Source organism: Rhinolophus hipposideros (assembly GCF_964194185.1).
Source record: "Rhinolophus hipposideros genome assembly, chromosome: 7".
Classification (NCBI taxonomy): domain Eukaryota; kingdom Metazoa; phylum Chordata; class Mammalia; order Chiroptera; family Rhinolophidae; genus Rhinolophus; species Rhinolophus hipposideros.
The window spans coordinates 15,303,645-15,447,823 of NC_138053.1; the positions used below are offsets into that span (position 1 = coordinate 15,303,645).

Below are 144,179 nucleotides of genomic sequence, written 5' to 3' on the forward strand. Positions count from 1 at the left end.
CTCCTTCGACACTTTGCCTAGAAATCTCCTTAAATATGCAGTTTCATCACTTGCAAATTCTACCATCCACAGACACGAGCACACAGTTCAGCCATGTTCCTTGCCACTTTATAACACAAGTCACCTTTTCTCCCTTGTCCAATAGTATACTTTTCATCTCATTCTGAGACCTTACCAGAACGGCTTTTACCATCCATGCTTCTACCAACATTTGCTCATGGTTACTTATATACTCACTAAGAAGATGGAAGCTCTCTCTACAGCTCTCGCCGTCTCTTCCGGAATCCTCATTACAATTGCCTTAACAGTCCCTTCACGACAATCCTAGCTTTTCCTATCGTGCACTTCAAAATTCTTCCAACCTTCACCTCTTCCCCAGTTCTAAAGCCGCCTCACATTTTTGGGCATTTGTTACGGTAGCATTCCATTTTTTGGTGGTACCCAAATCTAATAGTCTGTTCAAGCTGGCAAAACAAAATATCATAGCCTTGGTGGCTTAAACAACAGTCCTGGAGGCGAGAAAGTGTAGGAGGAAAGTGCTGGCAGAGTTGGTTCCTGGTGAGAGTCGTCTTCCTGGTTTGCAGATGGCTACCTGCTTGCTGTGTCCTCACATGGCAGAGAGAGCTGTGATCTCTCTTCTTTCTATAAGGAGACTAATCCCATCATGGAGGCCTTGCCCTCATGACATGATCTAATCCTAGTTACCCCGCAAAGGCCCCACCTCCTAAGACCATCATGTTGGGGGTTAGGGCTTCCATACATGAATTCAGGGGGTAACACAAACATTCAGTCGATAACATTTCCCTTAGAGAGATGAAATGGAGGCCCACAAAGAGAGGCGCAGCTAGTTCGTGGCTGATCCTTGAATAAAATACATTTCTGGGGTCCTAATCCAGTTGTCTTTCTCTGAGGCCACTGTCACTACTGAGGTGGAAGAGAAGAAAAGAGGGAACACTTGACTCCTACGTAGTCAGGGGAATCACTACCCTACCCTTTTTTTTCCCTGTTATCTCCAAGATGAATTCTATTTCCCCATTAATTTGTCACTTGCCACAAAAACCTTACTTGCAGATATTTGAATTACCACCACCAAATGTCTCAGTTTCATGCTAAGTGTGCAACTGGGGTTTCCACCATGTCATTTTGTCCTGGGCAGTTTCACTTTCCTGTACTGATTAAATAATAGCCAATAGCTACCATTCATCGAGTACTTACTGTGAGCCAAATTTTTGCTGTAACATATCACATCTTCCTCACCAAAATTCATGAGCTTCATTGATTTCCTTCTTGAAATGAGGAAACTGAGGCTTAGAGAGGTTAAGTGGGTGCCCAAGGTCATATAGCCAGCAAGTGTCAAAACCATGACTTACACACAGGTTTATCCAACTACAAAGTCCAAACCCTCAGCCACAACAATCTGTATCCTAACGGGTTTCAGTTCCTCACTGCCACCTGCCTTTGGGGTCCCATATATCCCCAATAGTTGAGACTCAGGCTGCTCAGTACCACTGACAACAGTCCATTCTTCCATGAGAGACCTAAAACTCAGAGTTGTTTCTCTTTTAAAATGTGGGTACAGAAGGCTCAACAAACAGGTTCTCTTGAGGAATGAGGACTCAGCACAAGTACCGGGGGTGCCAAAAAAATGTATGCAAGTGGATACTTTGGTCAACGTTGCTCAAGCAGGAGTTGGCTGTAATCAGAAGTGTCTGGACGCTGATGGCAACCACTTTGAGCACCTCTTGTAATTGCAGAAGTCAAACATAACTTGTATTTATCTTTTGTTATCGGTATATATTGAGTATTACAATTTTGATAGTGTTCCTTTCTTAACATATGCATACATTTTTTTGGCACCCTGTGTATATGCCATGTTTCCCTGAAAATAAGACCTAGCCGGACCATCAGCTGTAATGCATCTTTTGGAGCAAAAATTAATATAAGACCCAATATATGATATGATATGGTATTATATTATATACTATTATATTACATTATATATTATATAAGACCAGGTCTTATATTAAAATAAGACTGGGTCTTAGAATATTAATTTTTTGCTCCAAAAGATGCATTAGAGCTGATGGTCCGGCTAGGTCTTATTTTCGGGAAAACACGGTAGTCTTGACCATGAAAGCTTTCCTAATCCACATATCACAATTTGTTTAATACATTTGCATGGAAATCTTTCTATGTTTAAGAAAACACTACGTACTGTGTTTTCTTAAGCACCGCATAAGGAATAAATACAATATTTTGCAATTATTTGGTACAGCACTTTTCAAACATTTTTTAAGAAGCAGAACCCATTATTCAAACTTTTTCCTAGAACTTCGATGTATCAGTTTCATAGAAGGAAAGAAATGGCACAGAGAGGGTAATAGAGAAGAGTGTAATAAATGGCCTATTTACAATGAATGGTGCAGCAGGGTTTAGGGAAATCCAAAAGGGGCTGATAAAGTACCTGGGGTGTGATCACTGGAGGAAGGCTGCGGTTGACCAGCTGATTTGCGGGACCATGGTCAGGGGAGTGAGCACTTGCTGATCTGCTCACCTTCAGAAGGCAGGAGTGAAACTGCTGTCAACTAGCTCATTTGCAGAAGCGTGGCCCATGGAGTGATGCTGTCACTGATTCATTTTTAGAGGCTATGAATTCATCTTGGGTTACCTTAACTGTGGTTACTTAACCACAATTTGGACTTTGGCTAAAAGGTCTTTATCTTTCTTGAATACGAAAATAAGTACTTTTTACTTCTTAGTCCCTCCTTTTGGTCTTTCCTCAGTGAAACCTGTAACAAAGATCAGAAGGGATTGTCCAGATGTTTACTTGTGGAGGCATGATTTTCAGCTGGTGTTGTCATTGAAGTGATTTCAGCACCAAATACTGTGAAGAAAAAAGTAGGTCTAATTGCCAAATTTTTATAGTTTATTATATAAATTTATACACCATATAAATTCAGTTTTTTATACTTTGAAAAAAAACCTGAATACGAAATATTGAGGGCATCCTAACAAAATCAATGTAGGATGCAGGACAACCCGTAAAGCACAAGAAAGAGGTGAGTGATTTTCATCCTCATATGATGTTTTAAAATGAGATTTGAATTTCCAAGGCACAATTTAAGATGGCTATAATGTTACCTCTTGAGATCTTGACAAGAACATCCGTATTTGACTTGTTAAAAGCAATTTTTAACTGAGGATGAGGATAAAAAGATCAGATAAAACAACTGAAATAACAAAAACTCAGACACAGACAATAGTTTAGGGGTTACCAGAGGATAAGAGGGGAGAGGGGTAGCAGATGAGGGTAAACAGGGTCTAATACATAGTGATGGGAAGAGAACTGACTCTGGGTGGTGAACACACAATGTGAGATATAAGTAATGTATTACAGAACTGTACACCTGAAATCTATGTAACTTTACTAACAACTGTCGCCCCAATAAACTTTAAAGAAAAAAAAAAGACACCTACAATAAATACACAAACGTGCAAAGTGAAGGAAACAAAAAAAAACACATGAAAGTGGCTCATGTACACCATGTTAGAGGTGACCAAGTGAGTCACCCAACAAGAGAACTTAGCAGGAAGCTGGAAAACAATACCAGCATTCTTCACACCAATGCACGGACAAGAGCTATAAACAAGGCGACTTAGATGAAAACAAGGCACAACAAATAGGACACAGGAGTCACTGACACTGGGTCCGATGAGATTTCTGATTGGAATACACACCGATGAGAAGGGAGCTGTGGGGAGTACACCGGGATGATACACACCTGCAATGAAATTCAGGACACCCGAAGTAAAATGCACTGTGGAAAATATTTGGGCAAAGAAGAAAGAAAAAACTGGGATACTGTTATGAAAAGACAGTACAGAATTTCAGGCCAAAGAGAGGAAAACAGATTTCAGCACACAGCCAATGGCCTGGCACAACTTGCTGACGACATAAACTTTAATTAAAAGAGCACAACATCAGGAAACATTAAAATTCAGTACTGATAGAGAGCTCTAATTGTCCAACTATCTCTTGTCTCCCCTAAAACCAGAACATCTGACAATTCTTTATACTTGTATGCCGAAAAGCTAATCTCCCTGAAAGTAGAGATAGCAAAAATTGAAGCGACTATTCTGGACCACAAAAATGACCAGCAAGAAGCAACTGATTGATAAAGTGGAAATGTCAGATACCTTGAGAGAATGTGAACGTGTCATCTTAAGATCTGTGATATCTACTGAAGGGAACTCAAGACTGTGATTACAGTTCTGCAATTCAAAATGATCCTGATAAGGAAAAAAAGGAGTAAGCTTGCAAAAAAAAAAGTGTCTCTTCTGACAAGCTCAGCTTTTAAAAGAGCTTGTCACAAGAGCTAAAACACAGTGTCCATAAAACACAGCTAATACACAAGAGCTAAAATACAGTGTCCATAGGAAATGAATGAGAAAAGGTAAAATCTTTAAGGCCCTCTCATACCCAATTACTTGAGAATTTCCCCCCAAAATTGCTAAAGCCAACAACAAAAAAAGGATTTTATAAAGTATATGCCAGCTGTAAGGAAGGGGCTGAGGGATGACAAAGAGAATGCAATTTTAAAAATCAAGAATAATCTTCAGCCTGGAAAGTTAAGGGAGAAAAATGGCAAGAAGGAAATGAAGCCCATCAGAGGTACAGATGTTCATAAAGGACAACTAAGTCTCCAGACCTGGACAAATTTCATACTGAAAGACCATGCAAACGATAAATGGAGCACGGTAATAAGACTAGAGACAGGAAATGGAACTTCTACTTTATAAAAAAAGTCAGATTATACAACTACAGATTGGTAAATAATGTTGACTCAAAGTAAGATTCGACTGAATTCGTTGAAAGTCTATTTATAATATTAGACACAGAAATGATCTTTAGGAGTAAGCATGGGTTCACAAGAAAAAACTCCCAGTGGATTGATATTGACCTTATAGTAGTATTACAGTGTCTTGACACAGGGTTTTGCCCTGGCTCTCCTCTGCTACTCATTTTTACCAATAAGGGTATAGAATTAATGATTTTGAATTTATCAGTGTCACTAAGTGAGGCAAGGCAAGCTAATTGTGCAATGTGACAGAATCAGGGTGCAAACATTTTTAGATAGAACAATGGCTTCCATTTAGGACAAAGTTTAATAAGTAGCAGGCCTTATTTTTGTCTCAAAAAGCAAAAGCACACACTCTGCATGAGAAGTCAAGGTGTTACTCGATTTTAAACTGTACTTATTCATGAAGGTGATGGGGAAGGTATCTTGCACTTAAGTTATAAATATTATTACTCATCCTCAGAGCCACACTGCAAAGGCATTATCTCCATTGCGACGAGCAGAGACTAAGCTAAGAAGTCAAGCAGCTTGCCACAGTTCTCACAAGTTGAGAATTAAAAAATTTGATCCCTAAATTCATGCTCTTTCCAAGACCATGCACCCCTTAAACATCTAAGTTCGTATGAGACCCAGACTCATTTATTTCTAACTCTCATGCGCTGTGGTGCATTTCCTTTAACATTATCATAATTCTTCATGCTATTTCAAAATGGTCCTTCCTTTTACAAAAGGAAGAAAAGTTATCTTTTGGGAAGTAGTGTCATTCAATTAAAAAAATAATAATTAACCTCAAACATCGAAATCTTTCCAATGTGGTCTAGAACAGAGGTTGGCAAACTATGGTCTACAAGTCAAATCTAGCCCATCTCCTGTTTTTATCAGGCTCACGAGCTAAAAATGCTATTTACATTTTTAAATGGTTACAAAAAAATCAAGACTCTTTCATGACACATAAAAATTATGTAAAATTCAAATTTCATTGTCCATAAATAAAATGTTATTGGAACACAGCCATGCTCATTCATTTATATATTATCTATGGCTGCTTTCATGCTACAAAAGCAGCGCTGAGTAGCTGTGAGAGAGACCATATGTGGCTCTCTCATTGCTTCACACTGCTGTGCAACACACTACAAATCTCAGTGATGCAGTCACAATTCAACAGCATTTCAGTATTGCCATCTGTATTGCCATACAGACATCTTATTTTTTATTATTAATGCACACTAATCTTGTAAAAAAATAAAAGTGAGCTTTGAGTGTTGCACTTTCAAGCCACAGTGGAATATGGATTTTTTGTTATAAAATTATATGGCAAAGCATTGTTTATTATGCAATGACACTACAGCTGTGCTAAAAGAATGCAATTTGTTTTGACATTATCTTGACATTATCAGACTAAGCAGTCATCACAGTATTGCCAAAGCATAGGAAAGCAAGTCAGAATAATTAGAAAACCTAGCAGAGTATCTCATCATAGAACTTATTCACACACAAAAATATGAGAACAAGGTGCAACCAAAGTTTCCAAGTGGCTCATTTGTTAGCCAAAGAAAGTATTTACTGATGGTGAGTTAATTAAATTGTATTTGGTTGCAGCAGCCAGAAAGTATATTCAGCGAAAATAAACTGTTTAAGACTACTAGCTTTTTAGCAAGGAGAGTTACTTAAACACTTGAAGACACTAAGAGTTGGTCAACTAAAAAAACAAGGCAAAGGATTTCAAGTAGTTTTCCTCGGCTTTCCATGAGTCAATAGACATACATGTAAACAACAAAATAAATAGAGCAAAAATTAATATACGACCCAGTCTTATTTTATTATCCTGTTCTATCCTATCTACCCGGTGGGATAGGATAGGATAAGGTAGTTCCTATGACTACTGGACTGATGACTGCTGGACTGAAATTTGAAAACATTGTTTAGAACTAACATCAGTTATCTGCACCAATAGAAATGCCTTCCTTCTATTGATTTAATTGTTCCCCTTCCCTTTCTCATAAATACACATTGCCTTTGTCTCCTAATTGGAAGGTTATTTGGGCTTCCACATGAATTAGTTAATTCTCGAATAGCTATTCTTATTGATCTCAAGAAGTGCTTGTTGCGTCTCAGTTTGAAAGGCCTTTTATTTTTTAGGTGGACATTACCAGTACTGCCCAGTTGTTGTGTAGTAGAGAAGTCAATGCTGAGTTTGAAGTGACTCAAGAATTTGCCTCTGTGAATAGACTCCATAGAACTACAAGAAAGAGCATTTTTCAAGAACCTGAGAAAACACCAATTCAGTCAGTACAAACTGAAGTGGACTCTGCTAAGGTGTGTTACAACTAATGGTGGTAAAAATATGTGTGGAGCAGAAAAAGGTTTAGTGGGCAAATTTTCAAAACGTGTGAAAATGTAAGATGATTAATGTTTACACTGTATATTATTCATCAGCAGGTGTTTTGTGGAAGATACTCGAATCTGTCATGTTATTAAACTAGTAAAGTTGATGGCGAATTTCATTCATTCTTGTGGTCTTAACCATCATCATTTCCATTAAATTTTGTCAGAACTAGAAACTGAATATCCTGACTAGCCAAACAACAAAGCAGTTTGATGGCAGTGATAAAGTTTTATTACAATTTTTCTGCTCAGGAACAAAACTGAAATTTTTCTGAATGAGAATACCCTCAGCTATTATTAATGAAAACTGAATGGCTTTGGAAATTAGTTTCTGTTGCAGATTTGATGTTTCTTAATAAATTCAACTTAAAATTTAAGGCAAAACAGCACTTATATGTGAAACTTAATATAGTAACAAAGTCATTATGATGACAACTAATGCTGTTTAAGTCACAAGTAATGTCAAGCTACTTTATATACTTCCCATTCTGTCGAGTTAAAATGAGCAGAAACATTTCCATTTTCCCTCACAAATTTGCAGTGGATACTTTCCAAACTCAACTACAGTTCCAGCTGTACTTTCTTTTGGATCTCAATGCAAGTGCAAAGGCAATTCCTATATTTCAAAGTCTAACTGTACGACTGAGAAGCATCGACCAAACAACCTTCAACAGGAAGTGATTCATCTGTAGGATATGCCAAAAGGCAAATATCTAATAAAATCCTATTAAATACTTTCCAAATTATGACTGTGTTCAATTAAAATCATACACTTGAGGATTGATAACAGTATTTACTAGTATCTATCTGTGCATATTTACCAAGATGAAACGCATAAAATCATATCAAAGATCAGCATAACATACATTTGCAATCAATTTTGAATTTCAATTAAGTGAAATATTATTGCCTCAAAATAATTCAATTCTCATCATTAGCAGACCTGTATCACAAAAACTCTTGTACTCAAGTGTTAATATAGATTTTCAATTTCATCACTAAAAAAAATTAAGGAAAATTTGTTTTCTTTCTCATTAACAAGTATATAAAAACCTCAGTTTTGCCTCTTGGCTCAGAGTGTAAACTTTACTGGAAGAGTCTGCCAACCCCAATTCTAGAGCAGTGCAGGAGTGTTTTTCCATTTAGCAAAATCACAGTATGGTAAACATCCCTGTAAAACAACTGTTCTAACAAAACCATTCTGATATCCCAGCAATATTACCTGATCATTTTTCTATATGTAGTCCTTTCCATGTAGTCTTATGAAGTAAATTTCCTAAGAAAATAACTTGTGGGTCTGTATTAGAGCTGGGCAGACAAGAAACTAGTTATTCTGAATATCAGCAAAGCTTCAAATTCCATTTACTTGTACTCCAGTACAAAAATTATCTTTTAACTCTAATCCAATTCTGCCACAAAAACCTTAAAAACTGACCAAAAGCATGTCAAATAAGTTAGGTACGACCTCCATTTTTACCTGAGTCCAAAACATTTTTTCAAATGTACTCCGTCACTGTGATTTCTAATAACATGTGCAGATTAATAAAAGTCCCAATAATAATAATGTTTTCTAATTTAAAACAATTAAGTTTGCCTCTATACTATGAGTATTTTTTTCTCTCACCACGATAGCAGGTATCTCTTGCTCTTGCCTGGGCAGTATCCATTCACTCTCCTGATAACAACACCCTCATTTCCTTTTGGGTAACACTCCTACCTTATATCTCTGCTGGTGTGTCTTCTGACGGTGGGAGAACAGCATTCCCTTGGCCATAGTAATTGGCTCAGGGGTGGGCATGTGAACCAATAAAGAAATAAATGTCAGTCTTAGGATTTTGTTGGAACTGTTGAGAGAAACTGCCCTCTGGTTTGGCAGAGGTTGGTAAGAGGGTAGAAATCTGAAACTGCTGGGTGGCTACTTTACCATCACACATGAAAAATCTCCCTGACAATGAAAACAGCAGGGTAGAAAGCAGAACAGAGAGACAGAGAAAACCAGATTCCTGACTTTGCACCAGGAACATGTCTGAAGCCAGTTCTACCACTGGACTTTTCAGCTAAACGTGCTACTGTATACCGCTACTGCTTCAGCCAATATAGGTTTCTATCATTTGCAATTGAAAGCTTATCGACTAATGCAACTATACAATCATTCAGATTGAACCCCAATCTCAAATCAGATTTTTCTAGAGAGGGCTTTTTAATTTTAACCCTTACGTTTCACCTCCAGATCTTTCCTCTGTTTTTGAATGCTGGTACTTAATGTGTGTTTCTTTGCCCTATCTTATCTGTAGCATCTTTCAGTAAACAGGTACCATTAATACCACTTTGTAAAACCCCTTAAAAGTACCCAGAACAATAAACTGAAATACTGCGACAGATACATGCTCTTCATCTGCAATGATAAAGTCATTCACTTAAAATTGGATTATTAATTAAATTTCTGTGAACTTAATAGTATGACTTCATTTCTACAAAGGAATGAAATGATTCTGTGTATTTTCCTTGGTTTATTAGCATTCATTTCAATTAACTGCTCCATTAAGTAATTCATAGAAGTGTAAAAAAATTTTATCAACTTTCATTAAAGAAAGTTTAGATACTTCTTGGTATGTGCTCTATACAAGGGGGTCCAACAAGGCAAAACAAACAAACAAAAAAGCATATTCCTTTAGCTCCGCATCTCCCGTATATAAACTAAATGAACTGAATTTTAAAGATTCCTATCTCAAATTAGTGTGTGGCATCATTTTACCCATGATTAGAGGAAAGGGGAAAGAGCAAGTTTAAAAAAACTACCTTTATTTTTTATTTCTTTTTCAGTTACAGACTTTTAAACAGGGATGTGTTTCATTATTCAGACATTCAGGCAACGTTGACTTCATTAGTGTTGACAGAAAAGAAGCATAAAAATGCAAAACGTTGTTGGCTTAACCTGAACATACCTGCATTACCTATTATTGACCAGTTTGTGTTGCCAAAAGATTTATTCCTTGGCATTAAAATGGAGCACTTAAAAATATTGCTAAAAAGCAAATGTCTACACACTGGTCTTTGCAGCAAATAAGGGTATTTATACTTTTAAAATATTTTAAGTCCATAATTGAATTAATATACACACCTTCTTATGTATAAGGAGTTCAGATCATATAAACACTGTACAGTCCAAAAACCCTACTGAGAATAAAACTAAATAGGCTTATAAGAAATACAGATATCGCATGTATTTACAAATATCATAGACACACAAATTTGGTCAAATACTGTAAAGAAAGAAGTGGTTTCACATTATAATGGCCAAAACATCCATCTACCTTGCTCAAAGCAAACAAAAATAACAACTTAGTATGTGACTCCTGTAGTTTAAAACATCATGACAGTATACAAATAGATAGGATGGAAACTGTTGACCAAATTATACAGCAAATGTTTTCTAGGTTGAGTGTAGATCTTTAAAATCAAGAACTTAAAAAGATCATTCATAGGTTTCAGAGCAACAATGATAAACAATGTCTAATTTGCGGTATTCAAATGGGTGCCTAATTTAAAACAATGCATTGAACTTTTAGCTAGTAAGAAAAATAAATTACAAAGTACAATTAAATCCCTGTAAATGCAATAATGAAGTCAAAAATGTAGATTTATTTACTTTAATTACACATTTTAAATGTTACCTTGAGACAAAAAAAAAATAAATAAGCGTGCCTGAAGGCACACACTTAAAGACAAAGAAGGGCTGCGTGGAAGGAGTAAGTAACAATTTTATAGTCAAAGGTGAATATGAGATTTGAACAGCAAAATTCTCATTCTAGTCAGTCTTTTTGTTTTAACGCTTCTTGAAAATTCTGGCTGGAAGAATGTGACAAAAGTACACCTGTGTCTTTATGGCTTAAAACAAAGGATACTTGAAAAGTGGAATGCGTTTCCTTTTTTACAGAACCATTACTTTGTTCATATGCAGGCACTTCAAAAGACTATGGAGGCAAAGCACCTGACCCATCCTCTCCAAAATAGTTTTCAATCATCAAAATTATGCTAAAAAGTAGGAAAATTCCAGAGAACCAGCAAAGTTGAATACAAGAAGACTAATGTGCACAGAGGGCAATAAAGTGACCCAGTTTTTATTGCTGGGGATCTTTTTTTTTTTATCAAAGAGCAAATAATTAATCAACAAATACCACTGCATGGCACATCCAAAGTGTCCTGCTTAAGGGAGACTGTAATCAGTCAGCAGTGGGTTTCAGTGGGATCTCCTTAGACTTCAACCTTCTACACTGCAATGAGTTTCACATTTATTTCTTCTCCTTAGTGTATTTTAAAAAAAGAAAATAAAAAAACTCCAACGTATCTCATTTCTCAAAGTATTCGTGTCTTGCTGTCGAACACACATTATCTGGAAGCATTAAGTTACATTAGACAAATATTTTGCATTCTTTAAAATAAGCACTTTTGCTACTTCGGCCAACACTGTACTTCACACAGTGGTGCAACAGAAGCAGAGCTTGTATTAACCACATTACGTGTGGTTCATTTGACCACTACCATCTGCCGAACCCATAGAGCTTTTTCCTCAGTACCTCTGGCAGTGACTGTACCATGATTTTACAGAAAGAATGTTAACAGGACTCATGAATAGCAGTACCATCAGTAATACTGATCAATTCAGGTGTCATGCCAAAAATGAACTTCTCAAGGAATAACCTCTTTCAAATACTTGGGCAACTCTGTTTTCTCTGTTGCATTATCCATTGGGGAGAAAACTCCTATTTGCGTATGCTCTTGCGTTAGTTATAAAAAACCAGATTAGGTATGTAACTGGCTGACATTTAAGATACTGTACTGCTTTCTACGACAGGAGGAGAGCTTCTGAAAAATGTTCTATAGAACTATTTTCATCAATACTACCTCATTGGTCCATTCCATTCACTGATGGGCAAAGCACTCATGTTTTGACAAAACTTTAAAGCTTCCATAAAAGTTAAATTAGAAAAAAAAAATGAATGTAAGACAACCACAAAATGAAGTATGAAAGTATAACATTTTTCTTTCTAAGAGTGAGTCCTTGAAAATATATGTGGTCACTACAGAGATGATTTTAATCACAAGACAGCAGATGAACACGTAAGTAACTCCCCACGATCTGTTTGTGTCCGGAGTCATTTGTGGCGCTGTATGGTTTTCCTTTTCCTTCGTTTGAAAAAACAGCAGCACCTGCAGATGGAGGGAACACCTATTTTATTATAAAAGTACGAAAATGTCACAAAGTAAAGCTGACTCCATCATATTAATTTAAATGGTCATAAAAAGCGACAAGCTAGTGCAAAATAAACAGTGAACGTGCCAATGAAGCATAAATATTAGTGAAACTATGGCAGAGTTATTAACTATTGTTTCATTCATGTGCCTTTTAGAAATAGCAAGACATTCTAAGCAACATTAAAAGGAGCCACTAAACTTTTACCAAGAGTAACTGAGAAGCTATGGGGTTCTGAATCCTAACTGGCCCACCATATTTTATTTTGGATACTCAATCTCTGGTTGTGGGCATTGCTTTTACAAAGTTCATCTTATGCATTCTCTCTGTTTCTTTCTGATTATTTATATAGGATTGTTGAAGCCACTGTTAGAAAAGCAATAATGATCCTAATATTGAAGATTTTATTTTCACTAAGAATTAATTTAGATTGCAAAAATACAGAGAAATCCCACATATACCCTTCAGCAAACATTTTCCATTTATTTACAAACTAGAAGAGAGAAAATACCTTAAATAGAATAAGAATGTCAAGATTGGTACTTTTTAATTCTTGAAGGATTAAAGAAGGTTTAAGCTCACCATAAGTTATTTTAATTTAGATAAAAATTATACTCAACATTTAAAATACCATAACCAAGGTGATTCAGTCTGTATTTAAAAACGGATTCAGTTTTGTAGTCTATGAAGGAAATATCATACTGACTTTGATTCCTAGGTAAAAAAAAATTTACAGATGATCTCTAAGAGAACTAGTTTTTCTCACAGTAAATTCTCCTCATCACAAGAAGATGAAACAGGTGCAACACATGTAAACCAAAGCTGAGGTTGGTGCGAACTGAAAGCTCATGAGAATAAGAATCACTGATAAGCAACCAACAAAATAATTCATATGTGTTTTTTTTCCTAAAAGTCTGAAATTCCTTCAAATAAAGGTCTGGCTTTTTCCCCCCTTCCAAACTTAACAGAAAGTCTATCAGAATATCAACATGACAGGCACCACATACAAAAGGGCTTCATTTGTTACCCACTGAACTCCTCTGTGTGTGTGTGTGTGCATGTGTTTAAAGCACATTTTGTAATAATAGCAAGGCATAATTATATATACATGGTGATTCCATCAACAAAATGCTGCCAATTCAAAGCCTGTACATAATGTGACCTTATAAAGATGTTCCTGTAATTCTTATCAGCCCATCTTCATAAAAGGATATTAACTCAACACTTTCAAGCTAAGCATAGTAGAGGCTATGTAGCTTCAAGTGTTCTACCTAGCAATAGGTGAGGGGAGATGAAATAATTGCTAAATATCTTTTATGTGTTTTAGTGAAATAAATGTAAATAGAAATCCACACTGTCCAGTTAAATTACAAAATCTCTCTACCCACATTACCTTTAGTCAAAAATGATTTGAGACCATTTACTGTTATTTATGCCATGATTATGAAACCACTGTGAGGCATTTAAAACAAAATTGCACAACTGAATTTTTTAAGTGCACTCAAACATTACATAATGACTAGAAAATGATATGTGAATCATTGAAAATTGTATGCATCTCCTGGTAAAGATTCAACTAGAAATATGTGCAGTTATCAATCTTTATGAATTTACTTTTACTGAAGTGACTACCAGAAAGAACAGAATAAATTACCCAATCAAGGGCCTTGAAAGGAGCTATCATTGTAAAAGAATCTAGGTACAACAGATTGTCCCTGCCCAAATTTATTTGTGACCATCAGCTACTTAATACCGTCTCAAATCTGTTATATAACTTCCTAAAATAAAAAGTAAAACAAAAAATTATTCAAGTAAAATTACTCTCTAAAAGATGAAAACCATTATTCCAAAAAGAACCTTTCAATTGAAGACTTAGAAAAGAGAAAGTGTCCATAGTGTAAAAAAGAAAACATTAAATATTGGTATTTAGAAAAAACAGATCAAATATTTAGGATATTAAACTGAAGAATATGGTCATATTTAAATGGATATTAATTAATATAAAGTATATTAATAATGTTCGCTGTTCCTAAATACGGTTGTCTTTTAAAATTCCAAAACACATTCTTTTAAGACTTATGTAATGAAAAAGTGTTTAAACATACACACACACACACACACACACACACACACTCACAAACACACCTTTTGGAATGGGGAATTTACTGTAGTACTTGCTTTAAGGAACAAGTTCAAGTCCCAGATTTTCCACACTTGTATTAGCAATTCACCTTGCTTGCTTTATTTTTCCAATACCATTAATCTGCTTTCAGTTCTGAGAGTTGAATTCTTCCCACTTCTTAGGTAGTAAACTTTTCTTCAATTACTGAACATAGAAAACTACTCCAAGAATTTCAGACTAAATAATATTTTCAAATAAACTGTAATTCTACAGGACTTGTACATTCAAAAGCAATCTAATGAACACATCAGTTTTTCAGAAATAAATCCCACTACATAGACTACACCCTTGAAGCAGATTTGCACGAATTAAGCTGGCATGCTATTAAACTGACTACCACCAGAGGGCAGCATTGCTTTATGCGACATGAATGCATCCAAACACAAGACATGCTCTCAAGGTGACATACTTCCAGAACTCAAGAAGAAAATTGGTATTTAACCTTGTGGCTGATTTTTTAAGTCATTATCCAAAACATATGATGTGTAATATTAGTGATTAAAAAGTTAGGTATCACATCAATTGTCTCCTGTCACTGAGCACTCAATCTAAAACAGTGCTGTTCTCATACAACCACTGTCACATGACTTTTATTTTCCTCTCAGTACTTAGCACCAATCTAAATTTATTTTACTTATTTACATATTATCTGCCTACACATAGAATGTAAGCTTCATAAGACTTTGCTTACAGCAACATTTCACAAGCAGGCACAAAGTTGTTACTCAATGTAATTGAATAAATAAACGTTTGGCCCCATAAATGCAACTAACTCCTACAGAAGAACCTAGTCACGTTTCTAAAGCATGTTCTAAAGCTGGAGTTCTTCCCACGGGCCACATACCCTAGTGAACTCTCTCAAAATGCAGATTTTAGTGCCTGTGGACGTTTTTCTGGGGGAAACCATGGTTTGCACCCTATTCTTAAAGGAGTCAGAATCTCCGAGAAGCACTGCTCACTAGTTGTGACTGTCAAGTGACCTCTTGCTTCTCCATTTCCAATGAGGCCTCGGCCCGGATGCTATGAGCTGAACACTGGAGATGCTGGGAGGACACCATGCGATCAATTCACATGAGTGCAAGCAAAGGAGTAAAGAGAGACAATGTAATTTTAACACTTGGTACAGTTAAAAGTGAATTAAAAAACGTTATTGGATATAATAGCAAAGATTCTAGGAATTAGCATATACAGAAGTTCTCACAGATGATGTGAGCAAGTTATTTTAATCAATAAGTTCAATTATCTAGTCTTAGAAAATTATTCACATCTTTAAATATATTTTTAAATGTATTTTCTGTCCTTGCTGCTCGGTGGCTACATTTTCTCATACACTAATTCATAACTCACTTGGGGTCTCTTCAGATTTAGAGTACTGACAATTCCTTGGGGAAACTGATTAATCTTACCACACATTTAAATCATGTTCTTGTCAGTGCTTCTCTTTTTCTCGACTATTTTTTCATTATTCCTCATGTGGTTCCAGTAAGCCAGGATGTTCTCCCAAGTTAGTTTCAGGCCTCTGACATAATCATTTGGTAGCTAGCCTAAAAGCTTTCAAGTCCCATCTCTATTTTCAAATCCTTTGGGAATAAATGGTAAGTCCTGCTTCTGGTGACCTCTAGGGTTGTTGCTTTAAATATTGTTGAGGTAAGGAAACAGGAAACTGTAACAAATCAAAGCCCTAAATTATACATAAAACATAGTAAGGTAAGGGCCAGGGTTTTGCTACTGACATGGCACCACCGTTTCCTCTTTATCGTTGCCTTTTTCCTCAGCTAGAATTTGGCTTGTTTTGCTGGAGCTATGTCATATACTTCCTTCTCACACATCTACCCAGAACCTGAAACATTTTTCTCTGTCTGGATCAGCAGCTCTTATCTGTCCCTTCTACAATGACTCACTGGCTCATCCTTCAGCTGAGCGACTGCTGGTAACCTGCCAGACCCTACCCACTTAGGACTCCAGAATCTAGCCTCTGCTCATCTGGGTTGAGGAGTATAAAGAAAATGCCTTTACAATATCTAATCTTTAATTTTTTGACGAACGATTTCTCCCCACAAAATTTAATTTCATATCACTGGATCTCTTAATTTTAAAAGTGAGGAACTGTTTAGTTAAGCAAGAAGAGTTTAAATTAGAGAGCAAGACCATCCACATAACTACTCTAACTAGGAACCTGCAGAACCATCCTCATCTTCAATTTCTTCCACTCTATCCACATGCAATTAGTCCCCTCCAGTCTGAAATGACTCAATATGTTTCCATCCTTTCATAACGGCTTAGATCAGAACTTTTTGCTTCCATCATTGCTAAGAGCCTTTTAATTGACTTCCCAGTCTAGGTCTCCCCTTCTTCAATCTGCCATCCAAACTTTCCCCATCATAACTATAGCCCTACCCTTTTCCTCTTAAATCTCAGCAATGGTTCTCCACTGTCTTTGTCACTAAATCAACACAGCTCTTAAAATTTGGTTCCACCTATTTCCACTCTCCTCTCAGTTTCATTTTTCATTAGGCTTCCTTTCCAGGCAGCCTAACTAGAGAGGGAGGGAGGGAAGAAGGGAGGGAGGTAGGGAGGGAGGGAGATTTCCTGCAATCTGATGAACCCCAGGAAGTGACATAAGCCTCAAAACTGTTGCCAAATTAATTTTCCTAGGGTTCAATCTGATTATACCATTTCTTGGCTTTAAACCCACAGCTTGCTTTCTTGTGCTGAGAAAGATAATGTCCAGTTTTGTTTTTTTACCTTGGTACTAAGGCCCTTCGCGACTGGACACTTGCCCTACCCCAGATCCCATTAATGTGCTCACACACTGGATGCCCAGGGGGTGACTCCTCAGACTTGCCCCACTTTTTCCTTGCTCCACATTGTTGCTCAACCTCTTGTGACTGCTTCCACCCAGCTCCTTGAACAAATCGTACCCCTCTGTGCCAACCAGTACACATGGATCTTTACCATGAAGACTTCTCTGATCTTCCCAGCTAGAAGGGACTGCTCCTGTCTCTGAACTCCAATAACATCCTCTGGCATTAACCCTATTAACACCTTGCATTAGGCCAATGAGTCTCAATCCTGCCTGCTCCTTAAAATCAGCTTAGAAGCTTTTTAAAAATAGTGGTAACCAGACCCCACCACAGACCAATTAAATCAGAAACTCTGACAGTGCAGCCTAAGTATTGGCATATTTTTAGAACTCCCCAGACAACTGTGACAGGAAGCCAGCGAAGAGAACCACTATGTAAAAGCCATCGGTATATTTACTATCTTCTCTAATAAAACAAAAGGGCCTTGACTTCTTAATTATAGTATTACCAAATACATGATAAATGTTCAGTTAATGTTAGAAAGGAGAAAAAAAAAGACACAAAGGAAAGAAAGATGATTTCATACCACTTAAAAAGTCGATAACTAAAATACAGGAAGTCTTGGTTTAATTCCTACAAGAAATGATGAGGGTGCTACCATTTGCATCACCTGCCTTGAAAAAAAAAAAAGCCCAGCTACAGTAAAAAAGTAAGGGAAAATCTCATTACTAATAAAGGAGCCATTTTATACTTGGGGGAAATAGAGTATTTTCCATCATTCAGAAACCATATATTCATCCATGAGGTACTATTCTAGGAAAGCCGAGACTCTAAATGTCTACTGTAAAATACATTCTAATTAATGGGATGGGGTCAGAGGGATCTCTGCCAATCACAGGTAAGAACAGAGGAAGCTGGAAACAAATTCTGAAAGAGAAGTCTAATCAGGTTCCTACTCCCTACAAAATGGAGGAAGAGAGAAGTAGGCATATGATGCAATTTAGAAAAAGAAATCATCCTCACATTTCTTAATTACATACTAAAAGGGTATGACAATGAAAATATAAACTAATAAGAATGTTAGAATAACCTTGATTAAAGGAAAGACAAAATGTTGTGTGTGTAAAGAGAATTTCTCACCAGTGAAGAGTTAGGGAAGTTCTGAGCATTTCTATAACCCATCTGAAGTGTTTTAATAAAACCATGGAGTGCTATCCTTTTTTAAAATAACTACTTTATGAAGATATAATTCTCATATCATAAAATTCACCCTTATAAAGTATACAAATCAATGGTTTTTAATGTATTCAGAGAGTTTTGCAGTCATAATCACCACTACCTAACTTCAAAACATTTTCATCACCCCATTAAAAAAAAACACCACACTGCCGATTAGCAGTCACTCCCACCCTCTTCTCCGCTGCCCTAGGTAATCTCTGTCTCCTTCCTATCTTTATACATTTGCCTAATCTGGACATTTCATATAAATGGAATTATATAATATGTGGCCTTTTGTGTCTACTTCTTTCACTTAGCATAATGTTTCCAAGTTTTTTTTTTTTATATTGTTAACTGATAGTCCATTGTATGGATATATACTACATTATTTAGTCAATTATTTGGTAGTAATTTATTGAGGCATACTGTTTTAAGCATTGGGGATCTAAAGATGAAAAAGGTCTTGTTTTCAAGAAATTCAAGAAGTTTCAAGTAGTAAGAAACGAATAAAGAGAATGACATATCAGTGGCAGAATGAGACCAACAGAATATAGGCTTCAGAATGGAAAACAGAGCTGGCAAAGATAGGCAGGGGTCAGCCTATAAAAGGTGTGAAGGGGCACCATGCCAAGCAATCTGGACTTGATGCTCCAAGCAATGGAGAACCTTTTCTTCAGGAATAGCTTTCCCACCACTGACTTCCTTTTTTCTCATCTTCCGACGCCTACATATAGAAACCCAAACCCATAAACGTACACACCCACACTCATCTCAACTAAATAAATTATGCCATTCTTCAAAGCCCTGTCCATAAAGGAATTATCTGATCATCCTGTCAGTAAGTAATCTTTCTCTTTACAAGCTTTAACAAGTCTACTTTTACCTTTTTCATAGTATTTATCACACACTGATATATACTAATACAGCTGCAGTCTTCCCTGCTGGTGTGTATTCTACTTAAGGGGAAGTGCAGTATATCAGGTATTTCTGAAACCCAAGCTGTGTAATTGTTAAATGAATAGACAAATATAATAGATTTGGTTGAAAGCAGGTCTCTAGGAGGATGTGAACAAAGAACAGTCAGTTTCAGTGAAAAGTTGTGGGTATGGACGTAAAACTATGGGATCCTGATGAAAGCAGTACAAGCCTGGAAAGAATACAGATGAGAAAGGCCATTGGCAGCTAGAAGTGGGGAAATAAATAAGGGTGATAATAGCTGTGGAATACCTGCCATATGCCAAACAAAATACCAGTGCTTTATCACATTTAACAGAATAGAAACAAGCTTGAGAAAGGTAACAAGAAAGTGGCAGAACTAGGATTCAACAACCTATATTTAATTGTAAAGGACACGTGCATTCTAATCTGCCACACTACCCCCAGACTTCTTTAACTGTTGCTTAGGATTGCACAGACAAGCATAAACTGTTATTTTTATATTTTGACATAAAATGCAGAAGGATGTAGCTGACTATATCCTGAAATCCACTAGACTAAGTCATACTGTCAGTAAATTCCATAGTCAAAACTGATGAAATTGGATACTTGATTACTGCTGTTTAAAAAGAAATATCCACAAGTCTCCTCATCTTGCAGCCAGCAAAGGAGCCTTATATTAGAAATTATGTAAGGTTCCTTTTGGATTATGTAGAATGTTCCAAAGTATATTAATCTAAGAAATTTTATGTATTCCAAAAATTGTCCTGAAACTGAGAGAAGCATTTTAAACAAGGCATTATAACTAAAGGCAAATGTCAGAAAATAGTTCAATTCAACATTATTTCAACTAATAGAAATATTGTTTTTTATAGTATCTGTAATTAGCGGGAACAATTTAGATGAAGATTTTTCATAACATTCTCTATCATTTATCATGAAAATTATCAGTGTAGCATACCATTTGTTTTCAATGGCAATACCAGGGGTGCCAAAAAAATGTATACAAGTGGGCACTTTGGTCAACGTTGCTCAAGCAATAGTTCGCCGTAATCCAAAGTGTCTCGATGCTGATGGTAACCACTCTGAGCACCTCTTGTAATTGCAGAAGTCAAACGTGACTTGTGTTCATCTTTTGTTATTGGCATATATTGACTTGCAATTTTCATAGTTTTCCTTTCTTAAAATGTGTATACATTTTTGTCATTTTTTGGCACCCCCAGTATAATTAGTAAATGAAATACTATTTTAGTGATACTACTGGGGTGAGGTTGGGCCTTTACTATGTATACATAACAATTACAAACAGGAAAAAATGAAAGCTTAACTCAAAACGCCTGTCTTTCTATTTAAAATAGCAAATAAAGCCTCTGTGTTATAAAACAAAAACACAAGCACAAGCAGGGTTGGTGTACCATCTACTCAATTAAAAAGTGCCCCCACATCTATGTCACTTGAAGCAAAAAGTTGCAGCAGGCAAAAGAGCTCCTCAAACAGTTATTTCTTGCTTTGCAGAGCTAATGTAAATGACATCAAATACTTTTGAACAACTTTTACAAATTGTAATTTCTATGTTGGAAAGTATGTTTTTTAAAAACACAACATGGTGCTAAATCTTAGAAATTACAGTCAACGGAGCTATTTCTGCCTGCCTACACTTCGGAACTCACCACATGTTCAACACTTTCTGGCAGCTATACACAAAAAAAAATACAAGGAAAAAAAAGAGAGAGAGAGAGATCATCAGAAACAGCCCACATTGAAATTGTCACATTGTTTTTCATGCTTAATGTTTTTCCAAGCAGCATTATAATTTACATTCACAAAAAAACTAATTTAAAACTAATAGTAATGCATGCAGCATACTATAAAATTAATACTTATTCTTATGCTTACAGAAAAAAAATGAGCATCAATATAGTATAGCAATTACTTCATGCATCAATACTCCTAAAATATGCTGTTGATTCCAGATAAGAATTTGAGCATAGTTCTTAAATAGTAATTTTTGTGTTATTAAAATATTTACTGAAATAGTAGTTTTAAACATAGTTATGAAAATATTAAACATATCATTTGCTTTGCATGCACTTAGTCCTTGAAAAAAATTCCTGAAATAATTGTGTATGACTATAAATCTCAACATGCATAGTGTAAGAACAACAAGTTACTAAAACGAGCAAAATGAATACATACTTAGTTTCATCCATCACTTCCACTTCTGTAGGGGCTGTGATGGGTGCATTTGAACGTCCTGCAGTAGGGTCATCTGTGTTTAACTCTCCATTTGTAGAACTTACAACCTACAAAAACAACAAAACCATATATACTTAAAGTAATAGGTTACACAATGATAAACATACTTAAGGTTAAAATAATTAATTAGAAAGTTAATATGAGGAACATAAAAATATTAATATGCATTTGTTCATAACTGAACACAGTAATAGGTCCGGCATTTTATTAAAGATCGAGGTCGTCCAATATTTGTTTTTCAACTTACTTCCTTTTCATCTTGAAATTTCTGTCTTCTGTCCCGTTCCCTCTGGTTTCTAAGGCTAATTCCTACACTTGTATCTTTATCAGTTCCCTCTTGTGTGCTCGCTCTTTCGGTAACTTATTTCATCATGCATTATGTCCCTTGCAAACGTCAATATTCCTCCTTTCAATGGAGCCTTCATTTCAATTTAATCATGCTCAGATCTCCTGCTCATTCACCGTTCAAGCCCCAAATCCAAGAGTCATTATGATTCCTCTCGACTTAAAACCCATTATCTAATCCATCAGCAGATTCTGTTCTATCCTCCCCAGAAACAAAACCCAAATCTAATCAGTTCTCCCCACCTCTATTACTACTAAGACTTCAGTCCAAGTCAGCATTATCAACTCTTCCGTGAATAAGAACAAAATCTATTAATTGGTCTTCAGCTTTTCCTTGTACTCCCTCCCTCATTAATGTATTGTCCACACCACAATCCAGGTACTGCTTTTAAGATGTAAATTAGATCGCATATAATTCCATGCTTAAAACTCTTGAAGTATCTGACTTCCCACTTCATTTAAAGATCAATACAGGGCGGCCAGATGGCTCAGTTGGTTAGAGCACGAGCTCTGAGCAAGGGGGTTGCTGGTTGATTCCCACATGGGCCGGTGGGCTACGCCCTTCACAACTACTGAAAGACAATGACTTGGAGCTGATGGGCCTTGGAGAAACACACTGTTCCCCAATATTCCCCAATAAAATTAAAAAAAAAATCTCTAAAGATCAATACACTTTACTCCAATATACAAAGTCCCACAAGATCGAAATCCTGCCTCCCTCTCTGATCTCATGCCACTTTCCCCCTTGCTCACTAGCCTCCATCTAATATGTCACGCTTATTCCCACTTTCAGGCCTTGGCATTACCTATTCTCATTGCCTGGAATTGTCTTCCTGCCTCCTGGCCATCTTCTTATCTTTCAGGTTCTCTAAGAAGTCTCTAAAACAGGCCTTTACTATTACACAATCTAAAACTTCCATGCAGACACTCTCTTTCATGTTATGCTCTAGTTTTAACTCTTTGTATAGCATTTATCCATGTTGATCTTTTCCTGATTAATTTTGTTTCTTGATACCCACGCTGACCTCCATTAAAATTAAGCTCCATGACAGTAAGTGTTGTTCCTTGATATCTCTCCTTATTATACCTGGCACAAAATAGGCACTCATATTTGTTGATATAAATGAATGCATGCATGAATGAAATCTTAAAACAAGATAAAAACCATAATGAAACTCTTAAATTCTCGTGGTCCTATGAAGTCACGTTACTGTTCCATTTCTTGCTTTCCACAAAACTTCTTGAAAATAAGTCTTACCATTTCCATTTTTTATAAAATTTTCCATTCATTTATTCCTTAACTCCTTTCAATATGTACTCCTTCCCTACATCAGAACTCTTAAGAGTTCTCTTGAAGGTTACCAATGATTCCTAGAAAATATATCCAGTGGTCTTGACTCAATTTTCATTTTCCTGTACATTTCTTATCACTTGGCAACAACTGATGACTTTAGATTAAGATGGGTCTTGATTCAAAACTTAATTCTACCACTTACCAGTTATGTGACCCTGGAAAACATACCCTATCTTGCTAAACCTCAGTATTCTCAACTATGAAATGGGAAACTATAGTATCTATTTAACAAGGTTGATGTGAGGATGGAATGAAATCAATGTATAAAGCAAGGGCTAGCATATAGTAAGAGCTCAATAAATGGTGGCCATCATTATCACTGTCAGTTTCACCTACAATCAGGACTTCAACTATCACCTCTATGTAAAGGACTCCCTGCGCCCAACCATTCAGTCACATATTCGGTTAGTTACACCAATTTTGCCACCTCAAATGCAGTACTTTCCAGGGCAGCCAGATGGCTCAGTTGGTTAGAGAGCAAGCTCTCAACAGCAAGGTTGCCGGTTCAATTCCCGCTTGGGATGGTGGGCTGCGCCCCCTGCAACTAAAGATTGAAAAGGGCGACAGGACTTGGAGCTGAGCTGCGTCTTCCACAACTAGACTGAAGGGCAATGACTTGGAGCTGATGGGCCCTCAAGAAACACACTGTTCCCCAATATTACCCAATTAAAAAAAAAGTTTAGAAAAAATTAATAATAAAACTTCAGTATTTCTAAAACCAAATTTATCATACTCTCTCTTAAATTTGTTACTCTTTCTATAGTTCCAATTTCTATTAAAGCCCTACCATCTTCCCATACCTCCAGGCTCAAAATCTAAGAATCACCTTTGATGTTTCCCCTGCCTAATCTCTTTAGGAGAGAAAAGAAAAAAGTTAAATCAAAGACCTGGGCACCAGAGTTGACAGCTGGCTACTAGACTTAAGAGTACTATTTATAGAGCCCTGTGTTTCTAAAACTCAATTCAAGAGTTCTTCCTGAGATGCTACAACATGCCACGCACTATTCTAGAAACCTGGAATACCATAGTAAACAAGACAAACAAACACCCGTGCCCTTGTGGACCTCATTTTCTAGTGTAAGGAAATAGGCCCCTCTTCCCTCCCACCACCCAACTTTAAGGAAAGTGACTTGAAATCAACTAATGTATATGGATTAATTTAGGAATTATGGAAGTTCAGTTTCCTACATCTTATGTGGAACAAGCACTCAGAAATGAACACTGCATTTGTGCCTACAGCTGAAAACACACTAAACTTCTTTGAGCTTTAAAGACCGCCCAAGAAGAGGAAAACTCCTGTCTCTGCTTCTGGGGCACCTGTCATTCTAATGAGTTATGTGTTGATTTTTTTCTCTTTATTTTCTCTTCTTCCTGAAAACATTTAAAATAACTTTTGTTCTAATTCTCAAGCATAACTTGGTTCTTTATTCTTAATTTTTAAAGTGTCAGAACCCCTACACTGAATTGGAAAGGAGCTTGAAAGCAAGATTCTTACCTTACACTTTCGTATTCTCCCCTACTTTTCACTAGCAGAGTTCCTTGCATGTAATAAATCATCAAAGCAATTCACTGAACAATTTCCATTGCTCTCCACTCAAAATAATATTCAACAATTTTCTTTTCCTCCTTTTTGTTCAATGGCTGTAGATAGCTGGAGGGACCCCATCTTGAGTCACAAGCAGCTCATCTAATGTGTCTTCCCTTAACTTTAAACAGCATAATTGAAAACTTAAAACCCAGGTATTCTAAATTTCCAGCAACAGCAGCTATATATGCATTGGAATTATAAAATCTGATATACTTCTGTTCATACAAAATGATACCAGACTTTACTAAACTTTATTTTACTGAAATGTTTCAAATCCCAGTAATCCCATTCTACCTAGTTGACTAGAACCAGACCAGAAGGAAATAACATCTTCCTTGAGATAATTTTTCCTGGGCTTCCCAGATTCCCTAACCTTTTGAGTCAAGACCAATATCCCAGGGTCAGAACAGAATCAATGTGGTAACAAACAGAGTTCTGTAAAATTGGCCTACTTAACATTGATGGCTTGAGAGTGAATCAAGGCATTAAAATTGTTTTCACTTAAGAAAATTAATGGTCTTTTTGCAAAGGGATTTTACAAAGAAGAAAGGACGACAATAAAAATAATGTGTCATTATATTCCTGGAAACCCAAACCACTCAGTCAATCAAATAAATATATACAAATTATTTTTATAAGCCAAATTCTAAAGAAAGATTCCATTTAGATGACATTTCTAGAATTATAACTCAAACTAGAACATAAAAGTCTCTAAAATAATAGTGTTCATCAGGCTGATTTCCTTAATGAAGGATTGTATAAAAATGACGATGCTTTGAGGTTTTCAAACATAGTAATAATAATAATAATTATTATTATTTATTATTATTATTATTTCAAAAAGTAATTCAGGTGTCTTAAACAGTTTTTTTGTTCTTGTTCTTATATAATTTTTCTCTTATATTCCCACTCTGATAAGAAACTAAAATAGAAAACAAATTCTCATTCTAAGAGGTTTTTTTCTAAAAAAAAAAAAAAGACCAGGCGACTGGTTTTACTATCAGTATATCAGAGTTTAAGGGGGGGAGGAGGAGAAAGACAGCCTGCCACTAAGTGTGAGAGATAAGTGACAGTTCACTTATGGCTGCCTGCCTCACCTAATTCCAAAAGAAGGCATTCTCATACGTTTTTTAGTACAAAGATCATATGGTATTTTGTAGTCAATGATTTTAAAAGGCCAACTGATATACTTTTCCAAATATAATAAATTCATACTAATTAGTTATACTATAATCTTCCTAATTTATATTTGAGTCCTTTTAAGCATGTTACCAAGTGCTCAATATCTTATTTAACCAGATCTCTACCTATCTAAAAACTATATTATAAATATTAAAACGTTATATATTTTACTTACACACTCAGTTTTTTTTCTAAAAGCCATCTGATAAGAAACTACACTAATAAATGAGATATAATTAAAAGAGTAATTTCCAAAGAGTTTACAAGACCTGTGCTAGGGTTCACCTGTACTGCATGAAACCAATTTCCTTACATAGTCTAAAATCTATAGCGAAAGCTATAATTGACATTCCAACTGATGACAGAACGCATAGTGACATTCTCACTGACTTCCGACAAAGATAAAGCAAAACAGATTCTCCATCTAATTTGCACTTAACAGAAGTATTAAGCAGAGCACTATATTCTTTGAGTAATCCAGTTTTTCAAGATGTTACTGTTAATGTGTAAAAGAATATCAAAATAAATTTGGAATGCTGAGGTACCCCAATGATGACAAGGAATTTCCTAAATTATGTAATAAAACCATGTAACTACAGTAGTCTCCCCTTGCCCACGGTTTTGCTTTCTGTGGTTTCAGTTGCCCATGGCCAACCGCAGTCCGAAAATATTAAATGGAAAATTCCAGAAATAAACAATTCATAAGTTTTAAATTGTTCATTGCCCTGAGGAGCGTGATAAAATCTCTCTCCCTCCCGCACAGTCTACTCAGGACGTGAACCATCCCTGCGTTCAGCGTATCCACGCTAAATATACTGTCTACCTGTTAGTCACTTAGCAGTTGTCTTGATTATAGAAATACTTGTGTTCAAGTAACACTTATCGTACTTAATGGCCCGAAAGCGTCATAGTAGTGATGCTGGCAATTCAGACGTGCCAAAGAGAAGCTGCAAAGTGCTTCCTGTAAGTGAAAAGGTGAGCACCTTACGATATTTTGAGAGACTACATTCACAGCACTTTTACTACAGTATAACTGTTCTATTTTATTATTAGTTTTAATCTTACTGTACTTAATTTATAAATAACACTTTATCACAGATGTGTATATATAGGAAAGACATAGCATATATAGGGTTTGGTCCTATCTGTGGTTTCAGGCATCTCCTGGGGGTCTTGGATTGTCTCCCTGTAGAGAAGGGGGGACTATTCCACTCTTCTTCCACAACCTCTATTTTGCAAATTTCAGCACCACAGAAAACTACGAATACAAACATATTTGTACTAATAATCACTCATTTTTTTTCCTTTTTAGTATCTTTTCAAAGATTTAATAGAGAAGATTGAAATGTTTATTTGAAATGTTTTAGAAAGGCTAGTATTAACAATTAGCATAAGAAAGAATTGATTGAGATATGGCATCTGTTATTACTCCTGACTTTTAACTATATGTGTTTTTCTTACCATTTCAAGATACATTTGCATAATTCCTTTTCTGTTATCACCACCTGTATTTGTGTTTCTGAAGTAGTATTAACTACAATATCAAACTGCTCATTAATTTTATTCATTTATTTTCATCAACAGTGCCTGGCTGCCTAACACCTTGGTGCCATTTGTAATTCTACCCTTTTTCCCCCAGGGACTCAGGGTCACATTATTCCTTAAACGCAAACCAAATGCTGTACAACGAGAGATTACCAATCGAGAGATCCACCACATCACAGTGGTGCCACCATTCAGTAGTGTCCTTATTATTTGACTTCTTCCCTCTGCTTGCAATTATCTCTCAACTTTATAGGGTCAGGTTTTCAGTTAGCATTGAGCTCAATGGAGTTGTGCTACCGTAAAAGACACAGCTACAGTGGAATGAGAGATTAGCACTATCTGCTGTGAGTGGTACATTTTAAAACCTAATTTTGGAGATCCTGATTTGCCAGGTAGAAACATGTCAAAAAGGAGTAACTGTGCTGACTAAATTCTACCTTCTAATTACCTTTCATCACTTTTTCTCTTCATCGCCACTACCGATCGTTTTCCTCGGCTATAGATTTTCAATAGCTGTGCCCTGTCTTCCACTCGCCTCCCTTCTAGCTAGTCTCTGGCAACAGTGACCTTTAGAAAACACTAATGTAATTAACTTAGTGCCCTACCTAATTCTCCTTACGGCTACTCTATATCCTCAGAATAAAGTCCAAATTTAATAACAAGACCTGTTAAGTCCTTCATGATTTGCCTAGTGCCTCCCTTTCAGTCTCCTTTCTCAAAACACACCAGCTTGACTGAATTTTATTCAATTCCTCAGTATGTCTCTCTTTCCTCCCTATGTTTTTTCCACTTGTCACACTGCTTGTTTATTAGCCTTTCCCATTGACTTAAAGCTCCTTGGGGACAGGCACCATATATGTTATTCTTCCTTTTATTCACGCACATAGCACAGTGCCTAGCACCTTGGAGACATTTATATATTTCATATATTTGCCAAATAATAAATAGCAAGAAACTTAAAGTAGCAGGTCTAAGTTTCTCGGCCATATTTATTACCAGTGATTCTAAGAGGAGTAGAGGGACACACGTGATTCCCCTAAGAGCTTTTCCAAAATACATACAAGCCAATAACAGATTCAAAATAAAATCTATAGATCTGTGAGTATTATTCTTAGACTCTTCAATGGGAAAAGTTTACCAATCGTATAGCCGTATCATTCTGTTTAGTGAATTAACACTATTTCACTAAAGAGAGAATATCTGACAATGCTTTCTTTTGGCTGTACCATTACACTTTACTTCCCAGAGATGGATAAAAATACTAGTCAAGTTTCTTAGTTTGCAAAAGCAATAGATTATTCTATTATTTAGCAGTGCCTAAGCCTCTATGCTAAATACTTTTTTTAAAAAATAATTTCTCACAATAAAACCCTGAGGCAAAGTATTATTAATACTTCCATTTTCCTGATGAATAACCTAAGGCACAGAATTTGAGTTCAACTCGGACTTCAGAGCTGGTGCTCTTAACCACAATGAAATCAACCTGGTCACCTACTCGTGTACGTCTGACCTGTAATACATTTAGTAATTCTGGAGAGCCAAGGAGTTCAAATTTAGACTGCATGATTCAGTTCCTGTCAAAAGCACACTTGAAATAATGAATACCTGCGGATCTTTCTCTTAGGTCAAAACGGTAAGAGGTTTCATCTTGCATGTCAACTGGAACCACCTCAGTGCTACCACTTTTGAGAGCTATTCTCCGCTCCATTAAAGAGTGCAGTGACAGTACGAACTTCTAGTTAGAAAATAAATAAGTCATAGAGACGTACTGTACAGCATAGTAACTATGTCAGTAACACTGCAGTACATGTCTGAAAGTTGCTTAGTGAATACATCTTAAAAGTTCTCACCACAAGAAAAACAACTGTAACTTTGGTATGGTGACAGACGGCAACTTGAACTATTGTGATCATCTCACAGTACATACAAATATTGAATCATTATGTTCTACATGTGAAACTAATACCATGTTATGTCAATTATTCCTCAATTTAGAAAAGAGTGTAATAATAGATAAGGGATAAATGCCATAGGCCCAAATTGGCTCATTTTTAGGTTACTGCTGATGCTGCTTCTGAATATCCTGAATCTGTATGACCAGATAGCTGTCTACTTATTATGGAAGTGTCTTTCCTGAGAAACTATATGATAATATGTCTTTAGGATTTATTAAGGATAATTTTTTTAACTGTCATATAGTTATTGCATCTCCTGCAAAGCCAACACTTGAATTTTTGTCCAACAGGTGGTTTGATGAACCGCAAGGCAAAGAACCTCAAGGTAAATTGTTCTCATACTTTTGTACTAGTGAAAAGGTTTCTATTCTCTTGATCTCTTCCCTTTATCAAATGATGAGAATGACAGAACACACTGTTTCCCTTTCTTCGTTCAGAATCAAATACAGTATCAATTATTATAATAATCACATTAGCTTAGATTTTAGGTACTTTTATTTCCCTTTATTATTAGTTTTAAATTATGGTTTTATTAACCCAATTATACAAGTACCATAATGTTTCAAATTTTGAAAGTGGGTAAGATATCAATTATAAATGAATCCATTATTTTGGGGTGGGGCAAGATTCAGGCATGATCTTATTTAGGCTACTAGTAAATTTTTCATGATCATCAAGCTTGTTTAATGTCCATCATAATGTCCAACAGGTGAACGCTGTAAACTATATTTAGGAAGTAGTAAAAATAGTGTGCCATTTTTTGTTTCACCTATGTATTACTAGATTCTAGTTAGTAAAACTGGTCAACTATTGACTACTAGAATGAAGCCAGATGTAATTTGTACAGGCAGAAAAGTTTTAAAGAGATGACGAGAAGTGAGCCTAGTTAAAGTATCTCTTTGAAAACATGTGAAGAAAAAGAATCATAGAGTACTGGAGTGATGAGCCAATAATCAAACTCATTCACCCTTTGACAGTCCAGAAAGATCCCATGAGCCACCTCTGGGAATCCCACAAAGTAAGAAACAGCTAAGTTTTTGTGGTAACAGTACAGAAATGGTACGAAAGCTTTCTAATACTGCCTTAATTGCTGCAGATTTCCCTGAACAGTGAGCAAGAAACTTGCTATAACATACAACACTTAGAAACGTAAACGCATACAGATACATACACAATCCAGCTTGTGTTATGTAAATTAAATATAACTTGCTCAATTAACTTTTCCAATGACATAAATCGGGATCATAAAAAATTTTACAATTCAGGGACCCTTGCCTCTGAGTCCCTCACTCTAGAGTTTTGTAGAACTAGTCAAATACTTCTATTACACGTAATTGAAAGTTCCACAGGCTACAAAGTTCTATAAAAATACCTGGTAATATAATTTAAATTACCTCTAAAATTTAATGGTGAGAAAACATGAGAACTTATAAAATTTAATCAAGAGCTGATGTTTAAAATTCAAATTAAGAAAGGATAAAATCCAGAGAATAGATTCAGTAAATTTAATATATATACATATATGTGTATTTATATATGTATACACGAACACACACACACAGAAAAATGTAAATTTGGTAAAACATAGTGGAAAATTGTCCAAGTGGAAATATGTGGATTACAAAAAAAATCAAAAAGTTTTACCAGTGCTAAATTGAAATGGATTGAAATTACATTTATTATCTCAATTACTTTAAACCAGCATTTAGATTATCAATATTTAAAAGAAATAAGAGACTCAGGAATCTTTCCCTATTTCTACAATAAACATAACAGATTACAATTTAGGGGGCCTGAGAGGACAAAACATAGCAGCTATCTCTAACTGTATGGAAAAGGGAAAAAAAACAACACATCAAAAAAAAATAAGGGATTGTTTTAAATTCAAATATCAAAAAAAATTGAAGGGAATATTTAATAAATACTTGTTCTTGAAATTATTTTCTCCACCTGGTATTTTCTACAAGCACAAACAAAATATACCATTATAAAAATAGGGGTCATGCTTATTTGACCGATTAATCAGAAAAGTACATTCTGAATATTCAGGATGAAAAAGTTAGATATCTACTTAACTGACTTAAGTTTGAAGGATGCAAAATCAATGAAAGGGAAAAGATATAAAAATGTTCTATTATTTAAAGCATTAAAAAAGATTGAGCTTATTATTGGAAAATCAAGTTTCACACATATTTCAAGCAATACAGTTTGTTTTCCTAATCTGTTGTACGACTTACTTACATATTGTGGCATATACTTGCAAAAATGAACAAAGGCAAAAATCTCAGGATCCCTACTGGTCTTTCTAGATCATGTTAATTTTGCTTTTTTGGTTAAATACAAAGGAATAGAATTATGGAGAGTTCAGCAACAAGTTTTTCATTAGGATATGAAATCATGCCATGAGCTCCAAAAAAAGGGTTAGTTGTATAAATTTGGGAAATAATCACTCATGCAAAAATCAGAAAATACCTGTACCGAGCCACCATGTCTGTCTGCTGCAAGGTGAGCTCTCAAATGGTGGGGATTTGCCTGCTGGGAGTCCCAAGCTGCCCTGTGGTCTGCCGACTGCCATTTATTTAATGCATGTGGCATGCATGGAAGAAGAAAAACCCAATATGTTAAACATCTCATCCTTATAATATAGAAAACAAATGTATAAAAGGAAATTTAAAATACCCTTACTATTCTGAATTATAGATGCAATAATTTTTGTATACTGAATGTGGAGTTTTTAGTTAAATTGTTACAAGTATGTAATCATCCATACCATAAAAACAAAATATAAACACAGAATTTTAGAAGTGAAAGGACTTTAGATATCACAAATTCCACCCTGGAACTTTATCAATGAAATTAAGGAAAAACTAGGGATGTAAAAATGACATGCCCAAGAAAACACTCCAAATAAATCATGAGTGAACTAAAAAGCCATCCACTACCTATATTTTCTTACAGTAGAGGTCCCCATTGGTTTTCTAATGAGGAACAACTTCTAGCAAGGTTAAAAAAAAACGAAAAAAAAAACAGGTACTTAACTAGCTGTACATAGTATCCTAGAAAACTTTTCTCTCTTGGTTAGTACCGTTTCTAATTGTGAGGCTAATAGAAAATAGTCAAGTTCTTTAAAAAGTGAGAAGTGTTATATAAAATATTATGAGGCTATCACAATTTTTTTAAAGTAACAATTCTACAAGTATGAATCTTTGCTTCCCTGATCTCTTTTTATCTAGTTCAAATTAAGGAACCCATTTCCCTGGAATAGGCTGATAATTCTTGATGCGTTCAGATAACTTGACAAATTTGCATGGCAATAACCACACACTAATAATCTACTAGCAGAATTAAAAGTAGTTGCTTGCTTAATTGGGGTCAATTTCTATGTGTCAGGTAAACGTGGTCAGCACTAATAAAAAGAAGGGGAAGGAATATAGTATTTAAGTTTCTATGATATGTTCGGTTCTGCATTAACTGCTTTATATGTTATCTCATTGTGAGATATATAGTATGATCTTCATTTTACTGATGAAGACACTGAGATTTTAAACACTTGGGTAAGATCACAGAGGTAGCAAGGAGTATAGCAGAGGTTCAAACTCAGAGCCTGCTGCTCCTCCAGTAACACTCCTTAACTTCTTAGCACAAATACATATGTTCTAAAGTCGTTAGTCCTCTTTCATTCTAGGATAACAGGCCAACATTTGGGGGTCACGGACCTCTTGAAGAAGACAGTAAAAGCTATGCCACCTCTCCTCAGAATAAACGTTTACACGCACCCAACACTCTCTATAAAATATGAGGATCCCCTGAACTCCAACCACTGAGTCTAGGTGACAAGTTGTTTATCTGGGGACATAATAAAGGTTTTAGTCATTTAAAGAATTAATTTTTGTTCTTTTGTGATTGTGAACTATAGGTTTCTCATACAACTTAAAACTCTTTACTGTTTCACAGATATTTAAGAATTTTTTTTCTAGATATCCAACTTTTCTATCATGATAACAGTCTGCATATCCAGGTTTCAAATTCAAAATATAAGCTATCTTAAAAGATTTCCTGAAAAAAAAAAAATTGACTCCCTACATTTATTGCAACAAGGACTACACAAATAAAATATGGTTCCTCCCCTCAGTGAGCTCACAATCTAGCTAGCAAGGCATGTCTGAAACACGTAGAAAGTTAAACTCTAAAATATTTAAATTATAATTTAATTCAACAATAAAAGTTCCACTTATTACAATACCTAAGAGCTCAAGTGGAGATCTTCACAGAACATGAATTATTGATCTCCTTCCAAAGCACTTTTGAGAAATTAACTCTGATTTACGAGTATAAAACACAAATTCCGAGTTGACTACTGAGCCGTTTCTTTCTATACACACGGTCTTAGCAGGGTACTCAAGCTATCAACTAGTTGTAATTGATAACTGAAGTAATCATATATGAGACCCTATATTGTCCCAATTTTTCTAAGGCACAATTCTAAAATTAATCTTTTAAATTGGCTGTACTTTAAAGCGTAATACTGTTAAATAAAAATGTGAAATTTTATTTTGCAATGATTTTTAATAAGTTGTGTTCTTTTCTTTGATTTTCAACTCTTGTTTAACCCTCACTTGAACTCTGATAGGATGAAAGATGTAAAAGTAGAAAAGGATAATGCACTATCCTTCTCTATAAAGGGTTATAATAGAAAATTCTAAAGACAATTTAACTCAGGGTGACAAAAATTTTTATGTCAAAGATGGCCTCGATAAAGCTTTTTACAAAACAAAGTGAAAACACTGCTCAAAAATTTCAATAGCCTTCAAGTACCTTGCCCAAGAAATACAAACTCTTCACTATCCATCAGTCTTCTATCCATCTCTTTCCTCCCTGCAAACTGAACTGCTCAAATTCTACATTTTAAACTTCTGATTCATATTATATACGGTCCACTCTCCACAAAATATCCTTATTCCTTCATCTGCCTTTAAAAACTTCACTCATGATTCTTCAGGCTCATCTCAAAAACCACCTCCTTCATAAAATCTTTATAGAGTTCCCATATCTTCCAATAACCTTCCCTGGGACTATATTAATATCCTTCATGTGATACAGCTTATTCCGCTTTGTAATGTAGTTATTTGTGAATTTACTGTAATAATCATGATAACAGTAACACCAGCTATGAGATTTAAGATTTACTGAAGGCTTACTATATGCTAGGAATTAACATGCATTACTTATATTGTATAGATGAGAACACTGAGGTTTGAGAGATTGAGTGATTTGCCCAGGGTCAAACCAAATGCAGGTATGAATGATTCCAGGGACTGACTCAGCTCTTAGCCACTCATTACAAAACCATTTCTTATAGGTTATATTGTTTTTCTTAGTTCTGCATTTCTTCGACATGTAAAACAGTAGTTTTCAAATACCAGAAACTCAAGTAAATAATTTATTGAACTAAACTATAGTTAGAAAAATCAACTGCTATTACAATTCATTCCAACAAGGTATTCAAATACTTCTATCTAACAGAATGTCAAATATTGCTCAAAACTTATACTAATTTATACCACTAAATCATGAATTTATAATTAAACTAAGAGTGAACATTAGGAGAAATATGTATTTTCAGTTCTTAGTGTGTGTATATAATGTTTTTTATCTATTGGAAGAAAAATGTGTATTTTAATCCTTCAATATGCATATACATGTGTATGTATAGACACACACACACACACACACACACACACACTCACACACACACACAAAACTGTCATCTAAGATGCATGGTAAAACACCAAATATATTTATACACTGTTAGAGGGTAATACAGAAGCAAAGTAAGACATTTCATATCTAAAAGGGCAGCAAACCTGGTTTTTGGATTGTTGCATCTTATCTCTGTGTTGATGTGCTTCTCTGTTTGACGACAGAGCAGGATCTTGCTGAACTGCCCCCACTGGCGTAGGCTATAATACAATAACAATTAGCATCAATACATTCTATTTCAGAAGTTCTTTAAAAATCATTTAGCTGCTTTAAAAAATCAAAAGACACTGAAATAAAATAAGGACTTAAGAAAAGACATCCTTCTCAAAATATGTTAAAGCTAACAAGAGAACATAACATAACATATAATAACATATATAATAATAACATATAATAAGAGAACATAACAAAGAGAACATAGCTACTAATTGTTTTCAAAATATTTAAATGCTTTAATCAAACACAAAAGACCTTCATGCTGACACTATTTTTAGGTTGCCTTTCATATTAAAAACTGAAACTGTATTTGTGTATTTCTTTCATTTCCAAAGCTAATTTATAAACAGGATAAATTATTTTAAGAAATTTAAGGAAACAATTTTTAAATAAGGTAATAAAATTGTTTGTTGTCAATATTTTGACCCAGAAGAAGTGTATAAAAATTTTTTTTATTTTCAAATACAATTCAAAGTTTATTCAGATTTGCATCACAGATGCCATATATATTCAGATGACTTTGATATTTTAGGAGTCATCTCTTCAAGGAAAGAATTTAATGGCATATCCCCTTAAGTGATGAGCACCAATCCTACAGTTATAATAAAGACAACTTTTTTTAAGTTACAAAAACTTAAGTATAGTTTTAAAAACCTTAATATGCTCCAAGTTAGTATCAATCTATTTCAACAAATAACTCAAAACTGCTAGTATAATTAAAACTTGCATTTTTAAATTACAAATATTTTGAAAGATGGCTGAAGTAAACAAAAAACAAAACTAACTGATCTTTTAAAGTAACCACTAGACTATTATACCAAAAAAAAGTATGTATGACACTAAGAATTATATCAGGAATGAAAAGTTCACAATAACTTATCACTCTAAAAATCAGAGAGCCCAAATTTAGGGTTTTTACAAAATTCAAAGAACAATATTAGTACTGCTATGTGAAATATCCCTAAAAAAGGAAATAAAGTGAAACCTTTTAAAAAATTATTTGTTCTCAATTCTTTTCAGTGAAGGATCTTACTGTGGAAAAGAAGCACTATAAACAATCTTTTCTTATGTAAGAAGAGTACTTACCAACTGTTTACCAATCCAATCATATTCATAATCAAACATATATCCTTTTCGATCAAACAAGTCAGTAAAAAGCTTTCTTAGGTAGTCATAGTCTGGTTTTTCAAAAAAATCTAGCCTTCTTACATAACGAAGATACGTTGCCATTTCTTCTAGAAAGGAAATAAAAATTATTCTGATTATACTTTTCTACATACTCCTTAATAACAAAATTTTCAAAAGTCTAAATGCACAGTATTATAAAACATAAAAGTAACAAAATTCTATTGCTATTTAAAATTTTGTAAGTTTAATTACAACGAAATAAGAAAAAAGAAGGGAAGAAAATAGGGACAAAAGAGAAATGAAAGGTTTAATTTAACAAACATTTTTGCTTCATTTCATTAAGAAAAGCTAAAATTTTTAATTTACAAATTTTTTAAATAAAAACCTTGGTGAGTATTAGAGATTGAATTAACAAATTAATGCATGATTATTTAATCACACACTCAGCTCATAAATTTAAAAAATTATTTAAAATATTGGTGGGAACTGATTTATATATGAAAGCATTTGCACTAGCTTGCTAGCTTCCTTTAGAATCAGTGACATACACTAACTAACCAATAGAGGATTCAAATTCCTAACGTTGCCTCTGAGCAGTATTCCAACCAACTGACCTAGCAAAATAAAGTTAAAACAGATCTCAGAAATATAACACAGGAAAGCACAGTTTAATTCTTCTTTTATTTCTGGTCATATAATTAACAATCATTTAGTAATATATAAATTTCGCCTGCCATTATAATTCTCAAGTGTAAAATATACATATACATATATGTATATTTTAAAGATCATACTTTCCAGAACGAAAAAACCATAAAAATAAACAGGCAAAATGCTGAGCAATTAGCAAAACAGTGTTTCACCACAAGGGCACAAAAGGTCACCGTAGTAAGAGAGGGTAGGTTACACCTAGCTGCTTTTCTGATCCAACTAAAGCATAGTAGCCATTAAGAACAGGAGCACACACCACTCAAAGGGCAATGAAAGTGGCAACTAGTGACCTTCCACACATGTTGACTGCCACTGTTCCACTTTCTAGATAATCATCGGGTTCATTTACTTTGGAATCCCCATTTTGCATGCAGAAATTTGTACATACTTCTTAATAACATGTAGCCAATATGCATACCCCTAAAACAGCTAGTACTATCAACCAATATATTTTTTCAATCTTCTAGTTTTAAATTAAGAAAGGAAAATATAATTAAAGCTTGCTGCCAGTGAATAACATAGCGAACTTGAGAAAGAGCTACCCGGTACTATACTACTGATATTATTACAACAATAGCGCTAGCGCTGTACAGGAGAACCTGTGAATATCAAAGTGAGATATGAATTAAGTCTTCTATCTTCAAGTGTGATCTGTTTTTACTTAATGTTATTGCACAAATCACAGCAGATATTTTAATACAGTCGCCACACAATATTCTTATTCCTTATATCTCCAAGAAAGGAAAACTATTTTCATAAAGCCCAATTTCATAAAGCTTATTTTTCCCAATATAAAATTAGCCTAAAAGTAGTAAGGGTAATAAGATTTTACTGTACTTTGAAAAAAACTAGGCTAAATAATACACTGCACCCCCTCTGAGCTTAACATTAAGACTCAAATGAGTAAGATTTTACACCAAAACTTTATAGTTGGTATTTCTTAGCAAACATATTAACTTATTAAAAGTACGTCATTGAAGAAAATTTTACTTTAGCTGGTACTGTGTTTCCCCGAAAATAAGACCTAACCGGACCATCAGCTCTAATGCTTCCTTTGGAGCAAAAATTAATATAAGACCAGGTATAACAACACACCACACCCCACACCCCCGACCCCACCCCACAATATAAATACCGGGTCTTATATAAGACCGGGTCTTATATTAATTTTTGCTCCAAAAGATGCATTAGAGCTGATGGTCTGGCTAGGTCTTATTTTCGGAAATACGGTATTGGTCAACACACTATTAAAAGATGGGATTTTCTTCTATTAATACATTTTACAAAGCAAATACACAAAGTGCCCCTGTAGTCAATGCATTAAATGCTGACATCTTTTAAATCATACTTTGAGCTCATTTTTTTTTTTTAAGCATGAAGAAAGGTATTTACAGACTTACGCAATGAATGCTAACAGTTCTGGTTTTCTGTGTATAAGCACATGTATCAATGAGGCATTACGCATTACCTGGAAAATTTTCACATAACACTTCTATTGGTGTAGCTCGTTTTGTATCTCCAATTTTCTGATACCTCTCTTTTAATGTGTCAGCCTAAAACAAAAAGAAAAAAATCTTGCGAAGGTGGTAATTTTAAAATTAAATTCTTAGAAGAGAGGTTCTGAATGTATTAACAATTTATGAAATCCAATAAGGAAATACAAAAACAATTACCTTTAAACCTTGCCAGGGAAGACTGCCTCTCAAAAAATACATGAACATATGACCTAAGGCTTCTAAGTCATCTCTTCTACTTTGTTCTGAAATGTAAGAGAAACATCAACTTCACTTTCCTTTCCCAGTTAAGAATGCAAGAATAGAGAACGGATTCTTTTGTTATCAATTAATTCCCAAAAGTTCAGTATAGAAGTATAAAACACAGATCTAGTATTTATACGCGACAAAATTACGTGTAGTTAAACAATGCTTTTATATTAAAATTATCATACATCTTTAAAATATGCCATTATCGTTTTTTTAGATGCTATTGGGGATTTATTTCTCTCCTTAGATATCTATTCACAGAAATACAAGACAAAGGAGAAATGGTTCCTGGGTTAAAAGATTCAGAATGTAACACATTAAAGGTTACGGAAAAAACTAGTTTTGCCTAAAATGTTAACCCTAAGTGTTATGTGCTAAAAATGTTTAACTTCATTTAACCCTGCACCCCCTAAACTTAAATGAGCACAAAACTTCTAACCCACATACTTTTCATAATTTTAAACAAATTAGTATTTTGTATATACATTTTTAAAATACTCACTTTTGACAGATCCCAACATTTATAACCCCTCCAAAACATGCTGCTAGAACAAATTGTTATTTTCAAGTTGCTATTGTTTTAGTAACACAATGCTGTACAGCACATAACTGAGTGATAATCACAGACTAAGACTCAGGGAGGTATTTATAAATATTTGCTGAGTGAATTTTTTTTCAACTTTTTGTCACTGAAGTTAAATGCTTAAGATTTTTTAGTATTTTAAAATAATTCAAAAATGTTCACAAAAGGAAAAAATACTTTAATAAAAGGATGTTCATGTGCAATATGTTTTATGTAAATGAATAATCACCATACTATCTAAGCAGTACTACATACGTTCAAAAAATGCTTTCAAAAAAGCAAACTTTTCAAATCATGGGTCTAAACTATGGTGAGAGGTTCAGAAAATTTTTACTTTTTCCTATGTGATCTCATAACATTCTATGATTGTCTTCTGCAACACTTGCTACAGCTTAAAAAAATTTTTTGTGTTATTATTTAATCAATATCTATCCTCCGACCAACAGCAAGTAACAGGAGGGTAGATGTCTCTATGGCTCATTATCCTAATGGCACCGCAGAGCAGGCACCAGCACACACTATTTAAGTACATAAAAGAATATTTGAAAATATGTAATATCAGATATATGTCACTTTTCTACAAGCACAGGAAAATATCTACAGGAATATGTATCAAATCATTAGTAACCAGGTGTGTGAGAGTGGAGGACATTTCCATTTCTCATTTCATGTACTCAAAAAATGTAATATAATGGGAAATTTTTTCTTATATTTTGTATTATAACAATGTAAGCATACACTATCAAAATAGTAAACTTTCAAAACAAGTAAAATAGACTTAAATTTCTTTTTAAAGTCATTAATGAAAGTGGGATGTGAATAACACTTTGAAAAATCAGTAACGCCTTTTGTAAGTAAAATTACACTTTATTAAATCCTGGGAATATTACGAATGAAATATCATGCAAATAAGAAAATATCATTTCTGAAATCCTGCTGAGAACCAGAATCACCTCTGGAACTTTTAAAAACCTCAAACGAGCAGGCCTATTGCTGAAGATTGATTCCTTGGGTATCATGTGGGGTAGAAGACAATACTTTTTTAAAAGTTTAATAGATAATTCTGAAGTAATAAGCACTAAAAAATAAACTTCTTTCATTGAAGTATAATTTACATATAATAAAATACACCCATTAGAAGAGTACAGCTTGATGAACTTTGACAACACACACACCTAAGTACCACCACAACAAAAAAGTATTTCCAATATTCCAAAAGGTTCCCTTATGCCCCTTGCTTGTTGTATTTCCCCCCTCCACTGGCCTCAAACAACCACTTACCTGCTTTCAGTCACTCTATATTAAGTTTGATTTTTTATAGTTTCACACGAATGGGACCATACAATATGGACTTGCATCCATATTCTTTTTGTTCAGTGTAATGTTTTCAAGATTCATCTATGTTGTTGCATGCATTGATAGTTCATTACTTTTTATTGCTGAGTAGTATATAACACAATGTATTTATTTATTCTCCTATTGAAGGACCTCTGAGTAACTTCCAGTTTGAGGCTATTGTACATAAAGCTGTTATGAACATTCTTGTACAGGTCTTTGTATAAACACATATTTTCATTTCTCTTGGGTAAATATCTAGGAGTGGATTACTGTGTCATATGGAAAGTGTAGGTTTAATTAGTCTTAGTTGTGGAGGGCGCAGCTCAGCTCCAGGTCCATTTTCCATTGCTAGTTGCAGGAGGCGCAGCCCACCATCCCTTGCGGGAGTCAAACCGGCAACCTTGTGGTTGAGAGGACGTGCTCCAACCTACTGAGCCCTTCGGGAGCTCAGCGGCAGCTCAGCTCAAGGTGCCGTGTTCAATCTTAGTTGCAGGGTGAGCTGCCCACCATCCCTTGCGGGACTCGAGGAGTTGAACTGGCAACCTTGTGGTTGAGAGCCCACTGGCCCATGTGGGAATCGAACTGGCAGCCTTCAGAGTTAGGAGCACGGAGCTCCAACCGCCTGAGCCACCGAGCTGACCCCAGGTTAAACTTTTCAAGAAACTTCATATAAGTTATAAGTTGTTCTTATAAGAACAACCCCTGTTCTACAAAAAGGTTGTACCATTTTATATTTCCACCAGCAATGTATGAGAGTTCCAGTTGCTCCAGAGCTTGTTCAACATTTAGGGTAGTCAGTCTGTTAAATTTTAGCCATGCTAGTGGCTGTGAAGTGCAATTTAATTTGAATATTTCACTGGTGACTAATGTGTTTGAACATCATTCCATGTGTTACTGGTCACTGATACATCTTTTCATGAAGCGTCTGTTCAAATATTTTACCCACTTTTTAAGACGTATTCTTTGTCACATTATAAAGTTGTAAGAATTGTTTGTATATTCTGGATACAAGTGATTTCCAGATACAAATTTTGCAAATACTTTCTCCCACACTGTAGCCTGCTTTTTGTTTTCTTTACAGTATCTTTCAAAGAACAGAAGTCTACATTTTGATGAAGCCAAATTTATCAGGGTTTCTTCTTTTATTGTAAATGCTTTTGTGTCTATCTAGAAAATCTTTGACTACTTTAAGATCATGAAGACTTTTCCCCTATTTTTTCTTCAAGAACTTCTATGATTCATTTGAAGTTAACTATTTTTTTTTTTTATTTTTTGCTTTTGGTGTGGGGCAAGGGTTTAAGATTCATTTTTTGCAACATTAATATCTAGTTATTTTCACACAGTTTCTTTTCACTATTATCCTTTTCCACCTTGAATTACTTTTGTACCATTCCCAAAAATCAATTGAGCATCTATGTTTGGGTCTATTTCAGGTCTCTGTGTTCTGACTCATACATCTATGTCTATGCCAATACCATCCAAAATAAGTAGAAGGAAAAATAATGATAAATGAAGAAACCAATAATGAGAAAATGAACAATCAATAGAGAAAACCATCAAAATAAACTGGTCATTTGAAAAGTTCAATAAAAGTAATCCTCTCACAAGACTAGAAGAAAACACACACACACAAATTACCAACATCAGGAACAACAAGGGGGCCAAAAGACAGATCCTACAGACATTAAAAGGATGATAAAGAACTAACATTATGCCAATAAATTCAACTTAGATGAAATGCGAAAATACCTTGAAAGGTACAAATTACCAAAACTGCAGCAAGAAGACAATGTGAATAGATCTCTACCAATTAAAGAAATTTAAATTTATAATTTAAAATCTTCCCAAAATATAACCCAAGGCCCTGACGGCGTCACTGGTGTATTCTATTAAGCACCTAAGAAACAATACCAATTCTCCACAAACTCTTTCGGAAAGCAGAAGTAACGGGAACCCTTCTCAACTCATGTGATTACCCTGTTACCAAAACCAGACAAAGGCATTACAAGCAGGAAAGTACAGGATTTATGTATTCCTCATCAAGAGATACAAAATACTGAAAAAGATAATACACCATGACTAAGTAAGATTTACCCTATTAATTTAAAGTTGGTTTAACTTTCAAAAATCAATCTATGTAATTCACCATATTAACAAAATAACAGATATGAATCACATGATCATCTCAGCAGACACAGAAAAAGCACTTGACAAAATCTAACATGTACTTATAATATAACCTCTCATCAAATAAGGAATAGAAGGAAACTTCTTCATTCTGACAAAGGACTTCTATGAAAAACCTACAACTAGCATTAATTCTTACATTGGGGAAAGGCACCCCTAAGCTCAGAAACAAAAGAAGGGTGTTCACCCTTACATTTGCTTTTCAGTGTTGTGCTGGAAGTTCCTATCAGTACAAAAAGAGCAAGAAAAACTTAGAAGGTATTCAGAAATGCAAATGAACAAGTGAAACTAGTTTTCTTTGTAGACAATATGATTGTACTGTAGAAAATCCTAAGTAACCTACAAAAAAAAAAATCTATTAGAATCAGTGAGTTCTAGCAAGATTATAGGATACAAAGTCAATACATAAAAATCAATTGTATTTCCTTACGAGCAATACCATGAATAACAGTATCAAAATACATGAAACATGGAGGGATCAATGTATCAATGCGTACTTGTACGCCAAACCCTTTTTATTACAGCACATAGTTTAAAAGACTAAATGACGTGCAAACACAGCACCACAGTGGGGTTCTTTGTTAAGGCGAGAACTCAGTATACAAGGCAATTCCCCTTTGAATTCAATCCCAGGGGGGCTTTAGTTACACGGTGCCAACAAGCCCTAATCATAAAGTGATCTGGCCTACATGGTTGTCTCAGATAAAAGTATTAGTCTCATAACCTACACAGCCATAAATATAAGCTAATAAAATAAACCTACTGCAACACAGTCTGAAACACTCCTTACCCTCGAAATTCATTTCTTTGTGTCTTTCACCAACTGACAAATCTGGAAGTGAATTTCACCATGTAGTAGGTAAAGGAAGTCATAAGCAACGCTTTCTCTTTGAAGCACAGGTCTTTAACAGTTCTGTTACATGAAAAATAAATCCCCCAAAGGTAACATGGCCCTTACTAAGCCCTATTCACATCTTTTTAAGCACTTAACTACAAAGGCTTGTTTGAAAATGGATGTTTTCCTCAAAGCTAAGAATCCTTATAGAGACCTTGGCTATAAGTAACTAAGAAATTAGAAAGTGACAATTTGCATTAAAACATGTATCATTAAAGATTCATTTAACCAGGTTCTTCAATAAATTTAAGAGCTATGTAGAGTTGATTAAAATTTTGCCACAACAAACACACTTTAAGAGCATAGTATGGGTCAGTGCTTCAGACATACACATGATCTTTTAAAATTACAGCTATACTCAAAGTAGTATCAGTAATCTCAAATTATCAGGAAACTAAGGCTCATAAGGTTAAATGACTAGCCCAAAACTATGTACCTAAAAAAGGCAAGGCAGAATTTCAAACCACGTGTCTATACTTTCCTTATTTCAGAAAGCAAGGTAGAACCAATCAATTAATCAAATGTTCGTTGCACACCTTCAGCAATGCTTTTCTATTTGAAAATTCTACTCTTCTACCTCAACATTATTTTTCACTTTTTAAACTTTCACTTTTTATTCCTCACTTGTCTAGCACCATTTCCATTTCAATTGAATTTTAATTTTCAGCAACAGAAAAATATTCCCTTTTTCATTAACTCAAATTTACTTCTGTCAAAACAAATGTATCAAATGCCTCACTTAGAAGCAGGAAACTTTCTAATACACACATGTATATCTGCAAAAATAAACTTAATCCTGCATTCTCCTGCAAAAATGAAAAACAATGAGGCCAAAATACATGTTAGTTAAACTAAATAACAGGCCTCACAAGAGAGCTCCAGCACAACAAAAATTCTCCCCGATGACAGTTTAAAATCATTCTTTATATATATACGTATACATATATATATATATAAACAAAAAAAAAAACAAAGATTATCATAAGCAAGTAAAAGTCTCACTTTATAGCTCCTTCTGAAAACGTAAAGTTTTTTTTTGCTTGACACCTCCCCCCCAAAAATATGTTCTTCTTCAGCATTCATTGAGCTCATTTGTATTTTTCAAAATTATATAATTAACATGGATTTTTAAAAAAATGAGAACATAAATCTAAAAAGGAAAAGAAAAAGGACAACTATGCAAGACAATCTGCAGCAACAACTCACTAATCGAGACACCTGGTCTAGCAATATCAAGAAGTCAGAAAGTTAAAAAATACAACAACATCTGAGCAATGTAACCCAGTATATGGATTCATTTGATTCCTAAAGAATTCCTCTCTTGAAATCTAGTTCTCTCAATTTATACATAATTCCAGTAAGTTTGGCTATCAGGTTAGAAGATGCAAATGGAAAGAAAAGGAAAGTGTTGCCTGCAGTAGGTGTACCACACATAATAGCAAAAAGTAAGTGAAAATATAGTTGGGCCAAAAAAAAAAATCTATTAAAAAGTACACTACTTTAAGACTTAATACTATAAAGCAACAATAATCAAGAGAGAGTATGGTATTCACAAAAGAATAGACAAATAGACCAATGAACAAAATAGATAGCCTAGAAATAGACCTACATAAATCCACTCAATTGATCTTTGACAAAAGAGCAAAGGCAATACAATGGAGCCAATATAAGTCTTTTCAACAAATAGTTCTGGAACAACTGGATATGTACATACACAAAAAAAATGAATCGAGACACAGACCTTACACCCTTCACAAAAATTGACAAAATGCATCACAGACCTAAATGTTAAACACAAAATTATAAAATTCCTAGAAAATAACATAGGAAAGAATCTGGATGGCAATGACTATTTAGATGTAATACCATAGGCACAATCCATGAAAGAAATAATTGATGAGCTGGACCTTCACTAAAATTAAAAACTTCTACTCTGCAAGACACCATCAAGAGAATAAAAAGATAAGCCACTGACTGGGAGAAAACATATGCAGAAGACACATCTCATAAAGAACTACCATCCAAAATATATTAAGAACTCTTAAAATGTAAAAATAAAACAAATAATCTGATTAAAACTGTGCCAAAGACCTTAACAGACATCTCACAAGAGAAGACATACAGATGACAAATTATATAAAAAGATGTCCTACATCATGTCATCAAAAAATGCAAGTGAAACTCATACAACTCAACAACAACAAAAAAACAAAGAATCCAATTAAAAAATAGGCAGAGGACCTGAATAGACATTTCTCCAAAGAAGACATGCAAATGGCTAATAGACATATGAAAAAATGTTCAACATCACTAATCATCAGAGAAATGCAAATAAAAACCACAATCAGGTATCCACTCACACCAGTCAGAATGGCTATCATCAACAAGACAAATAGTAACAAGTGTTGGAGAGGCTGTGGAGAAAAAGGAACCCTCACACATTGTTGGTGGGAATGCAGACTGGTGCAGCAGCTATGGAAGGCAGTGTGGAGGTTCCTCAAAAAATTACAAATAGAATTACCATATGACCCAGCAGTCCCTCTCCTGGGTATTTACCCAAAAAATTTGAAAACATTTATACATAAAGACACGTGTGTTCCAATGTTCATTGCAGCTTTGTTTACAGTGGCCAAGACATGGGAACAACCAAAATATCCTTCAATAGATGATTGGATAAAGAAATAGTGGTAAATATGCACAATGGGAATTCTACTGTGTTTCTGCAAAAATAAGACCTAGCCGGACAATCAGCTCTAATGCATCTTTTGAAGCAAACATTAATAGAAGACCAGGTATATTATATTATATTATATTATATTATATTATATTATATTATATTATATTATATTACAAATTATATTAAAGACCCGGTCGGTCTTATATTAAAGTAAGACCAGGTCTTATATTAATTTTTGTTCCAAAAGACACATTAGAGCTGACTGTCCGGCTAGGTCTTATTTTCGAGGAAACACGATATTCTGCCATTAAGAAAAGATGAAATAGTACCATTTGGGACAACATGGATGGATCTTGAGATTATTATACTGAGTGAAATAATTCAAACAGAAAAAGTCGAGAACCATATGATTTCATTGATATGGGGTATATAAAACTGAAAACAACTAAAGAACAAGACAAACAAATGAAGAAACAAAGACTCATAGACACAGACAATAGTTTAGTGGTTACTAGAGGATAAAGGGGGGAGGGGGATGATTGATGAGAGTAAAGGGGATCCAATATATGGTGATGGAAAGAGAACTGACTCTGGGTGGTGAACACACAATGTGATATATAGATGATGTAATACAGAATTGTAAAACTGAAATACATGTAACTTTACTAACAATTGTCGCCCCAATAAACTTTGCAAAAACAAAAAACAAAAAAGAAAGCCCAGTGGCTTCCTCATTAAAAAATGCAAGTTAAAACAATGAGATAACACTACACAACTATTAGAATTGTGGAAATTCAAAACACTAACAATACCAAATGCTGGTGAGAATGTGGAGCAATGGGAACTCTCATTCATTGGTGGTGATAATACAAAATGGTCCAGTCGGTCACTTTGAAATACAGTTTGGGGGTTTTCTTTCAAAACTAAACATACTCTTACCATACAATCCAGCATTAAGACCCTTGATATTTACCCAAAAGACCTGAAAACACATATCCACACAAACACACACACACATACGTTTATAGCAGCCATTGTCATAAATGCCAAAACTTGGAAGCAATGAGGACGTCTTTCATTAGGTGAACAGACAAATAACCAACCTCCAGACAATGGTACCTCCAGACAACGGAATATTACTCAGCACTAAAAAGCAATGAATTATCAAGCCATGAAAAAAACATGGAGGAATCTTAAATGCATATTACTAAGCAAACTAAGCCAGTATGAAAGGCTATCTACTATGTGTTTCCAACTATTTGGCATCTAGAAAAGAAAAAACCATGGAAACAGTAAAAAGACAAGTGGTTAGCAGGGGGTGGAGGGAGACAGGGATGATTAGATCATTGTTTAGGGAAGTGAAACTATTGTGTGTGATACTATAATGGTGATTCACATTATTCTAAATTTGTACAAACCCATAAAATGTACACCAACAGTGAAACCTGAAACTATGAAATATACGTGACAATGTGTCAATGTAGGCATATCAATTATAATAAATGTACCCCACTTATGAGGAATGTGGACAATAGGTACATAATGTACCCCCCCACAGTGCATGTGTGGGGACAGAGAGTAAGGAAAATCTCTGTATCTTCTGCCTAATTTCACTGTGAATCTAAAACTGCTCTAAAAAATGTCTATTTATAAAAACACAGTACTATGCAAATGCATTTTCTCTAAACTTATCTAAATAAAGGTATACATCCTAACACTCTTCAAAAGACTTTGAGGGTAGCACTACATAAAATAGTAATACAAAAATTATGACTCTGAAACATCAAGAAAATACCAATTTTGTTCTTCATACTTTAAGAAAGCAAGGAAAGGTGCAACACATTTTTAAACTGTTAAAATATAACTACAAAATGTAAATACATGTTTTCAAACTGTTTAAAAGCTATTTGGGAGGCTTAAAGAGCAGGCCACAGAAATTTGGGTAATTAACCTAGAAATTATAGTAAATCAATCACATCACAGAATGATAGCAGAGAAATAAGGCATTTTTGTAACATCATAATTCTGTGACTCCTTCTCTCTTCTTCAGAGAGCTTACCACACAGAGGCTTGAAATATCTTTCTTCTATGGAACAGAATTTTATTAACACTTACAAAGCAAATGACAACATATTCCTCAAATCTTGGTCTCTTTAATCCAGGAATACTTAACGTTAGTTAAAAAATAAAAGACAATTTTATTTCAAGACTACTTACTACAGAGTATTTACTGAATTTCAACTCACTTCAAAAAGAAAAGATATAGAAGGAAAAGTGATTCAAAGGACGATTAAAAAATAAGGTTCAAAGCAGTTGACAAAAATTGTCTTTGAAAAGAAGACACTTGACAGACACAATTAAAAAAAAAATTCAACATGACAATACTGAAGAAAGCTTCCATTAACGCAGACCAAGGAAATCTACATCTGTCGATACATAGCTTTTTTGAGATTTCACCTTGAAGACTGACTTCAGCAGGTATGAAAAAGGTGTACAAGTGAATCACTACATCTGCCTTCTGAACAAAAATCACCTAGTTGAGATCAACATATACCACAGGAATAAAAATAATAAATTTCACAATGTGATTTTACACTATTCTTCCCTATTGTTATATTAGGAACAACTTTTTCCTTTTAACACCTGATACAGTGTTAGTCCTCACCAAGGAAAAACATTTACAAATGTTCTTCTGACCAAATTTTCCATTTTGAAAAGTTCATGTGAGTAGAAGTCCTTGAATGCACAAGAATGAATGAATGAATGAACAAGCAAGAAGGCTTGAAAAGTAATCACCAACGTGCAGCCAAAGCAGGGAGGGAAGAAATTATATATACACAAATGAAAATTACCACTTAAAGGTCACATTTTCACTGCTCCTTTTTCTTTGTTTTTATCTATTCCTGATTCCTCACACAGCCAAGGGTTCTAAACTCAAAACACCACTAAATATTCTATGTTCACAGCCATCTCACCCTTAAAGAATGCTTGAACTATTCAGCACTCAAACGCACATTCTTTAAGCTTACTCTCAATTTAAAAAACAATAAAACAAACAAACAGGAACTCATGTAATCTAGCCAACAAACTTTGCTGTTAACATTATCCCTCTACTTCCAAGTTCTACATCAAAATTGAGAGAGAGGGCTTTTATAAACAGGAGAAAGTTAAGATTAAAGCTTTTGTTCTTTCTAATACTTGCCAAAGAAATAATTTTTGTCTTTTTGTTTTTTCCTGAAAGTGGAATAGAAAGAGATTAATGCAATAGTTAAATGCCATTTCCCAAGCTCTAAAGGCTTTTCCTAACAAGGACAAATGATATATCAGACTCACTTTGCCATTTCCACAAATAGAATGCTGTTATATTTACCACTGTCCAGATAAAGAACACTAGGCCATAAGGAAGTTGTGACTTCATGTCTCACAATAAAATGGTTTTTGAACCTTTGTTACTTGTTATAATAGCCTGTTACCAACTACCATAAGAAAAGTTCTCACACACTGTTCATGTAAACACACATGTACCTGGTTTTAACAGAAGACACAATCCTGAAAGTTGTACATCTACCCAATCGTATTTTAAATCTACCAGGAAAGTGAGCTATTTAAAGGCACTCCCCCAATTACTACCTGAACACAACTCGTGCTTTAAAATTTTTATGTTTGAAACTTACTTTTCTTAAAGAAAGGCAAACTTACATTATTCATGCATTTTCAGACAACTGAAAAGAAAAATACCATGATCCTGCTATCAGGGAAACTGTCAGGGAAGATGCCGTGTTACTTAGTTTTGACTGAGAGTCAGAAGCAGGGACATGCAGTATATAGAGGGTAAGTCTGGGGAGAATAGTTAAAGAAGCTACTACCCAGAGCTGGAGGTGGGATTAGATGACTTATAAGGTCACGTACAAATTATGATCCTACATTGTAAGGTACATTTGAACAGTGATGATGTATAAATAATGACTGATCTATGTTCCTATCTGTTCTCCCTCATGAGTGAGATGTCAGGGAAAGAATCTAACAGCAGAAAATTAAGTTCAACTTCCTCTGACATGAAATCTGACTGCGGCTTAAGAATAAGCTATCGTACATACAACCCAGAACTGACTGTTTTTAGAAAGTCACAAAAGTAATTCAATGGAAAAGAATATATCACAAAAAGAATCTCAAACCCTATTTCACACCATACAAAAAATTAATTCCAGATGATAGAAAAGAACATGAAATGTCCTAATCACATGGGGGGTGGGATTAAGGGGGTTAAAGTTTTCTTAGGATGCAAAGAGCAGTAATCATGAAAGGAAAAAAAAACTTTTGCTCATCAATTGACACCATTAAGAAAATGACTAGGCAAGCCATAGAACAACAAAATATTCCCAGAATATATACTCGGCAAAGGACTTATATCCAGAATACATTAAAAATTCCTAAAAATCAATAATAAAATGACACACATGTCACCAAAGATATGAAATAGTGCTCAAAATCATTAGCCACAGGGACATCATGTATCTACTAGAATGGCTAGAATGAGAAAGACAACACCAAATGTTGTCAAGAATGTGAAACAAACAGAACTCTCATTCAGTGCTGATGGAAACAGAAAATAGTATGAATCCTTTGGGGAACTAATTGGCAGCTTCTTATAAAAGTTAAACAATACCTACCATATGACCCCACAATTCCAATCTTAGGTATTTACCCAAAAGAACTGAAAACATATGCCCACTAAAACATTAACAAGAATGCCATAGCAGTTTTATTTGTAATAGTACAAAACTGTTAATAATCAAACCATTTATCAACATTAGAATGGATAAACAATTTGTGGTATATTCATGCAGTGTAATACTACTCAGCTTTAAGAAGGAACAAACTCCTTAAACTTGCAATAACATAGCTGAATCTCAAACATGTTATACTGAGCAAAAAAGTCAGATGATTTCACGTATATGAAGTAATAGAATCGGCAAAACTAATCGACAGTGGTAGAGAGCAGACGAATGGTCACTTCTGGAGAAGGAGGGATTGACTGAGAAAGAGCAAGAAGGAACTCGAAGGGGTGATGGCAGGTTTCTAAACCTTAATAGGGCTGTGGGTTACAGAAATGTGTGCATTTGACAATACAAAGTATACACTCGAATGTTGTATATTTTACTCAACGTAAGTTTTACTTCAATTTTAAAAAGAACTCTTCCATTAAAGTAAGAATTATAAATATTGCAATTCTAATAGGTTTACTTTACCAAGTGTTATCAGTTACTAATTCTGAAACTATATTCTGAGTATCCCAGGCTTCTAAAACAAGTAAATATATTAAAGTAGTGGCAGCCAGATTTCTCACTTTTGGCAAAGAAAAATATAAGTATGGAAAGGGGAGATACTACTGTGTCGTATTAGGTTGAAATTAGAAGTATCAGTATAAACTCATGGTTTTTAATATATATAGGTATTAATATCTCTATATATTCATGCATAGATATATTTGTATGTTTATGTGTGTGTGTGTGTGTGTGTATATACACAAATGAGTATATATGTGCATATTCACATCCACACACATATTTCCTAGTTCTGCTGCTGAAAGGGCCTAAAAGCAATAACATACCAGTAGAAATAAACATATCCAGTGCCCAAAACTTGGATTTTATATACTATCACCCAATTAAAGAACTGAGGGCTTGTTGGAGAAATTTCTGTTTCTGGGCTAGAGCAAAGAATCTATAAGAAGAGTCAAGAACAACTTACTATATGAGAAAGTAAACAAGTTCTCAAAGAATCATGAGAACACGCCAAAAGTACAGAGGAGCCAGCTTAATGGAGCAACCACTGGCCAAATCTGGGACAATTTGAACATCAAATTGTTATACTGAGCAAAAAAGTCAGACAATTTCACGTATATGAAGTAATAGAATCGGCAAAACTAATCGATGGTGGTAGAGAGCAGATCAATGATCGCTTCTAGAGAAGGAGGGATTGACTGAGAAAGAGCAAGAAGGAACTCGAAGGGGTGATGGTACTGTGCTATAATATGTTCAATAAATAAGAAGCCATGAATCCATACTGATACAAGTCAATAAAAGCGGAAAAGGAAAATTGCTTGTTAGAATATCAACCAATAAATACATAAGGAATGATGGAGTTAGGAAATCATCAATGGAAGTTAAATCTAGTGTGTAAAAACTTGATGAGGAACATATTTACACCATTTCAAAGATCTACTTATAAAATACTTTTTAATTACAAAGGGAAAATAAGAAACTTTTAAGTGGGGAAACTTAGATACTACTTGGAACCAAGTGACATCATGTGCCTTCTAACAAGATGCACTGAAAACACATCACTTCTGTGAAATTTGTGCTAAAAATGCATACCCAAATACAATCAGGAAGAAACAGCAGACAGACCCAAATTGAGGGTATTCTATGAAATAGCCTGTGTCCGCAAAAATATTAAGGTCATGAACCACAAAGAAAGGCAAGGAACTGTTACAGATAAGAAGAAACGAAGGAGGTATAAAAAAATAAATGAAATGTGTGATCCTGGACCAGAAAAAGGACAGCTATAAGAAACCCTGTGAAGTTCATATTATTTTATCCTTTTTACAAATAAGAAACCGAAAGTCATATAGCTAGTACATAGTAAACAGTACCTGTAAGGTATGTGCTCATAGCATTAAATGTATTAGGCAGGTTGGTAGCCTCTTAGCTAACTATATCAGAGGACTATAGTCTCAATTAAAAATCTTCACGTACACTAAATTCAGTTAAAATATTCTCTCATATTTTTCAACAGAAATAATTGAATGTGTCACCTTAACTGAAACAAAGTTGAACATTTCGAGTTATATTTAAAAGAGATACAATGAATATAAGGCTATCTTACATTCTCTATCATTCATTTACTCTAGAGCAACTTGTTTTAAAGATGTTTTATTAGATATAAACGAAAGTAAACTCTGGCTTATGGCGATAAATAGAAATTATAATAGAAGCAATTGTAACCTGCAAAAACTGAACCATAATAAATACTCACATTGTTAACATTGTTACTGAATTCAAGCTTCCATAAACTTACAAAAGGTACACATACCTTTTCCTAAATGTGTGTTTATGCTCATATATCTAGCTGTTCCCGTAAGGCTCTTGTGTTCTCTGTATGGTATGTGTTTCTTTGTCTCTGGATCAATATATTCCTTTGCCAAACCAAAATCTATAATATGAATAACTTGCTGGGTTTTATTTCCTGGTCGTCCTATTAAGAAGTTCTCAGGTTTTACATCTCTGTATATCAAGTTCTTCGAATGAACATATTCCATGCGAGAAATCTTGATTCAAAGAAAAGAAGATAAATTTTATTTTAGGCCTTGACTGGCATAAAAAAGCATGACAAAATCAACACAAAATTTTCACAATAAAAACATTTAAAAATTCAGAAATTGTCTCAACACTTTAAAAGTAACATATCAGTCTAGAGTTTCTCCAATACATATTCAATTATGATTAAAAATATTTGCTTTTACTATTTTGGTCACTTAATAAAAGGAAGTATTTGAATTTTATGAATTCTTTTCATCAGTAAGCCTGATTCAATCAACACTTTTGGAAGATGCTGCCTCATAAAATCAAAAAGCTTTACCAATATAAAATTTTGAACTCAAAAGTGTAAATAGGCATAATCACAAAGTTGCAATTTATTCTTCCTCTCAGTTCAGCAAACAAGCAACTTTTACAATTATATTAAAAACACTTAAAGAGTCTACACTATCAAATAAAAACAATTAACAGGACCCTTCAGTATATCTTTTTCTTTTTTATAAATTGTTTACTTTTTTCCTTAGATATTAAACATTTTAGAAGATCTTGAAACTAGAAAACTTTGGAATATAACTCTAATAATAATACAGTATATTTTTATTAACTGGTCTACACATTTACACATTCTCAAATAATGTTCATTGTACAAAGTGTCACAAAATAGAACATTACAAGTAACAAATAAAATTGCTTCGGTTGACAATGCAATGTAAACATATAGTCACTCGGGCCATTTTTGTCTGTTTGTTAACAAACTTTGGATCATATACATATAACATTCTGTGACCTATACTTTTAATTAATGATATATTATGAGCATTTTCCAGGTCATGAAACATCCTTTTAATACATGCTTTTAAATGGCTGCATATTATTTTATGGTTATTAATAATTTATTCAACTAACCCTGTCATGTCTGTATTTTTGGGTTGTTTCCCACTTTATTATAAACATCTTTACACAAAAAGCTTTAAATACATTTGAATACTTCCATAGGATAAACTTATGGAATTAGAATTAATGAATCAATGCAGAAAAACAATTTTAAGACTTCTGCTGCATACTCTTATTGGCATTTCTTTCATTTACTTCAAAATGCCAAAAACTTATTGGCATTTACGTTAAAATCATCCTCTAAATTGTTTCCCCATATGCTCCCTGAAATTTAAATAATTTATGAGACTCTCTCATTAGTTTGTTTCTTCTTTTTCTTGGTCATTAGAATTTATTACCAAGATTTAGAATCCATGTTTCTGAAGGTTCTCTAAGAGTTCTTCTAAATAAAAGAGTGCTGAAAACAATTCTCAAACTGAGCATTCTGATCTGAAAGCAATATTAATTCTTTCATACAAATAAGATACACTTGATTCAGTTATTTTAAGTTATATCATCCTGAAAATACAATGATATGAAAAGCAGAAACATTTTTATTAGGTCAAATGCTCTGTAGGATAATATCACAAAACTTGAAACTTTTCATCTAAATTTGTGACCACAGAACCACTCAACTGTTAAAACAACTTCAAACCATCCCGCTTTACTTACCAGTTGGATAGCTATCATGAGAACTGTTTTAAGAGAAAATGTTCGGTCACACAAGTCAAACAAATCTTCCAAACTAGGTCCCAGCAGTTCCAGCACCATAGCGTTGTATTTACCACAAGGGCCAAAATAGTAAACTTGAGGTATACCGTCTGGGGGGGGAAAGAGAAAGGATTTCAATAATTTCCTCATCTTCAATATCAAACTTTTCTTCCTAGAAAAATCCATAAATATGAATTTTTTAATTTTGTAGTTTCAAGAACTGCAGCAGTATTTTTACTTTTTCTATACACACAATAAACTTCTCCTGACCCAGGCTTCTCGTTAATGTTCACTGCGTAGCCTGGTTACACCTCTGTTGCAGCTGCATGACTGAACTCCATTACAAACAGAGCGGCATTGTTGGTCTCGACCAGCTCATCACAGACAGAAACTGGGCATTTTAGCCTTATATTTCCATTACCTAGAGAAATGCCTGGCACTCAGGAAAGATTTGATTTTTATTGAACAAAGAAGTCACTGTTCTCTTTAATAACCCACTGATAGGCATAATGCTAAGATCACCCTCCAAGATTTCCATGCTCTGGTGTACACACCCCATATAATCCCTTCCCCCTAAGTGTGGGCAACATTCCCGGATTTCACTCTTGTGATTAGGTTATGGTACATGGCAAAGGTGATATAATTAATACTTCTACCAGCAGGCTTTAAATTAATCAAAGGGAGGTTATTCCAGTGGGCCTAACCTAATCAGGTAAGCCCTTTAAAAAGATGGTCCAGAAGTCCGAGATATTCAAAGCAGCAGAGAAGCTCTCCTGCTGGCCATAAAGAAGCAAACCACCCCGTTGTGGAGGGAGTCACGTGTCAGGGAACGGTGTGTGCAGGCTCTAGGAGCTGAGGGCCTAGGTCCCGCAGTCTCAGGAACTGAATCCTGAGAATAACCAGTGAGTTGAAAGAGGACGCTACGTCTCAGGTAAGAGTGCAGTCTAGGCTTATACCTTCATGTCAGTCTGGCAAGACGCCAGCAGAGGAACCAGCGAAGCCATACCTGCACTCTTGACCCATGGAAACTGGGAGATAATAAAGTCTCTTGTTCAATGCCACTAACTACTAAATAATTCATTATTCAACAATGCAAAATAATACAAACTCCAAATATAAAGTCTAACTGAACAGAAATCATCTGTATTTTATTATTTTTAAAAGTAAAAAGACTCCCAAAAAACAAACATAAAATCAGTGTTCAATTTATCTTAACATTTATCTATTTATTCCTCATGAGAAAATGAACTTCTTCCATTTTTAATGTCTCAGTTTTACTTCCAAGTGGTTTTGTTGTTTCTTGGTGTGTGTGTGTTTTTTTTTTTTTAGAAGGGAAAATAAAACCTTTCAAAAACATAATGAAATAAACTTTTTAAAAGAGTTTGGGGAGCATAACTTCATTCCTGTTGTTTACTCTTATCACTTTAAATATTAATTACTGTAGGTGCAGAACACAGAACATTGAACTAACATCCAGGACAGCTAGGTTCTTAGTTTATCCTAATATTAACCATTCAACTTTAAAAGCAGGCTTCAGTTTGCTTATCAATCATAGTGGTTTAGATAAGACCAGTTTTTCTCAAATGTGAATACGAGAAAAGTGGCAGAACCTCGGAGGATAAGGAAGTATGACAAAATAATCACAGCAGAGTTGGGGGGAAGGGAACAAGTTCAACTTGAATACTTGGTGCCCTCCCCAGAAACAGAGATCCTCATACACCCCCATGTGATTTGTCAACAACCCCACCCCCATTACACACACACACACACACACACACACACACTTCCCCTTGCCACTGGTAATCACTATCTTAGAGTGAGCCACTCTTATCCAAGAGATGGCTCAATTCCATAAACAGCATATTCAATTGATTAAATTAAACAGATATTTAGGCTCCAATTTGAATGAAAATACCTCAGCTTTACCATGCAACATAATTTTACCTTAAAATATGACTCAGAACAGAGCTTTGGTTAAAAAAAAAAAAGAATGAACACTAAATGACATCTCGAGATACATACTATTTTATGAGTCAATGAATGCAAAACTTTCCGAAGTAACTATTAGTAATATATTTCAAATCAAATTTTATGCCATTGAGGTATAGAATCAAGAGTCATAATTTTTTTTTAAATCAAGAATGCAAATCAAACACTGTAAAATCCAAAGTAGAATTTCATTTCCCAGGACAAGTCTGGGTTGTTTTCAAAGATGAAGCAAGCAAATTGAATTGTTAAGAGTTAGGAAAATTTGAAACTAACAGAGGCTACAGAGTACTCTAAGCAAAAACAAAGCACAACAACCACAGCAATATAAATACAGCAGTGAAGACCACAAGGAAGAGGGTGTTCGAAAGTGGGAAGTGTGAGAGGGTTAAGAGAAGAGACAAGCACAGAAAGAAGGCTTAGAAGGCAGAGTAATGAAGGTGTTAAATTATTAGCTGTGTCTCTTGATCAAAGTTATTTGGCTACTGAATTACATGGATGCAATCCAACGCTTGGGCAAAAGCATGCTTTTGTATTTGTTCTTTTATTTAGTGAATTTTCAACCATAAACTTTTACTCCACCCAATTCCAATTGTTCTAAAATTATTTTTGAGACTGCTATAAAAAGCCATCCATTGTGAATTCATTAAAGTTAGTTCTAATAATTTCCAACATCATTAATTTTCAGGGATGCTTATTAGCATCTCTAATTTTCAAGACAAGTATATTTTTCCCCAAGAAAAGCTTAAGAATGGGCAGAACACAAAATGCACATATTATCTGAAAATAGTTTTACTCTTATTCTCCCAAAATTAATTTTACGAAACATTTTATTTTCAGCATTCCACTTACGTGACAAAGCAACATTAATTCATTTAAGTTACAAAACATTAGGCGATCTAACAGTCTTCAAGAGTGCGAAGTACTTTGTGCCAGGTAGTGAAATACTTCAGTTCCTTACAAGTGGGGTAAAAGTTAAGCATATCATTGAAAGAAACAAGATGATGTTTCTTTCCATTTCTTTCCATTTTCAGGTCCAGCAGTATTCATGTAGGAGCAATTAGAACAAAAGAATTAGTATTTTTTTAAGGAAATTTAAACACTACAGATTTGGTTAAGAAAACCTAAAATCCAATTAGAAATAGTAAGTGCAGAATTATCACTTAGGCTATGTTCTTTTTCTAGAAAGTTTGCTTTAAGGCATTCTTAACCTTTAGCACAAATGCTTACACTGCCAGCTCAGCAGTTTCTCAACACACGGTCTGGAGATGCTTGAGGTCTGAGGGTGGTGGGTGGTCCATGAGACCTTTTCAGGAGGTCAGTGACATCAAAATTATTTTTATAACAACACTAAGATGTTATTTACCTTTTTCACCCTGTTCTCACAAGAGTGAACGGTCACGTTTTCCAGAGGCTACGTGACATGAGATATGACAATGGACTGAATGCAGAAGATACTGACAATCTAGCTGTTTTCTATTAAGCCAGACATTGAAGAAATGTACAAAACATGTAAAACAAGGCCACTTTTCTCACATTTTTTGATTTGGAAAATACAGTTCGTTGTGATTTTTAAATATCATTTTCAAATGATTTAATTTAGCAATATTTATATTTCTGTCTTAATTTCTCATATGGTAACTAATAATAGCTATAATCTACAAGACAAGTCCTGTGGGATCCTCCGAAAGTTTTAAGAGTGTAAAAGGACACTGCAACCCCCAAATTTGAGACCTGCTGCCCTAGCTGAATAGTAATCTCTGATATGAACAAAAAGGTGCAATGAGTCCCGGACTTGGTAACCACTTCACTGAAATACCACAGCACCCACATTTAGTAGTAAAATTCTACCAATTAACCCCAAATAAAAGAAATAAAGCCACCTCACTGTAAAAAAAAGCAATAGTCCTTTCTGTAATAATTCTACGTACGTATTTAGAAATTACTCTAAATTTCAGAGAACATTAAAAAAAATAACATCATGTATAAACTAGTAGTTATTGTTTATTATACTGAATTTTCAATGACTATTCTATCATGTGATGTTATTCATTATTCAGTTATTATCTTCTTCGGCCTAAATAATTAAGAAAAAAAATGGATTCTATCGTTTTTTTTAGCCCCAAGCTGCAAGCTTACAAATCTTTTCTTTCTCACAATGTGCTACTTTAAATCAAAAATGAAATGAAATATGAAGTCATCATATTGTTTTTCATGGCTTTTTACTTTCTATCGTTTTATTATTAAATAGGGAATTACAAAAATAATGAATACTGCACTTTAGAAAATTAAATCCTTCATCACCATTTAGTCATATCCTATTCAAAAGTATGGTTTGTTTTTTTGTTTAAGATTCTTATGTGATTAATCACTAAAAATACTATAATTACTATATAACATACAACTATCCTAATACCTGCACCATATAAAACAAATGGCATAGCATTCTTTAAATGTACACATTCTCCATAAACCACAACTTGAACAAAAAAGCTTGGTATACTATCTACTAGTACCAATGTACATATATATTCACATATTAGTGAAAGTTTGGCAATGCATAACTTAAAGAAATTCCCAGACAGAGAGGCCTCTGTAAAGAATTAGGAGTACTATATATACGTAAGAAGTCTCCTAAAGCAATTAAGCCAAGATAGAAAATGGAACTCTAAGAGGCTGCTACATAAACTGTTGGTTTTCTGGCCTGAGATTAGTCTACACTAACCACTTACCCACATAGTATTCTTCCTTATTTTTATTAAAACCAAATTCAATAGGTAATATTCTAATTAGTTTATTCACTTAACTCTCATGGTTTTTATATATTTTCTTTCGGTTTTTCTCAGACACACAGAATTTCTTAAAACACGAGAAACACAGAGAAACTCTAATCTGGCAACTCAGTGACTAAAAGGAATTTCAGATATTATAGAACGTGTATACCCACATTTAAAAGGCCAATACTATTACCCATAACCTTAATCAAAAGTGAATAGTATAATAAAAATTCCATACATTTTGGAATCGCCAACATTCATTTAGCTAGCAGACAAAGACAAATAATCTTGAAACGAATGTGAAAATGGAGTCATCTGTAAATCAAAGCAAAACACATAGGAAACAAACACATAAATCCTGACTTTTTAATTAGGCACAAACCAAGGAGGCAGAGGGGTCAGTATAAAGAAGGAAGAGAAGCTCTTTTAAAAGCTCTTACTTAGAAGGCAATAATACACAGAGGTATAATTTTAGAAGCAGCCACTGCTGCTATTATCAAATTACATATTGTTTAGCACTACATCAGGAAACATCAAAAAGTCAAGCCACTCACTTGAGAAACAATGATTTAACATATGCATGGTCTCAAACAGTATATTTTTGGGGGTTGCCCTAAAGAGTAACTTATGATAGAAAAAATATTATTTTATTTCCTTTGATAATAATTTGACAGAAAAAAATTATTTTACTTTCTATGATAAATATATCAGCTGATAAAGAAATTCCAAGAAATAAATAATTGCAAAGTTTTCCCCCAATGTTGCCCATTTCAGCTATCTGATATCAAGGAAATAATTCAATATAAAAAAAGCATTACTCAGAATCACAGATCTTCAAGAAAATTTCCCCATAAATTTCAAAATATTTTCCATGCATTTTCATAAAGTATCAACAATTCAACTAAATATTTTTTCAAGTAAATAATAAAAAACTGGATAAATTCTAATAATTAATACCTATCTTTCTCTGGAAAGCGATTATTTTTAGATGAATGAATTGTATAGTTCAGTTAATTAAATAACTATCTGCATTATCCCCTTGCTTTACCATTTTAATCTGCATATCTCCTTGCTTTAACATTTCCATTAATTTAAAAAATATTCATTACTGATTCTTTTCTAGTTCTAGATCTCTAAAATGAGGAATTAAATTTACCTAATCATAGGATGTAAAAATCAAATAGAAATAAAGTTTTTTGAAATTATATGGCTATGTTTATTTTGTGAGAAATAAAATACTCAAAAATTTAATAATAAAACAATTTTATAGATTAAAATATCAAACTTTAAACAGACAGTCACAGAAGTTAAAAAACTATAGGAAATTTTGGAGACTTTTGTATTGCAACTTCACATCAATAAGAGTCTATTATTGTCATTTAAGAATTTATAAATTCAACCATTTACCAAGTATTTACAATTGTCGTTCTTCTCAGTTTCAAAGATAAAAAGGTGAATATATTATTTCACTGCCCTCAGAGTTGAAATTTTAGTGCAAGAGTTACACATAATCAAATAATAATATAATACAATATGATAAAAGAAAAAATAAAGATATATTCAAAATAATTTCAGGTCAAAGAAGAAACTTTTCTGGAAACAAATGTCAGGAAATGCATTGCAAAAGAGGTGACATTTAACTGGGGCCAGGAGAAACAAGGAATTCATTGAGAAAGAAAGACATTCCAGAAAAAAGAACAGACACATGAAAATAATAAGATCTATTCAAGGAATAGTAAGTTTAGTGCAACTAAAAAGTGAGTCAGTAGAAAGAGAAAGAAATTTAGACTTTACGCTAAATCATAACCCTCTACAAGGACTGAAGGTAAGAAGGTAAGGTGCACAAAATGAGGCCCAATTCAAAGAAAGTGACAATGGAGACTAAGAAAAAAGACAGAACTAACAGAATTTTCTGATTATTCCTAAAGGCCACAACCAAAGGTGACTAACATTTTCAGCATGAACGAGTATGCCACTAATGGAACAAGATAATCCAGAAAAGGAAACAGGCCATTTGGAAGAGAGAAAAATTACTGAAAAAATAAGGGTAAAAGAAGGTAGGGAGCAAAATTCTAGGTATACTGTAATTTCTGATTCCAGTATGGACATAACGAGTACATGTATAACTAGATTTTAAGAATGGAGGCAGGAGATAAATAATTGGAAGTTATCTTTATATAGACAGTAATTTCATCCTTTCCTTCCTCCCTCCTGTTACAACATATCCAGGATTATAATGATGAAAGCCACATACTAAAAATAGGAGAAGGAATCTAGAGAGAACCTGATTCCTTGCCTTTGAGAAGCTGTATCAACCCTACAATTGCCCACCTTGGAACTCCTTGTTTATTTTTCCTCACATGACATCCCCTTACATGTTTAAGCTACTGCTGTCACGATTTCTGTTACTGACAGTCAAATTCATTCCTACCCAATGCAGTGGTCAGCACAGTTTTGTCTGCTCCTCTTCTGCTCCTCTCCATACTCTCCCCTGGGAGATCTCATCCACTTCCTTAGCCTGCAAAACACCACCTATGTGCTGATGACTCCCAAATCTACATCTTCATTTTACTCAATAAATGCTGAGTGGATATGACAAAACAGGACTATTCAAACATTAAACTTTTTCTACCCCAGAAAGTGATAATGGTATAAAACAATATTTAATCTTATGGAAAGCTAAGTAATATAGAGTCAGCACCTCATGCACACTGCAGTCACGTTGTAATCCTACTGTACGTATGTAACAGTTTCAGTGAACAAAGAGAAAAGACGGATATTGTCAGGAAGTTAAAGAAAAAGAAACATACGGACTTTTAGAAGGATCAAAATTCAGATACGTAGAACTCGATAAATTGTGTATTTTTTCAGAGATTTCATTAAATAATTCAAAATAAAACTTTTAATTTATGTTTTCATTGTGGTAAAATATACATTATAATGTATAATTATAATGTAAATTAATAAATTAATGTAAAATTTATCATTTTAACCATTTTTAAGTGTACAGTTCAGTGCCATCGGGTACATTCACACTGTTGTACAACCATCACCAGTATCCAGCTCCAGAACTTTGTCATCTCCCCGCTGTGAAACTCTATAGCCATTTAACAATATTTCCTATTCACCTCTCGCCTCAGCCCCTGGCAACCACCATTCTGCTTTCTATCTCTATGAATCTGACTCTTCTGGTTACTTGAAACAAGTGGAATCACAGTATTTGTCCTTCTATGCCTGACAGTTTATTTCATTTAGCATAACGTCCCCAATGTTCACCTATATTGTAGTGTCAGAATTTCCTTCCTTTTTAAAGCTGAATAATATTCCACTGTTTGCATATACCACGTTTCTTTATCCATTTACCCATTAATGGACCCTTGATTTGTTTCTACCTTTTGGCTATTGGAAATAACACTGCTATGAACATGGGTGTACAAATATCTGTTTGAGACCCCGCTTTCAATCTTTTTCTGGATATGATCAGAAGTGGAGTTGCTGCACCAAATGGTAATTCTGTGTTCATTTTTTGAGGAACCGTTACACTGCTGGCCGCAGCAGCTGCACCGTTTTACATTCCCACCAACAATACAGAGATTCCAATTTTTCCACATTGAACACCAACACCTATTTACTGGCTTCTGCTTTGTTTTTCGCTTTGTTTAGCTAATAATAACAATCCTAATGGGTGTGAACTGGCATGTTTTGGGGGTTTTGAGTTGCACTTCCCTAATGACTAGTGATATTGAGCAGCTTTTCATGTGCTTATCGGCCATGTGTCTATCTTCTTTGGAGAAATGTCTACTCAAGTTGTTTGTCCATTTTTGAACTGGATCATTTGTATTTTTGCTGTTGAGTTTTAGGAGTTCTTTATATATTCTGGATATTGATTCAATACACCTATTTTTAAAGAGAACACTATCAAACAAGATGCTACCTAAATGAAACTTAAAACACCATAAGAGAGTTACAGGTTAAATTACTTTGAATGGCCCATTTATGATTAAGAGAAGTCTGGAAATATAATCCTTTAAAATATCAATTCTAAAATAATTTTAAAATCATCAGTATCTCCCCAAACAATTAAACAGTCCTGTTTTTCTACAAAGTTTACATGGGTTCTCAAAAATGTTTTAAAAATTCATGATTAATAAAAAATACTAACAAGTAACCAAAATTCACATCATTCACATGAAATACTCAAAGATACCACACTTACCAGGGTTTCAGAGTCACCACAATACATACCTTCAGGCAATATAACTCATATTTCAATCTATGTAAATGCTATGCCATGGAGCACACTTCTAAATATCTATAGCTATCTATAGCTATATCTATAAAAATAGAGATAGAGATATAAAGTACTCTGTAAATGGTGGTCCCTGGAGTTGTACAACACTGCAACCCTATGGCACTCAACTACTAAAAGATTTATGTCATATTTTTACTACTAGTATCTTCCTGTGGAGGTTCTAAGGGAGAATCCAGAAGCCTCTTTCCAGTTCTTGTGGCTGCCAGCATTCCTCAGCTTATGGCTGTATCACTCCAATCTCTATCTTTGTAGTCACTTTGCCTTCTATTCTTCTGTGCATATAAAATGTCCCTCTGCCTCTCTTTTACGAGGACATTTGTGATTGTATTTAGGGGCCACCCAGATATTCCAGAATAATCTCCTCTCTTAAAGATCCTTAACTTAATCACTCCTGCAAAGTTTTTGCTCTACGATGACATTTATAGGTCCCAGGGATTGTGATATGAATATATTTTATGGGGCCATTTTACAGCAAACCACAATGTCATTAGTTATTTCAATAACTATAATTTTACTAAAGAGGCTACGAATATGGAAACTATATGCATCTTATATTCTCAAATTAATTTTTTTCCACAATGTTCTCTACTCATATTAGTACCAACACAAATAGCTCCAAAAATGTACTATTTAAAATAAAAATGGAACATTAAGACTCTCATAAGAAATGCCTAGAGGTATAGTCTTAAGAAGTGATTCTCTTTAGCTAAATTTAAAATACAATTCTTTAAAACCAAAGTTATTATCATGGCAATCCATTTCATTACAAATTTACCTCCAGATCCTAACTGCTTGTAGAATCTATATTCCAAATGTAGCTGTGGTGCTCTGGATTTCATGGGCTCCTAATTAAAAAACAAAGAACAATAATAAGTATTTAAGTTATTAAAAGATCACTAGGCCCCACCCCCAAATATTATAAATCTCCATGTCAACCCTTATATAATGTAGTATTTTATTAGGCATCTTTGTCTAAGGTTAGAACCATGTAAAAATCAGCTTTACTTTTTTCAATGTAAAATAAATTAATGTCATAAATGTACATAAGATTAAGTGCTATTAGAGCAGCATTAGGTAAATTTATATGTTTGACTCTGATCTGGAAGAAAAATATACTCCAAACATGACTAGGGGAATGGTGACCCTTACTCTCGTTCTCCTGTTCCCAGAAATTTACCTGTGAACTGTGTATTTGTCATGTAAAGGTTCTAGGATAAAGTGAAGTCATAGGAAAGTAAGAAACAACAAATATGGAGGTAGCAAAAATTTTGACAGTAGCAACAATGTTTTCTGTTGTTGTTTTTTAATTTTTAGTTGGGATATAGCTTACAATAAAACACAGTTCACAGTATTAGGTCCAGGAGCTTTGTTAACTTCATATAACCCTGCAACCACCACCTCAAAAACCTTTAGAACATTTTAGCATCCTTCCCTCAGGGATAATCACGTTTTGACTTTATCACCTTTAGATTAGTTTTATCTATTGTTGGATTTCATATAAATGACATTATACGATATATGTTTTATATGCGTGTATCTGGCTTTTTTTCATGCAACATAACGTTGAGTTTCATATATAGACACACACAGACAACAGAAACAGAAGCAACATAGATTTTAGATGTAAGAAATAAATAATGTGTGAAAATATCTGTATGAAACAGCAAACTATAAAAGGGTAACAGGAAATCTGAACAAGCTCCAACAGGAAAATATAACATGGTAACAAAATTTAAACAAAACCAACAGAACTTCAAGAAATTAAAAATAAACAAACAAACAAAAAACCTTTACAATAACCAATATTTAAAATGCAATTTGCCAGCAAAACAACACAACAGAAAAGAGAATTTAGACACTGGTAGATAGAAAAATGTCTATGGAATTAGAAAATTATATACTATATTTCCCCCAAAATAAGACCTAGCTGGACCATCCACTCTAATGTGTCTTTTGGAGCAAAAATTAACATAAGACCCAGTATTATATTATATTATATTATATTATATTATATTATATTATATTACACCCAGGCTTATATTATATTAAAATAAGACCAGGTCTTACATTAATTTTTTGTTCCAAAAGATGCCTGAGAGCTGATGGTCCTGTTAGGTAGTATTTTTGGGGAAACACGGTAGAATGCATCTATATAAGTTATACAGATTGCATTATGAAGGAAGAGAAAAGGAAAATACAGAAAAAAAAGATAAGAGATCTGGATAATATAACAAGAAGGTCTAATATGCATTTGATAAGACTCAGGAGTAAAGGAGACAGACAAGTGAGCAGAACCAATAACTGAAAAAATAATTGCTATGAACAGTCTGATGAAAGATTACAAACCACAGATCCATGAGGAATATGAATCCCAAACAAAATAACTAAAAAGAAATTTACACCAGCATATAGTATAATGAAACTATAACCAATGACAAAAACTTCAGATAAGGAACTAGTAAAATCCCAGTGGAATAATTATAAAGATTATTATAAAAGAAAAGAATGAGCTAAGTTCTTGAGAGGCAGAATAGAACAGTTAAAGTACAGACACTGAAACAAATTGTACTGGGTTTGAGTCCTAATTCAACTATATGTACTAGCTGTGTGACCTTGTCAAGTTGCTTAACGTTTCTGTACTTTTCAGTTTCCTCATTTATTAGAGATATAAAACTTTGTTTCTCATATATACATTTACATGTTACATAATATATATTAAATACATATAAATACATATATAATAAATAATTAAGGGGATAGTGATATGGCACGAAGATAAACTAAAAAGGTATATATCTCCTTATATAAAATACATACACACATAAGCGTACGTATATGACTTAAAACAGTGCCTACCAGACAGTGAGTGCTATATTAACTATAGTTCTCCAAGTGACTATGTAAAAGTACCTAAACATAAACGTAATACAAGATTCCCACTTAAGCAATCACAGATGAAATTAAACACATAACTTATTTAATCACTAATATTCCCTAGGTAAAAACAAACACCCAGATCTAACTTAGTTGAGTCAATTCAACTTGATTCCAGTACTTTACTAGCAGTAAAATTTTATTATACCACTATATAACAAAATTTACCTCACCACAGTATGACATTTTCATTATTCACGAAATGCAGGTTACTATATAGGTGCAAACAAGGTATGAGGGTGGTGGCTAAGGTGAAATTAACAGATTATCCTGAAACAATCTATCAATCTGAACTACAGTAATATTAAATATGTATAAACCTCTACAAGAGATAGCAAGCTGCAAATAGTCACTGAAATTTGCTCTCTGAACAGCGTTATCAAATAATGCCTTTATTTGTACCAAAGTACAAAAATCAGACAACACTGAAGGTATACAGACATTATTTTCAAAAGATTACTGTTAAGGAAGGTTCTGAACAAAATGATGTTATCTGTTATAAACACATGCAATACATACAAAAAAATATAAGGATGAGGACAATAGATTAGATCGACAGATAGACAGATAGATAGATAGATATAGATATGATATTTAGTAAACTAAGTACCAAACTACATACTAATAGTTTACATGAAAATTTTTTCTGTCCTGCCAATATATTTTTAGATAAATTTGAAGTGAACACGACTCTATACCATAGTTCAACCTCAAAATACTAGACACAGATGAAAAAATATTCCCAGTTCCCCAGAGAACACCGAATAACAACAATTATTATAAGTAGAGCTGATCACTGCTTTAAAAAGGTACATAGAGGAAGAATGTCCAAAAAAGAATAAATAAGGGGATAGTGATATGGCACGAAAATAAACTAAAAAGATGACATATGCGCATAGACATAAGGCAGCTGAAAGATGACATAATAAATGTTTACTAAGGCATGGCATATCAACAAGGGTAAAAAAGTTCCAAATCTAAAAATAACAGGACCTAAGGGTCACCACTTAATGACTGAAACAGACGGTTTATTCGCTTTGACCTGTCAGTTAAATATTCACATGCTCCCGTGAGTAGAGCTGCTCACTATGGGCTGCTGCATGAATAACACTCAATAGAGATGCTGCCACACTTTCATTTGTGTGCACCACCCCCACTCCCTACTGTGATTCATACAAACCGACTCCCCTATCCTGATTTCCTGCTCATGAGGGAAGCTTGGAATTTTACCTTGCCGTTTTATGTAGATCAGCCTATAGTAAGAAAGCGCATTACTTATACTGATTTGGGCATTCTGGACCTGGAATAGTAAAAATACCTCATTATAAATTAACTCTTCCTAAGTATTTCTGAGAGCTCGCTCAATTGATTGTGTGAACTGACTGACTGTGAATCTACCTCTGACTAACAGTGACAATCTTAATGAGATGACCTAACCAGATTTTCTGTCATAAAGCCAGGATCAGACCTTAAAATTAAAACCAAGGTGAATTCCTTTAGGTAAATGCCCGTCCAAACCCACACATCAGCTAGCCAATCTGCTGGTGGGACCACAACCCTGCTGTGCATCTTATTTCCCAGTGAAAACAAACAGCTTTGTTGCAGTGGAACGTGGTCTAGACTCACAGATACTCAAAATTAGGTAGTGCGGTTTTCTAGCTCATCCTAAAAGTTTTTCTATTTCTCCCACTTGCCGCTTCCTCTAATCATCTGTCTTTACATATTAATCTCACATTACCCTAATTCAGTGGTTACACTGGCAGGGATAAGATTGAGAATGGCAGGAGGACTGGAAAAACCAAGGCATGCTTAACCTCAGGGAAACCTGGCTGGCAAAGCAGGTAGGAAAGTTGTGCCAGAAGAAAGTTATGTCTTACAAAAATTCACAAATCCCAACTCTTCCAAAAAGAGATGCCTTTTTGTGCCTGTCGTACCAGGCACATTTAGGACTTAAAAACAGTCTTCTGAGAGTTTGCTTTCCCTGTCATCCTCCACCCACATCAAGCATTTCTGAAATTCCGAAGGTCAAGCAATATCCAGATTTACCATATATAAAATGTCGATAGAAAAACAGATTTTGGAAGCTACCTGAAAATATATTTTCAAAGAATATACTTCTGAATACTAAGAACAGTTTTGTGCACATGCTTAAATCAGAAAGAGAAATCTTGTTTTATAATTTTTACCTAATTAAAAATGCCAATATGCCAGCTTCCTTAAATTAAAAACAGTGCCAAAATTCAAAACTTCAATTCTCTAATGCTGCCACAGTAAAGGGATTGAGTTTTCAGGACACAGAAAAAAACAGACATCCTATATACGTCGTCATATACTTGAAGGGTCTGATGACGATGCTAAGACTTAATACAAAAGATCAGTTATGCACATTACTTTCCCAATAAACATTCAAGTTATAAATTATATGAAAACAAACAGCAATTCAAATGTAAGTTAGTCATTAAAGAAATAACAAGGAATTAATCAAGGAAACATAAAACACATGAACTTACCAGTTTAATAGCCACATATTCATTTGTGTATAAATTTTTCCCTTGAAAAAGAAAAAAAAAGTCAGATTCTATCAGTAATTGATTTTTAAAGATGTATTGTGTAAAACGGTACTCTGGTTGAAAAACGCACATAATACATTTAGATGGAGCATAAGTTTTTGCTTCTATTATTCAAAAACTGGCTCTGTTTTAAACTAGTTAAGTACTTTGAGAGAAAAAAGGGTTATTAGCATCTCACCTTATAACCAAATTAAATTCCAGATCGTCTAAGAGTTAGATATAAGCCATAAAACAAGAAAAATATTTCTTTTATTATTTTTGAACTTATTTTTCAATTACAGCTGACATACAAAGTGTATTAGTTTGTTGTACAACCCAATGATTAGACATTTATATACCTTGCGAAGTGATCGTCACCCCGGTAAGTCTAGTACCCATCTGACACCATCTATAATTATTATTAATAAAATGTTATTTACTGTATTCCCTATGCTATACTTTACATCCCCATGACTATTTTTACAACTGGTAATTTGTACTTGTTAATCCCTTTCACCTTTTTTCATGAATCCCCTAAACCCCCTCCCATCTAGCAACCATCAATTTGTCTTTGTATCTATGAGTTTGTTTCTGTTTTGCTTGTTCATTTATTTTGTTTTTTGGATAATACAGAGAAGTGAAATCATATACTGTTTGTCTTTTCTCTGCCTAATTTCTTTCACTCAGCATAATACCCTCTAGGTCCATCCATGTTGTCCCAAATGGCAAAATATCCCTCTTTTTTGTGGCTGAGTAATATTCCATAGTGTACATATACCACATTTTCTTTATTCATTCATCTATCAATGAACACTTAGGTTGCTTCCATACCTCGGCTATTGTAAATAATGCTGCAATGAACACAGGGGTGCACGTACGTAAGAAAAAAATATTTATCAGACCAAAATATGGAAGCCTTTCTGAGTATAAAAAGAGTGAAAAAAAGTAAAAGGTCAGAAGTTTTTATACAGATTTGATTGCATAAAATATTTTAAACTTCTGTATTTTGAAAAACCTCTCTCATATACAAAGAATAGGTAAAAGACAAACCAGAATAAAGATTTAATATCATTAGTATGTAAAGTATTCAAATGAATTAATCTTTGCATTGGCAAACAGAAAATAATGTAGGAAAATCTACAAGTAAAACATTATGGAGAATTCTGGAAGAAAATAGTATATGAAGACAATTTGATATATAAATTAATGTGTTTCTTTATAGGTATAATAAAAATAAAAAATAGAACTGTGTGATTTCTGAATTTCCAGTATTTTTTCAATAAGTATGTATTATTTTTATGAGAAAAATAGAACAATGATAGTTGGGTTTTTTTTCAACTATGATACTAACTGGTTCTGGTCACAGTGGCTACTGAACACAGAATAGACAATCACCAACTTTCATATATGTGATTTTCCAGCATAACACACCTAACTTCCTTTTATAAAGTAGCTCAATGGATGGTAATAATTCTAGGCAAAATTTCAGTCTCAGATATGTTGCCTCCATTGTACAGCAGTATTTGTTCATACAAACATTATAATACTTTTCTGAATTTTGTCTTGTTTTATAAAAATGAATGTGAAAAGAATATAAGCATTCATACTAATGCTAAATAGCATAGGTCTCATAAAACCCATTATAGTTGGCATACAGATGAAATTCAATAAGAATACCAAAAATGATGAACGTTAAACTGCACTCAGGTACTCATGGAGCCCATAAATACAAAAAAAAATTAGAAAACATATATTTTTAATCAACTAGCTTAGCATTTAGATGTGCCTTCATATGTATTTTCAAGAATATATTATGTATGAAATTTTCGGCTTCCTCTAGTAGGTGTACAGTGAATAATTCCAATGGTATAGTGAGTAACTTAAGAAACAATTCTGTTTTGAGTAACAAAGGAACAATTCTGTTTTGAGTACAAAAATGGAATTTGTACTGCCTCAGACATTATTTTTTTCATAACTATTTTGTATATGATATTTACTCACAAGTACACCAAGGGTAAATATTCATAGGATAAGAAGTTAGGTTAAATACAGATTCCACAGAATCAAAATATACCAAATAACTTCTAAAAGCACTGCTTCTGTTGACATTTACATGGTCAAATGTCTGCTTTTAGATCACAACAGAAAGCATTAAGTTCTAAAACTATCATCTTTTTTCGAACATTAGAGATTTTGCTGAACTTTGAGGGTTATATTTACAAACATGAACAATGAGTCAACCATACGACCAAAGCATTTTTGTCACCTCGCATAGGCATAGGCCTCACAGCTGGCTTCTAATCAATACTTGTTAGTGCATTAGCAAACACATGATACACAGACTGTGTACGTACAGGAGTGAGAGAAAAGGGGTGTGTGTATAGAGGGAATCCAGTTAAGAGAAGGCACTAAATAGATTCAGGCTAACGGATGATTTAATCCAATTTTAAAAGACACTTCCAATAAAATTTGGTGCCATATTGAACTTGAAAAGATGGTTTTACTAATTTTGTGGTATTTGGATGGTAATTATTATACGAAACTATGTTATACAAAAACAATATATATGTTTATAGCAGGGACTAGTGTACTAGTTACCCACCGATATCCATGCTCCCCCTTCTATAATAATAAAATGCCCAAATTTTAAAATAGTTGTCTCGCTAGAGACTACATTTCCAGCCTCTTTCACCTTGCACAGCCACGTGATTAAGTTCTGGGTAGGAGGTGTGTCACTCCCCACTTCCAAGAATAAATGTGTGCTCTCCTGGCCCTTTTTCTTCTTGCTGGCTGGGAGATGGCAGCAAAGGAAGCAAGGACCTTACAGACAGAGGTGAAGTCCCATATTGAAAATGCAGAGGTACCCCGAAAGTCCTGGTGCTCTCCCTCTGGTTTGTGTTATGTGAGAGAAAAAGAAACTACTTTGCTTAACACCACTACATTCTGGATCTCTCTGCTACAGCAGAGTCTATTCCTTATTATTATACTTCTCACATAAGTGTTACAATATGTTTCAGTTAGGAACAGTAGAAATAAATTTAAAAATGAAGGATCTACTCAAATCTGCATGTTTATTTGTGTAAGGCCTACAGAATTTTCAACAATTCTTTAAATATAAACAATAAGAATTATGAGCAATATAGGACCAAGAAATATAAATGAGAGAAGTTATGGAAACTTCTCTGTGGTCTACTTAATTACGTCAAGTTGTGATATTTATTTCAAAAATGGTAATACATAAAGCAATATATAACACTCTTATTCTGTGTTCTTTTATGGGATGGTCAGTCAGGTTTAGCCACAAGGAGGGACACAGAAGAGGCTCAGGAAAACAGTTTGTTGTGCCCACAGGTCCTACGAGGGGGGGTCAAGGGAAGCATCACATTTTGGTCAGGTGATAGAGGACAGGAGCAAGGAAAGCGCTTAGGCCAAGGCCTGCACTGGAGTTTCTGCAGGAAAGGCACCGCAGGGCAGGACAAACAGTTTAGGACCGACTAGTTTGAATAATTCTTGCCATGAATAATTCTGGTGGCCTTTGGGCAATACAAGTGGTCTCTGATTGTCTTGTACCTGGCCACGGGATGACTGAGGAAAAGGAAGACTGCCTCCTGGAGTGTACAAGCCAGATGGAGGAGATAATGGCTCTGGACTGTTGGGTCTACAGATCAAAGGCATGCTCCCACCTGAGCCCCGGGAGAAGCAATCTCTCCCCAGCCAGAAAGGTTTTGTAAGATGTCAAAACATCTTAAAACATACACAGAAAATATAAAATAGATAAAAAATATATAAAACATATACAGAAAAAATGAAATATATATACAATACAACCCTATATTTTAGCTAGCTATATTTGGTCTCATTCAGTGACTGTCAAAAACATTTCTTAGATAAGTGTTATAATATGCTTTAATGGTCTAAGCTAGAAATACATCTACTAATATGCAGAACACAAGCCTAACCTCTAATACATATAAAGATAAAATAAAACCAAAAATATATCAATTCATCATTTTACAATAAAAATACACATAAAATGATATTTAAAACATTCAGTTAAATGTCAGAGTATTATTTAAAATGTTTACCTATTTTTCAAAAATCTCAAGGCCAACTTTTTATGTTCAACTATATTTTTTAAACTTTTTTTTTTTTAAATAATTACCTGTAAGAGTAGTTTCAACAGTGAGTAATATTGTCTCCTTGGGCACTTAGGGTTGTGTGTACAGGTGCAACTCCTATTTAGTGTCCAAGAGGTCTGAACTTCTAAGAAACTTCATGCAATGAGTGGAACAGTCCCCTGCAAAAAGAGCTGTCCAGCCCAAAATGCCAATAGAACCTTTGTTGAAAACCATTTACCTATGACATGTATGCCCTGTATTCTTTCTCACCCAAAACTAAGCACAAAAATTTAGTGCCGGGAATCAAATGTTCAAGATGTGTCTATTAATAGGGTTTTAAAGAAAGCACTTTAAGAATCTAAACCAGCTTTTATCATTAGCATGTTTATCCATGTATAGAAAGAATGATCCTTATAATAACTTGAGAAATCACTGGAGGCCTTAAAAAAAAAAGGAGTAAAATGTCCCTTTATTTAGTAGTTGATCAAGGGTCAACTGTATATTATAAATATACATAAAACAGATATAATACATATTAGATACAGATAATATATTTAAATAGATGTATAAGTGTACAATAACCATCCATAGATGAGAGAGAGAGAGAGAGAGAGAGAGAGAGAGAGAGAGAGAGAGAGGAGAAAGAGAGAGAGAGAAGGAAGGACAGACTAATAAATCATCTTATTCCTATTACTGCTTATTCACAGACTACAGCTTTTTCGGTATATAGCATATATAGTTTGAGTATATGGTACATATAGTTTTCATATGGCCTTGGTCAAAATGATCCACTAGATTTGATTTGTGCATATGTATACACACACATATACACACATATAGATAAGTATGTATCAAACGCAGATAGTTTGAAATAAATTCTATAAAACCAATTTCAAATTAGAATGGCCAAAGTACTGTGGTCACATAAGCAAATAGAAAGAAAGCAACATAGTATAAATATATATGGCATAATACATAGCTAATAAAGCTACTTTATTTAGATAAATTTTAAAATATATACATAAAACATGCCACAATTTTAAAAAAATAAATAAATATCTTTGAAATGAGTGGAACAATCAATGTTTTCCTGAAATCTGTGGGCATAGTGCTGGTCCTTTCATATTACCTAAATTTAATCTTTACAATACCTTAAAATATGGAAATAATCCCATTTTAAAGTTGAGGAATTTGAGGCCCCAAATGGTCAAACAACTTATGTGTTCCATAATGGCAGGGGCAATAACCATGCCTCCGATGAGATAGACACGCAATAAATTTTCAATGGAGAGAGATGATGGTGGCTCAAAGTTGGGCAAGTAAATAAACTGGTTTTCCTAACTTCAAAATCTGAAAGTTTAAGAATTTCAAAATATCGAATTCAATATCCTTCAAAAAATAAAATGTCAAAATTAACCCCTTCAAATACTTGAGTCCCTATTAAAATGCCAAAGTCTGCCAATCACATCATCTTACATCTATGTACAAAGTATATCATTACCTTTTATTGGCTTGCTTTATTTAAAGATGTAATGTACATAACTACATAAAACATTAATAAAATGAAAGAGTAACTACAAATTAGGGTGTTTACACAATGAAAAAGAGAAGTAGTTGAGGAGATAAACATATAATTGAATTTATTTCTAACAAACAGGATTGGATCTAAGAAAATTAGTAAAGCCAAGTTTTTTCTGTTGTGTTTTGTTTTTACTTCTAAAGTTTCCACTATGGATGGTCCATTGACCAGAACACTTAAAGTACCTTAGTACTGACTCCCGTATCTCCATGTCATGCTGCTCTCCTTCTTGTTTCTATTCAATGAACGTAGTCACATTTCTAATGTACTAAGAGTCATACCTAGATTTGGGTCCCGAGTCTGTCATTAAATTGCTGTGTGATATTTGGCAGGTACCTTCCCTGACTGAGTTTCAATTTCTCTAAATGCAGAGTTAGGAGGTTTAATTAAAACAATGTTTCCCAAACTTACCTGATTTTTAAGAATAAAGTCAATCAGTAATTTGTGTCCCTTATTAAGGAAACAGATTCCTGAGCCTGACCCTGGATAACTTGCGGGGTGGGAGAAGGGATAAATTACAACAATGCAAATTTTACTGATTTTTATGCAGTGTTAGTATATTACCTTGACATTAAGCAATACATATCCTCCCAAATTGATCAGTTACTAAATGTTTTCAAATCCGTAAAAGCAACCTAAATATCATTCCTAAAGAATACACTGCAAAGGCTTACCTGGCACCTATTTCAGCCTTCTGCGACTTTAAAATTTACTTTCTTCTCATATTCTGGATAGTTAATCTCAAGTAAACAGACATTCCTATACTAGAGAATTCCTTACAAATGAATATACAAGTACATAAAAAATGTCCAACATCTATATGCTTTACAATGATGACAACCATTAAACTAAACCACCAAATCGTTTTCATTAGAAAGTATCTTTCATTTAAAACACATGCTTCCAACATAAAAGAATAAACAAAAGAGTCTTACCTAATCGTAATTCTCCAAAATTGCCACATCCAATTTTTTTTCCAACTCTAAAGTTAGGTCCAACCATTAAAACTCCAGAGGATGAAGACCCAGTCCCTCGAGTGTTGTGTCCCGACCGACCACTAGGTCGTGCCATTCTATCATCTGACTTGTCCTTGTCTTTCTTTTTATTATCCATATCAAGTTTGCGGTACTCCACTTTGAATTCTTTAATCAAGACAAGCACACTGAAATAGGGTATTGTGAGAATAGGTACATCACTAGGTAACTGTACCAGCCGGGCAACGTTAACATTCAAATTGCAGTAGGTAGTCAATTAACTGGTGCGTGTTCATCCCATTCGTAAAATTTTTCTCAGCTGTCTTTTCAGCAAAACATGTCTTCAAAATTATCTTTTCAATGATGTGCGTTGATATTGATAGAGAGCTGGAATATTAAGAAAAGAAAATGAGTCAACTTAGAAAATTTTAAAATTATGTTTGTGAAGTTAATAACGTAACAAAAGTTCAGGGTATGGATTATTGCTATTTTTTGCTGCCCCCGGAAAGTCAAACCACAGCAGGCTCTTAAATTAACCATTAGATTTTATTCCTGTACTTTAATACCGATAGATCACAAAAACAACACACACAAAAATCGGAGATTCAGTCACTTCTTAAAAATTAAAAAGAAATAAAAATGTATTGAATGCTTCGTAAGCCAATATACATTCGCTAACCCAGAACTTCTAACTTAAAAAAAAATTCAATTAAAAAAAAATTTTATACAAATCCTCAAAAATACCAGTAAGTCAATATACGATTTTCAATTTAAAAGCAGAAAAAGAAAATACTTTACAAATTAGTAAACGGTCTTAATAAAAAAAAAAATCTTCCACATGTTTATACACATAATAATTGTCAGTCTTTTCGAATATACATTTGATCTCCATTTATTCAAATATTTATTACCCACTAACTACATATGGGAATGGTGCTCAGAAGTGATAATACAAAGAACATTCTTGCTACTCATCAAGGAAAACAATTCTTACGTAACATTTGTACTAGGCATTAAAAATTAAATGTAATTTCACAAGGTTAAGAAATGTTGCCAGGCATCAATCAACCTTATGAGGTGAAAAGGGTAGGTTTTAAATTTTCTAATACACAGATGAAAACATTAAAGCTCAAATTTTTTTTTCAAAGCTTTTAGGAGTACATCCCATTCATCTTCTCTAGGAATTTCACCTATCAAATACAACTTAATTCAGTGGTAAATCTGCAAGCTACATAATCTTTCTATTTTTGTTTGAACAATTTGAGTGGATTCCTATTGTTTGCAATTAAAGAGCTTTGACTTCAAAAGATAGTCACTAATAAAAAAACTAGGATCCACATCAAGGACTTCTCATTCCTATTTCTGAAACCCTTTGATTGTATAATGCAATCATAAAAAGGGTTGAAACAAATAGTATTTTCTGATTAATTTTCAGCAACCCCTCAAAAAATGCAATTAGTCTTAACATTCCATCTACTTATAAAGTTTTTATTATATTTACCATGTTCTCATTTTGCAGATGCAACTGTAAGCATCTATTTTGTATATGTAAAACTGAATGAGTTTCACATATATTGTTTAACCTGTTTCTTGCCATGATAGACTGCTTGGACACTGAACTCCTCTTCCTGCTGTAAATAACTATAAAACTGTACAAAACATCTGAAGTACCTGTTTTCAGGCATCGGATAATAGGCAGGATAGACCGTGATCTTTGAGAAAAGAGAAACACCTGAACTGGGTCTCATCGTTATCCAAGCTCTGTGGCTTCAGGCAACTTTCTGACTACAGCACAGGAAGGAGTTCAGGCAGTACATACACAGAGATCACAGATTAGAGTTTGGGGCAGTGGAAGTAAGAATTTGCAGGACATGGCGCCGAAGGTGAGGCAGTTGTGCAGTGTTAGGGCTCGGAAATGGCAAGGCAGAAGGCGAGGCTACATGGCGCGTCTCGTGGGTGATAATCTGAAATACCTAGCAGACAACAGCTACTAATAGGATTAAATGAAGAATGGAGATACTAAAGGCTGCACAGTGCTGGGAGACCTTAAAGTTCCTATCTCCTCATGGTTTAGTCATTAACATTCCAGGAATTCCGTGCAGACACCATAAAGACCAAGTCTTAAGAATAAGGACCATAACCTCCAGTGAGGACTACTCTATACTGGCCCGACTAAAGCCTAAAAGCAAACCTAGAAAGGATTAAGAATAGTTCCAATTAAGTGCATTTCAGAACAAATATACTTAAAAAGACAAAAAACCCAGAATCTCTACAGTGTTGAATTCATAATATCCAATATGCAGTTAAAAATTACCAGACATGCAAATAAGCACTAAATGTACCTATAGCCAGGAAACAAAGCTGTCAAAGGAAACAAATTCCACCATGACCCTGATACTGAAATTAGGAGACAGGATTTTAAAACTATTAAATAGTTGCTAAAGTCATACTAGATTGAAGAAAGAGAATGGGGCAGAAAAAAATATTTGAATAATGGTTGAAAATTTCCCAAATTCGGTGAAAAATATTAACCTACAAATTGAAGAAACTCTGCAATCCCATAAGGAATAAATACTAAGAAACCTAAACCTATATACTCGTACGTGGTCAGAGTGCTAAAATCCAAAAATAAAGGAAAAACATCTCGTAAGCAGACAGAGAAAAACTACATGGCATATACGGGAACTTCTAACTTCTTACTGAAACAACCAACACCCAAAAGAAAATGGGAGGGTATTTTCAAAGCAATGAAAGGAGTTAAAAAAACACTCAGCCCAGAATTCTACATCCAATAAAGTTATTCTTTAAAACTGAAAGTGAAAGTCACTTTCAGATGAAGGAAAGCATACCTGCACAACAAAAAATACTTTTTAAATAGTCCATCAGGCTGAATTAACTTACAAGAGACCAGATAGAAATGTGAAACAAGAAGAAATGAAGAGCACTGAAAATCTGAAATGCATGACTATTCATATCCTTAAAAGATAAATTACTGTTTAAAGCACAAATAACTTCTTAGTGTCATTTGTAACACGCAGAAGTAAAATATGACAACACAAAAGGCAGAGTGGGGTAGTAAATGGAATTATACTATTTTAAGATTCTTATATTTGTGAAGAATAATGTAGTTCAATATTAATTCTAAGTAGCCAATGGCAAATTGAGTGCGTATTATAATTCCTAGACCAAATACTAAAAATTAAATTAATTGCACTAGTAATAAGCTAAAAAGCTAAGGCTTGAAATAAACATTTGATTCAAACAAAAGAAGTGAAACAAGACAGATTAGACAAAAAGAAAATAAACAGCCAGATAGTAGATTTAAAAACACATATAATGAAAATGGACCATATTCTCCCCATAAAAGGCAAAAATCGTCCCACCATACAATAAAACATGATCCAACTGTATGCTATCTATAACAACTTTAAATATAAAGACACAAATAGATTAAAAGGCAAACAACAATACGAGAAACCTGGGGAGGCTACATTATCAAAGTAATTGTCAAAACTAAGGAATTTCTCCAAAGATATAGAGGTCCATTTAATAATGACAAAACTATCAATTTAACAAAAAGATCTAAAAATAATATGTATGAGCAAAATGAAGCAAAAACTAAAATAATAAAACGGAAAAAGACAATTGAAAATGTGAACACTGTTCTTCAAGTAATTGACAAAGTAGAAGACAAAAATATCAGTAATAATCCTGATACAGTAGATCTAAATAATACCATCAACTACCACAAATTAATTTACCTTTATAAAACACAACATCCAAAAACTGCAGAGTAAGATTTCCTTTCAATGCTCACCAGGAAAGATCATATACTGTACCATAATTTAAGTCTCAAATAACTGAAACATTAGAGTATAATCTCTGATCAAACAGAATTAAGTAATCTGTTAACTATATATTTGGAAAATCCCCAAATATTGAAAAGTAAAGACACTTTTAAATAATTCATGAGTTGAGAAATTACACAGGAAATAAGAACAAAATTCTAACAGAATAATAATGAACTACGTAACATATTAAGTTTTGTAGGTTACAACTAAAGCAATGCTTAGAAGGAAATTAGAAGCCTAAAATGCCTATATTACAAAAGAAGTTGTTTAATTAATGATCTAGGTTTTGTCTTTTACAAATAGAAAAGAACAAATTAGACATAACTTGAGGAAGTACTTTATTAAAGCTATTGTTAATATTCCATGGATTTATATGAAAATATAGTCTTAATAGGTGAAAACAGAGGAATCCTCAGCAGATAAATGGGAAAATATCAAGCAAAAAAAAAATGGAGAACCTAGAATAAAAAAATCATATCTGAAATGAAAAACGTCACTGGATATACTTAAAAGTAAACTAGATACAGCAGACGAAACTGTCAATTAACCTGAAAGGAGATCCAAAAAAATCCAAGGAGCAAAATCAATAAAACAGAAAATAATCAACAGAGAAAATAAATCCAAAAGTTGATTCTTTGAAACGGGTCAATAAAATTGGTAACTCCTAGCAAAAAAGATCCAAGAATAAAAAGAAAAAATACACAAACAGCCAATAACAAGAATGCAAGAGGGGATATCACTAAAAATATTACAAATATTAAAAGGATAAAGGACTATTATGAGCAACTCCATGCCAATAAATTTGATAACTTAGATGAAATGGACAAATTCCTTGAAAAATTCAACACACAAATACAAAATGAAAAAGAAACATCAATAGCACTGTATCTATTAAAGAAAAGTAATTTCCTTAAAAAAAATGTCCCCAGAATCAAATATTTAAAGAAAAAAATCATACTGCTCTTACAAAAACTCTTTCATAAACACAGACTGAATAGAGACTACTTGACAATTTACCTTGTAAGGCCAGAACAACATACAAAAGCATGTCAAAAACACCTGAAGCAAAGAAAATTAGACCAGTATTTCTCAGGAGCATATACAAAAATTCTTCACGAAATATAAGTAAACATATAAAAAGTTTAATAATCAGAGGGTTTCATACTAGAAATGTAAATTTTAATATTTGAAATAAATTCACCATATTAACCAAAAACAAAAATATCTCAACAGACAAGAAAATGCACTTGACAAAATTAAACCCTTTAACCATGAAAAATCTTTCAGTAATCCAGGAAGAGAATGGAATTTCTTCAACCCAAAAAAAGGAACCTACAAAAAACAACAAACAAACAAAAACACCTACAGCTAATATCATACTTAATGGTGAAATATTGAAGTTTTCTCCACCCAGATAGAAAAAACACAAAATGTTTAAGCTCCAATCTTCTATTCAACATTATACAGAAGAACCAACCTATGTAATAAGACAGGAAAAAAAAGATACAAAAGGCATGAAAATTGAAGAGGAAATGCAAAAGTACTGTTATTCTTTGATATCAGGATTGTGCGTACAGAAAACCCAATGCGGTTACGTCATCAAGATGGCAACAAAGGTTGTTCCCAACTTCAGTCCCCCTCACAAAAAAAACCAACCATCAACTGTCTATAGACAGGACACCATTGAAAAAACAATTCCAGAACCCAGGGGTGAGGCCAAAGCACCCGGTCCCCACAGACCAAGAAGAACCACAGCAGAAGGGTACGAGGAGTAGCTACACACGTCATCATTCCCCCAGGCCTGCACAGTACCCCAACTAGAGGGCTCCCTGGGCCTACTGTTTTGCCAGAGGGAAAAAGAAAGTCCAAGGTGGACATCAAGCATTGCGGGAGGCCCATTCAGGTTTCACTTCACAGGGATACTGAGGGAGTCTGTGGGAATCATGAAGAAATAGGAAATCTTAACAGACTAATCAAAAGTAAGGAGACTGAATCAGGAATCAAAAACTCCCAACAAAGAAAAGCTCAGGCAAGAAGTAAGAACAACTAGAAGTCTCATACAATGCTGGTGGGACTATAAAATAGTATGACTTTGGGGAAAAGTTTGACAGTTACAAATTATGTACCCTATGACCTATCAATACTAATCGGAGGTATTTACCCAAGAGATATGAAAATGTTTACATAAAGACTTGTATACCAGTATTTACAGCAGCCTTATTTATTATAGCCAAAAACGGGAAACAACCCAAATGCCTATTAACAGGAGAATAAAGAAACAAACTGGTATATTCATATAATGGACTATTACTCAATAATAAAAAGGAAAGAACTGCTGATACATGCCACAATATGGGTGAATCTCTCAGATATTAGATTGAGCGAAAAGAGGTCAGGCACAAATGAGAACATATTTTATTATTCTAGTTATATGAAGTTTGGTATGATACACAAATAAGCTGTAGTGATAGAAATTAGTTGTTGCCTAGGGTGATGGGAAGTTTGACTAGAGTAGGATGAGGGAACTTTCTGGAAGAAGAAAATGCTCTGTATCCTGACTGGGAAAGGATTACACAGGTGTATACATTTGCATAAACTCATCAACCTACACTTAAAACCTATGCATTGAGTTTTATGTAAATAACACTTCAAAGTGTGAATTTTAGAAATAATATACACCAAAAAAAATAATGCTGTATCTCAAAGGGCATTTTTTTCCTACTATAATTAATAAAACTTATCTGAAAACACTGTTTTAAAACAGTTAATGAATATCAGAATTTCAGAAGCTTTTTTACAAGTGCCCTTCTATACTTTTTCTATTTAGAAGGAAGCAATTTTCCTTTTGCAATTTTTCATGTTATTGTCAATGTTTAATCAGATAACCAAAATGCATTCTACATGTAATAAAAATTCAAATAAAACAGACAAAAGAAAACTACCCCTTGGGATGTCCATAACCGTCGTCCTTCACCCCACCTGCCCTACTCAGAGGTCACCATGAGTTTCACTTTGGTGCGTCTGCTGCAGACCATTTTTGTAACGCCTGGCCACGCATATACTTAGGTAAAGCAATTCCTGTAGCTTTGCTCATCTGTTTTACAGATGGTCCATGTGAAGCCTCTGAAGAACCAACACTGCTCCACAACAAAACAGCAGGTGAAATCCTATCATACACAGAAGGACTTCTGCTCTCTCCCTTTCATACCCTCCAGCCCCACACGGACCCACCCAGAAGAGCAAGGGCCAACATAAGAAAGAGTCAAGGCACGGCCCGAATTCCTTCACTAATACAAGTTTCAGAGTCAAGGGTCGGGCCTGAAACTGGGAGGTGAGGAGGCAGAGGAAGTAATGAATTCGTTTGAAATTGAATCTCAAAAAATGGAACAGGTATTTTTTAATACCTAAAAACAAATCCATTGTCACAACTGAATTTATTCTTTAAAATAAGTGACAAGAAATTAATAGACACTGACTAGGATATCATCTGAGTGGAGAAGGGAGCCTAATCAAAGTATATGCAGGTGCCCCTTGAACAACACGGAGGCGGTGTTGGGGCCAAACATCAAGGTAGAACTACGAGTCAGCCGAACACACATGCGGATTCCCAACTGCTGGTTTACCCTTGAACGACAGGGGTTTGAACTGCACGGAAACTGAACTGCAAGTGTCAATGGAAAAAAATGCAGGTATACGTTCCAACCCCCATTGCTCAGGGGTCCACTGTATTGCTCAGTGAGAAAGGAAGCTGTTTCCTATTTTACTCCATCTAGTTCACCACATTCTGGAAACTGTTCATTAACTGTAGTAACAGATTTTTAATTTTTTAAATATTAACAAATTAGATTTTTGATTAAAATATTTTCTTATTAAGAATCTCAAATAGGGCTACTCCTTTCCTTATCGTAGCACCTATCAAACGGTATTAGAATTGCCTCCAAGTCTGTCTACAGCCGTGGTCAGCAAACTCCAGCTCCAGGCTGATTCCAGACTACGCCCATTGTGTACAGGCTGAAAACTAAGACTTGATGTTCTTTTATAATTGAGGAAAAAAATAAATAATAAAATTATACGAAATTCAAATTTTAGTTCATAAATAAATTTTTGTAAGTATGAAGCCATGCTAATTTATTTATGTATTGTTACGGCTGCTTTGTGCTACAGGAGAGGCGCTGCGTAGTTGAGAGACACTGTGTGGCACTCTTACCATGTCTCACTGTTCTCAGTACCCCCCAAACTGCAGTGACTATCATACCTTCAAGGCACAATCGAGTCTGAATTATGTGTTTCAAATTAGATGGCAAAGCATCTTGGCCGTTATACAATGACACTAAGGAATACAATATACTTGGACACGACCAAAAGTATTAGTTTTCTATTGCTGTGTAACAAATTATCAAAACAGCAGCTTATAGAAATACACATTTATTAGTTCAGTTTCTGTGGATCAAAAGTTGGGGCATGGCTCAGCTGAGTCATTTGCCTGGGGTTTCACAGGTTTCATTCAAGCTGTCAGCTAGGCTGTATTCTCATCTGGAGGCTAAAATGGGAAAGAATCCTCTTCCAAGCTCATTCAGACTTTGGGCAGAATTCATATCCTTGCAGTGAATAACTGAGGGGCCCCGCTTTTTGCTGGCTCTCAGATGGACACCACCCGCAAGTCCTAAAGAGAACCTGCAGTTCCTAGAAGCTCCCGACAGTTCCTTGCTATACGGGCTTCTCTAACATGCCCACTTCCTTCTTCCAGCCCCAAGAAGAATCTGTCTCCAATTTTCTAAGTCTTAAGCAGGTAACATAAACTTCTCTCATACCTAAGCTCCAATACATCCATTCTCCCAGGTCTTAGGATCTTCACTCTCTGCTTCCAGACCTCTTTCTGCTTCCTGCCTGTCTGTATACTAGAAAGAACGTAGGATCAGAAAAAAAAGAAGTCTTGGAATCCCAATAGTAGTGAAGCCCTGGTCAAGACTTAATCTGTCTAAGCTTATTTAATAATTGTAAAATAGGAGGATTGGACTGGGAGGTTTCTAAGGATATTCTTATATTATGTACAGTACTGTAACTCCTATCATGTCGGAGGACAAGGCCTCTCCGTATATGGAACTGTGATCTCTGAACCACGCATACTGCTCGGCACCTAGGACATCAATAGATACAGTAGGTGGATAACTGACTTCTTTCCATCTCTAAACATTTCGAGGTTTCAGTCACACGATTCCTGTGTAGAGCCCTCCCAGTTACAAATCACCAGCCCCCCTAACATCAGCTGCTTCCTTCACCTGGAGAACATCACTGAACCTCACATATGCCAACCAGTGTGCTACAAGTATCCCCAAGAATTTCCTGGATGAGATGCTATTTCCTTGTCTGAATTAATCTTCTAATGCCGAGTGTTTCTGTCTTCTGTACTGATTCATCCTAACACTAAAGAAAAATCAGTTCTGAAACCCGCCGATGTTCTTTTAGCTATAGGTAATTCCAGTAGCGCTGGAGTCACAAACCCAAATGCCCACATATGTGAGGCAGGCAACATAAATGAGTGACTCGAGTTAAGTGTAAGACAATGAGTATTGGAGGCTATGGCAAACTAGAAAGCAAATATCGCATTTAAAGGGGCAGCTACTACTACTCAGCTGTAAACAATTTCTGCCATTCAGGGATAACATGTTCTAATTTTTTAAGAAAGTCCAGAAACCTGGATTTTTATGTAAAATCTCTCCAGTTGCCATTTGCTGAGCACTTATCATGCTAAATACTTTAACTAGATTAATTTATTAATTCTACCATTTACAATTGTTAAGGTACTATTACAATCTCAATTTTTACCATTAAGGAAACAAAAATTTAGAGAAATCACACCACTTGACCAGCATCATAAAGTTAGTAAGTGATATAGAGAGAATATGATTACAAAGAGTTGGATCCTGAGCTCATATTCTTATCCACTTTATCTCTAGTGCTCTTGCTAATTCTGTGACGCCCCAAAGTCCGGACTGTGCCTTTCTAGATGAATCTGCAATGCAGGTCGGCTCCCTCTTGTAGCGTATACTGTAAGTATGTGACACCTCAGTGCTACCACATCCTAATTTAAACCAACTTGGGGTGGGGGTGGGGAGACCCACCAGTCAACAAGCCCCATTCATGTACACAGGGCTCAAAGACATGTAGAAACAAAAAGACTACACACACACACACACACACACACATACGTTATATATATATATACACATATGTGTGTATATATATATAAAGAGCAGAAAATACAAATCTACAAAATTGCAATATATTTTATTACTATGATAGACTCTTCTGTGATAATAGACATTTTTAAGTTAACAACTGTTAACTTTGTATATCCATTATCAATAAAGAGACTTAGAGCGAGACAGAAATTTTAACAAACCTTTGGAAGATAAGAAGAAAAGAAGCACATATTGACAGATGAAAAGATGAAGGAAGCTACTGCCCAAGACAAGAAGACCACAGCTGAGTCAGGCACTGACCTACCAGACAGAAGTCTAAAAAGGCTTCCTAAAGGAAATCAGGTAAAATAGCAGGCAGGAGTAAAAATGTGGGAGTGAGATAACTGTTACTATTGTTACTATCCCCTATGTAAAACAAAACAAAACCAAATCTCTAAGGAAACCAAAAGAAGTTACACAGAGAAGTGGAGGTGGGAGGCACTGGGGAAGGACGTGCGTTGGCATCACAGAATAAAACCCGTCCTCACCCGGCATTCTGAAGAATTCCTTGCGTGAAGACTGGTTCCCTGGGTGCTCACCCTATGAATCAGTTAGTTATTAAGCCCCCCCGTCCATGTACACAGGACTCCAAGAGACTGATAAAGAAAAAGACAGCAAAGAAAACCCAAATGATTTACTCAGAAATATTATTCTAATCCATCATTCACAAATATGAACTGACAATCAAGAATCATTAGATTTGTGAAAAAAGCCAATAATAACAAAGAAAAGCACCGCGCACACACATACACACACACACACACAACAAGTAGAAAAAGAAAAATCTGGGGGAAGCAGATCATTCAAAAATCAGGAGAACATAAAAACAAGAGAAAATAAAAACAATTAGATCCTCAGAGGCTTTCGAGAAGAACGATAATATATACACAGCATAAGAAAACAATGCTACATTAAATAGGACAACCCAAGACAAATTGGGGCAACAATCCTAACATGTAAAACAAAAATACAAAGAAATAAAAAATAAAGGAAAAGAGACAAGAAAGCAGCCATCCAATACCTCCAACTTCCACTAATAATAGAAATTAATAGGGAGGACAGAGAAAATTTAGAAAAAGAAATTTTCAAAGGAAAACTTCTTGAGCTACAGAAAAAACGGCCACACAGAGTGCAAACCAAGAAAAGTAACACTAACATACGGTTTGGTTCTACTACAAGTCCTAACAGTGTAAGCATGGTTCATTGAATTTCAGCATTTAAGATCAATCTTACCCCCCCAAAAATGCAAGGTAAATATTATAGGAGATAAAATTAATTTTTCCAACTTTGACAGCATTAAAATAGCACTACGACTGACACTCTGCTGCTAAGGGAGAGTATAAGGGCTAGAAGGAAGGATAGTGATAAGAATATCTGCACCTTACAGAGTCAAGAGATAATGTAAAATTTGCTAGAACAAAAAAAAAAAAGCAGATATAGAGACATTATTTAAAGTGCCAAAAGTAAGCATTAGATGAAGTAAGCATAACTATCCAAACATTGAAAGACAGAAGGCAAAGTGGGAGTATGTGAGCTAAAATCTCATCACTCAGGTAGAGAATTCAAGCAATGCATCTGCAAAGACAATTTTACTTCTTCCTTTCCAATGTGGATGCCTTTTCCTTCTTTTTCTTGACTAACTGAACTGGCAAGGACTCTCAGTACTACGCTGAGTAGAAGTTTCGAGAGTAGGCATCCTTGTCTTTTTCCTAATCTTAGAGGAAAAGCTTTCGCCTTTTCAATATTGAGTATGATGTTAGTTGTGGGCTTGTCATATGTGGACTTGATTATGTTGAGGTACATGCTTTCTATACTTAATCTGTTGAAAGTTTTATCATGAAAGGATGTTGAATTTTGTCCAATGCTTCTTCTGGATCTATTAAGATAATCATATAAATTTTATTCTTCATTCTGTTAATGCAGTGTACCACACTGATTGATTTATTTTTGTATGTTGAACCATCCTTGCATCCCAGGGATAAATTCCACTTGATCACATTGCATGATACTTTAAATATTCTCCCAAATTCAGTTTGTTAGTATTCTGTCGAGGATTTTTACATCTATATTCATCAGGGATACTGGTCTGTAATATTATGTTCTTGTAGTGCCTTAATCTGGCTTTGGTACCAGGGTAACGCTGGCCTCGTGAAATGAGTTTGTGAGTGTTCCCTCCGCTTCAATTTTTTGAAAGAGTTTAAGAAGGACTGGTGTTAATTCTTCTTTAAATGTTTGATAGAATTCACCAGTAAAGCTATCTGATCCTGGGCTTTTCTCTGTTTGGAGATATTACTAATTCAATCTCAGTAGTTACAGGTCTATTCAGATTTTCTATTTTTCCCTGATGCAGTCTTGGTAGACTGTATATTTCTAGGACTTTATTTCTTCCAGATCATTTTATTTGTTAGCTATAACTACTAATAGTAGTCTCTTATGATCCTTTGTATTTCTGTAGTATCAGTTGTGATATCTCCCTTTCATTTCTGACTTTGTCTTCCATTTGTCTTAATCTAGCTAAGAATTTGTCAATTTTATCTTTTAAAAAAAACAGCTTTTAGTTTCATTAATCTTTAATAGTTTTTCTAGTATCTACTTCATTATTTCTGCTCTGATCTTTGTTATTTCCTTCCTTTTGCTTAATTTGAGCTCAGTTTGTCCTTTTTCTTATTCCTTGATGTATAAAGTTAGGTTTGTTTGAGATCTTAATTTTTCTTAATGTAAGCATTTATCACTATAACTTTCCCTCTTAGAGCTGCTTTTGCTGCATTCCAGAAGTTTTGGTATGATGTGTTTGCAGAGACTCTACCAAAAAAACTATTAGATATAATAAACAAATTCAGTAAAGTTACAAGATACAAAATGAACACATAAAAATGAGTTGCATTTCTATACACTGATAGTGGAGAAAATAAAATGTAATAAACATTACTAAGAGAGTCACTTTGAGTCAAAACGCTATTAAGGAAGTGAGACCTATGCACATCTTGTGCCTCAGTTCTCATACTGCTGTTAAGTTGCTAAACCTGTTGCTAAAGTCAGCTCAAAACCCAGCCATAAACATCCTGGAAGGACAACTGCTACATGGACACATACAGACTTTACTTCCTTCCTTGTAGTTTCCGCCTCCCTCATTTGCCTATTGGAACTAACCAACCCCTGTTAAAGAGAGCCAGCAATCCTTCATTACATAAAAGGATTACATTTTCTGGTTTTTGCCTTTAAAAATATGCTTTTCTTTGTTTTCTCCAGAGTGCAGTTTGAGTTGCTACCTGAATCTGCATCTCTGGGATTGCCATCTATTTGCTCAAATAAATGCTTTTTATTCTTTATTGTAGCCTAAAACTTTTTTTTGGTTGACATTACTAACAATTAATTATTCGACAGAGTAATTATAAAAGCAATACCATGTACAATAATATCAAACAGAATAAAACACTTAGGAATAAATTTAGTCAAGGAGGTGAAAGACCTGTACAATGAAAACTATAAGATTATAATGAAAGAAACTGAAGAAGACACAAACATATCCCATGTTCTTGGATTGAAGAGTATTGTTAAAATGTCTATAGTACCCACAGCGATCTACAGATTCAATGGAATCCTTATTGTTGTCAGACAGCATCCTAACCGTTTGTCCCTTCCACCCTTTCCTTAGGGAAAGAGGGTTGCGGGGTTTTCCCTTTAGGGGTTGAGTTTTATAAGTTCTCTCTCTTGGTCCCAACATGCTGGGTCTGCAGCCAAAGACGAGTAAGATTCCTCAAGGGAGGGACAACTTAAGCCAGGCGGGACCCCAGGGACCCCCATGAGTTAACCTTAAGTTGTGAGGTGTGCCCATCCTCCAACACTTTCTGAGAAGCTGCTGACGCATGCTTCAGATGTCCGGCACCCTATTGTGCAAGGAACAGTAATTGAGCGAAACCAGCTTGCTCTGCGCTGACCTCATGGGATAATTGCTTTGAGAGATCCGCTCCCCCAGGGATCACACACACCGCACCTTGGTCATGTGGGGACGACATGTACAGGTTGCTTTGGGACAAAATGATTGGGTGATTGGAAATATGCTAATTGTATTGGTGGTGTCAGAGTTTTGCAGACCCTGCCCAGAATCATGTGATGCCTATTGTAAAAAATCAATAAATGCCCACGACGACCCGATTCGGGGCTCCAGTCTCTTAAGGCTGTGAGTCCCTTGGTCCTCTGTGGTTTCTTTGCATTCAGTGTCTCTTGTCTCTTTCTTTAATAAACCTTAACCCTCGCCGCCTCCCTCGTCCTTTCCCACTTGCTTGTGGGAAAGCAACACCTTATCAGGTGTTGTGCAGGACGCGACACCTTATCAAAATTCCAATGGCTTTTTTCACAGAAATAGAAAAAAAAAGTCCTAAAATTTGTATAGAATCACAAAGTATCCCAAACAGCTAAAGCAATCTTAAGAAAGAACATAGCTGGAAGCATCATACTTCCTGACTTCTATCTATATTACATAACTATAGTAATCTAAACAGTATGTTATTGCCATAAAAACAAACACAGATCAACAGAACAGAATAGAGATCCCAGAAATGAATCCACACAAATGTAGTAAACTAATGGAGAACTAAGGACACACAATAGAGAAAGGACTGTCGCTTCAATACACAGTGTGGGGAAAACGAGGTATCCACATGTAAAAGAATGGAACTGGACCCTTATCCTTCACCACACAAAAATTAACGCATAGTGGGATTAAAGATATAAATATAACACCTGAAACTGTAACTCCTAGGAGAAAACATAAGGAAAAAATCTTCTTGACATTGGTCTTGGCAATGATTTTTTGGATATGAAACCGTAAGTATAGACAACAAAAGTAAAAACAAGTAGGACTTCTGTACTAAAATGAAACTATCAACAAAATTAAAAAGCAAACTACTGAATGAAAGAAAATATTTACAAACGTTTCTGATAAGGGGTTAACATCTAAAATATACAAGCAACTCATATAACTCAATAGCAAAACAAATAATACTGATTTAAAAATAGTCAAAAGATCTGACTTTTCCAAAGAAGATACGTAATATTAACACAGATGCTAACAAGTATATGAAAAGGTGCTCAACATCACTAATCATGATTAATACAGATCAAAACCACAATGAGATATCACTTTATCCCTGTTAGGATGGCTATTATTAAAAAGACAAGATATAACATGTTGGCAAGCATATGGAGGGAAGGGAATCCTGTGTACTCTTGGTGGGAATGTAAATTGGTACAGCCACTATGGAAAACAGTATAGATGTTCCTCAAAAAATTAAAAATAGAACCACCCTATGATCCAACTATCCCAGTTCTGGGCATATATCCAAAGGAAATAGAAAAAGTATCTCATAGAGATGTCTGCACTCCCATGTTCATTGCAGCATTATTCACAATAGCCAAGATATGGAAACAACCTAAGTGTTGACGGATGAATGAATAAAGAAAACATGGCACAGTCAATGTAATAGTATTCAGTCATAAAAAAGGAAGTCCTGGGCCGGCCAGGTGGCTCAGGGGGTTGGAGCACCGTGCTCTTAACGCCGAGGTCACCAGTCGATTCCCACATGGGCCAGTGAGCTGCGCCCTCTTCAGCTAAGATTGTGAACAATGGCTCTCCTGGGAGTTGGGCTGCCGTGAGCAGCCGGCGTGAGCTGCCGTGGCTGCTGCAGGCTGCTGTGAGCTGCTGTGGGCTACCGCGTGCTGCCAGGAGCGGCTGGTGGCCAGCGTGAGAGTGGGCGGCGAGAGCTGCCATGAGCTGCTGTGTGATGGCAACCGACTGCCTCAGCCAGGGGGAGCGCAAGGCTCATAGTACCAGCATGGGCCAGGGAGCTGTGTCCTACACAACTAGACTGAGAAAAAACGGCTTCAACTGAAGTGGGGGTGGGGGAGGCGGAAGGAGGGAAAAAAGACAGGAAGTCCTATCGTTGCCCCAACATGAATGAGCCTGGAGGGCATTATGCGAAGTGAAATAAACAAGACAAAAACAAACACTGTATGGCATTATTTATTTGTGGAATCTAAACAAAAAAAAGTCAAACTCATACAAACAAAGTAGAATGGTGATTGCCAAGGGCTGGGAGAAGTGGGGAGATGCTGGCCAAGGGACACAAACTTTCAGTTCTAAGACAGGATCTAATGTACAGCATGGTGACTATACTTAATACTGTATTGTACGCTTGAAATTTGCTCAGAGAGTAGATGTTAAACTGTTCTCACCATTACAAAAAGTAATTCTGTGAGGTGATTGATGTGTTAATAAACTTGATTGTGGTGAACATTTCACAATGTACGTATATCAGAACATCAGATTGTACACTTTAAATGTATACAATTTTATTTGTCAATTATGCCTCAATAAAACGGGAAAAATTAAAATTAGTTAAAACATAATGCCAAATGTGACATGGAATCAAAGATAAAAGTATATGTACATTACTTTAAATTATGAAAGTAGCCAATGAAGCATTAATACTGTAATAATTAAAGTGATTTTAAACATCTTCAGGCTCAGAGAAAGTTTAGATATAGAGTTTGGAAGAGAAGAAGGAATTTAGAACTAAGTATGAGAGAGTTTATAATCTACGAACTTAAATATTAAAGTTTATAAAAACTTAAGTCCTTTTTAACTTCAGAGTACTCCTTCCTGAAAAATACCAAAATGATCCATCCTTTAAACATAAAATTTTCTTCTGTCTAGGATCGTGATTAAATAATCCTAAAGAAATGTTCTTTTCTCCTTTTATGACCTGATAACAGGCTTTAAATTTTTCTTCAAGAAAAAAAAAAAGTGTTTTTTAATCTATTGAAATTCAAAGTCTGGAGATACGAGGCAAGAGACTATTACTTATACATATTTCTGTATTATTATATTTTGCTATATATAGGCAGTAATTTAATAAAAATATTTATTCTACTATAAACCAGTAATCTTCATCTTAAAACAAACAACTAAAAAACACAGTCAAACCTTGATAAGGATATTTCAAATGATTGAGTAGTATAGTATTAAGTGCCTCTACAAATCACAGTTTTTGTTTTGGTTTGTTTTGCTTTGCCTTGAACAAAAACAGAAAATAGAGTCCACCAATATTAGAGACAATGTGAAATTCTGAACCCGAAATCCATGGACCTCCCTCCTGTGCATTTTCTTAAGAGAAAATCCACAGCTTTCAACAAATTGTCAAAATACTATCTGACCCTAAAAATGTTAAGAACCACTGAAAAGTATATTGTTATTTTCTCACTGAATTACTTTATAAGTACATACTTAGAAACAATCTATCCTAAAAAACTAAATGGCATCTATACTTTATTTAAAAGCCAACTTTGTTAAAGAAAAGTATTTAGGTCAGTTTACAACACGCACTACAAAAGGACTGAGAGAAGTTTGAAGTAAGGAAATCAGAGGGGAAGGAAAATAATGTTACGAATAAAACTATGTAATACTACAATACAAAATGGATAACATGCAGTTCAGTACACACACTTAACAAATTTATTTTTCTGCTTTCTAGTAGTCAAGCAAAAACAGAAATATGAGTAGGTAAAAGATTTAGTGTTCATTAAAATTACACTAGTCACTAAAAATCCCACAAATAATCCTAGTATTGTATTATAACTAGACACAGTCAATTGTAATAACTACAAATTTCTCTCAAAAGTTTTAAATTCAAAAATTACAAGGAAGAGAATGGAAAAAAATACAGCTTGAAAACTTAAAACTTAGGCATCCATAGAAATAAAAACTACTGAGAGAAGAAAGCTTCATAGAAATATGCCTGGCTTATAATTTCTTATAACACAATAAAATAATGATTTATATTTGAATTTTTATAAGAGGTATTACCCATTCACTGAAACCTTAAACCTTCTCCCACCAAAAAGAACTGATATACATTTAGTTAATGTGCAGAAAGCTACATGAATGTGCAAAGATGGTAACATTTATAAATTATGTTTGATTCTGTAATTATTCTCAGCATACTTAGTAAAGTGTATGTTAAAAAGACTGACTTTATCAAAAGGGTGCAGTTTTAAACTATCCTCGAGATAGATGAACAAATACGAATAATCAACTGCTTTGCTTTCATAAACAATTAAAATTTTGATGTAGTAAGTAACATCCACTAATAAAGATAAAAACGAGCTGCTAAATACAAAAGCACATTAGACATTATCTGATTATATGAGTAGAAATCGAGGCCGCTGGCATACTTCTAATTTGATGATCACTGATGAACCTTCCAAACAGAAAACAGAAAATCAGATTCTCTGATCTGCACGGCCCAAGGATTTACGATATTACAGAGCCAACTGACCTCCTTTGGGTTGCAACTAGATAAAACAGTGTAAGTAGTCTGAGGACGTATCAGTATAGTATGTTTTACCTCATCAGTATAGCATGTCTTACCTCTTAAAACACCACCCAGAGATAGCTGGCTAAAACTTTCAAGTAAACATTAAGCAGCAGTTCTAAATTTTTTTTTAAATGTTTAAGAATTATTTTCTTAAAAATTAACACTTTCCTTAGCTTCTAAAATGTTGTTGCAATAAATATAGAATTTGTCCATGTACCTGTAACATTAAGTATTAAAAGTTTCTAGAGGTATCTTTTCATATTCAGCATGTTACTCAATGTTCTTTGCAAAGGCAAAATTACCAGGAATGGACATTTTAAAATTAATTGTCTTCATATGCCCAGTACTTCTCACAGTGTTGATTTCTCACTGTTTTGTTATCTTAAATGACAAATTATTACATGAAATGACCCATTCAGTGTTTCAAATGCCTTATTCAGTCTCTATAAAAATTACATTACAGTACAGGTCCCCAGCATTCTCCGAAACTTAAAATGAGTAAGGGTATTTGTGATGTGAAACTAGCTGTTACATCACATGCTTCTATTAGCAGCAAGTGTCCCAGTTACTGGTTTCTGGCATGAGCTCAACAATAGTTGTCTAAGAAAAGACTAAACACTTATTTTTAAAAGCTAAATCATTAACTGTAATGTCAAAATTGGAAATCAATTTCTCTAATTACACACTACAAAAACTTATTTTGTCTCAGAAATATTTAGTAACTATCATCTACAACACTACACTTTTGAAACCTGATTTGAGTGATGTCCCTTGTATATTCCTATTAAGATCTAGGATACGCTAGTCTTTAAAAATTAGCGCCAGTTCTATTAGAGCAGTGTTCTCCAAACTCTGGTTCATGACCCATTAGGGGTCATTAAACCACTTTAACAGGTCTCAACTAACAGGATTTTTTTAAATGAAATAGCATCATATAGTAAAGAAAATGGAATGCACATATGTAATAAGTGCATTCTATTTAATGAGATTTTGTTTGGGTTCATTATATGAATGTATATGTATCACTGGGTCACAAAGTAAAATACATTTCTGTATGTTCTGGTAAATTTATTTCTAGGAGTTGTGGTCAAAAAAATGTTTCTATATTTGAAAGCTACTGTACAATATATAATAGCATAGCAGTATCCAAATATATCATAGTTATAAATCAATTTTTAAATGAGAAATTTTATTAAAATCCGAAGTTTCCTAATATACAAAAATATTACTGAAAGTCTAAATAAATGTCCTAAGTATCCAGTTCTGATTGTTGTCCAGTAATTAAAATTTGATTTCATAGGTCCTCAAAATATCTTCTGTGCCTCTTCTTTTCAATTTCACAGGTGAATTTATACTCCCATTGACAATACCCCTTATCATAACTAATGAGTCTCAATAGTTGAAAGAAGAAATGTTTAATTTGAAAATGTCCATCCCCCTAACCATTTACTATAACCAAAAAAAGCATAGATCACCCTCATCTCCAAGCCCTTTAAACATGATGGGAATCAAAAATCAAGCAGAGGTCATATTAAATTTATATTACTGAAATATTCACCGTATCTATCTCTATAAGCAGGTCATCTCACTATAAATACCAACTTCATTACAAACCCCAACCACAGGAATGATATTAAACTCCAGGCCGTAAAGAAAAGTTATCTTCCATTTGGGGGCACTTACTTTCCATTCAACAAATATTTATTAAGTATTTACCCTGTATCAGGCACAGTCCAAGGCTGGGAATATAGCAATAAACTCGCCCCAAAAAAGGTCTCACCAAGCCTCTTAATGACTGTCTACTTCCATGATTCCCAATTTTCTGTGCAGATTTTTTCTATCAATAAAAACACATCCTTCTGACCTCAACAAAACCAAAAACAGTTGATTCGCAGTAGTTCCATTCTATAAAGTTGTCGCAAACACTGAATTAGCAAACACTGAGTCATCGCTCCTAGAAAAATAAAGCGCTAGGTGCTTACAAGCCTCTGGCCAGAAAATTTTCATAAAATCAATACATAACCTTGTTCTAATATGTGTTTCTGTTTAAAGACACCTTGTTTTAGTATGTATGAAAGTCACTAACACTGAACTCATAATCAACAGTACTGCAACTCCTGCTTGAATAAGCTCACCTAACACACACTTTCTCCATCAGGCAACTCACAGCCTCTTTGAGCTGAGCAACACTAGACAGCCCTTCAGCACTATGTTTGGGGGCATTTTAAACAGCAAAATCACCCAAAGTAGCACTAACCAGGCGCGCGAAAGTAAAACAAGCAGCAGAGCATCACCTTATTCGACTTTAGCGGGGAACATGCACAGCAGGTGACTCAAACATTTTCCACTCTGCGCATGCTCACGTATGTTATTGAGTGAGAAAGCACCACGAATACAGATTGGGAGCGTTACAAATAAATTTTAGCAAGTAGACAAATTTGCAAATACAGAATTTGGGAATAATGAGAGTCAACTCTAACTGAAGTGAATTTTCTCTTTAAATGTATTCCAGTTAAAAAAATCCGTAAGAAATGATAGAATTCAAGTATCATCATTAGACAACTCCTAATGAATTAATGGAACTACCCAAGGATCATCAAATGCTGCTAACATCACAAAAAGAAAGACAACCTTTGATCTTCCTAATGGAAGAAAAAAAATTAAAACTAAATCTGATCGAACTTCTACATCTCATTACCAATTCACAGGAAAGACATGGGACAATGTTTTGACTCTTTCACTTCAAGAGAACCCATTTTTTTATCTGATGTCCTCAAAGGCAGAGATCATATTTTATTCAACTCTGTCTCCTCATAAGCTATGATAATCCATAGCACACAAGAAATGTTAGTTAAAAGTTTGCTGAATAAATAAGTAAATAAATAAATGAACTACCTCTTGGAAGTTTAGGAGAGGTAACATATATGATCATCATCTGTTTTTCGAGTAAAAGAGGAAAGAAAAAAGCATGGGCAGGCAAGCAATTTATAGCTTGAAGACATAATACAAGAAGTAGAATAACACCTCACAAATCAAAGTTCATTAATACTGTAATTTCAACTCTCTAAAACATAGCTATGAACCAGAAGAAAATAATTTACTAACGGAGGTCACAAAATGCATATTCTGTTCATTAAACAATAAGAGCCCCTAAACTCCACTTTAATTTTAAAATAATTCTAGTAAGTTTACACTAGAAATCAAACTTAAAATGGAAAAATTGAGGTCAGTAGTAGAAATATGACAGAACAGGGAAGGCGAAAAATCTCATACACCTCAATAAATTCATGACATCTCTGTATAACAGCACACTTTATAACTGATGTTCAAAATGAGAGCCCTAAATCAGCAAGAAAAGAACTGAGTATGTTTAGAAAATAAAGAAAACAATACTACCTTATAAAGTTTATCATTTACAAAACATTAAACTATTTTAGTATGAATTCGATCTTCTAATTTATCTAACAGGTCACTCCCTGATAATGCAGATAAACGAGAATGTACCTCAGAAAAGTCAACTTTGTTTCACCTATGATTTCTTACACAAAAGTTACATTCTTCTTAACTACAGTACTAATTTCCTAATTTATAAAAAAATCAATAATTACAAGTAACAGTCTAGTGTAGGCAAAGGTCACAAATTTAAAAGGTCCATTCAGGGGTATTAACATTTGAGAATTTTGATTATGAAGCTACTATTGTCCGCTCTCATCACAGAAAGGACTTAACAGTGTAACTGACAGTAAATCATAAATAACCAAGTTAACTTCTACAAAATTCTAGAATGAAACATGAAACAGGTCACAGAAACAAGCTGAAAGTACAACCACTTCTCCACAGGAAGGATTTCCTTCTGCCCAGTCTAAACCAGGACATCATTCTTTAACCCCCAAAATGAACACCAGGGTTAAAGGTCACCACCCCCCCCTTTATTTTTTTTACATATCAGGGTTGCATTACTTAAGCAAGAAAGCACAGTTCCATATAGCATTCTGAAGACTGAATTCACTGAAAAGTGAGGCTCCCCTAAATCTCTCTATGTGACAGATTTCCAGCAATAAAAATATGTTCAGAATTAATGTCACTGTCATGATATTCTGATATGCAATCAAGCTAAAAAAACTAACTGCTAAAAAAAAAGTCATCCAATACAGCCAAATTAAATTTTAGGAATTGCTTATTACTGGAACTCTTCTATATTGCTGGCAAGAATGCAAAATGGTACAGCTGCTTTGGAAAACAGTTTAGTATTTTCTTATAAAATTAAACATACACTTGCCATCTGACCCAACAATTTCAATCCTAGAAACTTACCCAAGAGAAACACTTAGATTCACCAGACACACACACACACACACACACACACACACAAACTGTACACAAATGTTTGTGGCAGCTTTATTCATAATCTCCAAAAACTGGAAACAAGTACTTCAACTGGTGAATGGATAAACATACTGAGGTACATCCATACAGAATACTGCTCAGCAGCAAAAAGAAACTGATACACAGTATAACATGGCTAAATCTCAAACGCATTCTGCGAAGCAGAAACTAGATTCAAAAGGCTACATACCACGTGATGCAATTTATATGATATACTGGAAAAGCCAAAATTATAAACAGATCAGTGGTTGCTAAGGGCTGGGAATAATAGAAGAAGTTGACTATAAAGGGGCAGCACGAGGGAATACTTGGGGGTGATGGTATTGTTTTGTATCTTGATTTTTAGTTTGTGAAACTTTAAAAACAGAAAAAAGAACTGTTTAATATAAAAAATGTCTTACAACAAAATCAAAGTTAACTGAAATGCTCAAACACTGGAATATTTCCTTTAAAGTTTCTGCCTAGCCCATAAATGCATTTAATTCCAACTTCTGCCATTTACAAAACAATCTTTCTATAATTATTCTTTACTTTTAAGCCTAAGTAACTGTTAGATGCTGTGTTTATTATTTTATTTAAATTAGGGTTTATTTGTTTTTGTCTCATACAATTGTGATGATGCAAACTAAACTGGTTTGGGATGAGGATGGTGCCTCAGGAGGCGTTTAATCAAGGTTGTTGCAAGTTAAAATTCTCCCTGATAGAAGAAGATAACATGATTAGTCCACTCATTGAACAAAGAAGTAATCATTCGAGGCCTACTATGTGCCAAACACAGGAACTACAAATGGCAAACGAAACAATCACAATCCCTGACATCACATAACAAACAATAATACAGAGTGTGATATGGACTGCAAGAGAATCACAGCATTTTCAGAGCACATACCAAGTGTACATAACCTAACCATGTAAATTCTAAATCTCCCATTTGGATCAATACCTTAAAGTGCCTGGTAATTGGTGAACTCAAAAACACAGCTTCATTAAAAGCATGCACCACGGGGCTCATCATCCCATTTCCCTTCAGTGTTTAAGGATGGAAAGAAAAGCAGAGACCACACACACATAACACTACCCCTGCACAAACCATACAATAATCACTCCCCTACATGAGGTCCTCTTAAGGGAAATACCAGAATATTCAGATTTATTTGTCACCTTTTTAGCAAGCAGGACATTTTTCCAATACAGAATACCATAATTATGAACTTCTCTTGTTGAGGAATATTATTTGGGATGGGGGGATGGGAATAAAAAAGAAAGAGAAAATAAAAACAGGATGGAGGGGGTGAAGTTAGTATTAAGATTTGTGCAGTGAAGTCTTAAAAACAAATTAAGGAAGTTTAAGGAAGCTAAAACAGAGGCACTGAGCCACACCCCTGCTTCTTTTCTGTTATGAAAAAGGAAGCCAGATATGTAAAAAGAGGGCAGCCTGCAGGTGTTCTGGCATGAAATTACCATGTACAGAGGTGAAATTATATTACCCCAAGGCCTAAAGAAGCTATACCAAAGTTACCCAAAGCATTCTCCATTTCAAGTATCCTAATTATACAAAGCTTCTAGGACCCCAGTGGGGCTCCCCAGGACCAGCATTTGAACTTCATGTCAAAAACCAGAAAAGCTTTCAACAACTATTAAAGAAACAAACACAGATTAAAATAAAGTGCCTCTTGGTATGTATATTTACAAGGGGGACAAAGGAAAATAAATTTACCAGCCTTTTATTGAAAGTCCACCTTGGAATAGTAAGATGCTGAGCAGCTTCCATCAAGAAACAAGGGGTAGAAGCAAATGAATGCATTCCACAGTTCCTTTTCCAAATTTCTTACAGTCAAACATGTTTCGGAATTCAGAATTTTAGGGGTTTTTGACAGGAGACACAATGTGCATACACCATGTATTTTGTGACGCCCCTAAAGAAGGCAGAGATGGCACACAGAAGTCTGGGACAACACACTATTATCAAACATGTACTATTTCTACGGTGAAACCTACAAATACATAAAATAAAGCACATCAGTTCACAACAGCTTTCCTGAAAAAAGTTAACATGTGCCAAACATAAAAGAAAAACATTTAGTTTCCAGAGCAATTTCGACATTAGAATCGTTGATGAGGACGGATGATCCTATGAAACAGTACCCATTACCCATTACTAGATGTACGTGCCAAGGGTTCCTGGCCACCTCTTTATCCTGTACTGATTTCACTGTGGTGTTTTGGTGAACGCAAAATAATTCTGAAAGTCTTCCATAGGTTCATACGTAACATGTCCTCTATACTCTAACCACTCTTAAATTTCTCTACCACAAAATAGACCAAGGCAGTTTGCAGAAATCTAACCCTTAAAATTTATAGAACTGGTAAATCCAATTTTGCCACCATGCAAAAAATGTTCATTGAATGAAATTTAACATATTGAACTCGTCATAAAATGGCTTGCTCTGATTTTGTCCCAAGAAAAATGCTGTAACAAATAAGGGTGCTCCGGACCTATGAAGCAGCATCCTATGAGTCAGAAAAAAAGACCCTGATTTGCATGAATGACAAGATACAATAACTATAAAACCCTATTAGTAGCATAGTATATTTACACATACAAACTACTACATACGTTATATACTATAACTGAAGTACACTATTTCCACTGAGGGGGAAAACAGAGCTAGTTCCTTGTCAACAATGGTATAAAAGAAAATAAAGCAGTAGAAGTGCACTTATATGAAAAAAATCATTAGGGTCCCTTCTGTCCTCATGTTCCATGAAAAATACACCTCAGTGATATTGTAAATATGATAAATATTACCTAAACCTAAAAATTTTTGATTAGCAATAATTCTTATCTTCTTATTACTTATAATAACTTTAAAAATATGATTATTTTTATCATTTAAGTTTCTTAAGATTTCCAGGGTCATCCAAACTGATGCCTTAATTTATTCTTGATAAATTTCTCTTTAATAAATTTTCCAAACGTCAAAAAAATCTTCTAATTTTGGTGCTATGCTTATCAAACATTGCCAATGAGCAATGAATACAGTGACCTCACTAAGTATTCTGGGTATGAAACTATGAAGAGAAATCACTTTATTAACCTGATCTTGCAAATATTTTTTAGGCGTGTCTTGCCTCATTTTCACAACCCCATTGATTAAAAAGAACATGATAATAAAAGAAAGTCATTTTTAAAAAGTGTGCTAACAGATGCGTATAAAGAAGAAAGCAGTTATTTTCAAGCGTGGAATCACATGTGAGAATCCTAAAATACATCAGTGCCCTAACCCCATCCTCAGATTCAAATATAAATCAGCATGAGTAGGGTCCCAATAGCCATCTTTTTTTTAAGCTCCCCAGAAAATGTTAACGTGAAGTAAGGGCTGAGAACCTTGGCACACGCTGCCTTCTCCACTAACCCCTATCTCTTACTTTTGATAAGTGGTAGCATCGCAGCCCTACAGCAACAACCAGGAGATGAGGGCTATCTTTTAAATTGTCCATTTTTCTTCTCATTTACTCTATCACAGGAAAAAAGTTACTCATTTTCAGCTGGAAAATTTTAAACAAGTGTATATAGCAAAATATATTTTAGCTTATTTAATTCTCTCATTCCCAATGCTCAGGATTTTACTTTTTAGTCTTCAAAAGATAGCATTCATTAGCAGGGTATTTAGATAAAAAGCAGAACATACAACAAGCATACAATATACAGTCCATTTATCCACTTTCAACAGATCAGCAGAAAATATTCAAAAGAATGATTTTAAAGAGCTGATTACATTTTGATATTTTGTTAACTACAAATATTTTCAGAATCTCAAATATATTTAAAAATTAGCCACAATATGCTAACACTCATATGATAGAAAAAGATCTCAATAAATAATCTACCATATTTTAAATGAAAATTGGTATTACAAGATTCCATATCTTTAAGATTTACACTTTTCTTTTTTGTTCATATTGTTTTCAGATCCCTGTAACAAAAAGAAAAAATAATGTGTTATAAAAATAGGCATCTACAAATACCCATTTTTTTACATGTCAGCAACAACAGATACCTACTAGTTTCACCTCCAAAACACTAGGCTATTTTTGCATGCCAAATTAGGATTTTATTAAAAGGCCTTGTAGCCATGTATTTGCAGAGCACAAAACTAGTGGAATACGGGGAATTTTCTCTCTTCTCTCCTTATTAATTACCTACTATTTTTGCCCACCACTTGGAAGTATTCATTGCTAGAATATAAAATAAGTATTTCACAGAAATAAAAAGTAAACAAGACACAGACTGGGTGTAAGGGAAAAAACCATTCCCACTTCCCTTTTTACTAAAAGGAAACTCTGACTATAACTTTGACTCTATTATATCATACTCGAATACACTGCAAGTATACTACCTCAAGTCAAAAACAAACAAGTTTTAAAACATAGATAATAATTACAAAATATTCAGAACTCCACTATTTTTCTAAAGTACACTTGTATCAAAAGGTATCCCATGGCCAATTTCAACTTTAAATTTTAAAGTAAGTAATTTTACTAAGACCAATTTTAAAAATAAGAATAAAGTATTGCCACACTTTATTCAAGGTAATACACACAAAAGCAGAATTATATGTTAAAATCTAAGTTAGTAGAAAACATCCCACCCACCCCAGGATTCCATTTTCCACCCTCAAAAACACAGATTTACTATTTTTTCTGATAGTAGATATAATACATAATGATAGCTGAAAATCTCAATGATAAAGAGAAGTACAAAAAGTGTGAAAATAAAAATCATCCCAAATCTCACTATTTACAAATAACTGTTAACTGTCATTAACATAAATATTCTTCCAGGGGATAAATGGATTTATTCTGTATATTTACAATAACAATGACAAGAATTACAACAATTAATTCTGTATATTCTGTACATGTATCTCCATATATATGTGTGTATACACGCACACACAAATTTATATCTACTCTTTCACATACACTGAAAGCAGAGTAATCTTTAACACAACAACTTTCACGAAAATAAAAACATATAAATTGTCTAAGCCCTCACCCTGCTTCTGCATTTTCATTTAAGCAAGCCAGATTTTAGATTACTCTGTGTGTATGTTGTTGTTGTTGTTGACTGCTTGAGAGAAAAATTAAAAGATATCTGTTTACTTGTTTTACTTAAAAAAATAAACAAACCACCTAGCTACAATTTGCCATAATCTGAGAACACAGATCTCTGTACTAAAGGAATTTGGCTGAGCAATTTTAAAAAACTAGTACATGTTCCTGAGCAAAACTGCAAAGAAAACGATCCATTTTCAAGGCCTCCTCACCTCTGGGTCAGAAAGAGAACCACTCTCAATTAGGATATGAGAGATCTAGCAATCACGTGTGTCACTTGAGCATTTCACCCAACCTTCCTACGATTCATTTCAATTCTAAAATTCTGTGATTCCCGTGCCTCCCCATTCTCCCACCATTTTTCAATTTTTATTCATTCATTCATTCATTCTGCTACTCTCAAGATGTGGAAAAACCTTCCTTTCCTTTCTATCTCATTGGGATTCCATGATTCAAATAAACCCTTATTCTGATTGACAAACTCCCATTTCCTCATGCACTTATTCAGCTCTAGGTGTTGACAAATAAAGAAATCTGATGAGATCAAAAATCAGATTTTGGCAAGGAGGGTGGGCGAGCAGCAACTCAGAAAAAATTTTAAATAAATTTATAAATACAAATTTTTAATTTAAAGTTAAAATAGCTTTATGAGTTCCATGGAAAAAAATGTATAACCTTAAAACTTAAAAAACAGACTTTATTGATTCAAGCTCAGTCAATAAAAAGATTAGCAATGTTTTTAGCTCCTAAAATATTCATACCTGGGTATATTTAAGATAGTAACATAGAAGCAGCTTTCTAATCTTTCATCTGTTACATCTGCACAATGCTTTTAAAGTTCAAAGTGCACTTATATGCATTATTTATTTTAATTCTCAAAACAAGTAGATGTAGTGGTCACTATTGATTGTCTCTCAAACTTCCATTTCCCCCATGTTCTTCCTTCCCACTATTTTTTAAATATCCTCCCTCCACCATGTAAGTCAGGGAAATGTGTCGCCATCCCCAACTGCAGGGGATATAACCTGATTAGTAAAAACCAACTACGATAACCCATTTCCCCTTGTCATACCCAATTAGGAAGTGCATATGACCTAATTCTGGTCAATAAAACATGAAGGGAAAAGTATGCTGGTAGGCTTGTGCAAAAGATTTCCTGGCCACTGCATGTCTAGATGTGATCTTGCTATCAGCCTGAGGATGAATCCAACACAGAGAGAAGAGCAGAGCCAAGAAAATCACAGAGAAACAGACCAACGCTCTGAAAAACTAGCCCTACCTCCGTATTTCAGTGTTCCACTTCAGTAGATACTCTATTCCAGGCATTGTACTGTGGATATAACTGAGCTATAGATTTTCATAAGTAGTACATCCCACCTACCTTTCCTTCCCCAACCTGGGTTTCCTTCTCCTATAGCTAAATGTTCTCCTTTCCACATGGCCGAGCTATGTAAGACAAAGAGGGTAGCTACCATAAGTTGTTATACCAGCATGCTTTGCAACAAGCACAAGCGCTGCTGGTACACATCAAGGGTATGGCATTTCCTCTTCAAGGGACCATTTCCTATTTCAGCAGTCCCTACTCAGGTTGAAGAGATGTTGGAATTATAAAAAGGCTGCTCTCCAACCCTGATGCTATATAAAAGCTGGAAGGTAGCATGTGAAATCAGATGAGGAACCATATCAGGAAATATGTGAGAACCATAGATTGATATGACTAAATATTTAAACAATCCACCCTAAGGTATGAATGACTAGAGGGTCAGGAATATCAAGATTTACTTCTTTTTTAACAGAAAAAAGAATACTTATACTCTAAGAAAGAGTATAAATTAGGTGACATTTTAGAAGCAGAAACTCTTAATATATTTCTCTTTAATATATTTCTATTAACCAACAGCTCAAGTTAGTTAAAAAAGGGAATCATAAATATATATATATATATATATATACATATATATATATATACCAACATTTTATTGTAACTCAAACATAAAAACGTACATTCATAAGACAATTTTTTAACACAAGGCCATTTAAGTATGGGTCTATGGATTGTAATTCTATTTTATCTTTTTCTAAAAACCACACCCATAGTAAGTACATCACCTGTGATTCCCAATACCTGTTTTCTTAAACACAGAAAGGCATCTCACTTAAAAACAATCTTATTGCAGAATCTTTTTTAGATTTTTAGGGTTTTTTCTCCTAATCATTTAAAGTTATTTCACTTACTCCTATTCAATTATTAATTTGAGCTACTCACGTGTTTTCAGAGTAGCCCCTGGTTCTTATATAAACGTCTTTTTGCCTTCACAGTTCACCGAATAATGTTTCATTAAACTATGTAATTACAACACCAAGTACAACTGCCATTAACAACTGGTTGAATACAAACACACGATTCTTCATAAGTACACAATAACTGGTCGGAATAAAAGTTCAAGAACAAACTACAGAGCAGTAGAATGCCAGTCAGTGATGCAGCATGGGCATCAAGCAGTAAATGAATGAAGAGTATCCTTTAAATTTTTTGAGTGGGTTGAGTAGAGGTGAGGTAAGTGATCCATCTGTAAAAGGCTATTCCTAACAGTCTGCTTTTTCTACCCACCAATCAACCCTATAACAAGTATCAGCAACTTCCGAATCTGCTTCTATGATTCATGCAGTGCCTGGCATCACACCTTGGCACTTTCTATGAATTTTATCAATCTTGATGAAGGGCATAATCGCATAGTAACTCCTTTTTTATTTTAAACATGTATTGTTTTGTGTGTGTGTGTGTGTGTGTGTGTGTGTGTGTGTGTGTGTGTTGCTGAGTTGTTCTTGAGATGGTTACAACACCAGACACAACAATGCCCTCAGAGCTAAAGAAAGCAGTTCAACACAAATCAGTTATCTCAATGTAATAAATCTGAATACAGCTAAAAGGCTGGCATTACCTCCCTAAAGAAAAACGCATTAGAAGTTTGTGTTAAAGAAAAAGAATATCATGAGATTTCACCTAATTCCAGTGAAAACTATGAAAAATGTGGAGATGAATTAGCCATACGTGGATATAATTTAGCTATCGATTTTCATTAATTATGTGATGTGTCATTAGTACAGAAAATAACCAAAATGTGTAGCATCTTATCTGACAAATACATAAAATGAACTTCAAGTTCATTGTTAAGAATTCTTTCTGATAAGTAAGATGATGAGCAGAGAATATAACCAATCACTTAACAATAGTTTAAGAACAAATCACTACACACCTTCCTTAGGTCCCACAATAGGAGGAAACTCAAACATTTATAGTTTCTAAATCTCAGCTTTGAGAAGGGATTTGGAAGAAACTTGGCTAACAAGCAACCTCCACTACGTCTCTAAAACTTATCTGTGCCCACATACCTCGCTCATTCCACATTTTTAGTTCAGAAGCTCTCCAAAGTTTCTTTATATAAATGGATAATACACACTGGATTTCTCCACATTAAGAATCCCAAGTATGGTTCTATCCTACAGATCAGCACAAAGTGATACTCTAAAATAGCTTAAGTTACTAGAACCACACTGCCTCCTGCTCCTATAGAATCTCTACAATTAGAGAACTACAGATACACCAAAATTGCTATTTCGAAAGAAATTACATCTTGAAACCCCAACACCTAGACACATACTAACACTAATCAATGCCACTAAGTGTGTAATTGCTTGAGAAAAGACAAAAAAGAAAGATGAAGATTAGAAAAAACAGATCACTAGTGGTTTCAGACTTTGAAATTAAAAAAAAAAACAACACAAAAGACCTGATTTAAATATGTACTGCGCTACTTCCAAGATCTTAAACATGTTGCTTCAACTCTCGAAGACTGTTTCCTATGGTCAAAAGCGAGGGGTTATACATACCACCTAATTCACAAAGTTGTCTGAACAGTAGATTTTATGGTCCCTATAGTACCCACTTAATAAATTGTAACAGGTATTGCTGTTATTGGGAAGTTCAAGATAACACAAATTAAGTTATAATGTAAGTCCGTTATGAAGACTAAGGGAAATAGTAAAAGCCATCAAACAATGTTCCCTGTAACATGATCCTACCTAGATTTATACACTGGTGTTGTGAGGGTGATATTTTTCTAAGCACGCCTTTGATAATGAATAAGTCTGGGGTTAAATTATTTTAGGATTATCTAGTATTTAAGATGACTAAAAGTCTTATACATACTATCCAGAACTGTGGAAATTTCTCATTTTATCATCCCACTGTTATAGTCAATTCTCTTTGTATGTAGTTTCCTTACATTTCACTTTATCCATAGCAAATCCCACCTTCAGAATTTATTAACAATAATATAACCATCCAATAAACTGTTATGTTGTTTTGTTATTTAATATTTCAGCATTCCCTCTATTTAGTGTGATACATCCTTTTGAAGTCCTTTGAAACTAAACAACCACCTGTTCCATTTTGGAAAAACTCTGAACCAATAAACTACACCAGAATAAGGATCTAGTAGTCCCAGCACGGGGAGGGTTTAAGAGGGGACACAGAAAAGTACATGGAGAGACTTCCATTTATTACTGAGTCACATTTTTACAGTCTGGATTTATTTAATGTAAAACCAATTACCAGATTACCAGACACACCCATATTCAAATGCAAGCAAAGAAACATGACAAAGCCATGTATGAGCTCTTTTAGATTTTATGCTTTCCTGCTTTCCTCCATCAGGACGAATGACAGCAAGGTAACTATTCTAATTTATTTCCTTCAACTTACTATCCTTATTTGCCTACCGACTCCCTATCACCATCGAATCTATACACTTAGACCTTTATACCTCAAACTGACTCATTTTTAAATACAAGACATTCTGGACTTCCCTAGCCTGATCTCCACCTACTTGCAGAGCTTCCTGTCCCACTAAGACCTCCTGGCACAGCAGCCTTATGTCCAGTTCAATAGGCCTCATGATACCCAACCCACATGCCTGTGCTGAGGTTGTTCTCTTCACCTAGAAAGCTACCCACCCCACACCCCCCACAACCCCCCCCACACAGCCCGTTTTGCCTATCAAAATTTTTTAAGGCCCAAATGAAGTGTTACCAGCTCAAAACTCATTCATAATTCCCCAGTCAAAAATTAGTCACACACACAAACACAGCATGCTTCCATGCATCTCTAACAAAGCCCACAAGGAGTGTTATGTTGCAATTATTTCTGTGCAAGTCTGCTTTTCCCTCGAAGGGAGCTACTGAGTCTCACTACCCACTCTTCCATCCTCACCACAAAGTAAAGGTCTCTTGCACATTGTAAGGGTCCGAGTTGAATTAAACGATCCTTGATTCTAATCCCAGTCCTTTCATTTGAAGGAATAAATAACTTTCATGTTTTGAAGATTTTGCTGATAGTTAATGCAAATATGATGAAAATGTCAATAATTACATAATGCATTAATTTTTTAAGTTGATGAATGCAGAAGAGGTCAATGAGCACAATAAATCATCAGCAAAGATAATCATTTTCCAAGATCTCCCCCCAAAATCTCATAGATATCAATATTAATCTTTTCTGTCCTGCAATCTAATAAGAACTACTTATACCTGATGTCTATCCAGAAATGCAAGGTCCCTGAAAGCAAAATATGTCAAAACCACACAATTTGTTTGCTAACATCTTTCTCCCAATGCCCATATAGTTTTCATCTCTTGTGCAACTATAAATGCTAATATATACAAAATATAAAGATAATTTATCTTAGCTCAGAATACAGTTGAAGCAAATTTGGGGAATAATGATAAAATACACTAAGCACATCTCTCCACCCCTATTCCCCCCAAAAAAGCTATGAAGAATGTCACAAACCCAATCTGATTTTTGGTGGAACAGTGTTTTCTTAAACTGGCCTCGCATCTTTTTTAATTCTAAATCATCCTTCTTACACTTTTTGTGCTCGTCTTCTTCCACAATTTACTTATTTACCGGGAAAGCAAACGTTCTCCAGAAACGTATACGTGGCTTTAAACACTATTTTTAATTTTAAAAAGTATTCCAACTGAGATGTGGTTCAATCTCTCGTACCATCTGTGGGCAAATGTCATTCACACCATGAGAAGTCACTGCACACGTGAAAGAAAGCAACGCTGATTTATTTTCTTAACTTATTAAAAAAAAAAATCAGAAGGTTTTTAGTTTTCCAATTCAAGCCGATGTTCTGAAACAAAAGGTTAACCTGGGGTCAATCACTGGGCAGCCTCGGTACTCATTACAACAGAGTGCCAACTAACTCACACGGCGGAGCCACAGTAGCCATCTCCCACCCCTGAACTTCTCCTCCTCCGCCGGGAGAACCGCCGCGATCCTCGCGCAGGCCCGACTACCCGCACCCCGCGGGGACACACACCTTTCCATCCCCACCGCGCAGCAAAGAAACGTGGGGGCTGTGGACCCGGAGAACCGACGCTTCGGGATGTCCCTTCCCCTGCATGTGGGGTAAACAAGCACAGCAGCACCCTAACCGTGACCATCAGAGGGACTTCGTGCCCTCGACTGACGCCTCGGGGAAGTTTCGAGCGAAGTCAGAAGCTCCGTCAAATAGGTGCATGCCCGCGCGCCGCCTTACAACCCCCCCCCCGGGAAGTGGACCCCCGCAATGGACGCGGGCCCCGACACCTCCCGCCCCAAGCCCTCCGCCGCAGGTGACTGTCCGCACCCCGCCGAGCAGCGCGGGGGCCGGCGCCCCCGACTTCCGAGCCTCCCCGGAGCGGCCCCCGCCGGCGCCCAGCTCGCCCACCACCCCCGTGCCCACTCGCGCCGCGCCACTCGGGCAACTTGTGCAGCCAGCCCGGCCCGCGGCGCGCGGCGCCCTCCCGCCCACCGAGCCCGGGCGAGCCTCCCCGGCCGCGGCCCCCGCCCGCCCCGGAGGCCCCCGCCCGCGGCGCCGCCCCCGCCGCATCCCACCCCACTCAGCCCCGGACCCCAGCCACCCCAGCCCACCCCGCCCCACGCGGGAAGGGGGCAGCCGCCGGGTCGGGGCCGGCCGGCCGGACGCCGGAGCGGAGGGGGCTTTACCTCAGAGGCGCGGCCGCGGGCAGCTGGGTCGGTCCCGGACGCGGGCGGCGCCCCCCCCCCCCGGTCGCTCCGTCAGCGGCGGCGGAGGCAGCGGCGGCGGCACATCACACCCGCCGGCGGCCGGGGAAGGAAAGCGAGCCACGCAGGGAGGGAGCGAGCGAGGTAGGGGGAAGGAACGAGCGAGGGAGGTAACGCAGCTCGGCTCGGACTCGGTCCCCGCACTGCTGCCGGTGGCTCCTACCGCCGCCTCTGGCCGAAGAGTCGCCGCCCGGGCCGCTGCTGTCGCCACCGATGCAGCCGGGAATGAATGCACAGCGGTGCCTCGCTTATCCGGAGGTCAAACATCCTACAGCCTCGGGCATCCGGATCGGCGCTGGACCCGGAAGTGAACACATGGAAAAAAAATAAAAAAAGGAAAGCGTCTCGGTAGCGGCGGCGGCCCCCACGCGGCCCGCATCCGCGAAGAGAGCCGAGAGAAGCCGAAGATTACACCGGCTCACTCGGATTGGTCAGCTCGCCGACCGGAAGAAAGGCAGCACGCTCATTGGCTGGCAAGGCCTATAAAGACCAAGCCATTCTTGCCTCTTCACTTCCTTACGGGTGGTGCGCGCGGGGCGCGACGTGGAGTAAATGTGGACACGGTTATGTTGCTCCGGGTGAGGCCTTGGGAGGAGAGGCTTGGCGAGGTCTGTGGAGAGGACTGGAAGAAAACGCTCACATGGTTCAAAAGAGCTGCTAAAAATTCCGCCGCTTGAGTAAGCAAAGAGCCTCAGGGCGCCATTGTGCCGAGGCTTTCCTGACTGTGCCCAGCTCAGCCCAGGTGCCCAACAATTTTAGGGTCGGTCGAAGGGAATGACATCACCGGCTCGGATTCGCCCACTTTTTTGTAACCCCAGGGCTGTATCAAGGGTTCAGCGGCTCCATTTGTGAATTCAGATAATCCTCTGAACTGTATAGTGGGGTAGCTGTTATCTCAGATTTTGAAATGAACCTCCTGGCGTTCCAACAGGCCAAGCATCACCCAAGTCGTCGGGTTGTACAACACAAATCGGACCCGATGCTTTCTGACTCCACTTTCTCATCCTTTCCGATCACGTACTAGGAAAGGCAGAAGATTGCATTCCTCCTCTCACTTGCACTTGGTTAACTGGGATGAAGGGACGTCACTTTGGAAATCTCTGTGGACATCGTTCCACCATGAAAACATTGTAGAGGGCTCTGAAAGTTTAATTTTTAAAACAGTGTTATTAATGTTAACGTCTGAAATACGTTCAAAAGTCAAGCATTGAGATGTGCATGAAGAAAAACCGTAGCCTGGTGCTATGTTTAAAGATTGATCAAACTTTTTTTTATATTTTTGATAACGCTCAATCCAAAAACTGGGTATCTCTTTCACACACACACACACTTTAAGAGTCTGCAATGACACAGAAACAAATACACTTTAAAATAATCGAGGATTTATCTCATTTTCCCTCCCTGCCTTACCAGACTGTTAATGGGGTTAATGTGTAACTTCCAAGGGGTGGTTAGTATGGAAAGATGCTGGTTTTGTTTTTGTTGTGCAACATTGCCTTTTTTACCTCTTTCTTCACACTCTTTCCCAAACTGGAGGTTAAGAAGTGATCGGTATCACCCGTCTTAGAAGAGCTGTGATAGATGATCAGAGCACTGCTTCTGTGTTTATCACACCACCATCGTTCTGTGAGAGACTCCAAGGCAAGTCAGATGTATACATCCTCAGACTTGGGAATAATTTACCTAAGCAAATGACATCCCGAAGTTTTGACCTATCCCAGGACCCAATACTATACAACAAAGTTAACCGTGTCTTACTAAATGGAGAAATGTCTGCAAACAGGAAACTCGAAATATTGCCATCAGCAAACAACAAACCATCTTACACGGTTTGCCTCAAAAAACTGTTTAAAGGAAGAACACCTACCCACCCCTCAACGTTCTGATAAATGTTTAAGAAGTACACGGATATAAATATATGGTGAAATCACATTTTTAAACTAGATGTGGTTTGGAATAAATATTTACATTTTTAAACACTGTAGTAAAGATTGTTTTTTGGTTAAAATTTGGCCTGGAAGCTCCTATAGATTAACATTGGCAATTAACCTAGGTGGGAAGCCAATGAAATTTTCATACCATTCTATTAACTTGTAAGAAAAAACTGGCAATATCAAAACAGCATACATCACTGAAGGAAAACTCAAACTACAAGTGATCTCAACCAAAACTCTGTTTTGTAGCATGTCTCAACATAAGCAGACAGATCATAATTTTCCATCTGCTTTATTATTTATCAGTTACAGTTAAGTTTTTGTGTCACCCCCACGTTTCCTAGCTCTGGCACTCTTCAGATATTTATATTCTATTAATACTTGTCATGTTTTCCAAAGCAGTGTCACATTTTTTATTACCCGGAATTTATTCTGTTGAATTTATATCTCTGTAGATATAAGTAAATATTTGTTCTACCATTTAGGCATGCAAGAACTATAATGATTACTATTTTTATAAAAAAGAAGATAAAGAGGAATAAACTTTCCCATATATTTCTATTAAAATGAGGGGGGACAGTTACTTCAAAATGATTTCGGTCTAAGGCTATCATGAATTTCTTAGGAAAAAACAGAATTTATCAAGTGGGAGTTTGAGGAGAGGAGACAAAGAAAGCAAAATTTCTGGGTGCCTTTGATTTCACATGTGAGGTAGTGTAAGTGTTCCCGTATCTCCCTTACATCTTTTGATTCTTTACTTCTGTCACTATTTCTCTTCCTCTCACTGCTCTCCACACTCATCTTGGCTACCTAGCCCCCCCAAGATGCATGTGCACGCGCGCGCAGTGGAGAGAACATAGGATTAAGACCTTCAATTAGAGTTGTAAACAGGAAAATTTCATTCTTTTTTATTTCATTCTTTCTCTCACCTGAAGTCTTACTGCTTATAGAAAAGAGAAAATGGCCAGCTTTACTTTCCACAAAATATACCTACTATTCTCTCTCACACAAAGCACAAGACATGAGAAGAAAGCATTTTGTTAAGAGGAAAATGATAAGTGCAAGTTTCCAGTGTACCACTGAAGATTATGAGAGCGCTAACACATATATTTGTGCTATAATTATTTTCTCACCCTACCCCTCGTACATACTATGAAAATACTCCCCTTGTTTTGCACAAATTGATCAAGAAATACCCGCCAAATACAAATAAACACCAAAGATTAATCTAGCACTCTACTTTGGTGCAGTGTATCTACTATGTGGTCAATCCAGCTAAGTTAAATACAGATAGATGTTTCCCAACTAACACAATAATAACATTTGTATACACTCTGGTTTCTGTTATTCCATCTGATCCTAACAACAACCCTGTGAAGTAATATAACAGCTATCACTATTTTTCCCTTGTTAGGAATAAGGAAGGATGGTCTCAATGAGGTTAATTGACTTGACCAAGATGATGTGATAAGTGATAACTTGTTAAATATACAATACAAACTTACGAGATTAGGAAAGGTAAAGATTTTCTTCTTCCAAATATTTTGTGTTTAACCCTAATGGTAAACCTAGCATGGGATTTACTGGTTGATGCAGGGTAAGGCCTGAGGCATTATCAAGCTATTTTTCTTTTTCAGTATTATCCTTAAAGTAAACTACCTAGAACAAAGATGTAATTAAGAAAAAGTAAATGGTGAAGTAGAACAGGAAGAATGCAAACAGATATTGTGACAGCATCCAGAGCAGGGGAGCAGAACAATGTATTTTACTCAGACCAGGAAAACAACCTCTTCCCCAGTCAAGTCAGGGAAGGGAAAGGAAAGAATCTGGGAGAAAACCAGTCAAAATGCAGCTACATCAGGTTTTCAGGAAGCTGTCACTTAGCAAACTTTCCTTTACATTGTTATGAGTAGAGCTAAAGAGTTGAGACACTGGTTTATACATTTCTGGAAGGATGATTTTTAAGTATTTTATAGATGGAAAAAAATGAAAGTACAAGAATCACAAAACTTTTCTGAGAAGCTCTATTGTATTTAATATTAATGATCTTGAGTAATATTGAATAAAATCGCATCTGTAAGACTTCTTGGCTTAGCTCAGGCTGACATAACAACATATCATAGCCTGACTTACACAACAGAAATTCGTTTTGTCGTGGTTCTGGAGGCTGCAAGACTGATATCAGGGTGCTAACTATGGTCGGTTTTAGTGAGACTTCACTTCCTGACTTTCGGATGGCCAGATGCCTTCTCACTGTACGCTCATAATGGCCTTTACTCAATGCATGGAATCTCTCTCTCCCTCGTCCTCTTCTTAAAAGTGCACTAATTTCATCATGAGGGCCTCACCGTTGTGACCTCATTTAAACCTAATTATATCCAAAAGGCCTCATCTCTAAATAGCATCACATAGGGGTAAGGATGTTATCATATGAATTTGGGGGACACAATTCAGTCCATAGCACTCTTCAAAGGAATACTTTCTCTGTAGAGAGTATATCATTTGTAAATAAAAGAGAAGGTAAAGGTTAGACAGGATGTCAATAAGGAAAAACAACTGTGGACAACATAATATTAAAGTCTCATAGAGGAAAAGAATACATTCTTAAGAGATAGAGCTTCTATGAAGAAAATTGTCTATAGAGGAAAACTATAAACACTATGAAAAGTGTAAAGTTGTCTTGCCAAAAAGAGTGGCTAAATCTCTAGCTAGACAATTTAATTTTTGTTTTATTTCCATTAGCAGGCCTGAATTTGGGCAGCTGTTAAGCAAGCTTGGCTATCTGAAGAATGCTATTTTGTGATAAATGCAAGAGTTAACTAAAGCTATACTTTTTTGGAATAGTTTCAAGAACAGCTTGAATTCTGAGTAATAAATGGATCTGAAGTTTAGAGATGGTCATAATGATTGGTCCCTACTCCATTTTCCCTCCCCTGGTCTTCTTTTGATCCTACAGTTATGTTTCCCAGGAGCCCATCCCACCTCATGAGCCAAATCTGATCAAGACTGCATGTCTCTTCAACTCCCACCCATCAGAATCCTGCAGTCCTCTGGCTGTAGATGAAGAGTGCCAAGTAAGAGCTCTGGATGAGATGTTAGATTTGCCACTCCCCTGTTATCTCTATGGTTTCCCAGTCTACAGCAATATACTTCTCCTTTGGTTTTCTTTTCTAATGGACACTGTAGCCTCTTCCAGAACCCCATTCAATGTGGAAAAGTAATAAATTTAGTTTACAAAATTATTCACGAGTCCCAGTTTCTGACTAAACCCTAGGCTCCTGACTAGGCTTACTAGATTACTATATTCTGGATAGGCCCATATTGGTGCTCAAACTTGTCTAAGCTACGTCTGAATTGTGCCCTTTGGACATTGAACAGAGGACTGCCTTATTAGGGTCATCATCTGTGCCTAATTATGTTTCTTTAGTCTTTGTCATACTCGGTTGTGCTTGGTTTTAACTTCATCCCTCTCTTCAGCAACCAGTACTGCTAAATTCCTAGTATGTCTTCATTCTCCCACCTGTACTTATTATGATATTGATGTCATACCGGACTGAACAAGATCACAAGATCAACAGAAGTTAAAATTGATGCAGGAGGATACCTTAGATAGAACTCTCACTTCCATTTACTTCTCATTCTCGTTTTCCTATAATTAGGATTATACCACTTTTCAGTTTCCTACTGTTTTCCTTCCTTGCAAGTAGTCTGAATCTCAGTTGGCTGTAAAATGAATCAGTGATACCTTCATCATATCAATGTCAGGAAGATTAAATGCAATGATATGTCTTTAATGTACTTACCACAGTGCCTGGCATACAGTAAGCACTAAATATATGTTCACTGTTAGCTACCATGTGACCTCTAGGAACCTGCATTTTCTGATCCAACATGAATGATAATCAAAAGTTGAAAATATTAGGTCCCAAGCTTTTCCTTAGCTTTAAAAGTCCAAGACCTATTGAACTGGATTTGTGGTCCTGAGGCAACATATCATTTAAATTTGCTCCAGGCTCTGTTTTTCTTGATTTTACCATGCATATTTGGACATTATGGTGTATTGGCGATGTAGCATCTATTTACCCTTCCCTAATAGCACCCAGATTCCCTTTTGATGAATTTTCTCCATCTCACTGTATTCTGTGACCAGGGAGTCTGCCTTCCTGTAGGTGTGGTAGGAGAGGGGGGAGGAGTAGTGGGGAACACACTGCCCAAACAACGCCAAATGGATGCTCTCTCCCTAGATTTGAATCTTGAGCAGAGGGACATGCAATCTAAACACAGTAGGAATGGCCTTCCACCCCAAGAGCAGCACCCTGACCACAAGTTCTGCCACAGGACACTGACAGTGATCCTACTTCTCTGGGTATGGAGCATTTTGGATTCTGCCCAAACCAGTACCTCCAGCTTCCTGCCAGCTCTGTGGGACCCCACCCCCACCCCCACCAATTGCCTTTTGCTAGGTTCTGTTTTGCTTGCATTACCCACAGAAAATTTCTATTGTTTGCAACGGGAGAATCCTGATCATTTTCACTCCTGGCTTTTGGTTCAACTCACTACTATCTGTCCTGCTTGTATCCTTTCCTGTGTGGCTTAGCTCTGTGTCCACGTAAACACTTGAATTCCAAGCTGTAGTGCAGTACAGTTTCACTTATTTGGCTTCACTCTAATATAATCTCTGTCTCCCTGTTGTTGTGAGGCTCCCTGGCTTCAGGCTTCTGTTCTCCTAATTGACAAAGCTGGCCACACCCTGCCAAAGCTTTGTATTTCAATGCAGCTGCTCTCAGTCGCCAGACAGCCCTACCTCGGCTTCTAGCTGAAACCCTGCCAGTTGCAGACCTAACCCTTTGGACTGTGACTTAATGCTTTGTGTTCTGCCAGCTTGGGTGACCTGATCTAACTGAGAAGAAACCTCAACCAATTGCCAATACTTGCTGCTTTCTAGAACTGTTACTCTGATACAGATTAGTATATGTTCATCAATTATTAGTCATGATAATACAAGCCAATATTGTCCTGTATCTCATTTCCTTTCTGTACATTACCTGTGCTCTTCTGATCTTAATGACTCATATCAGCAAACAGAAATCAACTTGGTCCCTTTACAATGGAATAAATTCTGTATTCTAAAGTTACTATAGCTATTTGAGTACTTAGCGATGGGGTAGCACTTGGTTTTGCAAGCTGCTTAAGCAGTTTAGTCCTTGTCAGGGAGAACCTAGTTGTGCAGTGTTTGGGTTACAAACCAAAGCCGCAATCCTCAACTTCCTCCTGCATGCCTTTAAAACAGACATTAACACCTCACTGGAAATCTACCAGTGCTGATGAACAGGCTGCTGAGCCCTGATCAAAGCTGCAAACAAGAAAATAGACGCTGGCTTTAGAATTCATTTCCAGATATCAGAAAACCCAATTGTATGCGATTATTATAATAAATATTAATTAGTATTATTATTAAACTCAGTAGACTCAAACATTGTCCAAAGTATAAAAATAATTATCTAGCAGATTTGGGGATGAAGATTGGTAAATTGAGGGAAAGAATGATGATGTTATGTTGCACATATACAATGATTTTTTAAAAGATCGTAATTCTAGGGGCAGCTGGTTAGCTCAGTTGGTTAGAGCATGATACTGGTAACACCAGGGTTGCTGGTTCGATCCCCACATGGGCCAGTATGAGCTGCGCCCTCCACAACTAGATTGAAACAACTACTTGACTTGGAGCTGATGGGTCCCAGAAAAACACACAAAATAAATAAATAAATAAATTTTAAATCATAATTCTCAGTGATTTTAAAATATAGTAATTTGTATATTCCTGAAGGGATATATCCTCTGGATAAAATAATTGCAATTTTTTTTTTTTTTATATTTCAGTAATCATCGTTTAGTGGTAGTGCTGATGTTATTTTTCTGAGACTGTTATATGTATAATGTGGGATAAAGTGAAATGAGTAATTATGGTTTGTTCTCATTCTGTCATCCCGGATGTTGATACACGTTTAAAAAAAAAAAGACCAAATAAATGACCTATAATCTTGAATTTGAATTGGAAATATCATTATGAACTCACAGGTATTTCATATATATATATATATTTCTTAGCTTAGTCTACTGAAAAGGACCAGAAACAAGCTCAATTCAGTTGCAACCTTTACCCCCCACACTTTGCATATAACAAAGTCTTTGGAAGAAAGACAAGCCGAAAATAGCACAATAGTTTGCTATTGCTGCTGTAACAAATTACTACAAACGTGGTGGCTTAAAACAACACAAATTTATTATCTCCCAGGTCTGGAAGTCAGAAGTCCAAAATAGTTCTCATTGAGCTAAAATCTCAGCATTGGCAGGGCTCTGTTCCTTCTGGAGGCTTTAGGGGAGAATTCATTTCTTTGTGTTTTCCATATTCCAGAAGCTTCCTGCATTGTCTCATGGCCCCTTTCCTCCTTCAAAGCCAGCATCACACACTGATTTCTGCTCCTGTTTTCATATTTCCTCTGCCTTTCTCACCCTCCTGCCTTCCACTTTCATTTGTACGAATTCCTGTGATTGCATTGAGTCTACTGGGTATAATCCAGGATAATCTCCCTGTCTCAAAATCCTCAATCTTAATTCAAAGCCCTTTTTGCTATAAAAGATAAAATAGCCACAGGTTCTGAGGATTAGATTGTGGACATCTTTGGGGGGATCATTATTCTGCTTACGGCAGGTACCAAGTCAAATAGAAGAGGTTGAGTTTTTTAAAAACGGGATAGAGCCTAATCTTAGTTGCTGAGATAAAGACCCAATACTTAGAAATGTCACTCTGAGAATAATTTCATTAGTGTTCCCTACAAGCTTTACATAACAGGAAATGGAATAGAGTGAAACTAATAGCTACTGAATGCCTAAATAAAGGATGTCAAGTACTTTCTAGAAAACATCTTTTTTTAAATTATCATAGCTAGGTATGATTATTTTGTTTGTTTGTTTTCCTTTTCTTAGATGAAGAAAGAAAGACTCGGAGACAGTTCAAGCAACGTGTTCAGGTCACTCAGCTAGTAAATGGCAGAGCTAGGGTTTGAATACAGATATGTTTGACGTCAGCGTCCACGTATTCATGCTACTTTTCATGATGTAGCAGAAGAGGTGAATAGGAAGCCCTGGCACAAGCAATCAGACTGAGGGATTACTTACTACTACAGTGCTACTCTCCAGATTGAACCACCTTACACAATGGAAGAAAGGAGGAGGGAAAAAAGAAGAGAAGGAGAAAGAAAGGGGAAGAGAGGCATCCTAAATTAGTGGTTTATACCAAACTGAGTAGAGCAACTGGAAGTATGTATATGGGAGCCAGATGGAGAAGGACAGGGGGACAGAAAACTTTAAAACCTTTTTTCTAAGCACAGCTTCAAGAATTATAGCATTTACAGGAAGTAGCACCAATCAGGGGATCACATTTGTCTGTAATCAAATACTTTTAATGGATCTAAGGTTTATTCCAAAGGTCAAGTCCCGATCAAATATATGGTGATGGAAGGAGAACTGACTCTGGGTGGTGAACACACAATGGGATTTATAGATGATGGAATATAGAATTATACACCTGAAATCTCTGTAATTTTACTAACAATTGTCACCCCAATAAATTAAAAAAAAAAACAAAGGTCAAGTCCCAAGTACTTTAAACTAAAGAATCAATATTTATTTGTGTACAATTGTTTTAGTTTTATATATTCGTCTTTTCAGCCACATATGTATGTAAATAGTTATTTACATTGTTTTTAGTAAACATTCTCCAGCTTTTAACTGCTTTCTATTATATACACCAGGTCCTCTTTTCAACTAGTTTATCCTTGAGAACTCAATAGGAAGTTGCAGTGTTTGAAATTAGATATATGTGTTCTAACCTGTTCTGTTCAAGCTTAGCTTTGATATAATAATCTCAATTTAATTAATAAGTCTGCCATTAATTAATTAGCATGAGAGGTGTTTCTTTGAGAATATAACTTTAAACAACTTTGTCATATAATACTTCCAAACATTCATTTAAATATATTTTGGAGAATTTTCTAAAAAATATGCAGTTAAATTTCTGCAGATACTCTTAGATTTATCTTTGGATTTAATCAGATATATCTGGCCCGCATTATTTTGTATCTTCTTCACCACCCCCCCAAATATACCTTCATAGACTTGTTTTACCAAAATGTTCCTTTCTGTTAAGACATTGCTCTCATTGAGAGAAATTGTAAGCAACAGCCCTATGAAACTTAGTAGTAATTACTGTAGGCATATTTTTAAGGATGATATACGCTACATCACGTCATACTTTCTAGTACAAAAACCCAAGAAACACATTTAAGATCCAATACCAGAAAGGAGCTATGCTTCTTTTAAACAGCTGGCTTGTTTTCATTTTACAGATGTCATAAATCACTTAACTGTTATATTTACTTCGGTGCCGATTTCTAAGTAACCTAGAGCCAACTCTGTAGCCTATCCCTAGGTAGTCCATGTACATTATGACACGCATTTTGGTGCACTGACACTGGTAAAATCTTGTTTTATAGATTATTACTTCCCCCCTTTAATTTTTATTTGTTATGCTATGAGTATTTTTGTAAATTGGCGTGAATCCTTTGCTAATAGAGTACAGGAAATATGTGAAAAAATTTTGTGTTTGTCTATTTACTTAGCACATTTCGTGAAAGTTTGGAGAGTACATTCGGGTTAATCTGACCTTACTGTAGCACTCCTGAATTTCACACTAGGGGTTGTGTTCCTGAGGAGCATTTCAAGGAGACATGCATTCATCTACTGAAGCAGCCAAAATTCAGGTACAAGGAGACCCATGTGATCATCAATCAGGAGAAATGTGCTATTAAATTAAGCTATTTTGCTTAGAGAAAACAAACTGTATTTTCCAATATAAGCCCAAGTTAGAAAGAAGCAAGGGCAGGCAATCATTTGTACATGAAGCTGCGTTTCACGTGGGCACTTTATATCTACGTTGCTCCACAATGTGTAATACATGTGTAATAAACAGGGTCTTATTTATTTAGCCATGGTTATTTTAATTTATTTATTAACCATGATTCTCCCAAATAATATCAACTGCACTGGTGCCACTAATTAACAAAAATTACAAGTACCAAAAAACTGCCAACTCATTACACACTGAGTATAATACAATAGTAAAATACAATAATCATAGCAATTCAATAAAGAACATTTCTTGAATGCCTAATATATACCAAGTACTTATCTCATTTAATTTTGAGAACCCCAGTAAGTAGGTACTTTTGAAATCCATTTTACAAATTTGATATGTAAAGGAAAGCCACTGGAGGATTTAAATACTAGCAGTTTGACACAATCTGATTTACGTCTGACGATCTCCCTGGCTGCTATGAAGAGATTAGACTATGAGGGCAGCCGGTTAGGGGGTAATAGGCATGTGCACATGTTGTTTAGGAACAGACAGGTAGTAATGGAGGTGCTGAGAGGTGTTAGATTCAGAATAGATGAGTGTGTGTGTGTGTGTGTGTGTGTGTGTGTGTGTGTGTGTGTGTGTGTGTGTTTGTGCTCGCGTGTTGGCATACCACTTTTCTTTCTCAAAGCCAACAGCATTTTAGTAGGCTAAATGAAGGCTATCAAATGTCAAATGGTCAGAATTTGAAGTTCCCCTCTCATTCTAGTCCATACTGAGGGTGAAACCAGGACTTTTTTTCTGATGATTTGATGCTGCCCACCTAAGGCTGCCTTCCAACAAAGGGGTATGATTTAGTTGTGGGGAAAGTGGGAGAAAAGTACCACCTTCCTTATTCTGTTCCCATTTGGTGAATGCCACGTCAGTTCTCCTTTGAGCAGATTGTCATACCCACTGTGCTGAAGCACACGGGGAACAGACGTAAGGGAGCTCAAAACTTGGAAGTAAATTAGGATCCTCAGATGCCTTAGCTAGTCCCCTTCTATATGCCTTCCACCATTTAATGCAGAGTTTTCATACATAAAGCAAACAAAGCAATAGGGATTCTAACAGCCTGCAAAGTCTAAGATAAAAATGTGAGAATCAGTTTAAATCTTTGTCAGGTCTCAAGCCTAAGGAATGGGTCTAAAACAAATTTACTGTGGGTTACCAAGTCCGTGCTCCTCAAGAACAAAATGTTTCAAAACATTTTATATAATGATATAGGCATTCCAGTCCCACCAAAGTTCTAATTCTTACCCTCTTCTTCTTGCTTCAGTCATGTTTTCTCCCTTTATGATCTCTTCATTGTGGTCTCACTAATGTGAGTTCCCCATATGTCTCTCTACTGTTTGCAAATAGATTGTATGTTTTAGGATTCTCTAATGTGGCATGGGATTACCACTGTAGAGTTGGGCTTGCCTGACCAGGATCCAGAATGGGGTGGGGCAGTCATAAAGGGTGTCATTATAAGTTTGTAGCTATCTACATTCTAAAAGTGTGTGTAAAATAATATGTCTTTAGATAAAATATGGTATACATAACGTGTTATGTAGTGTATACAATATGTATGCATATAAAATATAAATATGTCTATGTATATAACATATAATAGAAGATTGGTAGTTGTTATATTGTGGAGTATAGTTGTTTTGTATGTTATCTCACCACCACCACCTCACCAAACACACACACACACACACACACACACAAACACACAAACACACTGACGCACACACTTTTGGTGACATTCACTCTATATCGCCTCATACAAGCAAACAAATTCAACCACATTAACCTTGAAAAACCTACTGAACCCAGGTCCTTTTCAGAGTAAAGTTTTGTTAATATCTGGAGAAGTAAAGGAACTTTTTCACCTTCCATTCCATCTCTTTTTTCAAACTGCAGGTTCCCAGATCACTGTGAAGCAGACACTGAAAAATCTCATGTGCTCTTCGATTGGAGTATGATGCTGGACTCAGTAAAGGTACTGGAAGTAAAGCACAGAAAGCAAAGGTACCTCTGTCTTTGGAGGCTAAATCAGATCTAAGTGTTCTGAAACTAATTCTACTTTAATCCTGTCCCTAAAACCTGAGCTAATTCCAATATCATCCTCACTGTGGGTCTCTCTTCCTGTATTAGAACGGAGTCCCTAGAATAATTTTTCCCTGATCTCTTTACTTGCCTTTCCCATTCCCCAAACCAACCTACCCCAATGCCCACACAAACCACCCAATAAACTAGAATGATATGAATTGCTAAGGTGACCCTTGAATAAAGTTAGCTCTCTAAAAACCTTCAAGGTTAGGAGTAGGCGCCCCTTCCTGCAATTGCTTATTTCTAGACATCATCTTCCCTATCTCATTCTCCAGATCTTATAATACTTCCTTTTAAAAAAAAAAGTCTTCATTAAATTACCTGTGGAAATACCTAGAGTGGTTTCTATTTTCCCGACTGAGTACTGACCAGTTAGAGGTCTAAAGCAGTGCTGGATGAAGGCAACTCCCTGGAGCTAAACTGACATTCAAAATTGACTCCATTTTTTTGTTTTTAATTGGGAGCTTGGCCTTTTTTTGATATTATAGTTTCTCCTTCTGAACAATTTACTACTTACATACCGGGTGCCATCTTACTGTTTCCTGGTTACTTGGGACAACTTCAGCCATTGCTGAAGCACCAGTTCATGCGGTACACTCTTCTCAAACCCAGATTTCCCAGACCAAACCAATTTAGCCTGTATGCCCACCTTAGTGCACTTTCCCTTCTGAAACATGACATAATAGAAGGTGTCCTGGAGTTAGAGATAGAAGACCTATTTATTTTACTGTACCTGTAAAATGAGAATAATAGTAAAACCTGCTTTCTGAGATTGTTATAAAGTTCAAATGACACCAACCATGTTGAGAGCTTTGTAAACTGTATATGACTATACACAAGCAATTTATTGTATTTTTCAAAGTCATAGCTTACTATCAGACAGAATTTCTGAATACAATTCTCTAACAGTGGCCTAATAATTACTGAAAACTAGTTAACATAGACAGGACCTTCCTCACTTTCTCCTCTCAATATCACAAATGTAAGAGGCCGCTAACTCCACCAATATGAGTCATATCCACTGGTATGCTGGTAAATGTTTAACTGGCTCTCTGGGGAGGAGAAGGGAGCTATGATTTGCAGAGTTTGCTAATTTCCATGGTGTAAATATCCCCACCATGGCCATTCTCAAGCCACCAATGTGATATCAACCATCTTACAAAATTCCTCATTAGTTAACAGTTGGCTATCCAGCACGCTGCTGTTTTAATCTGTCTTATTACCATACTAAGAATATTTCTTGGTGTTAATATAGGTTCTGGAAGAAAAATTCTGGATATTGATGTTCACTAAGATTAGTTTTATTCCTTTACTTTTTATAAGTTAGAGATCACAAAATACTCTTTTCTTATCATAGCATTTTTTTATTAAGTTTACTGGAGTGACATTGGTTAATAAAATTTTATAGGTTTCAAGTATACAGTTCTATAGTATTTCATCTATATATTGCATTGTGTGTTCACCACCCAAAGTCAAATCTTCCATCACCATATATTTGACCCCCTTTACCCTATTCTATCTCCCCATCTCCCCCCTTACCTTGTGATAACCACTAAACTGTTGTCTGTGTCTATAAGTTTTTGCTTCTTTGTCTTTTTCGTTTGTTGCTTTCAGTTTTATATCCACATGTGAGTGAAATCATATGGTTCTCAAATGTTTCTGTCTGACTTATTTCGCTTAGCATGATAATCTCAAGATCCATCCATGTTGTCGCAAATGGTTATATTTCATCTTTTCTAATGGCTGAGTAATAGCATCCTTTTTGATAGCAAAAATCCTGAAAATAAAGCTCTTCTTTTATTTTCCTTAATGAAATTGTTCTCTGATGCTGAGGTTACCATTTAATTTTAACCTAATTAACTCTAAAGAGTTTAAAGGCCACAGAATACATTTTGGAAAGATTAACAGGTAATAAATGACTATTAAAAGCCAAAATAGTAATAGAACTTACCATGCCTATAAAATTAGTACCAACTACAAAATATCTAATATTAATATGTATTTTTAAAATATTACTAAATCTCTGCATTTTGGATACTGAAGCATTCCTTTGCATTTGCTTTGTCTTTCCTGGGCTGACAGTTCTCTTATGGTTGATACTATAGCAAGATGATCCCCAAGGAAATTGTATTGGCAGCATGCCCACCAGCCCAACTGCATACATGCTTCTGAGAATTGATGTAGTTTCCACTGACTCTTGGAGGTGGGAGTGCTAGGGAAATTCTGGCTGACTCAGACCATTTTGAAATTGAAGGGCTTTTAGGTGTGTAATTTCTGGTCTGTTTACAGGTTTGAATTAACTCCCTTGCGTTCTTATACATTAATTTATTAGTGTTGTTATTATTGTTTTAGGATCTTTACTGCCACCCTAGACCCACCCAAGAATAGATTTCAACCCTCAAATAAGTTTCTGTAGACTAGGGATGAAAACCATCGGAACCTCAGAACTAAGCCCAAATGGAAATCACATGACCACATTGTGGTAAAAACCATATTGACATACCAAGCCATTTGGCATGCTGTCAGTCATGAGTTTATTTGTGGTCTGAGCAGTTCTATATATTTATGTTCTGTAGAAAAAAAAAGAATGTTAGCACAAATTGGTATTTTAATCTATCCCCTTTCAGCTGTTTCCCAGTCTACACTAACAGAGACAACAGAAGATAAGGTATCTTATAAACACCAAACCAGACATTCATGTTTGAAAGTTGCTTATAGGAAGACTCTTGAAAATGTGTTGAAAGGAGCATTGGACAGGTGTCATTTTGTGTATCTTGAAATAATTTATATTATACATTCCTTACAATGACCTTAATTATTATGAAAAGGATAAAGTTGGCAGTGTAGAGAGCATAACGCCTCAATGGATTACATCATGCCTTTGTTCAGCACAAAAATGGAAAATAGTTGTAATATATGGTTATGCTCTTATTATTTATACTTTTATTAAAATTATATTTTCTTTAGAATACAAATTTGAATACAATGAGAGATTATTTCTTGTAAATTAAAAATGTTTGAAGGAACTTGAATTTATACAGGAATTTTCCCCTCAAAACACCTCCAAAAAAATGCCTCTCACTGATGTTAGAAATGATATCAGCCAATTTCCAAATACTATATTAAATCTCTGTCAGAGGCACCAAAGGATATTTTTGGAAGGACATGAATTTCCCTAAAGCTTAAGGGTAGGGATGAATATTCTAATTACCTGGAGGAATCCCTTATGGATGGCTCATATCTATATAAAATTATCTCAAATTGTTTTATTCTGTCTATGTTTTCCAGCTTCTTAAATTAGACCCAAAAAGTCTATAAATTTGCAGCCACCTCCTTTTTAATTGTTGTAAATTTACCAACTTCAAGCAAAGGTACAATGCTGACTTTCACTTCTTCTGATTGAAATTGTTATTGAAATAGACATCTCTGTACACTATTCCCAGTTTATCCTTATGATAACATTTTGCTAAAGTATAGTATAATATCACAACCAGGATATTAATTGACATTAAAAAAATCCACCAATTTTATTCAGATTCTCCCAGTTTTACTTGTATTCATTTGTGTATGTGTGTGTGTGTATGTAGTTCTATACAATATTATCACTTGTGTAGGTTCATATATCCACTACAGTTTTGATACTGAACACCACAAGGATTTCCCCCTCCCTTTTTTCTTTTTGATAAAAGTTGACCTTTTATAACCACACTGACCACTCTCCCAGCTCCCCCTTCAAAACTACACAGTATGATGGTGAGATTGGCCTTTTTTTGTGATATATGATGACTTTATTCTTTTCTTTTTTATTTTTTTTAAATTAAAGTTTATTGGGGTGACAATTGTTATTGGGGTGACAAAAGTTACATAGATTTCAGGTGTACAATTCTGTGTTACATCATCTATATCTCACATTGTGTGTTCACCGCCCAGAGTCCGTTCTCTTTCCATCACCATATATTAGGATTGGCCTTTTTTACTCAGTGTAATTTCGTGGTGCTTCATCCAAGTTGTTGCATCCATCAATAGTTGTGTGTTTTTTTTAATTATTATATTAAGTATAATTCCATGCTATATATTTACCACAGTTTGTTTAACCACTCACCTACTGAAAGACATTTGGGTTGATTCCAGTTTATAGTTATTATGAATAAAGCTGCTATGAACATTTAAGTAGAGGTTTTTGTGTGAACATGAGTTTTCATTTTTCTGGGATAAATGCCTAGAAATGCAAGTGCTGGGTCATATGGTAGTTAGATGTTTAATTTCTTAAGAACTGTTTTTTCAGAGTGGCTGAACTATTTTACATTTCCATCAGCAATGTAGAGTGGTCCAGTTTCTCAACATCCTCACCAGCATTTAGTGTTGTTACTATTTTTTATTTTAGCCATTCTGATAGATGTGTGATGACATCTCTTTGTTTTTTAAATTTGCATTTCCCTACCTAAGAGCCGGTGATTTTGAACTTGTTTTCATGTAATTACCTACCACCCATATATTCTCTTCAGTGAAGTATCTGTTCATGTTTTTGTCTATTTTCTAATTGGATTGTTGGTTTTTTACTATTGAGTTTTGAGAGTTCTTTGTATATTCTATATATTGGTCCTTCATCAGATATGTGGTTTGCAGATATTTTCTCTTAGTCTCTACATTGTCATTTTAGTTTCTAAATAGGGCCTTTCTCTGAGGAAATTTAAAAATTTTGATGTTTATTTATCTATTTTTTATTATATGGAAAGTGCTTTGGGTCAAATGTAAGAAATCTTTGACTAGCTTGAGATCTCAAAGATTTTATCCTGATTTTTTAAAATAAAAGTTGTACAGTTTTATGTTTTACATTTAAGCTATGGTTCATTTTGAGTTAATTTTTGTATAGGTGTGAGGTTTAGTTTGAGGTTCTTTTTCTTTTTTTTTTTTTTTGCTTATTCAACTGCTTTAGCACTATTTGTTGAAAAATTTACCACTTGTCCTTTGAATTGGTTTTGCCCTTTTGTCAAAAGTGCCAAGTGGGTACTAGACTAGTGGAGGTAGGGGGTTACTTATTAAATTATGTAAATGTCTAACCACTATTTTGTACACCTGAAATTAATATAAAATAATATTGAATGTCAACTGTAACTGAAAATTTTTAAAAAGGTAAAGGGAAATTAGAGATTCCAATTTCCAGATATAAAACAAATAAGTCATGGGGATGTAATGTATAGCATAGGGAATATAGTCAGTATATTGTGATAACATGGCACAGTGTCAGATGGTTGCTGGATTTATGGTGATCACTTCTTTATGTATATACATGTTGAATAACACCTGAAACTAATGTAATATTGTATGTTAGCTATATTTTAATAAAAATATTAAAAGAAAACCAGTTGAGCATATTCATAGGGTCTATTTCTGCACTTTCTATTCTGTTGTCTTATGTGTGTATCCCTCTATCAATACCACAGTTGTTATTTTTTATTACTATAGCTAAATAATAAGGCTTAATATCAGGTAGAGTAATTTTTCCCACTTTATTCTTGTTGGTCAGATTGTTAAGCTATCCTAGGGCCTGTGACTTTTCATGCAAATTTTAAAAATATGCTTGTGTATGACTACAGAAATCCTTGCTGGAATTTTTAAAGGGATTACATTAAATCTATAGATGAATTCGAGAAGAATTGATATCTTTACTCAGTTGAGTCTTCCAGTCTACGAATATGGTATGTCTCTCCATTTAGTTAGATCTTCTTTCATTTCCTTTATCAGCATTTTATAATTTTCAGCATACAGATATGTACACATTTTCTTAAGTGTATATCTAAGTATTTAATTTTCTTTGGAGCAATTATGTTTTTAATTGTGCTTTCTACGTGTTCGTTGTTAGTATATAGAAGTGTGTTTAATTTCTGTTATTGATCTTATACCCTGTGATCTTGCTGAATTCCCTTAGCGCTAGAAGTTTGCAGCGTTTTACTTTGTAGACTTCTAGGTATTTTCTGTGTAGACAATTGTGTGATCGGCTCATAGAGATCATTTTATTTCTTCCTTTCCAAACTGTATGACTTTTGTTTCTTTTTCTTGCTTTATCTTAGTGGTTAGAATTTGTACTAAGTTGATTAAGGTGGTGAAAGTGGACATCCTTACCTTGATGTTGGTCTTCCACCATTGAGTATGATACTAGCTGCAGGTGTTTGTAGATGCTTTTTACCAAATCATGTTAATTACCCTCTATTCCTAAGTTGCTGAGAGGTATGATCATGAACTGGTATTGGATTTTGCAGCCAAATGCCTTTTCTGCATCAGTTGATATGACATTATGATTTTTCTTCGTTAGCTTGTTAATCTGGTCAAGTCATTGATTGATTTTTAAATATTTAACCAGACTTGCACATCTAGAATAAATTCCACTCTGTCATAGTGCATAACTTTTTAAGATATTGTTGGAATTAGTTTTCTAACATTATGTTGAGGATTTTTGCATCTATGTTCATGAGAAATATTGGTCTACACATTTGTTGTTTGCTTAGGGCTGTCTTTGTCTGGTTTTGGTATCAGGGTAACACTGGCATTATGAAGTAAGTTAAATAGCACCCTCTCCTTTTCTATTATCTGGAAGAAACTGTAAAATTGGTATAAATTCATCTTCAAAAGAGATACCACTACCTCCCCTACCTCCACCTGCTGCCCTGGTGTTTCTGGGTGAGGGAGAAGAAACTCAGGCTCGTGGGGACAGAGAGGCTTCCCAGATCAGGCTACTGGTTCTCTCCTGCTATCTCTGCCTACCTACCTCAGTATCTCTCAGTGGTAAAGGGGAGTCTCAGACACAGCAGAGAAGGAGAGTATCTCTTCTGGTCACTTATTTCTATCAATGCTCCCAATCCATCTCCCTTGCTGGTGGTATCAGAGGGACTCCAGCGTGATCTGGGAAAAGAATGAGCCTACCTAGGCACATTCTATGGCTAAGTTGAAAGTCAAGAAACTCTGTGTCTGGGTGACCTTCATCTGTTGGATAGGGGTACGTAAGATATCCTGTGACTGTGTTGTTCCTACATTTCCAGGGCCCCAAACCACTTTGCATTCTTCTAATCACATTTCACATTTCTCTCTTGGTTGTGTTTTGCACTGTTTCCAGGGTTTATAGTTGTGCTTAGCAGGGAAGGCCAAGGAAAAACAGATCTACACCATCTTGTCCTATGTAGAAGGAACCTTCACTTTTAATCATAGAGGCACAAGGACCGATCAGTTCTGAACGGTCTTGAATTACTTGAATTCTGCATAAGCAAACAAGAATTTAATATGAAGATGAGGAAAAAGAAGGGACAGAACCATTCATCATTGGAATTGACCTCAAGCTGATACAGCACAAATGGCTAAAGAAAGAAAACAAAAAACAAAAAAAGCCAAACCAACAACACGCAAAGGGAACAAAGATCTTTTCTTTGTAACAGCTGCTGGCCAGCTTGTCTTTCATGGCATTTTCCTATCTGCTTTATGTTTTTAATGTAAAGTGAAGTTGTGTATATATATATATATATATATGTATGTATGTATGTATGTATGTATGTATGTATGTATGTATATATATATATATATATATAACATTGTATTATATAGATTGTGAATAATCTGAAATTTGTAGAGCAACTGTCGTGATCAATCAAAAAGTCGATTCAAATAGAACTTGAGCTTAAACTCTTGGACAAGCACAGAACATTTCATTATTCATTAGCCATAGATTAAATGAGATATTGGTGTGGTGGTTAGCAATAACGTGTTTGTTCATTAACTTACTACCTTATATTCCTTCATTTTTTTTAGTCATAATTTGTACAAAAGCCATATTGCTTCCTTAAGAAGCATTTCATGGACATTATTTCCTGCCTTTAAGAGAAATTATTTTGATTCCATACAATCATTATCGATCAACTTCTGCCTGTGAAAGTGAAACCAGATACTACTTATTGGAATTCATTCCTGAAATTTCATTTAAATAGGCCATCATTTGATAGTCTTAAAGAGAACAGTACATCCTCTGGCTAAAGTGGATTGCACTGCAATAATAGAGAAAACGATTTTAGACACATCTTGTGTCCTGTGCTTGTAAGTTTTGAAACTAACCCAGTTATTACATCAATGATAATTTTTAAACTCCTCATCGGTGCATTCTAACTTACTTTTGAGGGGGATCCACCCACATCAGGGTAGGTGCTCCCATTTGTAAAGAATGACATAGCAGAGGGAAATTGCTATGATCAACTTTGCCAAGTCATGTAATGCAAATAATTGTTAATAATACACAATTCAGTATGATGGCAGTGTAAGAAGTACTTTAGATAGAAACGTAACAATATACCAGGTAGCATTCTCAAAACTATTAAGCAGCAAATCTAAATCACCACAAAAACCAACTGAACGTTAACTAATATTTACTGTTGAGTATTAATACTCTTGAGAAAATGCTCATAATAGCAACTATATTTTGGCTCTGAAAATAGCACTCTCCCACTCAGAAACTACAGAAGCAGCAGCAGCATAAGTTCAACTGGGAATCTTGAAAAAAAAAATGCTTCTGTGTTATGAAAGATCTTCAAGTTCATCAGAGCTACATTAAATTAAATAGGACGTGTTAGAATTTGTGCCGTACTGACAAGATTATTTTTTGAATCACAGAAGAATATTTGTATTTTTAAATGATATCAAGAGGAGGCCTAACAGATACTAGAATTTGTGAAGAAGTGAAAAGCACCTCTAAAACCGATTTAACATTGACTACATGCTATTTGTCAGTTCTAAAGAAAAAATGAGATTGCCTTATTTCTTATAGCCAATATTAACGTATTCAGATAACGTAACATAGTTAGTATTTCTATATTCATGAATTAACTTTTTTATGTTCTAGGTAACCTAACTTTCTATTCCAGATGAAAGAACCCAGTCTCTGCTTGCTTACACTTTTCTAGTGATAGCCAAGAAATTATTGAAAGACTAGTATATATCAGTTAACAGTTTGTGAACTTGAGTGTAGGGATCCAGTCTTACTTATCTATGTAGCCCTGGAACTTGGCACCATGTCTTATATTTCATGGCATAATGGATGTTTACCATATATTTGTTAATTTTTAAGGCATTAATGGAGAAATGTTACTTGAACCAATATTTATATACCAAGCACCATGTTAGGCCATCATTCTCACAAAACCCTTAAGAGGTTCATGCACGGATTAGCAATCTTTGGGTAGCAAATAACAGAAAATGTAAATCAAATCCTAGCTTAAGTAATAAGAAGAATGTATTGACTTGTATTGCTAAAAAGTCAAGCAGTAGGTAAAGTTTCAGGTACAATTTCAACACTGCCCCGGTTAAATTTCTCTGTAGTTCTCTCAGCTTTGCCCTCTTTTATTTGTCAAATTCAATGTCAGCTGACATCTTTCAGAGCAGTATAATGGCTGCAGTCATTCTAAAACTCACAGCAGCACATAGTACCATACAGAGGGATAGAGAGTGTCTCTTACAGATATCTTAGAAGAGTTAGCGTGTATCCCATAAGTTCTCCCCAAATGTCTCTCCTGTACAACTAGCTTTAGCCTTAACTGGATGAAATGATTGGTTTGCACCCGTCAAAACCAACTCTTAGAGTTAGGATTGTGTTTAATCCTTGCCAAACTGCTGCTGGCTGGGAAGTATGTGTTTTCTTAAGAAAGCAGATAAGAAAACTGAATGCTAAGTAGGCAATCAGCATATGTCCACTAAACATAGTACTAGCTCTAGTTAGTCTCATAGAATTTAAGTAACTTGCCAGAGGTGGAAAGTGGTATAAAGCTAGGTTTTAATTCTAAACCTTGTGTTTTCTCCACTTTCAATTGTATCAAGTGTTCAAAGAAACTACCACATAGTATAACCATCATCCTTGTCCTAAATTGAGAAAACTAAAACTAAAATTGTCTTATCTTAGGGGGGGAAAGGTGATTTAAATAAAATGTCACTCCCTACTCCCCCCAACTTTCACCATTCTTCCTTCCACTTTCCCTATCATCAAAATCCTTTCCTTTTCCATCTCAACCAAGTGCTTTCATACTCCTAAGGCAGTGCTCTATGCTCCAAAATTATCTCCCTCTCTTAACTCCCATTGAATTTCTATTTCTTTAGGTGTTAAATAAAACAATTCAACGTTAATAATTACCACTTCCAGGGATATTTACAACTTACATCATGCCATTTGGTGGATACAACCACTCACACTCCTTGCCCCCAAGAATCTCTCCAGGAGGAATTTCAAGGGAAAGAGATACCAAAAGGTGGGTGAAAATTTTATTGCAGACAAACCTACTCAAAACCCCTGGGATCAAACTCTGAAAGTGATTGTTTCCATCACCTCCATGAATGAGTTTTCTGGCTTGCCCAATTGTGTTTCTCCTAAAAGTACTGTTGTATTTCCTAGAGTCTTGTCTTTTTCCTAGAGTACTCCCATTGGATAATCCTCTTCTTGTCCCACCTCCATACATATTCAAGCAGCTTTTTATATTTAAAAGTTGTTATTTGATTGGTGTTTCTTACGTGATGGCTGTTTCATGTTTAATCTTTCATGTACTACACTTAACTTAATAATTACCCTCACTTAAAAATGACTTCCAGATTCTAATTGCTTTCAAATGTGACTTTATCCTCCCCACCTCCCAAAACAAGTAGGCTTCACTTTCTTACGGCCTTTAAACACACTGATAAGAGAAGCAAGACAAAAAGCACAGTTTGCCTACAAAGCCTAAAAATTCACCTTCTTAACAGTAATAAATATAATTTTTTATCAGAATGTCAGTGAGCTACTTCTTTGTCATATAAAACCAACCCCAGTGGATCGAACTCTAAATTCAAGAAACTGGAAACTGGACCTTGGTTAGGTCCAAGCAGCATTATGGAAAAAAGGAAAGTTACCTTTTTTGGAAAGGCAGCATTATGGAAAAAAGGAAAGTTACTCAAACCGCCTACATGTGACTGGCCAGAACTAGTTTGAGCTAGTGAGAGCTGGAAAAAGAACTGTTTAGGACACTTAAATGAGCCAGAATTAGACCATGGGTTCTAGGTTACCGACCCTTGCTTTATTACATGTGAGGTGACACAAAAATCTGGTGTGAGTGTTTTATACTCATAAGCTGTACCAATGTTTTGCCCCACATTGCAATCATGAACACATTGGCTGCTTTGCTGCCTGCATATGGGACATCCCTTCCCGCCCACTACCCACGCATAGAAATACTGCTCTTTCAATATTCTGAGCTGTTCAGCCACTGCAGAGACAACCCACACACTGTAACTGGTGAAGTACTTATTATGACCTTCTTAGAATCGGACATATTGAATTCTGTTGTTTTTCCTAACCTAATGCAACATTTTACATATTTATAGACTCTTTCCTAAATTGGATTTTAAAAGACCCTTAATGATCTTTGCAATTGTTAAAATTTTGAGTAATTTTTATAGGTAGCAGGATGGGGTTTCTTTTAAGAAGAAAAAAAAAGCTGGTACTATAAAAACCAGGGAATTTCAGATGTGGGTGGCAATTCACTTGGACATACCCATTTAAGCTGAAATGAACTAACTCATGAATGTGATTCTGTTTGCCAACGTTATAGAGCATTCCCCACACTTCTCATGTGATAGTTAGCACACTGGAGGTGGAGAACATTGTGTGTAGATGGCGAGGGGGTGGGGGAGATTCAGTGTTCCCATTAAGATTCAGTGTTCCCTTCTTCCCACTGTTCAGGCTGAATATAATGTATTCTCCCTGCCCACTCAAGAACCGACAAGGCCGGCCTGAAACAGAAAATCCTAATTGGGGAGTAGATAATGTTAGAATAACGATGTAAGTTTGGAATACAAGCTGAGGGTTTTCACAATTATACAAAAAGGTAATCTGACTCTATTGTATGTTTCCATGCATCATGTGTGCAAATTTGATTATTGGTTCTTTTTACGTGACAAAGCAGAAATCAGAGCTAGTTTCTTTGCACATGTAATACTTAAGTGCTATTTTTAATCACAGTTATGTTAAGAAAGGCCTGACTCTACGCCTTTCGCAGAACAAACATTATTGAACACCTGCTAAGAGTCAGTCAGAGTGCTGAGTACAGGGAGATAACAAGGTAAGCAAAGCAAGGAAGAGCCCTACATTTGAGGTGCTCTGTCTAGTGGGAAGGGAAACGTTTGAACAAATGATCGACTCTAGCATATAAATTCTATAATTGAGACATGTACTCCAGGAAAGGCTGACCCACAAAGAAGATGATTTAATAGGCTGGTGTAAACACTGGTGTTAAGGCTGGAGGGATGTTTAAATGGGATCAGTGTTTAAGTGGTCAGGTTGTGCATGAATAATTTTCTCTTGTGATACCCTTAGTTCCTTATGCAACCTGATTACTTAGGGGTGTGGATACTGAACCCTCAAATAGTGTGGCCTTCCATACAGCCTTCTTTCCTGTAGTCAGGACCCCTATGTCCCCATTGGGCTCTGCTCTAAGGCCGATCTTGTATTCTGGTGAAAAGGGTATAAGGATCTCTGATTCAACTACCATTGAGCAACCTACCTCGAGACAAAGTGGGCTCAAGCAGGTTGGTTATGTCCATGGGGAGCAGGAGCAGTGGAAGACACCCACTGAGAGCATTTAGATAAATATGTTTCTGTCTATAGAGTGCTAATTATGTTTTCATCTAATTTAAATCTATGAGGTTTAAATTGAGAAGCAGAGGGTGACCTGCTTAAGATCACACAGCCATTGCTGGAGCTGAGATTCTAACATATTCATAATTTTCCTGACTTCAAAGATGGGATGGGCCCATTCTGACCCAGTCAGGCAGAGAGTTCCTTTAAGAGAGAATGATGTTGTATCCTGTTTCTTAAAACTGGATGGTGTTTACATTGGATTACATTATTTGGTGTTTCTTTAAATTTATATATATATGTATATGTATATGTATATATATGTGTGTGTATATATACACACGTGTGTGTATGTACACACACGTGTGTATATATACACATATATATGTACATGTACATATATGTATATGTGTATATATACATACACACATTTAGTTTAGTAAATATTGACTAGGTACAAAATCCTAATGATCATATATATACATAAATTTAAAAGGTAAAATTAAATGGGAATACTGGATGAGCCAGAACTGTATAACAAGGTATTTCTCAATTTAAAAATCAGAAAGCTTGGCAGACAGTCACTTGGCATCAGCAAGATCCCACCACGAATATCAAAAGTGTTCAGATGAAAAAAGCATGGTGCTGGGAAATCCAGAAGCAATCAGAGAGTCCCAGGGGAGTTTGATGGTAGGGAATAGGGAACCAGGTACCCACAGGAAGTGCAAGAAAGCATCCAAGCTTATGTGGAGATAAGGGACTAGCAAGAAGCAAAGCAGGGTCACCAAGTCCAACTCAGAACAAGGAAAGACAAGGTCATGATCACTAGAACTGTTATGTCAGAAAGAAGGATATTGGATCTCAAGAACAAGGCAGACCCTATGCTAAACTTGAACCATAATGCATAGCCTCATCAAAGTAAGAGCTCCTCAATGCATAATCCTCGCAAAGCTAAACCAGAGTTTTAAAATGCTTTCTTGGGGGTGAGCCTATAATGGCAAAGGTAGAGAAGGGCTGAGGACAGTGTCAAGAGTATAGAGCTATGGAGAGAGGAAGGTAGTGTCAGAATGTAAGGCTATTGGAGAGAGGAGGTATTGGGACAATGAATGTGACGAGTCCTAAAATGTTAGGGTGAGAAAAACACTGCCTATAGGGGATATCTGTTTGTTTTTATTCCTGCCCTTCTCATAATAGTTTCCCAGTTTCCCTTTGAGACCCCTCCACGTTTCCCATGAGTAGAGTCTTGCCTACCCTAGATTCCAGGACCCTAATTGGTAAATTGTGTTCTCATTCTCTTTCTCTCTCTCCCAAAATTTGAATCTTGAAGGAAAGAAATAAGGAATGAAAAATAACTAATGCTGTTTCATTCCTTAGTCTGGATTTCAATGAACACCTAGATCGCCAAAGCTGTTCTGGTTTCATTCCAAAAGTCTGTATTTTCAGTATTTACTAGATTTTGGAAGTATCCATATCCTTGTAGTGAATTACTTCTTCCATTTAAATTAGCCAAGTTCATTTCTGTTGTCTGCAACCAAAGTGCTGTAAATGATTCCGTATCGAAGATGGCAGCAAGGTTCTACTTCTTTTTAGAATCAGCCTTCCCAAAGGTAGATCCAAGATCAATGTCCCTGCATCTCCATTGTGGAGAGCCCCCCAAAGCTGCCCTGTATCTGCAGAGTCATACTGCTCCAGGAACCTACGAAGATAGACAGATTCCTCCCACCTCAATTTCCGACAGGTAATGAATATATTTTCTAAGCCCCAAAATGCTGAAAGCATGACCTAGTTCTCTGTGGTATCTCTAAACTTTAAAACATTTCTAAGTTAATAGGTTTGCTAAATATTTTCCTTCATGCTCAAAGTTTGAAAGAAATGTCAGCTCAAAAATAAGTACATTATCATCCGAGCAATATATTTTTCCATGAACTGAAATTGAGTGAATGTTATTATGGACAGGTAAATATTTTTACCTTAAATTAGATCATGCTAAACATGACCAATTTAGTTTAAATGTGACTAAGAAAGTGACACTTTTCTTATTAAAAAACTAAAGAGGGAAATGATCCTTTTAATGTCTATAATGAAAGATTTTTTTTAAAAGGCACACCACTTAGGAATTTACAAACTTGCATAGACATGATAATTTTTTTCTAGGTATTTGATTCAATCACAACATTTTCATTATAAAAACTCAGCAAGCCAGAAATGGGGAAGAAAGAACAAGGAGCCTTAAACTGCAAGGAAGTATCTGAAGCTATTCATAATCATTTTCACTGGCAATCAATGTGGTATTGATTTTCTATTCTTGCAGTAATGTTCTTGGCTTGAAACTCAACCTATGCTAGGAAATATTAGCAAATGAAGCAATTCCAGCTTAAGGAAATGGAAAGAGAAAACAAGACAGCAAAAACCTGGATACACTTCAGAGATGAAAATAACTGCTATCAGTTAATTCTACTGGTCAAAATGTGGTGTCAAGGTGACCCAAGCTGAGAGTAGTCCCCGTGTAACTTCCAGGTTCATTGTGTTCTATAGCTGAAGACTCCACCAGTATCCTAACCAGCCAGGGCCATCTTTAGTCACAAGGAGAGTGGCGAAGAGTGTCCCAGTTTAGATGGATTCACATCACCACTACGACAAAATGTACTCAAAGTGCATGCCCTACCATCCGTGAGTTAATAGCATTATCTGAGTACTCGTACATGATGAAAAGCAGAATCTCATTCACATTTAAAAGGAATTGGTCAAATTTGGAACTTTTTAAACTGTCATTCATTACAGCACAAACCATCAAAGAAGCCCGGGGGAAATTCATTCCAGGAGTGGAGCACAATCCCGTCTTACAGAATTGAACATGTTGAGGCCTATGTTGAGTAATTTATAGATAAAGATCAAAGCCCAAATTTTCTAAGGGGAAAACTGGATTCAAAATAAAGGAATACCAAATCACAGATTTACTTGATAAGTATAATTTCAGTAGTTTTTAGCAATTCAATAAAAATGACTTTCAAAGGACAAACCTATGCTTTCCTGATCTTATAAGTACTATTTTTTATCATCATTAATCAAATCCAAGAGTCATGCCCACAAAAAAAGCAAACATGGTAGAAGATAAACTCTGTCTGTTTCTAAATCATAAGAGCAGTTGTAAGATATCTGCTTTGAAATGTTTATTTTCTTCAACTTGTTTTTTAAAATCTATTTCATAGGAAACATTTATTGTCTAACGAGTCTTATATTCATAAGAAGACAACAATTGTTTGACATCAAAAGTACTAGGACGGGTCATTTAAATAACTGTCAAAGGACTTTTCAAAATAGTCTATGAAAAGACAATTTAACTTTCTGGAGTGCAACGTCTGGGACATGAGTCAAGCTCATTTGCACAAAGCAAAACTTCTTGTAAACCACATAGGAAAGATGTATCTTGTTCCAAATGTAGAGTCCCTAGTGGGAAAGGCTTGAAATTCAACTTGGCACATAAAAGGTGTAATCCATGTCAGAAAGACAAAAACCAACAGCACCTCGTCCAAACTGAAATCTGCAATGTCCATGTGGTTGGTTCCCTCTATCCCAGCATGCTCTCCCTCTTGTCAAGCACCTCTTCTCAGAATCTTCCACACTGGCCACAGAGTGATTTCCTGAACTATGCCTACACTGATTTCCTTTTGCCAAAGATGGAGTAAGCTCAACGGCTCTTTCCCCTTCAGCCCACCTCTCACAAGGAAAGAAAACAAAAACAAAAACAGAAAATGCTCTACATTTTATAAGCATACACATTTTAATCAACTACAATGACTATTCTTTTCTAACACTGAGTGATATGTAATTATTCAGATATTTTTCCATGCTGGCATTTTATAAACTCATAGAGTAATAGAGCTGGGGAAGTTACTTTCTACATAGTTTACCTAACCCAGTTCTTTACTTATTGATGAGACAAAATTCTATCCTAGAGCCAGAAGATTGGTCCTTGGCCCCTTCTCCTCCAAAGCATGAAAATGATTGCTTTTTGCCACATTTGCCATTCCCCTGGCATTGTTCTGTATTGTCTTATCACACACCCTGGAATCACTCATTTATTCTGAGTAAAAAAAAAGAAAGATTTGAGTCTAGAGTAGACAATTAACACTGCAAACTACACAAATACATTGCCTTAGCTAAAACACCCATTTAATGGACTAGTATGTACTCATTAATGTAGAAAGCAAATGTTTACTATTAATTTTTTGTGGATAAGCTACAGCCTATTAGAACACATGATAACAATTAGTTGTCAAAATTGAAAGAGATCTCTGATACTGAAATACAATGAAAGAGATCTGTGATATTGTTTTTGTATATTTGATGTTGGTATCTGATACCACCGAACTAAATGACCCTACATCAGATCTTCCAGGCACTCCAAAATATACTATCCTATGAAGTAAACAGTTACCTAATGGGAATCCAGGTTACCCAACACTCTCTGTTAGATATTGTTTGATACTAAGAGCCCTGACTAATAAGAAACTGGTAAGATGAGTGATATAGGGAAACTTCTGGGAATAGGCTCTCACGGAAATAAGGGGAACCTGGGATTGGTTATCTGGTATGCTTAGACATAAAGACAATAAAATCACCTAGTATTAAGGCATGCTACTCTGAGAGCCTAGTTATTCAGATTTAATCAAATTATCCCCTCAAATTAAATATCCATTGAAGACAAGACATTGGTCAACATAATGGCGAATGCCATAAGACAATATAAAGAGCATGAGTAATTACATGTCCAGTTTCTCTTGGAGATTTTATGTCTATTGTCCCAGCATAATTTTCATTAGCATCCCCTCTCATTCTACAAAGTGTCCTGGTGTGGACGATAAATCCTATGTTCAACCTAGGATGAGGAGATCAAGGAAAGTTGGATGGAGTAGTTGCTTTGGTTGGTTCCAAACAGCTTGAAATTAGTGAATGGCAACAAACTTTTATAACGGTGCTTTAAAAAAGAGCAAATAAAGACACAAAAACTCTTATCTCTTGAAGTTGCTGAGCTACGATGGCCAAAAATAAAACCCAAAATTTGATCTGGGGGGTTGTTGAATAATGTCAATTGAATCCATAGGTTCTCCCAGTCTCTTGTGTGGTGATTAGAGCAGTTATTAAAAATGAATGGATACTGTGGATGCCTGATCATGGCATTGTACACCAGAAGCTAAACATTAATGAATGCCAACTATAATTTTATATATGTAATGTGATGGCTCGGTGTGAGGTCGGAGGGATAGTGGATGGGGGGAGGGGGGTTCACAGTGTGAGGGATATAAATGATGAACGTCTAAGTATTACCTTGTCTTGTACACCTGAAACTAATAAATTAAAATAAAAATTAAAAAGAAAAAAAGAAAAAGAAATGAATGGATCTGTCAGAATAGGGATAGGGAAGTTTGGAAGGAATAGAATGTCTCAAAGGGTAATCTCTTCTCCCTTTTTGGATAAGGCTATAACTGCTTTGTTTGAAGATCCAGTAATAGTCTTACCTGAGGAAGTTATCAAACAAGAGAAACCAGTTCATTTGCCTGACCTCCACTGACCCCAGTTGTCTCCAGGCCTAATATTAGAGTCCCTAGAGAACAGCCCACAGAGGTCCTCTTTGACTTATATAACACAGTGACACCTCTCTAAATTTGGAGAGGCCTGCTTTCAGCTACCACAACAGAGTCACAGCTCTTCATCTAGTTCTCAGACCTGAGCCCATACCCAGACATCCCTAGAGTGCTGAGATGAGGCAGGATGCATTTCAGAAAGGACCCTGTAACAACTTCACAAGTCGGTTCTGTGATTTTCTTTCTAGCTTTCCACAAAGGAAACTATTCGTTGCCAGAGTAACTGCGCCCTGGGGAAAGGGAATACCCCGACGTTTCAGGGATTATTGTACACTGGATATGAGCAAACACTAATTTCAGGGAATAGGGGTAGGCTATCAGTGTGGTTCACTGCTTACAATGGAGGCTAAAAGAGTTCAGGTAATGAATAGAGTCGTGAACTAAATCCAGCCCCTGGAGGGCTGTTGGGTTCCTGAACCTATCTGATGATTATTTTCCTGGTTTCTAAATGCAATACGTATATAGCAAATAACCAAATCCTCACATTGGGTGGCTGACCTATGAAGTATCAGTTTGTATCTGTTTTCCCAGCATAATTATTAATAGTACTGCTTTTCAC

At 35.3% G+C, this 144,179-nt stretch overlaps 1 protein-coding gene across 10 annotated transcripts; it reads right to left on the minus strand.

Annotated features, from left to right (window-relative positions):
• Nucleotides 1-9,747: 9,747 nt before the first annotated feature.
• Nucleotides 9,748-112,763, minus strand: CSNK1G3 (casein kinase 1 gamma 3). Of its 10 annotated transcripts, none has more exons than XM_081053644.1 (14): nucleotides 112,283-112,657; nucleotides 77,215-77,640; nucleotides 70,544-70,584; nucleotides 65,875-65,944; nucleotides 55,986-56,134; nucleotides 54,217-54,451; nucleotides 39,352-39,437; nucleotides 39,147-39,231; nucleotides 36,926-37,074; nucleotides 35,728-35,823; nucleotides 32,336-32,431; nucleotides 21,835-21,941; nucleotides 21,309-21,332; nucleotides 10,026-12,455 (listed from the first exon to the last, which is right to left on the minus strand). In XM_081053644.1, exons 2-14 carry the CDS (start codon nucleotides 77,390-77,392, stop codon nucleotides 12,401-12,403), a joined length of 1,371 nt encoding a protein of 456 aa, XP_080909770.1. In that variant the 5' UTR covers nucleotides 77,393-77,640; nucleotides 112,283-112,657; the 3' UTR covers nucleotides 10,026-12,400. The 10 variants fall into 10 exon arrangements, with proteins under 10 accessions (XP_080909778.1, XP_080909777.1, XP_080909770.1 ...); XM_081053646.1 differs by having other exon boundaries at nucleotides 36,926-37,071; nucleotides 112,283-112,638; XM_081053648.1 differs by having other exon boundaries at nucleotides 10,032-12,455; nucleotides 32,342-32,431; nucleotides 36,926-37,071; nucleotides 112,283-112,638.
• Nucleotides 112,764-144,179: the final 31,416 nt, after the last annotated feature.

Coding starts and splice junctions, on each gene's coding strand:
- CSNK1G3 (XM_081053644.1), bottom strand. CDS start 77,392: ATGGATAATAAAAAGAAAGACAAGGACAAGTCAGATGATAGAATGGCA. Junction 54,452..55,985: donor TCATGATAGCTATCCAACTG/GTAAGTAAAGCG, acceptor CTTTGAATCAAG/ATTTCTCGCATGGAATATGT. Junction 12,456..21,308: donor CAGAAAGTGTTGAACATGTG/GTGAGTTCCGAA, acceptor CTCCATCTGCAG/GTGCTGCTGTTTTTTCAAAC.